Source organism: Tyto alba, unplaced genomic scaffold (assembly GCF_018691265.1).
Source record: "Tyto alba isolate M040663 unplaced genomic scaffold, T.alba_DEE_v4.0 Super-Scaffold_13, whole genome shotgun sequence".
NCBI lineage: Eukaryota > Metazoa > Chordata > Aves > Strigiformes > Tytonidae > Tyto > Tyto alba.
In genome coordinates this window covers 19,350,728-19,487,442 of record NW_024881275.1, presented here as the reverse complement: position 1 = coordinate 19,487,442, position 136,715 = coordinate 19,350,728, and the positions used below count along the sequence as shown (strand labels likewise).

The following is a 136,715-nucleotide window of genomic DNA, read 5'->3' as shown; positions in this document are numbered from 1 at the left end:
ATTCCGGGTGTAAACTTTGTTTAGCATTACATTAAAAACTCAGTGTTGGGTTTTTATTGATTGTTGTGAGTTCCAATTAATAAAAAACAAAAAAACAAACAAACAAAAAATAATAATCAAAAAACCAAACCAAAACACAAAACCCCAGTATTTCTGCTGGAGCCCAAAAGAGTTCATTTAGTAGAAGCATGTCTAACTTTTCAAGTATTTTATCTACTTTACAGGAAATTCATACTTCAGCTCTTAGAATGCTTTAGCAACAATAATAACAACAGAGTTTCTACTCTGGGGCTAGGCCAAACTGAGTATCATTTACAGGGTTATTGCAAGACTTTCATGAACTATTTCAAGTATTCAGTTTCAAAAAAAGAAAGAGATGTGGATAACAAGACCTGAGCAAGACTTCCTAGTCTTTTTGCTCAACATCTCGTTTGCAGAAAGCTGAATTATGGCACATACTTCAGATGATTAACTGTTCAGGTGGCTGGTCTGTCGGGGCTGTGCTACTGCAATTCTTCCTAAAGGCTGAGGACTTTACAGTGTGTGTCCAAAATCTGAGGCTCAGCATGTACAAGTTAGTATCTTTGTCCACTTCAGAAAATAAATGGAGCAAGAAGAGGAATAAAGACTACCACCAACTCTACCACTGTTGGCACACAAGGGATTGGGCACTTTTATCAGAAATCCCACGTAACAAACTCTTGAGTGTTGCAACAGAGGTAGTGCCTCAGGAGAGGCCCACCCATTCCCCCCTGCGCATCCCGCATCCATCTCACTCGTTACATCCCCTCAGCAGCTGATGTAGGGTCTCCGAGCATTTGTTGCTGGTTTTGGCCAATGCCACCAGGTGGCAACAGCGCCCCGAGAAAAAAAGAAGCAGGTCCTCGGGACTGTGTTTTGCTCCAGTCCAGGTAACTGAGCAGGACCAGCAGCAAAGGGCAAGTAAAAAGTCGAGCAGATTCACGTACAGACCCCCATTAACATTTCAAATTGCAACTCACACAAAAAGGCTGAAGCTGTGTTTCATCTACAAAAAGGCTGAAACTGTGTTTCATCTGTACGTGCTGGAATGGAGAATCTGGAGAACTACATGCTTCTGATGCAGTGGCCGTCACCTGCAATCAGTCATCAACATCAACCAGGCAGCAGAAAATATCCATCATTTTTTCCAACTCAAATCCCAGATATGTTTGCAAAAAGACTTAAATCTATCTAAAGGACTCTCATATTAAGACAGAAATGTAACAGACGATTTAGTGGTAACAATTTGGCCCCACGAATTTAAAACCCTACTAACATTTCAGGTATCGCTTCAAGGTACGGACAATGCTCACCCCTTGCTCCCAGTTTCTGCCACAACAACTCGGTTCAGCCCTGCTCTGCCAGTATGTTCTTCCCTTCCCTGTGTTGTCATTGCCTTTCCAGAAATGGGATAATGCAACCTTTTTTTTTTTTTTTTTTTTTCCCCTGAAGTTGAGATTCTGAGATACCTGTAACTCACCTTCCCAGCTCCAAACTCAGTGGGAGCCTGTCCTCTCACTAGACTTGCAGGATTGTTTCACGTGCAGAGACAGTGGACAAATCAGGGGGGATAGTGGATGACAGAGGGGTCTGGACTGGAGTAGGTCTCCCTTATTCCAGGAATTCAAATAGGAGAAGGGAGACTGTTCATGCTGTAGTCACCTCTGTGAAGAAGAGGTCATGACAAAACAGGTCCTAGGCCCCCAGCACGGTACAGAGAGGGTGAAAGAGCAGTGAGGAGGTTGGTGTGGGAAAGGACAGATGAGCCCCAGCCCCCTTCTAATCATCTGGAATCCTGACAGCCTCTTGCCTGATGTGTAGCAGAGGTCCAATGCCAAGAAGTCACAAGTATCGCTACTATGCAGAATTACAATGTCATCATAACCAAGGAATGACGCGGATAAAGACTGCACATACAAACTTCACCATGTCTGCAAAACATCCCCAAGTGTTACATTTTCCTTTGTGTCACTTCCAGGAAAAGACATAGTCTCAGTAATTCAGTAAGAATTCAAAAATTCAAAAAAAATTTTTCATTTGAAAATTAAGAGCAGCTCAAATGGTGGAGAAAGCATGGTTTACTTAAAATTAGAAAGTAGTAGTCGCTTCTGTGTACACTGTAAAACTGTGATTATCTTGGTACCACACCCCCCCCCATAATATTTTTTTCCCAAGTATTAGCCACTTTCATTTTGAATGCATGTCAATTAAAACCTTAGCAGACATTTTTGAAAAAATGCAGTTAATTTATAGTAACAGAGATGCAGTAAGACAAATTAAGATATTCTAGTTTAATCAGTGTTGGGTAGAGACAGCAGCCTATCACATTTTCAGAAGTCTAAGAAAATAAAACAAATATTAAATCTCTATTTTCTACTTCCTGGTTGCCTTAAAGCATTTAATCCTAAATGTATGTACTAATGCATTCACATTCCCCATGAAAAATGATGAAACAGAAACTGCCACCAGTTAAAACATTTCCATTACTCTAACCAATGCTATCTAAGATTTTTGCCAACATCTTGATCCATATTTTAAGCCAATGTAGAGCTATCGTTTTTTACCTCTGTAAGTGAAATTGAAAAAAATAAATCTCCAGTCTTTATCAAATACCAGACATGACATGCTTGTCTTAACTGTGAAACTAAAAATCTGGCACTGAAGAACACATTAACTGAAAGCAGTGAAACATTATCTATTCAGCAGGAAGCTTGTGTGTTTACTTAGCTGTACAGCTGATCCATTTAAATTGGATTTTTATATTCAAAGAGGCTTACTTGATCTCAGCACAGATGACTGCAGGTAGAAAACTGTAGCAAGTCTAGTTGATGAACGGAAAAGCAGAGGTGAAATGTAGCATTATGAGGCCAGGCTACAAATATATTTGACTCAAAGCTAATGCAATGCCTTCCCCAAAACAGATCATTCCAACACCTACATGATACAACTTATTTATAACATCAGGAAAAAGCCAGGCGAAGCTTACCTGACAGTAAACAGTGAACGTGTTTGGGCAACATAGTACTAAAGCCAACATGTTTCCCCACTTCCTGAGAGTTTGGTTTCACAATTGTCTGTGGTTTCTACTCCACAGTTTATACTGTAAATGCAGACTGACCTTCAAGCTTGTGACCAATTCAAGCCAGCTCTTCGACAGTCGCTGCACAAATAATCTAATTTCTTTTCAAAATTCCTATCGAATTTAAATGCTGCAGACTCCACATGTAGATACCTGAAAATCTAGAAATAAGTGTATCAGTTTATCAAACAAAGTAAAGCAGGGGTAAAGAGGAGAACTTCACTGCAAAAATCACAGGCATGACAAAAAACTCAGGGATAGCCATCTGATCAGTAGTTACAGTGTTTTGACCCCACTGACTGCATGGACAAAACAGAAATTCATAATTGTCATAGTGGGTTTCTGGCATTTAATATAATACTAATCTGAAATAGGTGAAATGAAAACACTTAATAGTGAATGATCAGGGAAATAACGAAAAGAAAGAATAACCTACTGCACTGAAACATGCAAGTATCTAATACCAATAAAGAATTCTGTCTTTATATGTTTGGAGAAAAACATTGTCAAAAAGTTTTTGTAAAAAAATGCTAATCAAAACTGGTATTTTGGGATGACTGATTGCTGACAAACACTACCAGTCTGGCTTAGAGTTGTGAACTGGATGCATCTTCTTATTTCTCTAGTTTTTAAGAAGCATTCAATTACACTCAGTATGAAACGCTGCATTTTTAAGTTACAAGGTATAGCAAATGTCAGTATCCCCCGCATGACTCTGGGCAACATGGGTTTCTGTGGAGCCTTCACTGATGATGCATACATGCACACACACACAGAGCACCTGTAGGGCACCTATTTTCTGTCTATTTTTCCAGATCTTTTGAAATATGGTATCTATGAATATCTAAGTTTCAAAAAATGTCACACATCTATGCCTCTTCCTTCTTTTAAATACACCTTTAAAATTATTTGTAGAACTATAGATGTACATAGGCCAATGTGCACAACAAAACCCAGAAACCATTCATAACTAATAACATTTGTGCAACAAAGATCTGAAAGAAAGAAATGTATTTGCTGACCACAGAGATTTATGCTCATCTTATCTGATCTCCAACTAGGAGCTACTTAAGTCTTTTCACCAAATGATTTCCAAATGGAATCAGAACTGAACTGGGTTTGAGATGCTCAACTGTGACTGAAACTTGAAATAATTTTTTAATCACCTTGAAGATGTTCCCAACCTCAGTATATAAGAAAAAAACCAAACCCCACAGCTGATATTTAGTCTGAATTCATATATTAGCAACCTCCGTGTATCAAAATGTCTTGTTTCAGTGGTGAAAGCTCCAGGATATGAATTTGGGGGTAAAACAGGCACTGCCTTTCCATTCGAAGTAGGGTGTCTCTCTCCAGAGAGGAACTAGGACCTCATGCAGGTCAACTTGCCCTAATGATGCTCAGGCAAACCCTCACCTAACCTCTTCAGGCCAGCTCTCTTCAGGAGTCCTGACATTCGATCCAGGGCTGTGTGCTGAAGTCCTTTGATGGGTAAGACAGCAGCTTTTTCCTCCCCAAATCTCTTATGGCAAAACCCTCAGGTATCAAGCAACAGATTTCTGATTTCATATAGTACTGGTTTCACAGGGTAAAAACACTGTAACTACAAATACCTACTCTAAAACTGGCTGCACATGGAAGTTAATTATTCACAGGTGTTTTATACTAAAACTCAAACTAGACATAGATGTTATTTTGACTAAATAAGACAAAGGAAACCATATCTTCGGCATCTGAACAGAACTGCCAACCCTCAACAAAGAGTATCTGTTTCTGCACTGAACCGGAGACTAGCTATTGATCAAACTGTCTGATATGCCTCCACCAAAAACAAGGTTAGCAACATTATGAAAGATGAAGTCCAGGTAGTTACAAAATACATCAACAGTCAGCATCTGGGAAGGCACTAGCAAGGCTCTTAATGTATTTTTGATGCCTGATATTCCCTCAAAATGAAATATGTATTTCTGTTTTTACATGCATTTCAGTGAATACAAAGTTTTGGGGACCAGTTTCGTTATGAAAATTAAGGAATTTATTTTTAGGCCACATGCTTGTTTTGAATGTTAACTCCCAGTGAATATATTCAGCATCCTTCCCAAAGCCTGTGCTATCATTCTGGTCTGTATAAACCTTGATTTATTATAAAATGAGACAGCAATTTTAAACAACTGCCTATCTGGTATATTGTTCAGAAATATTCCTAAGACATAGACACTTCATCCACAAACTTTAGTGCTTCCAAAATCCAACTCTGTGATACTCCTAAATGTGTATGTTACCAGTAACCAGTACATTTAAGAGATCCTGTCTATTCATCATGACTAAGCATGACTGGAGCTGCTGGGACAGGAGATGTGCTTACGTCTCCTCCTTCCAGGAGGACACAAGTAGCCAGAACACGATGCCACATTCTCAGCTTCTTTACAATCTTTGAATCTCAAACTCAGTTGACAGCGCTTGAGGCAGAAAGACAAAGGACGACGAATGTCAATATGGAATATAGCTGGAATAACCTCTAGTGGTTAATAAATAGCCTTCAGGTCTCCTTCAAGCAAGTGCTCGTTCATGTCCAATCTCCTTTTCCTCCAGAAGAAACAGCAGACCACTCATGGTTGCAGCCTTGAAAGGCTCCTTGGCAAAAGACATTGATGCCATGTGAAACACTATGCCTGACCAAAGGAAAATACTAAAGCATCCAATAGGCCTGACACAGGAAGACACAGGATATAATTTCCATACACTAACACTGCATTTAAAATTGACAAATGCACCTTGTGAGACTGAGAAACCCACACATTTATGTGGGTGAAACAGTCCAGATGATAAAAGGGAAAGGATTTGGGAAGGGAAGCATCCCAGCATTCCACGGATTCATGAGCTTTTTTGAAGAGGCAAAAATGCTCAGTAGAGGCATGGACCTCAGATTGAGGGGGGAGGAAAGCATGCAGTTGTGATGCTGGGAATCAACAGGCTCAGAAACAAAAAAGCCATCACTTCCTAAAGTAAAACGAAAGATAGGCCTTAGGAATTCTTAATTCAGAGTGTGTTCTCTTGAACCTTTGTTCTGGGCCTCTCACTAGCAGCCCAGGTGTTTAACCAAACTTAGTTGTCATGCAAGTTAAACTCCCAAAAGTCAATGACTTTCTTACACAGGAGCAAGATCTCATACTTCTGCTTATGCCATATACTGTGGCTGTTAACTGTCAACACTAAAGCACAATAGCTGTTGATTCAGTCAGAAAATGCTAAACATCCCTCTGTACTGCAAGAAGCTGCTGTAGAGAGGTATACAGAAATACTGTGCTTCACCACCCAAGTGAGCTACTATGCTGAGGAGAGTGATTTTCTGTCATCTAGAATCTGGATGGACAGTCCCCCAAAAACCTTGTTGCACCTTGTATCATTCAGAAAGAATTTAAAATTCTCAGAAGGACTGTGATCACAGCTATCTTCTGGGATTGCTGATGCCTTTCATCTATTTATGTGAAATATGGCATGAGATACTATGTCAGCTGATGACATCACACATTCCACTACAGTTAGGCAGAGTATCATAAACATAAGAAGCGATGTTCATGATGATACTGCTACAAATGAAATGGAAAATGCGTAGTCTGTGTTCAAATGTAGCAAAGAGGAAAAAGAAAAAGAAAGCATACCACTTATGGCAGGTGCTCAAAGATGTCGTGGTGAGATACAGTTGGAGGCAAAGACTGGAAGACAGCCTCTATCAGCAACAGCACTGCTTCTTTTTCTGAATATATGGATGAGTACAAGTGGTTGTAATGTTAAATAGCAGAGGCAGAGTTTGTGGTTCTAGAGATTAAATTCTGGTTTAGCTTCTTTCAGATGATACAGAAAATGAAGAGGAACTCCTCAGTGGCAGACCTCTAAGTCCTTGCTGTTGTTGACTCCAGCACCTCTTCTAGCAAAAATTCAAAGCAAGATGATATTCTGGAAGGTAATGCAGTCAGCTTACTTCTTTGAGAGAAGGAAATTATTTTAAGCATTTAAATCCAGTGAGTATAAACTGTTAGTGCTGACAAAAGAATTTCAATTTACTGTGCTACTCTGCAGAGTACCTTGGAAATACAAGTTTTATCACAGGCACACGGACATACAGATTTTTGCCAAAAAAGCAGAATAAAACTGTCAGTTATTTTTTATAGTCATCAGCAATGAGGGAAAATCAGTTCAAGATGGACAAAGAAGAAGCCACTGAGTTAAGCAGTAAACCCACGTGAAACTTGTGTTTTCTAAGTATTTTGTGTAGGTAGAATATGGTGATATACATTGCTTCTGACATCTGGCAGCAGCCTACCCCAACCTCTGTAGCAATCAAATACCAGGATAAAACCTCAGAGCTTTTGTCAGATTCCTCAGACTTGTCACCATACATTTCAACAACTTTGGGGCAGGTCCTAAGATCTTTCATGATTGCAGCTGATGCTGGAGGAGTATGCCATCCTTGACTGAGGCAGCACAGAGGACACTATCTGAGATATCACTTTCCTGTACCAGGTGAAGAACAAAGTGTGGTTACATCCTTTCTTGTCCCTGTGTAAGAGGAAGCATCTTGAGGTTGTATGAGTACAAATAAAGTAAAAAATAGCTTATTTTTCAAACTATTTTTAAACAGAGTGAGGCTGACACACCAATAAGGAACATCCAGAAACGATGACTCTGAATTCTGTGTTCACTGGTTGAAAATGTCACCAGGAGACCTGAGTGTTTCCTGAGATTACTGGGTTTTTGTGCTGATATTCAAGTGGCCGAAGTCTCCAGTTACAGGAACAATCCTCTGATGGAGGAAAAGAATGATAAAGGTCTCATGAAATTATAAAGCTGAGTTGTAGTAAAATATTTTAACGGGGTTGGTTCCACTGTTATTGCACTAGTCACCAAAATCACGGAATCACAGATTTGTTAAGGAAAGGGATCTGCTGAGATCACCCAGTCCAAACCCACTGCTAAAGCAGGTTGCCTAGGACTGCATCCAGTTGGGTTTTGAATATCTCTGCAACCTCTCTGGGCAATCTATTCCACTGTTCGACCACTGCACAGTAAAAAAGTGTGTTCCTGTGTTCAGATGTTCACACACATTTCAATTCATGCCCAAAAGCATATTGTCCTGTCACTGGCACTACTGAGAAGAATCTGCATCCATTTTCTTCATTGTTTCCCCTGAATTCCTCTTCAAGCTCAACAGCTCTCAGCCTCTTCTCACATGCAGAATCCCTTAATTTTTTATGGCTCTTTGTTGGACTTGTTCCAGTGAGTCCCTATTTGTATTGGGGGGATCAGAAGTGGACACAACACTTCAGATGTGGTCTCTCCAGTACTGAGAAGAGAAAAATTATTATCTCTCTTGATCTGCTTCCTAATGCCGCCCAAAAGGCTGCTAGCCTTCACCACAAGGGCACATTGCTGGCTCATGGTCAGCTTGGTGTCCACCAGGACCCACAGGTCATTCTCTACAAAGCTGACTTCCAGTCCATCAGGCATCACCGTGTACTTGTGCATGAAATTATTCCTCTCCAGATACAGGACTTGGCATTCCTCCTTGTTGAACTTTATGACACTTAGCTTAATTCTCCCACCTGTCAAAGTCCCTGTGAATGGGAGCACAACCAGCTGGCGTACCCATCACTCCTCCAAGTTTTGTATCATCTGTGAAGTTGCTGAGTGCTCTCTGTCCCAGTATCCAGGTCATTAACAATGAGGTTAAACAGTATTGGCCCTGGTATCAACCCCTATGGTACACCACTAGTGACCTGCCTCCAGCTGGACTTTGTCCCACTGACTACCCTCTGAGCCTGGCTATTCAGCCAGTTTTCAAATCTCCTCTCTATGAACTCATCTAAGCAGTACTTTGTCAGTTTGTCTAGAAGGATGTTATGGTAGACCAAGACAGTGTCAAAAGCCTTACCAAAGTTGAAGTAAGTAACATGCACTGCTTTCCCCTCATCTACCAAGTCATCTCACTGTAAAAGGCCATTGAGTTGGGCAAGCATGATTTGCCCTCTGTAAAGCCATGCTGACTGTTTCAAATTCCCTTGTCTTTCACGTGTTTGGAAATGTTTTCCAGGAGGATTTTTTCCATTATCATCCCAGAAACTGATGTGATGCTGACCTGCCTCTGCTTCTCCAGATCTTCCTTCTTGCAGACAGCAGTGACACTTGCTTTCTTCCAGTCTTCAGGAACCCCTTTCATTTGCCATGAAAGAAGTTAGTTGAGATTCACCTTACAATGGCATCAGCCAGCTCCCTCAGCAATGTGCCAGGCCTCATGGAGTTTGGTACAACCAGTTTGTTTAAGAGCTCCCTAACCCCAAGTCTGGAGCAATGGTACAGTACCTCAGTCTTTTCTTTGTCACCAGTTCCCCTGCCCCATTGAGCAGCGGGCTCACATGTTCCCTAGCCTTCTTTTTGCTGTTCATGTACTTGTAGAAGCCGTTCTTGTTGCTTTTCCCATTCCTTGACAGATTCAACTCCAGGTCAACCCTGGCTTTCCTAATGCTATCCCTGCATGCTTGGACAGCAGCTCTGTGTTTCTCCTGGATCACCTGTTCCTGCTTCCATCTCTTGTTCATTTCTATGTCTTAGTTTACTGAGGAGCTCCTGGTTCACCCATGCAGTCTCCGTCTGTCTCTGCTGATTTCGTGCTTCTTGGGATGGGTCTTTCCTGAGCTTGGAAGAGAAGACCCTTGAGTACCAGCCCGTTCCTGGACTCTTCTTCTCTCTGAGGTCACATCCCATGGGATTCTTCCAAGCAGATCCCTGAAGAGGTTGAAATCTGCTCACTAGAAATACAGGGCAATTGTCCTACTTTTTGTTCTTCTCTCTCTTAGAATACCGAACTCCATCATCTTATGGTCACTGCAGCCAAAGGTCCCCCTGACTGTCAAGGGGGAATGTTAAATACCCTGAGGTTAGTCAGCATCTCAGGGACCTTTGGCTGCATACACATTTTCAATTTCTCTGGTAGTTCTTTTCTACCACCACCATCTATGGGACTGCCAGGATTTGTAAGGAGATACTGTAACAGAGCCTGTGAGATGGGACAAGTCAGGGTACTCTGCTATCTGAGTTAGTCTTACATGCTCTTGAAGGAGCTGGAGAGACTTTTCATAAGGCACAATTTTCTTTCTTTTTTTTTTTCTCCTCATGATAGTACAAGATCCAGTGGTATGTGTCAGTCAGCATCTGTTTGACACTGGAGAAAAAACCTGCCAGGAGGCAGGGTCCCCTTTCCCGGTTTCCTTACCCTACCTTTAAACCTCAGAACACGTTAGGCTCTTCATTAGGAAAAACACACATTGCTTTCAGCTCTAGAAACCTCCCAGTTCATGCACTGTTTCAAATTTGAAGATCTTGCCTGGTGGTTGTAAAGTTAAGGCTACCATTGAAGTATATGCATTAGCAGCTTTTGCCACTGTAAACCTACACTTTTTTTTAAAATGCAGCTAAAAGTTTTCCTTGCTTCCAGTAATCTCTTGTGAACATAAATAGCAGCTGCACCAGACCAGACCAAAGGTCAATTTGTTGCAGAACTCTACCTTCAACAGTAGCCAAAAGCAGGAAGAGCACATGTACAGCAGTACTGCCACCAGCCACCCTCCTGACCATCTGCAGCTCAGGATCCATCCGAGGCAGAGATAGCCTGTCGATAATCACATACAACACGAAAGAATTTGAGAAAGCACTGGTGTTAAAAAAAAAAAAAAACAGAGAAAAAAATAAACGGGATCAGGAATGTATTTAATTGTTCATAAATCTGTAATGTTGGAAATGCACTTCATAACTCATTGGGTTAAAGCTTTTATAACTTGTACATATATTTATATATATAAAGCTTGTATAAATAATGTGTAAATAACAGGACAACATCATATCAATCACTAAGAATTATGACAACATTTACTTAAGGATTTACTTGGTAACTACTCATATACTCAAACATCTGTGCAACTTTTTAACGTTTTAACATTACAAATGCTTTATTTATTATTTGCTGGATACAGTCCCAGTATCAGCCTATCTACATTTCTTAAATATTACTGCTCCGTGGAATTAATCAGAACTACCTACTGGAGTACTAGACCAAATGAATTTTTAAACTTTAAGGACTAGCACTTAATAATTTATTTTCATTTACAGTAATTAAGAGTCCTAACAAATAGGACTGATCTGCTTATATTGTAAATCCAAAATTAGAACAAAAGTTATATTAATTTGTAAAGCATTCAAAAGATGTACTTTTTTTAATTTGTGTCAGCCAGAAAAAAGAAAAAAAAAAAAAAAAAAAAGGATGCTACCACAACTATTCTGGTCTTTTCTGTTTTTTTGCTTCAAACAGAAAACTGGTCCAGCCACTATCCTGAGTTAATATATAACATCATTTTGCCCAAGGACTGTGCTGCAGTTGTTGTATCTACCTATCTCTCCTAACTGCTGATTAAGTACTGTGGACCTCCACAGCCTCAGCACATTTATCTTGTGAATGCTTCTGAAAGGCTCCAACAAACTCTTTTGACAGGTAACAAACAAACCTGAATCTATTCTGCTTGGATCTGCCTTTGAGGAACAGCATTGCAAAATAATTCTGGGTCCCAAAGGCTTTGCGGTAATTCACTGACAAATCTCCTGGGACCACCAAAGGGCATTCAGAACCCCTGGAAAAGATACCTTGATGCCAAACCACCCTACCCAGCAACTGCAGTGAAGAAGCACCACGAACACTCCAGTTACATCTTCTGTTGATAAAAATGCCAAGTAAAACATTTTAATTGAATAACTGTGAACTTGTGTTTGCCGAAAGTTTCAAGGTTTTGGTGGACAGCAAGTAAACCATCAGATTTCTTATGAAACAGGCTTGGTGCTTCAGCTAGCAATGGGACTGAGGACTCCAAAATACATGTCCCCAGAGACAGAGTTGTGCTGGTTTATACAGTCGCTTCATAAGGATCAACTATTAATCACAAAAATCTATCAACAGCTTGTGAAACAATCTGCCTGTATTACTGCAGGACACGTCCCTGTTAATTAAAGATTTTGAGTCAAACTAGGCTCACATCCTGTCAGTTTGGAAGATGGTACATGCTTGTTTGCTTACAACTAAATCTATCTATGGAAATCCTTCACAACAATAGACAGGGGTAAGAGCTATTTTCTGGAGGGTTTATATTGACAATTGGATACACATTTCCAAAGATACAACTAGATTTTGGATCCTATTCACAAAGCTGTTAATTGTTTCATTTGCATTTCTGCATTTCCTTTGAATTATGAGAAAGTCTAAAATTAAAGTTTCTGTGGTCTATAAGATTTAGGGTTGCACACTCTAAAAACTATTTTTCATTTTCTTTATGATTTCAGTAAATTTCAGTTGCTGCTGTTTACAGAAAAGTACAGTGTGGTATATAATGAAAGGTAAGCAGTCCAAGCCCTCAGCAGAATGTTACGTGGGAAAGTCATAAGCTATTTACTCATAAAAGCATGAGTAAATTTAGAGATACAGAAAGTACTGACCATCTTAAATAAGAATTGTAACTAGAGAAAGAGGTTAAGCTTCTTGATAATTAAAACAAAAAAGTAGCTAACTTTGATGTTTTCAAAACCTATTCTCAAGAACCATGAACTAATGAGTAAGAAAATGGAAAGCCTAATTGTTAGAAAGAGGATTCAGATACTTAATTCGTAGCAGCTTTCATTGTTTTAATGTAATGAAGCTTCAGATGTGAGGCTTGAGTTTATGGGGAATTAACCGATAATTGACAGTAAATTCTAAAGAAGTCCACTTTGGGCATTAGAATGTAATCCTTAATTTGGAAAGTTAAAATGTTTCCTGTATAAAGACAGTGCTGCCTTTGCCACAAATTTGTAGAGTATTTGTACTTTCTGAGCAAAGTTAGTAAACCTATCAAGATGTACTGTCCTTGCTGCCTTACAAGTGAGTCAATAGAAGTGTACTGGGTCTGGCTAGGATGGAGTTAACTTTCTTCATGGCTGCCCTTATGGTATTTTGGATTTGTGACCAAAACAGTGTTGATTACACCAGTATTTTGGGTATTGCTGTGCAGGTTCAAGGCCTCCGCTGTCTCTCACTCTGCCCCACTCCTCATGTGTAGGTTGAGAGTGGGCAAGAGGCTGGGAGGTGACACAGCCAAGACAGCTGACCCCTTCTGATCAAAGTTATTTTCCATACCATGTAATGCCATGGCCAGCATTAAAACTGGGTTGGGGGGATTGGGATGTTTTTCCAAAGCAGCCATTCACCTGGGACTGGTTGAGCATTGGTCTGCTGATGGTGGTAAAGACCCATACTTTTTTTACCTCACTTTTGTCCTTCTGATCCTCTCCCCTACTGCTTGGGGGGAGTGAGCGAGTGACTAGGTGACCGTTTACATGTAGGCAGGGTCACCCCACCCCAATAAAGAAAGCCTGAGAAGCTCCATCAGTAGGAACTAATTTTATTACTACTACCACTGCCCAGATCAGCTCTGCAGGGCTCTGCTTGCTAAGATAAAATTAATCCAGTGGAGATCTCCACCGCTTTCCAGTACCTACTCTCTTCACTCATTAGTAGTTTTGACAATTAAATTTGGGTCAGGATTATTAAGACAAATTAAGTTTACGTAAAAAAGGGAGAAATTTTTCAGTACAATATTGTGTACCACCAGATAACTGTTCTTAAGAGTTCGGAAGAATAGATACACAGGAAAATACCTCAAAAACCCAGACTGTTTCAGTCACCCAAAAGAATGCCTTTTACTACATTTATTTTACCTGCGTGGTGATAGATGAGGAAACTAGCAGTGTGAGTCTATGCAGCAGCATGAAAAAGTATGTATGTTAATCCCACTTCTTGTTCTGTATCCCACCAACTACATTAGATACTTCTACTTTCTTTTCTATCCAAGGATGTCAGGTCAGAATACATTAACTTTTGAGTTTGATTAACTTTTGAGTTTGATTACAGAATGCATGATCTAGATATTCACTGCCAGCTACAACTGTGTATGCAGTTCTCCCCCCCCACTTTTTTTTTAAACTATCATCAGTACATACCTTAGCCTGCTCATTAAAGACATGTTACAAATCCCTAAACAATGTACTCTTCAGCTGTCTCTTGGAGAAGTTGGAAAAAATCCTGAACAGTAAAATCAAACATCTATGTCTACCAAACCTTCACCACTCTGGTTCAGCAGATAATAAAGTACAACTGTAATAGGGAAGCAAGTCATAGCATCTTGGCTTCTGTGTATTGTTTTGATTTGTTCAAATATCTGTCACAACTAATGCTATTTTAAGTGATCTCCTGAATTATGGCTTTTAGAGAAGCACAGAACTTCAGCAAGTAACTCAGGAATCAGTCTAACTCATTTAAAAAGTAACGTAATTTTAACTTTTTCATATATTTTGAAAAAGAGACTGCAGATCAAAATTAAATACTACCAGTTTCTTTCCCTAGTTAATATTTAAAATATTTTTTAAAATCCCACTGCTTCCTTTGCATGGATTGGCCATTTGCAATTAAAAGCTATACAGAAACAATTAAACAATTGCTAAAGTAGCATATTTTTAAAATCTTCATGGTTACTAGTATAAACATAAGAATTTTTTGACATGCATATGTATGTCAGCTACACATTTATTTACTGAGATGTTTATACAGCAAAAGGTTTATCTAAAACACAATAAACATACATGTGGATTGCAGATGCTACATCTGCCCTTCTCATGTACATCCTGGAATGAAACCCTGCCATTGCTCACACTGAGAAGACAGATATTCATAACAGCTAACTACAAATTTAAATCACTGGACATAGCTAGAGAAAGGCTAAGATTAATGAAAAAAATCTCAATGGCCAGCATCTTTTGTTTTCCATACATCTATTGTATTTACATATTTCTAGGTCAAATTTCCCAAGGTAGATCTCCCACTTTACTGTAGTAAGTTGCACTAATAAATGCCAAACACTACAGTGGCACAACATACACGTTATGGATCATAAGAATTTCTCCAAGGCAACTTTTTCTGGTATACTCTGTGATCCAACAAAAAAAAACCAAAACAAAACAGAAAAAAACAACCAACCAAAAAAAAAAAAAAACAACCAAACCCAAACTTTAACAACTGGCTTAAAGAGAATCAAACACCTTTCCTAAAATTATTTCAGAATCCAAACAGTCTACACATTTCCTGAAAAATTCTTATACACAGATGTTGATTATATTGATGTAAGGCTGAATAAATTCTTATACACAAATGTTGATTATCTTGATGTAAGGCTGAATAAATTCTATCTGTAATTTAGGAAAACTGCAAAAGAGCACACAACAAAAGGGAATGGAAAAAGGAAGAAAGTGACGAGACCAACTACAAGCCTGCTAGTGTATAGCAGCATTCCAGGTTATGGAAAGCTTTTTAAAGAAAGAGAGGTTAATGAAACTGAAACATAATTCAGAAGTGGTTGTCTCAAAAGTAGGTCATGTGAAAATAGACTACTATCTTTCCTGATCTAGACTTACTATAAGGAAAGCTACTAGTGAATGACAGATGACTATTAGTGTGCAATTGGACAGTGGACTTGCTAAAGGAAAAATGTTAATAGGAAGTACTGGAAGGGTAAATATCAGGCTAAAAGGTTTCTTCTGCAGTTTCGGTAAGGCTAAGCCTGGCAACATATTTAATCAAAACTTCAGTAATAAAATTTGGCTCAAAAAGAACATGAGAGTGTATGAGGTATCTCCCACAGAGCTGAGAGGAATCCTCAACACAGAAAGCCAAACCACGCAGGAAAAAGTGAACAATTCTGAGAAGGGCTACTTTCAGTGAAATGGGATACTGACGAGTATTTCTAAGTGCAAAGTCAGACCGAGAGACTTCTATGCACTCCAGTATTGCCTCCAAATGAAGTGGTTGTGCAATTCTCAACCCTCAGACATGTTGCACCAACTCTCCTCCCACCCCAGCCTGAGAGCTCCCTCTGGTAGCATAAGCATCTGTTTAGCTGTACAGCACACGAGATTGCAGAACTGATTCACAGAAAAAAATTGCTAGAGGTAAAAAAAAGGTTAACTGATGTCATGATCAAGTTCCTCAGTCTGGTGAACATCAATGTTTCTGCTGACACAAGGAAGGAAATAATACGAGCATGGGAGCAGGACTGAATGACATTTTTGGCAGCCAAGGATGTGTGTGAAATTAGTGCTTGGTCGCTTGAATCCTTCAGCAAAGAGAGTATATCATCAACTGGAGACAAAAAGAAAAGATCCTGTGCCACAAGATCATGACAAATCAGCCAATCTGTTACTGCTGGAAAACAGATAAGACAACAATGGTAGGATGCACAGACTCTTATCTGCATACAAAGGATGACACAGACACTTGGTATGTGATTAAACAGTAAACCACAGCCTCAGCTCTTCTACAGAAGTGCACAAAAGGCATGAACTGTGTGGGCTTGAGGATGCCTTGTTTCTTATGCTGTGCCCAATGGTAAGTGAATATCATAATCCCTTTAACTCATTAGAGACCACATAGGTCAAAAAATGGTTCCAGTTATCTCTTTTCTGTTCTAAGGTTGAAAATCTATTAGCTTACCTTACAGTATATTTCCTTCAGTTATTCAGCCTTTGACAACAGCTACCAGTCCAGTGCTCTAGCTGTACGTGTCATGCCTAATGCTTCACTGCTTGATTACACAGGGACTCCTGCATTTGAAATAACACTCACACACCCCACACTTTTCCAAAAATATTACTCTTGGATAGCCTATTTCTCAGCCCAAATTTCCATTACGTTCACACAGGCATTAAGCATGCTTTATAAGGGACATTACCAGACCTCAACAGCTTTCCCTAGGTGCACTGCATTTCTTTCTATCTACTCATCCTGCAGCCAACCTACCAGCATTTTGACCATCTCAATACCCAAATTCAGGCCTGCCACAACAGCGTCCCTAGCTTGGCTGTCATTGCATCATACCTGCCTTGTCAGCATCAGTGATTGAGCCTGTTCCTTTTAGCAACCACTCCTTTCACTGCATAGCACTCAGTTCTCCTGGTGGAGGTGGGCAAGTAGACAACACCAGAACCACCCCACAACAGCCTGGGATCATGCCAGTGCAATGCCCACCATACAGGCTTCCTTTGAGGCTCACATACCCACAAATCTCGACACCTACTGATGCTTGAAATGTTATATTTTTCTTTATAGACAAACATCACTAAGCTTCTCTCCTGCTGACTGGGTATTTATCTTATTAAACTGGGCCTTCTTCACCCTCAAGCCAACTCTAGATGAGCAGCTACCTCTGCAGCGTGTGCTCAGTAAAAACACTGTTTAACCCTCTTCGCTTGAAACAAGGGTAACTCCACTTGCCCACAGATTTTCCACCACTCCTGCCATTAGCTCAAACAGATGAATCCTGCCAACATCTGCTAACAAAGTGGTGTGTACTGTTTCACACGTGTAGAAAGTGAAGGGGCCAAACATGTCACTCTTCTTTTTTGCTTCAGTCAGGACTTCACAGACTTGAGCGTGCACCAGGGCTGAATCCACTCAGGGCTTTACAGCCCCATATACCCTTGAGCTCCAAAAGCATCTGCTACACCATCACACACACACTGCTCAGAGCAGCTTTCACAGCCAAGCATGAAGAAAAACATGTCTTGCCATATGTTTGCTAATAATTTGCATAACAATCCAATGATAATGAAGCCAGATGAGCCTGCATGTTAATGATTAGTCTTCCAGGCTGCACCATAAATGCTGCCACAATACAGTGACAGTTACTGCCAGGTGTATCTATGCCTGTAGCACCATGAAACCCCCAGCAGACAGGCCCACCAGTCTCTCTCCAGTAAGAAAAGAAAAAAATCATGACAAGTAATTCCAGCAAAGGCAGATCTCTATCTAGAGATGTTATTTATCACACACATATATGTACCTATACTGCTCAGGAGAGCAGAATTCAAACCAGAGGAAATGCAAAGGAAGAGCGTAGCAGTCGAGAGGAGGGAGTGCCCATCCTGTAGCAGCAGGCAGAAGAGTTTGGCTTACTTACTCTTTCAACAAGCAAGCTCATTACAGAAGACCTCAGTATAAAAACATCCAGGGGCTGAGCAGCAGGTAACGGAAAGAATTATTTCAGCTCACAGGCTGATACGAAAACAAGTGAGAACAGACCAGCCACAAAAAACAAGTAAAACTTTAAACATCAGAATACTCCAGTACTAGAGCAATCCTCCTCAGTGTACAGAGGGTGCAAGTTGCCTGGACAAAATTCAAATGAAGTTTGAGTGCAACATGAGACACAGTTGCTTGCTACATGGGGACCTGGAGCCAGTGATTCAGAAGACAGGATTCTCCCAGTTACCTCCTCCTAAAACACAGCCACCACCAGACTAATGAAACTGGTATGAGTATATACAGGACCAGGACAAAAGAAGAAGACCTCTTTCTCATAAACCTTATCAAAAAGGATTAGGGGATGTCTTAATTATTAAGGCAAAAATTCTGGCAAGCCTCACCTGATTTCAAGTTAACAGCATAAACAGTAGCAAAAAATATTTAGCATGCATCCCAAGGTGATTAGTGATAAAACATCACAAAAGATTCTCCATGAATCAAAGTGGATAGTATTCAACATTATTTGAAGAACAGCACTGAAATTTATGTCCAGAGACATAATACTGTTTTTAAAAGTTGCACAGCCAGCAGAACTAACAAAATTGCCTATCATTAGTTTAATTCTGATTTAAAGTTAAATATCTTTAAATTTATCTTCCTCCTAAACAAAGAAAGAAACAACAAAAAAAAAAATCAACATTTAATAAAGTCACAGACATTTTTCTACTCCTGTCATGTGCAAAATTATTTTACCAGGCCTCACATATTATGAATTTAGTTTCTTCTTTCAGGTAGGAAGCTTAAGAAGTGACTTCTTTTTACAGTTTCTATTTGAAAAACAGGGGAAGAGAAGAGTATGAGTGAAAGTGGCAGATGACTGCACCATGAGAGTTGGTTTCAGTCTATGACTGGAAAAGCGTGTGCTGGTTTTGACATGCATCGGCTGAAGCAGTTTCTTAACAGTTCAGATTCTTGGCTTCACGTTCTCCAGTAAGGAAAGCACTATCAGTCACAAGGGGCTTCGTCTCCTTGCACAATCTCTACAACAAATATATTCATTATTTTGCAAGAGGGCAAACAGCTGCACTTCCTGGAATGTGCTGTAACTAGTCATCTTTACCGCCAGGTAGTGTTAGCAAAGCTCTATGTATTCGAAACCAAAACTGACATTATCCAAAGGACATTCCGTAAAATTTCCTTATTATATGGCTGTTGACAAAGTGCGCTTCCTTCCAGCTATCCAGTGCCAGATGTTGTAGTTGACACAAGGAGGTCCTTTAATTGCTATTCTGAGTTGCTGTCAGAATTTCATTCTAGGCTACGCAAATAACTTGTCAGCAGGGTTACAAATTTCCATATTTTTACCTCTGAAAAACAGGTTCCCAATCTACATATGCTACCCAAGCAAGCATGAAAAGGCTGAAGGTGCTTGCTTCCCATGGCTGACAAACAAAAAAGGTGTTCTCACAAGACAGAAGAGGTGAATTCCCTGAAGCAGCACCTTCCTCAAGACTATAAAGTGGAACCTGTGAATGTCATACTCCAGGAGTCACTGTCTGCATTTCAGCAGTCAAGCTGTGCTTTACACATAAACAGGAAGGAGGGAGAAAAAAAAAATTCTGATTATAAATTTAAAAACCAGTTCCTTTAAAAGGTGTAGTACTCTGCACTAAACGGTTTCTTTCTTCTACGTGATCACAACAGATGACATTCTTCTATTCAAAGCTTCCATAAGTCATATGTAGTTCTGAAAATGTTTCACACAAAAATAGAAAATTCTTCAACACATACATGATACCACAAGTCAAAACCCATACAGTAACAACAGGATCTGGAAGTTTCATAGCTAAAAGTTAAATGAATTAAGCCTCACGACACCTGCATCACGGACTCTATTTCATGTGCAGATACATCACTCTAAACAGGGGAAAAAATCATAAATACAATCAAATCTTCCTTGAAAATTCTGACTGCATCCCCATGCTGTAAAAGCTGCTGAGTTTGACACCTGCCACAGTTAAATGACCACTTTCACTGTCCTCACATTAATTTTCCCTCCTAGCGGATTAAGGCCACGCATTGCTTTTCATAAAACTAAATGTACTTTCCCTGAAAATAATACAGACTAGCAGGGTTTAAAGCAGAATAACTGTGACTCTCATTACAGGGCCTTTCTTTCTTTTTGGAACTATCTATTGCCCATCTGTAACATGCACAGGATAGGGACTGAGGTGGGAACTGTAAATATATTCACACACATGCAAGGAAATCTAAAAGAAAAATAGGGAAAATTAGAAAACATAAGGCATTTTGCACTTTCTTTGCAGCTACGAAAACAGCTTAAACAGTCAGACAGTTCCTGTGTATTTTCAACTCTAGAATAAATAAACCATCTATAATGTACCACTTAATACTGTCCCTGAAAACAAAGGATTTGAAGTTAACATTCTGTACTTACAAGTATTAGAAATATGCAAAAATTATATTTGGACTTCTAAATACTGCATAAGGACACCTAAGAGCACTAAATAAGTTTAAGGGAACTCCCATCAAAACTACATTAGCATAAAAGAGAAGGACTTGGAGATAATGGTAGATGAAAAATTGGGCGCGTGGCAGCAACGTGCACTCACGGCCCATAAAGCCAACCGTGTTCTGGGCTGCATCAAAAGAAGTGTGGCCACCAGGTCGAGGGAGGGGATTCTCCCCCTCTGCTCTGCTCTTATGAGACTCTGGGGCCCCCAGCATAAGGAGGACATGGAACTGCTCAAGCAGGTCTGAACTAGTGCCACAGAAATGGTCAGAGGGCTGGGACACCGCTCCTATGAAAAAAGGCTGAGGGTTGTGGCTGTTCGGTTGGAAGAGAAGGCTCGAGGGAGACCTTTTTGCAGCCTTCCAGTACTTAGGGCTTATAAGAAAGACAGAGAGAGACTTTTTACCAGAACCTGTGGTGACAGGACAAGGGGTAACTGTTTTAAACTGAATGAGGGTAGGTTTAGCTTAGATAAAAGAAAGACATTCTTTACAATGAGGGTGGTGAGGCGCTAGAACAGGTTACCCAAAGAGGCTGTGGATGCCCCCTCCCTGGAGGTCTTCAAGGTCAGATTGGACAGGGCTTTGAGAGCAGGGCTTTGTGACCTAATGAGAGATGTCCCTGCCCATGGCAGGGGGGTTGGACCTAAACAATCTTTGGAGGTCCCTTCTAACCCAAACCATTCTATGACTGATAAAAATGGGAGCACACCGTCAAGGAAAAAAAAAAAAATATAGAACTACTGGATGCCGTGATTATCACTATACTAGGAATTTTCCCAGAAAAATTCAGGGCTAAAGTTTTGCTAAACAGATATTTAAAAGATTTAAAAATGTCATTTCAGAGACTGAATATCTTGAACAACTTTCTTCAGTCCTTTAGTGATAGATTAACAGAACAGCGGGGAAAAAAAAATGGTTCTTGAGAAGAAATTTACTTTGTGGTCTCAAGCACTGAAAAGCTTTAATCACAGTAATTTCTGTATGTTATTAATGCATCAGAGAACACTGTTCAGATACACTACGCTTCCTCAGTGCATGTGTAACTTATATGCAGCTGTAAAAGAGAAATTTAGATAAACATGTCTGGACTTGGCACTCTGCAATAAAATCAAGAGGAGATATTAATCATAGGGAGAAAGACAAATTTTAAAGCACCTTGCATTTAATGAATCAATTCAATAAACAATCATTAAAACCAGGTGTATGAGAAACATTCTTGTGTATAACAAGGTTTAGCTTTGTATGAATTACTTCTTAAATTGTGTATAAAAATGGATGTGTGCTATGGAAGGAAACTACCTCGAATTATGATCATATATTACCAATTATTGAAAACTCCTCATCTAAATGATTGCAAAACAAAATAGAAATCAAGTATTTCTGTTTGGCCATTTGGAAGGAAGTTTCATCCAAATAGAAAAGTCTGAACTCTTCCACTCACATTGAGCAAAAGGATCTTAGAACTTCACAAAGAATGCTTTCCTCTACCAGACTCTTTTCAGTTTGGTTTAATTTTTTCAAAACAAGTAACACTTCAACATATGTAAACATATTTACCCTGGATCACACAACCAGTTCTACAGCCACCATCAATAATTCACTTACACACCTCTACTGTCAATAAAGCGTTTTGTGTAACAGATGAAACCATTTTCACTTCCTGATGATTATTTCTTACTAGGTTATCTGGAGCTGCTTTCATCTTGCACTATTCAACTATCTCCAGGGGTTTTCAGGAGAAGAAGGGCACAGGAAGGAAGAAGTTAGTAGAAGTCCTGCATGGAAGGATCACACAAACAAGAACTTCAAAATGAGTAAACATTTATATGTATATATGTACATGTATAGTGCCAGAGGTACTACAAGGATAGATGGATGTAAAATTAATTAGTTTATTTCATTCTGAGCACTGAAAAAAAAAAAAAAAAAAAAGAACGTACTAAGGGAGGAAGTTATTGCCCGAAGACTTTACACAGTTTTTGAATAACATCTCATTTCACTAACTTATGTTAGAACAACTTCAGTAGTTTATCTTCTCATTTTCTCTGTTGTTAAGCTGAGCTGCCAAAATAGCATTGCTTTAAGTTTTTTCCTAAACTATATGGTTTTGTGAACAGCCTCAGGATTCCCATTTTAAGAGTCCGAACTACTCTGTCGATGCCTGTTTATAGCTAAAAAATGAATTACGCGTAACTACCACACCTTGAAATAATTTTAAAGGAAAAGAAAAAAGGTAATGTTTATGAAGCACTTGACCAACTTTTATTCCCTCTAAACAATCTTGCGTTGAAAGTTTCCCTTGAAGATTCAGATCCAAACTAGCAGTAAATTTTGCTATAAGCTGGCACGTTACAGAATAACTGCTGCACAATAAACACATTCACGCAGAGAGCTATTTCCTATTTCGATCCTTACTGTATTCAGCTGAAGTTTTCAGATACAGGAGTGTAACTTCTGGAACATGATCACCTGGCACTGTGCTCTGCGGGCTCAGCACACGCCGTGACTCCCAGAAGTCAGAAGTAACAGGAGTTGTGGGAGCCCATCACACCCAGACACACCCCACTGTCCTGTCATCACCCACCACACGTCTCCATCTTCTTCCACACAGGTATGTTCAACAGCACATCTCCTTAAAGCTGTCATCAGACAAAACAGATGCTCCAGCTCTCAAATCAACTATATGTAGATAGAACTTTTGTATGGCAAGTTCTGAGAGCTAGTTACTCTACCACCATGCTATTTGGACAGACATAGCAATGGATATACCAGCCAGGGAAATATCATCAAATTCTTATTTGCAAGTTATTTGCTCCTCAGGCAGATCCATTTATGTGATCCAGTCTACAGCTGCTCATAAAGGACTACAATGCCAAACTAAGGTGACCAGCACTGATGACTTGAACAAGAGGTCAAAGATGCTCTGTGGCCACACGTGGAGAAGAGAGCAGATAATGTCACAATGTGCTTTTTAACTGAAAATTCTAGCAGGGTCTAACAGGTTTTTGTATGTTTAATTTTGGAGAAAGTTACTGTTTTCCTAGTGCTTTCTTTCAGTCAAAGGCACTGAGAGCGGGATTAGGGGTTGTCCAGTACAGGATTTCCCCAGCTCTGACTTTGAAGCGGTTCTGCTAGCAGGACGCATAGCTTTCAGCAAGCAGCACTCGCTCCATGGCTTGAAAATCATAATTACAATATGGTCTTGTTTAAGGCATAAACAAGCTTTAGGCATGTTATTTTCAGGGTTACACTGCAGCAACACTAAGCATCTGAACAAAATGCCTCCAAATTAGCCAGGCATAGTAGCCTTGCCCTTGAGGGAACTTCAGCTGGATTTACCTGAGCAGAAGAAATTAAACAATGCTCACTGCTCTTCATGACGTCTGTGTAGCATGAATTGACATAATGTTTATTTCCCTCAGTTGGGCAGCATAACCTCAGAAGATTTGTACTTTGTCACCCACCTGAATACAGGAGACACAAACACCCCTGTCTGATACAGGCCCATTACTAAACATTACCAACGGATGGTTACTCCAGGTAGTTAACCACAATCCCATGTCACATGTGAGGGTTTTGCAAGGTGCTTTATGTGACGGCGCCCAGGCCACCCCCCAGAAGATATGGGCTGCCCACAACAGTCGTGGCACATGGGGTGCTTCTGCTCCACATGCCCCTGGGGTCCAAGGCATCGAGTCAGCTACTTACTGACCCTCACAAGGAGCCATGCCTCAGTTGTGAGCTTCAATTAATGGTACAGATGGGGGTCTGCCAGCTTTTCTTGACGCCAGTGTGTGCAACCAACAAGTCTTCAACACATTTTTACTGTGGTGAAATCCCCTGAACTGTTTTCAGCTCATATCCACCTAAAACAGAAATCATATCTAGAAAAGCTTTAGTTCACAAATTCTACCACTTTCTCATAGCAAGCCCTTAGTTCACTGAACACAGAAAACAACTGCACTGTCAGATAGTTTCAGACTGTCACGCTGGTTATTTAAACCATTTCTTCTATAGAATGAAGAAGATTAGAAAAAGATCTCTCTTCTGCCTGGCACTGTTGCCAAATGTTTTTGAATAGCTCTCGGCTACTTTATTATGTTGTTATCCAGCTCTGCATATTAAGAAAAATGTTTTTTTAAAGGTCTTACATTTTAAAGCAAGTGATTAGAAAATTAGTAGACTGAAATACTGAGAAACTTCTAAAAAACTACAGGTAACAAAAAGCAGCTTACACAAAGCTTACAGGAAAACACAAGCAAACAACCAGTGTTTAGGGATGCCAGATGAGAGGGACAACGCTGTACAAACTGCAGTTAATAGTAAGGGACATGTTGTGTGCTCTTCATCTTCTGAGGTCACTGAGAACATGTTTTCAACAGATGGATATTTTTGTAATAAACCAGACTTCCAGTACTCTCTCCTATCTGGCCTAATATCGGAAGAGGAAGAAATATATAAAATGCTAATTATCTGAGATTACATTTTAACACCTTACAGGAATAAGTAAAAATGTACACAATATTCTATTGCCTATCACTGACTTCACATTCAGTACTCCTCATCATCTATTCCCCAGTTATCCTCCTAGTATTAACAGAGTTCACATTTCAAGTGATATTAAGCTATCCACTTGAATATTCAAAACTACTTGTACAGCAAATAGTGCTAGCAAATCTGCACAAAAGCATTCGGTCACAATCAGCATACTTTCTGCATCACTGACCAGTGTGGTGTTTTGCACACCCATACAACACAAATTCATAGCTTGGATTACACAGATTTCTCTACAATTCAAAGATTAATCACATTTCCACTATTATTCAGTGCTACGTCCTACTTTCAATAGGTTTTCAAAAGCTCCAAGCAAAAATGGATTTGCAGATTACTTTTTCTTTAATCTAATACACTCAAGTACTATAACAAACATTTTAATGGATAACAAATTAAGTAGGTGTGCCTGGAAATAATCAATTGAATTCACATAAAGTAGCAGGTAAGACCTTGATATGAAATTAATGGAAATACAGAAGTATCATATAAACTCTTTCCAGAATGACATCTTCAAACAAGACACAATTCTACATATCACTATGTTGTCAACTACTGGGGAAAAAAAAGGGCTGTCAGCTAAAAGAGAAAAAAGTTTCAAGATTCCCACTCCACTGTTTACAGTAACAGATCTGTATTATCTTATTTCATTATTTCATCAGACGGGAGGCTAAAGCATTCTGTCATTTATCCACATTATTATTAACATTAAATACTACTCAGTGATACAAGAAAATAAAACTGTAGTCAAACAGAAAAATCATTATCATCGCCACAGCATGTTTAAATTATTCTGAAACTGCTGGAAACCACAGGAAGATGTTCAGAAAAGCTTTGCTGATTCACTCGTCCTGAATCCACTCAAAACTTCAGCAGGAGATATCCCTACAAATCAACCTCACATATTTTATACAATTGCTTTTATTAACTTAAAAGAAGTGTGTGTGGGGGGAACATGAAATACTAAACTAAACCTGTTATCCCACCAAAGCAGATCTGCCCTTTGGCTCAAATGAAAGAGTCAGTTTGTATCACAAGGTTAACAGAATAAAATAATGTAGGTCCTTGATTTTGTTATAAAAAAATGCAGTGATGAGTTTTGTTACACAAAAATTTCAAGAACGGTACAGATACAAAAAGTCCTTCAGCTGTATTACTCCATATTTCACTGCAGTAGTAGCCATAACCAAACAGCTAAAGATAAAGGTTATCAACTGCTTTCTTCTACCTTGACTTGCAAAGTTTTGGACAGCTAAGCAAACTTCAAGGCTCCTAAAATAATCTCAGCTTTATTTCTCTTGTTCTATCCTCTATATTCTTCTCCTCTTCTCTGTATCTTATGCAAAAAGCTTCTAGTTTTTAATCTCATAAAAAGCATAATTAAGTTCCATATACCATTAAATCCCCCCTGGCCATTTACAAAATCATTCCAATCATGCCAAAAAGATAACACAGCTAAAAGTGCTAGCAATACTATAAACAAGACCAAGTCTAGACTACTTGAGAGACAGGTTTCATGTCTGGAATCCCAAACACTACAAGTTGGAGGCCCAACAGCAGCAAATTAGTTTCCTCAACATAAACTCAACAATTAAAAAACATCAAGGACATAAAACTCTAAGTAGGTTGGTGAGGTATCCTCAGACGGGGATTTTTTTTTTTTTTTAATAAAACAATTTTGCAGTTAGTAGTCATAAAGACAGTACAGGATTAGATACAGCAGGATTAGATAAAATGATAAAAACATGAAGATGACCTGGAATTTAAAAACAAAAAATTGCTGAACAATTTTTGTTGATTTGTTTCACCTTGGAAAGAAGCATGAAATACAAAATTCAGCTGAAGTGCAGCTGATAAGATGCAGAGGTTTTTTTCCCAATTGAGGAGGTGGGATATGGGATGAGCTGAAGGTGGACAAAGACTCCTCCACAGAACTTGAAAATTACTTTAAGACGCTAAAGAAAATAGGCTAAGGAAATACACAAAACAAACACTCTTCTACCAAAAAGTGGAAGGATATCTTAAACGAACATCTCTAATTATGAATACTCTAAATTGGCCCTACAATCAGGGCTTAATTACAGACTATTTAACTAGACCTACCTTATCTAGGTTTTTTATGCCCGCGCATACTCACCACTTGGAGAGTACCTTCTGCAGCAGATGAGTCAGAAAGCCACAGGTACCCTTCAGTAGCAACTAGTATTTCTCTACAACATTCTGAAACAACAGTATCTAAATAATCCAAAAATCTACAAAATGTTTTGCAAAAGACAAAACGACAAAAAGGAGGTATGGTTTTGCTACAGATTTCATATCAGTTAACCACAATATACTAGAGAGACCTCTAAAAACTGACTGCTTCATATAAAACTGTAATGCTTTGTGAGTAGTAATTAACAGCAGCAACATCCTTTTTGTTCCTCAAAGCTAAGCAGCACCAAACCCCCCCTTCATAACTATTTGTATAAGAATATCACTAGAATGCTTTCAGTAAGTCAAGAGGCAGTTATTTAGTTTGGACGTTGTAACTAAAAAGTTGAATCATATTTTAGGAACATTTTGCTATTTATGTCCAGTGACACCAATGACTGGTGAAAGCAGGAAGTTAAGGTTTTGTTTGTTTTAGGACTGAGTGACAGCAGAGATGTATTTACGCCTGCAGTGTTAGCTAGCACAGCCACCCAGCAGACTTCTGACAGAAAACACTCCTCGTCACCTAAAACCTATTTTTAATATCTTTTTTTCCAGGATTTCCAGATTACCTTCCAGAACTTCAGCTGTACTTGTAGGTAAAATAAGTTCTTCAGGTAGTTGAATATTTGTCAGTAATGCCAATGTAATTTTGAGGGCTCAGTACTACACACCGAATTGGAAGTGGCCAACTGCTATATGGGAATTGGGTCCAAAACAATTTATTTCAGCTAAAAAACAAAGGGAAGTTCATCTTCATGGAGAATCAGAGTGTTTACATACATTGCACTTCCCAATGAATCATTGAAATGTGGTAGCATTTTGCCTGATAAACACTTTAGCATATCTTTGAACAAAATTATCTCCTCCTTAATCATTTTTTTTCCCCTAAGAGATGAAAGGTTTTCTTTGCCTTCTTGAATCACTTATTACTTTATTACTTAAAATGCCTTTCAAGACAGTCAATTTTATGACATCATCTGTGTGTCGTATGTATGCTGGAGAAAATAAAGGGCTTGAAAATCAGTTACTGGTAACCAGAGGACACGGACACAAAATGGGCCAAATACTCTATTGAGGATGTAGAGAGCCAAGCCCATTGCTCACATACACCTCCTCCAGGTGATTTAACAACTATCACTCGTGGTCAGACATGTAACCAAATAACAACCATTAGCAATGACTGTACCCAGACTGATTTCCATAGATAATACTACTGTATTCTTCACTGCATCGTTCCATAAATTGGAAGAAAGTGCTGGGTTTTAACGTGCCTAATTTTGTTGACCCTGTAATATAAATTGAACTTCAAAACTAGATATTTAAAAATACCCAACACTATTCCTGACTGAAAAATTAAATCTTGGATTAAACCAGGCATATTTAATACTAAAGTTCACCTATTAGGAGATATGCTTTTACTTAATGAGAAAGAATTAAAAGGAAAGCAGATTTTGCTACTGGTATCTTCTGGATTTAATCCTCAACAAACATCTTGCTAATTTACCAGTGCCAACTAGCGGTTTTATCATCTAAAAGGCATATAACACCTCTGAGGTCCCTGTAACGTTTGCTCAAGAGCTGAGACACTTTTCACCATCTGGGTTTCTAAACAAAAACAGAACTAAAATTAAGGAATAGCTTTAATTGGCATCATTCAAAAGTCATGCATTTTGTTTGATACTCCATGTCATGCACCTTACTTACTAAATTAAAGGCTGCTGCAGAGATCCCTGGGACCACCATAGTGAAAGAAAGAAAAAGGAGTGCTGTTTTGGCTCCAAGCAACAGTGTCAATGATCAGTTCAGAAAACAGCACCTGAAGTACAGGATTATCAGCTTCTAATTTAAATCGTGTATTCTGTACTCTTCCCCTTCTTAGAGTCTTGTTAGAGATGATAATGAAACAGCCATGTGCTACTGCTCTGCAAATTACATACCTCAGTCTCAGAGCACAGAGCTCACACTTCTCAGTGGGGGTGAGGTCAGTCAATCTTCAAGTTAAAATAAGACATTCTGGTTTGAGCAAAGCATTACTCGAGAAAGAGAGTATAAAAAAAAATGCTGAGTGAAACGTCTTGCTCGCATAACTGACAAAATGCCATCTTAACTTCTACTTGACCACACAAAACATTTATTCTGGGTCTTATGATCTGAAGATGCTGGAGGCACAAGGGAAAAATAAACCCATAACTAATTTCAAGCCATTCTCACTTGCTTTGATTATGAAGCCAGTCTGAAATAAAGAGGACTTGATTTTCTGCTACATCACAGTTGAAAAAAGTTGCAGACATTTCTATTACAGGTCAAATAGACAACATGACTGCTCATGGCTGTGAGCACATACACACAAAAAAACCCCAAACCCACCCTAAAAAGTCCCTAAGTTACTTTGCCATTAAATCATCAGCTTCTGGAACACCACATTCTGTGTGTATCAGTACTCTAAACAACAGACAAGAGTACTAGAAATTGTTAAATTGAGATACTCATGACCAGAATATGTCTTGAAACTTGTTCAGGACATACTGTATATAAGTTATACTTTGCCTGTGAGAAAATTCCTCTCAGGTACTTAGTTTTCTGTTAAATCTCATTTTGTTCATCAGATCAATCTGATTCCCAAAACCTAACTTAAACAAAGCATAAGAAATTTGCCAGTGCAGGAAGATGAAAGTAGTTTAAATGATTTATCTGAAGGTGGGAAAATATAAGAAATGACAAGAAACATGAGGAAAAAGAAAAGAGAGAAGAGAGGGAGGAGAGGGAGGGGAGGGAGGGGAGGGAGGGGAGGAGAGGAGAGGAGAGGGGAGGAGAGGGGAGGAGAGGAGAGAGAAGAGAGGAGAGAGGAGAGAGGAGAGAGGAGAGAGGAGAGAGGAGAGAGGAGAGAGGAGAGAGGAGAGAGGAGAGAGGAGAGAGGAGAGAGGAGAGAGGAGAGAGGAGAGAGGAGAGAGGAGAGAGGAGAGAGGAGAGAGGAGAGAGGAGAGAGGAGAGAGGAGAGAGGAGAGAGGAGAGAGGAGAGAGGAGAGAGGAGAGAGGAGAGAGGAGAGAGGAGAGAGGAGAGAGGAGAGAGGAGAGAGGAGAGAGGAGAGAGGAGAGAGGAGAGAGGAGAGAGGAGAGAGGAGAGAGGAGAGAGGAGAGAGGAGAGAGGAGAGAGGAGAGAGGAGAGAGGAGAGAGGAGAGAGGAGAGAAGAGAGAAAAAGTGAAAAAAAAAGAGAAAAAAAGGAAGCAAAGTAAAGACCTAATGTCTGGTATTATACCTCAGTGATTTAAGAAGCTGTAAACCAAATTCACCCAGACAGTAGTCAAAGCTACTACCAACCATTTAAATTAAACAGGTAATTTAAGTGATATACTCAACATTAAGACCATGACAAATATCACTTGGCAATTTTTTTTCCCCTTTTTATCTTTTTACTGTTCATGTATAAGAATTAATTAAAAAATTGAGGGGAAATTCTAGGCAAAAACCTCTATTAAGAGGTAAAGTCAAGAGTGAACATCTGCAACCTGGAAGAAAATTCATCATAAAGATGTAACTTCTCTCAAACCACCTACTGTTTACATACCATACTTTGTTATTCAGTATTTTTTTTATCTGTATAAAAAATAATCTGTAGGGATGCATTATCTGCTCTAAAGATTATCAGGCATTTTACTGTCCATCACTTGGAGGACTCATCTTGATGTACTAAAATAAGAAGTCAACCAAGGTTGAGATTTCTCAACCATCTGATTATTTCCTCAGCCATCTGAAGCAGCAATTTTTGTTCTTTACCTAGCAGTAAGTATTTAAAGAAAACTCAAAATAGGCAAATTAAGCCACAAAGTACACTGAAATCCAGGTTTAGTCAGATTAGGCTAGTTACTATTTAACGGAAATGAGCAGCTTCCTGTTGTCAGGGCAAACAGCAAGTGACTTCCATTTCAAGCCTCAGTGTTTTGTGCTCCTGTAAAGATCTGTGCCATAACTTGTATTTTGATAATATTCCACGTGAAACTGGCTTCCAGTTCAAATAAAAATAAGTATGTAAATGTACTAGAACATTTTAGTTCCTTCTTCCTGCTTCTAAGCATGTTCCAAGTTCACCAAATTTTGTCTTCCAAATAAAGGTCTTGGACCTCCTTCCACTGCAAAACTCAATCTCTCTGGATTTTTTTCCCTACCAATTCCTGTTCAGAGCCTCAGCAAACTTTTATGCGGCTTATTTGACATGTAGCAGACGATTCCCACCTCTTAGAAAACAGATGTCTGGGATGAAGCAGTGAGGAACATCCAAATGCCTTCTCCTAATACTGTCGGAGCTCATTCTCTTTGAGAATGTTTTTTTCTCCTCCTCATTACCATTTTTTTTAAATAAGGCAAAGGTAAAAAAGTGTCCGGTTCATGTAACATGCAGTACATGCATCATGTGCTCGTTTAAGTTAAAACTTTGAGATCTGCAAACACTAGATGTTACATTTTTGCGCTATTAATCCATGGAAACAATGGAAGTAGCAGGATGAGGAGGGGAACACATTCAGCCTCACTTCAAGTTACAACAGCTCAGACTTTCACTGTCTCCAAAGTTTACTAAAACTCATTAATCACTGCCGGGTAGAAATAATAATCAGAAACTTCCACCATAAAGAAAGTAAGATTCACACCGAAAGCTGTTAAGTGGAAGTTATAAGCAGTATACAGTGTCAATGACTTTTTCTGTGTTTTTAAACAACATCCACCTGTTTAACAGCTTTCCCACCATGAGAACAGGAACGGTGTGCAGGATCAGGACTCTGTCTAGGCACCATGTCTTTGGATACAGCACCGCCTGACCTGTGCAGCCCCTGCAATACCCGCCTCGGGTCTGCCAGTGAAGAACAGCAACTGGATCTCACAGCGATGCCTGCGAGCAATTAAGTTCAGACCAGCGAGGCTTTTCAGACTAGAGCTGTGGGTCTGTAGCAACCTAAAGGCTAGTCCGCTGTCGCAAGGGCTGCAAAGCGCTCGGCGCCGCTATCGGTGCTCTTTCAAAGCAGATTTCCCATTTAGAGCTGACAAGAGATAAGCAGAGCTGGCAGCAGGCAACTCAGACACGGAGTGCAACCGACAGCTCCTCATCGGGTGTATCTGACTGCTTGGAGTTTGGGCCGGACAGTTTGTAACGTGAGTAGTTTCACGAGTCAGTTACGCGAAATAATCTGTAAAGGAACATAACCGAAACAAGGCACGTGCAGAGGAAAACATCATTTGGACTGCATTTTGCTTCACCAGTGTGTAGATGTAGTCAAGAAAGATTGCAAACATGCATCTCTAGAGACACACAGACCTCCAGCGTAGAAACTGACCATCCAGGTTTCCAGAAAGGAAAAGCCTATACTGAACTGTGATCTCTCTTGATTAGCAGCATGTAAGTACGACACAAACTAATTTTACTGGCAGAATTTTTGCTAGTAGTATTTCAAAACCGAACTCAGGTATCCCAGAAAAGTTTGTCTTTTACCACCACCATGCAGAGCTCAGCTGCGTTACCACACTTGTCGCTTCTGCCACAAGAGCTACAGCTCTGTTTTGCGCGCGTTCAAGCACACCCTGTCGCGGGCGACGGCTCACTCCGGGCGAAACCTGAAATATTTCTGAAAACAACAACAAAAAAAAAGCAGAGAACTGCCCCGCTACCTGGGAGGAGCGAGAGAGGGAACACAGGCGCTTAGGCTTCCCCGAAGAGAAACCCCACGTCCGGCCTTCGCCCAAATACATTTCTGCTTGCCGAAACTCTTAACGTGGGTGCTTTGGGGCAGCTCCCGCCGTGCCGGGGCTCCGCAGCGCCCAGAGCCGCCGGGGCAGGAGGCGGCAGCGACGCGTCCCGGCCCCGGCCCCGGCCCCTCCGGGGGCTTCCCGAATTCCGCCCCGGCCCCTCCGGGGGCTTCCCGAATTCCGCCCCGGCCCCCGCATTTCGCTCCCCCCACATGCTGAAACGCGAGCAGCTCCAGGGCGGCGCGGGGAGCCCAGCTCCGCCGCCGGGGTCCCCCACCTGCAGCCCGGCCCCCCGCGGCCGCCCCTTCGGCGGGGGAAGCGGCCGGGCCCCGGCCGCTGAGGGGCCGCCGGGCGCGGGCCCGCTGCCCCCGCCCGCTCCTTCCGCCGGGGCGCAGGGGAGGGACGGGGCTGCGCGGCACGGCGCGGAGCGGCGGCAACTTACTGTGTGGGCGCGGAGCGGGGGGCGGCGGCGCCTCCTCGGGGCTGGCGGCGGGAGCGGCGGGAGCGGCGGTGCCGGAGCGGTGCGGGCGCGGCAGAGGTAACCCCGGCTCCCCGGGGCGGGGCGCGGCCTTGGCGGGCGGGCCGGGGGCGGCTCTGCCCGCCGCGGCCGGGGGAGGCCGGGCAGCCCCGGCGGCGGGGCCCGCCCGCCCCGCTCCCCGCAGGGCAGGGCAGGGCAGGGCAGGGCGGCCTGGGCGGGATGGCTTCGCCGCCGGCAGAGGAAGAGGGGAGGGAGATGGCTTTCGGCGTACATCTTTTATTCACTTTTTTTCGCCCTGCTTCGCTACCAGAGGAAGAGTTACAATTATTGCTGAGGCAAACCCCGAAGAAAATAGTTCTTTCGGTCTACTGAGCTGCACGTTGAGGTGTTTTTAATTTTGGCAGCGGCTTGCTGCCTGGTGTATAGCTGAAGTAGGGGCACTCATCTTTGCCTCTCTTCTAGAAGCAAGATTAGAGAGGTGGAATTCCTCCAGACCCTCACAGGCTTTCAAGTTTAAATGAAACGGGCACGGGGTTAAAAAAAAGTTAGTGTGGAGGAAAATGATGGAAAGCACCATCGCCACATTAGCCTCATTCCACTCTCAGTACTTAGAACCGAGTACAACCGATGGTTACGCACTGAATTTAGGGAGGGGAAAAAAAAAAAAAAACACAAAAAAAACAAAAAACGAACAAAAAGCAAAAACCCAACCAAAACCACCACACAAACACCACCCCACCCCCACCCGAAAAACATCTAGAAGCTAATACAAGGAAACCTAAAGCATTAAAAAGGAGAAAAAAAATACAGGGAAGGAGAAAAATCAAAACCATACAGATTTTACAGCTACAAATGGGGAGGAATAAGAAACACCAAGAAACTTGGGAAATCAGTATCTTTATTTCATATAAAGTAGTTTGATCAGTGTGCTGAACCTGCCATCAGAGGTGGTTTTGCTATTTTTAGTAAAAATAAACATTTGAAAAAATAACCTTGGAGAACATATAGTCTCCAAGCTTATTTCCTTCTAATCACTGTTGCTTTTGTCAAACCTATTGCAACTAATCTAACACTGGGTGCTCTTAAGAGGAAGGGAGTGGTACCTAATGTAGGATATCTCAACAGTTTATTTCCTGTAACTGGTAGCAAGGTTCTTAAAATGCAGCGGAACATGTATAAGCTCACCTTGTGCCATAGCAGCGTGGTACAAAATCTGCATCTATTCCCTTTCCATCTTTCCCCATAAACATCCTGCAACATCAGCTGTCAAAACCAGAATTTTCTGGTTAAAAGTCACACAGCAAGGCAGTTTAAGTACCCAGATGGCCAGAGTTTTAACTCTCAGAAGTTACTATAGTAATAATAAAGAACTTGGATCGTATATTTCTTTGAGGTAATTGAGTCAATTAGCAACACAAGAATGACACACTCTGCATTATGTATTGCTACAAAGACAAACACAAGTCACCATTGCTAGTCTATGATATTTAAAAGGGACATTATCAACTACAAGCTAAGTTATTTTGTCTGGACATGGAATTACTGTTTAGCACTGGTAAAATGCAAATTTTAAGTTCACTTTGTGCACAGGACTACTCAAGCCCACAACCCTGTGCAGCCACTATTACCCTTCTGTTTGAGTAATTTGCATAGCAAGAGGGAGAAAGTGTTAATTTCTGGAGGACAAAAGACAGTGAAAGTTGTTAAGGGCAACAACAGCTGGAAGAGTTTGGAGTTCAGTTCTTCCACCATGACTGAAGTTGAGAGTGTCCCTTTAAAAGTTTCAGATACAACTGAACTTGATTCCATCATTGCAAGAAAGCTACCCATAATCTGACTTACAATAATTGTTAAACATCAATTAACATTATACAAGCAAACACCTGTTTTGTAAATGAAGTAGCAGCGACATGGAATTCTAGAAGGTTGAGTTTCTGCAGGATTTATTGGGAAGATTATGAAGGTGTGGCAAATACATTGTGATTTTACATAATTTAGTTTTAAGAGTAGCTTATGGTAACTATAAACATTATTGAAAATGCGTGCTCACAGTCAGTACTTTTCTGGTATAAACCTAAATTTGCCAGGATTATTCATAGTGCAGCTCTACTCAGAAAAATTACAACACTGTATGTCTTGGCAAATTACATCTAAAATCTGGTCAGCCCACAGATGGTGAGACTGCTTTTTGTGATTGCCAGTACAATTAACTGAGCTTGACATATTAAAGCTAATGAGATACAAATATTTAAGGACAAAACATCAAGGACATCATTATATAATGTTGCCATGATTTTTGCACATTTTCCTCTTCTGAATGTAACTTTGTTAGTTCGGTGGGTGCATAAAACTAGTGCATGTATATAAGCAGCTACAAAGTCAGGGTTTCAACTGATTCTCAAGGACCGTGCTACTGTTAACTCCATTGTTTTCCTTCTTTCCTAAGAATAAGGAATATTAGAAACCCAGCCACGGAGCAGATATGACATAGGCATTGGGCACGTCTGTTTTGTAAGGTGGTGTCACTTCTAGTCACTTTTCTGGTCCATCACTGTACTTAAACTGTTTTGATATCAGATTTGATTTCAATCTGTAAGTGTTGTGGCAGAACAATTACAAGTGAATCACTGAACAGCTGTACCAGTTTGAAATGCTGTCAAGTTTCTTCATGGCAAAATATTCACATTCTTTTTATTGCACAATTTGAGAATTCAGGTTATGTGCATAAAAACCTTCATAGTGTTTGCACTGCAACTTGCAAAACATACATTGAAAATGACCTTAATATGTTTTATAAAATCTTTTAAAACAATTTTATATTCTTAAGATAAAAGCATCCTGAGAATGTTACAAAGTTCGTTTTACAAGCCCTTCATTTCTGCTATGCTTTATTTATCCCCATAGTTCCCAGTTTGACAAGTTTATTTTACAGTTCGTATCTTGGTGCTATATTTCACAAAATATCTTTTAGCAAAAAGTACACCATTGGCATTCAAGTAATCCAGCCTCACATTTAATTTACAAATTAAACCTTTGTCAAGCTCTCAAGTCAGAAAAAGTAAACCAAAATACTTACAGAAACAGATTTTAGCTGACTAAAAAAAAATGTAAATGTTTTGTGCATTAATAATTTGGTCAAACATTTAAGTTACGCAGTTTAATATTTTGGCAAAAAAAAAAAATCCATCTATCCTTTTCAAAATTTTTTTCTTTCATTTTACACCAGATGTAAACATACAGTACAAAGACTGACATTATTAAAGTACTTCACTGTTGAACTTTTTTCCTTTTTCCTTTTTTAAAGTACGTAGGAAAACCAGACAAACAAGAACATAAGTGCTAAGAATGAACTGAGTATCTTTGGGCTAAATAAAAATCGTACTGGAAAAAAATGCAAAAATAAATTAGTTTTTTTTCTTCCTCTACAGACATGTAAATAAATAGTCTTTGAAGAAAGTCTAGTGCCATATCCTAAAGTATCTCCCTGTATCTTTTTGATCAAGACTAAAGCTTCACACAATCTTGACTATTTTACTAGGAAGATATCCATTAATATTTACATATTTTTGTAAAGGGAGTGTTCAGGGTTAAAAATATATTTATTTTTAAAAGGTAAGCGTGCCATCCTGATGGCAGTGATTCAAGCTATAGAACAGAAGACAAGTTACAGAACATCCTTCAGTTTCTTATACCCTAGATGAGAAGAAGGAGATCAGGCAAGTTCGAGAGGTAAACAGCCTGGATTCCAGGAATGGAGACAGACAGAAGCTTGCTGTATGAATGCTCGCATGGCCAGGAATATCTACTCATACAGGCTTTGTTTCTCTTCTACACACAGGTATAAATTTTTATCATCAGCTGACTAAACAAGCGTAGAAGAGAGACAGTTATGGTTGCCACAGTGAAAGAGTAACATTATCTAAGGTTGCCATCTGGACAGACCTGCTTTTAGAAGGTGGCCAGGTGTTGAATCTAAGCAGAGACCATGCTCAGATGGTACACTCCAGGTGCGAGTGTAACTACCTCAAAAGGAAGAGTAAACCACTTCAGCAACATCTTAATAATATTGTAATTCTATAATTTGGAGTCATGTATAGCTTTTATTTTAGGCAACAATCAAAATCTGAAGGACCTTGTTAATCTTTAAGGCATCCGTGCATCAGGGACTAAAAGCTCCAGGTAATAAATTTGGAGACAAAAAACAAAAAATCTTTTTTGTGGCACAAGCTATCATTGTGTATCTGCTTTGTTGGCTAGTTCAGGGAAAAATATTTTCAGGGATGGCAGAAGGGGAATGTTATACACTCTTCTGAGAAAAATATTAGATCATAAATTTCACATCATTTTTTAATACATCATTTAAAGGGCTGAATTTATCAGGCAAGATTCTCATCTTTACTGTTCCATCAGCACCACAGGAGAATATGTGATTTGCTGGTCCTGTCTCAATTTGCATGACTCCCGTCCCAATGTTTCTGAAGAGAGACTGTCGAGCATGCTCATTGATGAAAGTGTGAAGAAGGTTGAAGGTAGACAGACTCCATACCTGAAAAAGCATCAAAACGTCAATCTCTTATAAATAAGGATGATCACCATGATCTTAAAATTCACTAGTAATGGGTCCTGGAAAAACGGGACTACATTTTGCATCATTTTTCTGACACTAACTGTAAAGGAAGAGATATGTAGCAACCTAATGACAGTTTAGAACAATAATATTCATTTTCTATAATAGGGAATATATACAGGGACTAAGTTAAGACTAAAAGGAGGACTGCAAGGTAAGACTAACATTCCATAATTACATTAGTAAATGTGAATCTCAAGGTTGAGAACAAATGCAAAACATATGACATATCTGATTATTCCACACCTATGCAAGATTCTTTTGGAATGTATGCATCATCACCATCTTCATCTGCTCCCTCCCCCTCATTAATACCTTTATGTTGCCTTCAGCAGATCCTGTGACAAAATACTCTTCTGTAGGATCAACAGCAATTGCTTTGACTGGAGAATCATGACTCTGGAGTAACTGTTGCTGCTGCTTTTGGCGAAGATCAATTATACATGTAAAGCCTTTTCTGCCTCCAGATATTAACAGCTGATGTTTTGGAGCGTAGGCTAGCACAGTTGCTCCACTATCGTGACAGATAAAAGCTGAAAGCCAAAGCAAAGTAATTTAAATAAACACACAGTACTAACTTGAATTTTCTGTCCTCTCATGGTTCAAGACAGTAGCAACAATGACTTTGATGCTGTAACCCAACTGACCACAACCAGTCCATTTATTGCAGTACCATATATATGTAAGGCTCAGGTTCACATCAGACATCCAGAAGTTGCACTGTTCTCAAATTAAGCAGTTATAGTCTGTATGAAAAAATGTATATCCTTTTTTCTATCCCTCTGTAATCACAAATTATTAAGCCTTGACCAGAAACAGATTCTTTTCAAACTCTCTAATGCTTGTTACTTTAAGGCATATGTTTCCCATATGAAATTGTCCTCCTAAATTACATGCCCAAATATCTTTTAAATTTCCACTGGTTACTTAACTTTTAATTTGCCCCTTTTCACATTTGTTTGTATATGTCTACTCCCCAAATGAGTAGAAGTGAATAAAAATTACAATTACTAGAACAAAGCCCAGTATGTCTGAGACTAGACACTATGAATACTAACATGTGGCATGTAGCACATTGTACCTGTAGTTCAAAGGGTTCTCTAAATTTACGTTTAGAAATTCCACGTGTCTCACATACACTTAAGTATTCACCATAGTTCAAGGAGTTCAAAACTCTATCTGAGCCTAATTCTGTATTACAGACACTGAAATGTATTTCCCTTCCACTGCAACAACATATTACTTTTATTACTAATAAAGCTAATGAAACCCCACTAAATATTTACTCCATCTTAAAAAGGGTAGGAATAATTCTTCTAAAAATAACATAGGAATAATTCTCCTAAAGCAATTTGGTAATACTGTATGTAGATATCCGTACATGCACACACACACAGAGAAAGCATTTAAAACATTCCACGGTATTTGGCATAACACATAGAATAAAAGTGCCGTAGAACTGCACAATCTTTGAAAGCAAAAATGTACTGCTTCTATATTTGTAAAGTTCGTCTTTTAGTTCAACTCTGAAAATTACTATATGAGATTTTATTTGTATATCTGCTTGTTCGATATATTCATAAAAATCAATGAATATTTTCTAGAAAATTTGGTGCGTTTATTAATATACATGCCTTCAGAGAACTGTTTTATAATCATGGCTTCTCTGAGGACAGGATTTTCACAGAGGCAATGAACTTAACAGATTACAAAAATCATGTCCTCTCATATTCTCCAAACAGATAATGTATTTGCAAGCGCCCAGTGCTAACTTTATAGTACCATTATTTGGTCTAACACTGGTATTTTCAGTGGCACCTCTCTGAGTACAGACACAGCCACAGGAACCTCAAATTGAAGGGCACTGATGCATATCCTGCAAATACGTATCTCCTAACTATGCTAAAAACTGTATTTTTGTCAGTGTTATAGCTACTGCCTTCTCAACATGCAAGTCACTACAAGCGGAAGTTGCTCAGAATCTTTTAAAAAGGAACAGAAATTACAAATGTCTGGTTGTCAGGGGTTGTACTTTTGGTGCAAAGACACAAGGTTGCAAAGGAAGGTGCTCATGTCTATGAAATCAATCCTTTATATATAGCACTGAATAATTTCTCAATAATCTCTTTTTTCTATTCCTGCTGCTGCACTCACACAGGACAGTGAAAGATACTTTCCCGCTAATATGAAAACTACTTCTTACAGTAACATTTCCATAAAGACAGACACACATACATATATTTTTTTACTGTGATCAAGTATTTTGCCAGTTTTACTTTACTTACCATGCACCAAGCTATTTGTAGATGAAACCAAAGTATCCCAAAGACAAATATTTCTGTACAAAAAAAAAAAAAGTTTTAATTTAGCAACAAATGTTCTCTAGTATTTTGAACACCTGAAAAGTCATCTGAACCTTCAAAAAGATTGTTTCAGGCATAAAAGCACTGTAAATAGACTTTCAGTGTTACTTTTGAGCAGACCCTAAATTACTTTCATACTTACACTGCAAAACATGCCCTCTAAAACAACCACTCTGGTTATTCTCATAAAGGATTCATATTGAGATTACAATCTTTTGTAGCTGAATTCAACTCAATGTTAGCGGTTTTTGCTATTTCTTGATCCAAACTTAAGAAAATAAGTGTGAACTGAAGAGCTGTCCACAACTCCCTATGTCTAGAAAAATAATTGAAGATAGGACCATATGAATAAGACTAGAACAGAACAGAGTATTTCATTTGGAAGGGACCTACAGTGATCATCTAGTCCAACTGCCCGACCAATTCAGGGGTGACCAAAAGTTAAATCACATTAAGGGCACTGTCCAAAGGCCTCTTGACCACTGTCAGGCTTGGGGCTTCGACCACCTCTCCAGGAAGCCTGTTGGAGTGTTTGACCACCCTCTCAGTAAAGAAATGCTTCCTGATTTCCAGTCTAAACTTTCCCTGGTGCAGCTTTTAATCACTCTGACATGTCTTGTCACTGGATACCAGGGAGAAGAGATCAGCACCTCCCTCTCCTGCTTCCCTCCTCATATGGAACAGGAGCAGATGATTTGTGCTTTCCTATGGAACCTCCTTTAACAGGCACATGGAATTTAGCTGCAAACATTGCTTCTCTCCCACTCCCACAAAGTAAGAAAGAGAGCCCAGAAGTATGCATGTTGCTCTTAAACTGCCTAAGGAGAATCACCCCCCAAAACGGGGGGGGGTAGGTGGACAGAGAAAACACGGCACCCCTTCATTTTTATGCATTATCACAGCAGTTCTTACCTGTTGTCAGAAGACAATCCTGCTGTGGCTATCAAAGATGATGAACTGATGAAAACAAAGTCATTGGCTGTTTTGTTATGACACTGCCATGTCTGAAAAATTTCAATTTAGAAATTAATAATTAATGTATTTTTCTGTAAACATGAACTCTTAAAACTTCCTCAAGAAGGTAAGCCGTTTCAAAAACAATTTAAACAACACAGGTTATAAACATTTGTGTTATGCCTTCTGATACTTCTAATTTTTCATGGAAGTATACTTTCTAGTACCTCTTCACAATTAATTAATAATTGACAATTATTGACAAGCCTCAAAGAATACTGAAGTTTCAGACCTAACACTGTATATTCTACTCTCCAGCTTAGTAAGTACACTTACGATTGGGATTTAAGAACTTGTCTGTCATACAGATCACAGGATGGCAACAACGTATTATTAAATCTTGATTAATACTGGTTATCAGCACAGTCCCTGCCCTCTCCTAACTATTCTAAAGAAAATAAGAGAGCACAACACAAGTTTATGGAAGCAAATTTAGTTTTCAGCTTACCAAATATGGTTTAGGTGAAGTTCCAGTAAGTGGGCAACATTTCCAGTTTGTTTGATATAAACTTATATATCCATCAGCATCAACAATTCCAAACTGAAAAAAGATATATTTATTGTAAGTACTTATGTATGTATTAAAGAGAAATTACCCACAATTCAGAGAAACTACTTTAGATTTGAAGAATGTGATGTTTTTGCTAATTTACGTTTGGGGGGGGGGGGGGGGGGGAAGAGAAGAGAGTAAATACAGAAGCATTCTGTCAGTTACCTTATTTCCCTGGTAATTGAATCTCATTCGAGTTACCCTTGAGTTGCCACCAGATCGAAAACATGTGATTTGCTGTGCATGACCCCATTCGAACATTCTTACACTACCATCTTGAGCACCTGTCAGGTCTGTAACAGAAAATATTTACAGTATTTTTCACAGGGGTTGTAGCAGTTGAGCAGGAAGTTTGCTTCCAAAATTCTAAGAAATCTCACACCAGCTCACAACATCCTCAAAATAACTAGTGCCACAATATATGCCACAGTACCTGGCATACTGTAGGAGTAGTGGGTAGCACTGAAACTTAAATCTGTGCTATTCAAACCTTATTGAACTGTACTTACTTATTAAGAACTGTATTTAGATGGAACGGAAGTATGAAGCTCTTTACTTCGAGATGATAATTAATATTTTTCCTACTTTTATCCAAGTCACGAATAAAACAGAAATACAGTACTTTTTTGCTATAAAAATATCACTGTTTCTAGAGGCTATTCTGTATCCTCCCATTATCGTTTTTTTTTTTTTGAAACGAAAACTAGTTTCAGTAAAATGGGGCTTATAAACAATTTTTAAAACATATAATAGATTGCTGTGCTAGTATAGCAGCATACTAAGAAAAAGGGCCAATAAGTGAATATGTAATATTTAGATAACTTTTTTCTTTTTTTAACAAAACTGAACTTACAATATGGTAATGTTGGATGAGATGCCATTCTTCTGACGTTATTAATAGCCTTCTTGAGCATCTGTGCAATATAGAAAATAATAGAAAATAATTAAACAAAGCTACTGAACAAAAAGTTACAGAACTAGAATAATTAGTGATTGGAGAGAATTGTTTCCTATCAAAACTCCTACTGAAAGCAAGTACTGTGTTCAGAAATTCAGATAGAAGTCAGTTTCTTCCAAGACTAGTGTAGATGTTAATACTTTTGCAGCTTTATACGTCTAGGTAAATATTCACTTTTTGCTTCAGAGATTTATGGATCCAAATACAAACACTCCTTAGACTGCAGTCTTACCTCTTTTCTTGCCAATTCCTTTCTGATTCCATTAAATTTATTGGAATATTCCTGAATATTGTAAGATAAGCAAGAGAAAGGCAGAAGCATGTAAAGGAAGAGGTAAACAAACTTTAACAGAAGTAAAAAATAGGAAGGAATATATTTATTTTCAAGTCTAGTTAATTTATTGTCATTGACTGAGAAGTGATTATTTGTGGCCATCCAAAATAAGCAATAGACCTAGCAATCAGTAAATAAAAAATTCTTCAAAAGATTTTATAATTTTGCAAATACAGATTCAATGGATTTTCAGTAGCACTTTTGTTACTAAATTCCAAACTTTGCTTTGAGCAAAGTACATTACAAAGAATGCTGTTTTCCTTAGTTGATTAATGTCTAACTGGGAAGAATTCAATATATGAAAAGGACTGGAAATACTAGGCAATTATGATAAAAACCCCATCTAACTAAATCAGAAGTCCAACCCACAGCAGGAAACAAGTGGTAGGGATTTTTCATCATGGAAACACAGAAAAAGTTAGGTTTTCATTCTTTTATTTCCTGTTAGTTTTCATCAAAAGCAACTGGCTACTCTGAGGACTATCATTTCTCTGAAAATTGCTGGATTCCGTTTGCTTATGTATGTGTTATTTACCTGAACATCTGAGAGAGAAGAGGGCATAAATTTATATTCGCACCAGGTGTTAACTTTAAGTGATAACACAAAACTGTTGCCAGAGCATGCACTCTTAACACAGCAGCTTGCCACTTACTAAGCATCTGAACTACTTTCATAGTAACATTTAGGTTGGAAAAGACCCTTAGGGTCATGGAGGATAACCATGACTTTCAACTGCTACAATTTTGTACAGTATTTTGTCACTGCTTTGTCACTGAAACAGTAGACATCAAATCAAGTATTTTTAAATATGCTATTCTCCCCTGGCCTCCAATTTTATCAGGGTGTCAACTGCAAGGAGGTATGAATTACAAATTTTGACTTCTTCATATTACTAAATATGATCCAAAGAGCTAAAAAGCAATGTTCTCCAATTTTTCAGTTTGCAAATAAAAAGGAAAAAAACACCTGGAAGGCAAGTAATTAATTTGCTTGCTAAAATTTCCCAGGGTTTGGATTAGTGGAGTAATTACATTTTGGAAGCAGATTTAGACCTTTCAAGTCTCAAAGCCTTATTATTTGTTGAAGAGAAAGCCTTATGCCTCTTGGTTACACAAATTTATTTCAAAACACTTTTCTGAAAATAAAAAGATCTTCAAACATGTATTTTCCTTTTTTTTTGTTTCTGTAAGTACTTCCAAATGACAAGGAAAAAAGCCTCAATGATGTGATAAAACATTGTTCAATAAAACAATATATACATTATAAGATTTAGGAAATCAACAGCAGAGAGTGATATTCTTCAAACATTAGTGCATATACCAGTCAGAAATAACTGCATTACGTTGCTATCTAAATGTACAGTTTAACTCTATGTGTAAGTGAAAGAACAATTATTCATGCTTATTCTCTTTCTTCGCCAAAATGAAGGGCTGCGTTGAGTTTTGCAGCTACTAACTTTTACCAAGAAGTCAATAGAAATTATCTTACTGCATTCAACATATAAGCATGCATCATGATCTCCTAATGCCTACTGCATTATGCTTTGGAAAAATGCAAGCTTACAGAAATGTGCCTTTGAAAGACTATGTTAACATAAATCTCTGGTGCAGCATTTCTGATTTAGAAGCCAAGTATCATTATCAAATGCAAACACTTCCATTATCAATGTAACTGACATTTGACACTGCTAGCCCCCAGTTTCCCCTTAACAATAGCTGATGGCTAGAACACCGATTGCTTTCTTGGAGAGTTGGGTCCTTCAGGCCTAATATGCAGTAAGACTGAATAATAAAAAAATGCTTAAAATTTGACCCAACAGTTATTAAACTGGTAAATATTGGTGTCAGTCACACTGGCTTGGAAGACACGCTGCTGAACATTATTTGGGTTTCAAAGCTGACACTATTTACTTCAGTGCTCTCTTAGAAACACCTCATGTGAGAACTGTGTAAACACACTTTTCTGAACGATCTGGTGGTGAGCCTCCTTACTTACCTTGTATGAACTGTGTAACAGGAAACAGTGAAGAAGAATAACAGAAAAACCTTGGACTAATAAAACGTTAACTGCCTGAGTATCGTACGTCCAATAGTTTCCCTTGTTGATGGAAGTGAAGCAAAGACAACAAGACTGAAAAGCCAGTAATGGTAAAGAACAGTGGATTATAGATATTAAATGGGCTGCAAATATGGACAGCAGAGATGAGAAGAATCAAAAGCAGTATTTGAAGGAAAAAAGTAACAAATAGTAGCAACAGAAATATTTTGGTGAAGTTGATTCTCCTCCACGTTTGAATGCTTCCACAGTAACACTATTTCCTCCCAAGAATACCTATATCTTCTTTCATTTACTTTGTCCTTTGTCTCCCCTCCCTAGTGGGCAGGTGTCATCGTGTGCTGTGGTTGGTTCTCTACTCTGCCACAGTCAAACAGTACGCCAAACAAAATTTAGGTTGAAAGTCTAACAGCAAATGCATTCAAAACAAGCATAGCCATGTACCTTTAGGTAAGAAAGTTTTACTACATATAAAATAGCAAGTCATTTAAGAATAGTTTGTATTAATAGATCATGTAATTACTTTTTTGAGAAATACAGAAACACACACTAATTCTATACATACATATATGTGTGTGTGTGTATACATATATAAATATATATATATAAAATGGAAGTGAGAAGACTAAGTGGCAAAGGCATTCAAAAGAATACTTGCAGAAGAGGCTTGACTATGATACCAGAGTTGAAAAACTGGCAACTACAGTCAGAAGGGAGAGGTAGAGGTACTGGCAAAATACCCACTTCTACATGTGGATAACATTATCATTCTTATAATGCTCATTCCTTATTTACTCCTCCTAATAATCAAATATTTTCAAAAATCGACAATATGAATTAACGTATGGTTCTCTCGTTCTGCCACCACTGAGGCACTTGCTCCAAGATGTTAAAAGCCACAAAGTCCAGCCAAGTCATAAGACTTAATGCATTCTGTTATTCAAGAAAACTCCACATCTATGTGCAGATAGAGTAAGAGATACAGGTGTCTTGTATGACCACTTCAGCCCAGTTAAGTGGCTCCAAATAAGCCTCTCCCAGATAACTAATCAAGAGATCTGTATTATTAGGGGGCACCTATACTGCATAGCAACTAATTTAAGTATGTCAATGGCCGGACTAGAATTATCATTTGATCTGAATTAAATCTGAGCTAATAGCTTTTTGCTCAGGGACAAGCTTTACTCTAGACACCAAATCTATTTCTAAAAGCAAGCGCTATCCTTGTGCAGGTGTCACCTCTATGATAAGAATAAATTTGCTCATGTGAACACAATCACAATTTACTGGGTGTCCCTCACTCTAGTGTATTTCAGAAATGCTGAACAGTGAAACAGATTATCTCCTCTAAAACATAATCTTCATAAATTAGATATTTAATAATGCTACTAAGCAGAGTTATGGCAAAACTGCGCAGTATTTGAAAGAAGACAGAGCTGATAACAGCCCTGGAGATAAACAGTCACATATCAGCATGACATGTAGTTCAAACTACATGCAAAGTTTGTATCTGGTCCTTTTTCTGCAGTCCAGCCTGCCTCTTTTTTCTCAGGAAACCAAGTATCTGCATTTTTCCCAGGTTTAAGTTGCTCAGCTTCCACAGTTTAACTCATTTCATTTGAAGCCTCTTTATGAGATCAGTTGCTGTCCTTTCTATAACACTGGCTCACACTAATATACAGTGCACTACAATGGTACTTTGTACTAGAGCAGAAGTTGGTATTTACATTTAAGTAAAAACTGGACTAATCTGGAACTCAGAATGAAATTTAAAATTACACTTAAAATAAAAGCTACCTCAATATTTCACGCAGATATTTCTACCCAATCTTTATGAATTTATATCCTGAAATCTCCTGAATATATGCTTTTTAGATAGAGCATTTGGTTTCAAGTCATTAAAGCACAGTTTAAGCTGCAACTTCTTACCTGCACCCTGATTCTTTATTTTTAAATTATCTATCGTAAGACAAGCATATATGGTTTGACTAAAAACTATGCTTGCTTAGTTGGTGTACCTTACATTCTGTGCAGTATTTTAACCTATTAATCACATGTTTATTAAAAATTCCAGCTTGCCTTGATTACACAGAAAAGCTACATTTGCTCACATGATAATTGTAAAATACAGCCAGCAACACGGAACAGACAAAGGGAGAAAAGTAGACAGAGTACATAAGGCTAGTCTTTCACAAGCAACTTACCACAGATGCACCCCTGCCAGTTTGTGTACTACCAAGCCAAGGCATATTGATAGGTGTGCCGGGATTACTATGAGTGTAAGGAGTGGTTCCCTGAACATTTACCAGATCATCACGAGCATGTATAACTAAGAAATCATCAGCCCTATAAATGAAACAACATTAAAAGTTAGATTCCAAACAACATTAAATACCATTCTTTGCTACACTGATTCATACACAGTCCAGCTATGATATTGGAAACATAGAAAGTATACCCTTTATTTTCTATTTCCACATCATCATCAACCCAGGTATAGATTTGTGTAGCTAAAATCGCAGAAACATCTAATTCTTGAATGTCATGACTTGATGCTATTGCAATGCAGTTCCGATTTGCCTGAAAAAAAATAACACACACAAAGGCAAATACAAAAAGAATATTCAAAAAGGTCCTTTTTAAAAATTTTTCTCTGGCTAGAGTACAGTTGTTCACAAAAGCACAGACTTACTCAGTTTACAAAACTCAAACATTTATGTCTACGAATCTGTATACTTATACTGTCTAAACTTGACACTTCCCTTTTAAAAGTTTTTTTGCATCTGGGATAGAACCACACACTATTTGTATTTTACACCTCTCTCAAGCAGCTCTAGTTCCTCCTAGCTTTCCTCAGAGGACAAACAAGAGGTAACTATACTGCAATGACTGCAAACAAGCTCCCCTCTTCCACTTCTTGAATGGTTAAACAGAAGTACTAAAAAATGACTTTCTGGTTGTCTTCGATAGAGAAGGAAAAATACTCCTACACACAAGCTTAAAGCAAAAGTAGAGGCTACCTCTCCCTTCCCTCAATCTATTGCACAACAGGAAAAAAAAAAGGCAATTTGTAGTAGAACTGTTTAATTATGAAAAGATAATTATGAAGTGTTTCAGAAAAGGGAGCACTAAGAGTTCAAGCTATAGCAGGATGGCTGGCAAAGAATATGTCATCCATTCACAGTGGGATTACCACATGTGTATCAGGTGGAAGAACAACACAATTACATTATCCTACCTCCTTTATACTCACCTTATTCACTGCAAAAGCAGTAATGATGTCAGACTCTTTATGGATTATTCTTGCCTTGCCTTCTACATGTCCCAAATCTGTTTCTATCTGGATTTAGAAAGGAAAGCATATTTAAATGAAAACTTCTATACAACACTGATTTTTACTGAAAGTACAGAGACAAAACGCTGGATTATATGAAATTTCATGTATTTTTTTTCTTGATTATAATTCTAAGAAAATGTGACAACCATAACCTGTAATAATTACAGTAAATCTATTCCATGTGTAATAATCTTGCTTCCCACCGCCACTCTGAGATTACCACAGCAACACAGAAAGCTCAGTAGAAGTCACAGTACTATGTTCATTCTCAAGTTTTTCATGGATGCTGAAAACCAGTGAGGCTACATGCACACTTGGGGATGTTGATAATAAAAAGTTGAGTCTTGATGTTTTGTTCTTAAAAAAAATTAGCTAAGTATTTCCATGCTCTTAGTAAAGACTTCTCACCACTGAAAATGATTAAATAACCCAAAAGAAGGTGCAAACAAGATCCTGAGCAAGAAAATGAATTTGAACTTTGTCAGCTTATCCTGTTCATCATTCTTCACAATTAAATAAATCAGGAATCCAGTACCACAAACTTTTTACTATCACGTTTCTTTTGGTTTTTTGTTTGTTTGTTTTGTTTTGCTTTTTCCTTAAAGTGATCTAATGTTGTATTTGAATCTTGTCTACCTTTTTATATTTTAGAAATCTATACAGGTATACACTAGCAGACAACAAAATTCTAAACTCCACCAGCACTGAAGTATTCCTGTTCAAAATTAGAGCTCAGCATTGCTAATATTAAACTGATTACAGACTCCAGTTTGTTGTGGTTACAAAATAATTTTACAGTAAAAGAAAATGCAAAAAAAATGGTGACATAAAAATTCAAATCTGGATTACAAATGTAAAATTTTTTATTTTATTCAAAGCACAAAGAATTATTCTAGAACTATAGTTTCCCTGTCTCTCCCCTTCAATTCCTTAATTCCCTGGTCTTCAAAAGATTTAAACAAGGGTATTCCAGTTGAAAAACAGTAAGATCGTACTGACAAAGAACTGCAAAGAATCTTTTTCAAGTCTGAAAAAACCTCTGTAGCTGTCATACACCACAAAGTAGAATGCCTTTTTTAAAATTAAAAAAAAAAAAAAAAGATACCTCTGTGTTCTTATGTATGTAAAACTTCACAAAACTGTAGTGACAAACAGCTATAAAAACGTGATCTCTGTTGTGTGGTGAAGAAACCCACATGAAATTAAGATTATTTTTTCCCCTGTCAGTTCCAATTACATACTTGCTAATTTTGCTTTATTATGTACTTAATAGCAACAAGGACACCATAGAGTGTTCTCATTTTTGTCTTCTCACTAGTTTTGTAAAAGAAGCACTGAAGAATACAGTATTTGTTTACATTTCTAAGCATATTATTATACCTTTTTAGTCTCTCATATCAATCTTTCAAGGAAGTTCCTATCAAGTTGTTATGTGTGTTTGTCACCATCATAAAACTAAGGCTCGGTGAAAATGTTTGGTAGCAAACTAGTATCACGCTAATGAACTACTCTAACTTCAATTAACCACCTTCACTTACAGGCAATTATTCCATCCATCTCATACTGGTGAAAGGTCCTATATGCACTATGCTTCCATAGTACTACTGAATTTTTGTCACTTGGGCAAATCTCAACCTCAGCTCTTCACTTATAAGGATAAGGATGCAAGGTCTAATTAATTTGAGCATTACTACTGTGTACCTTATTGATGATGGGCTCCTCCACCACAGAATTTTTCATTGATTCATTGGGCTCCTCTAATGACTTCACCAAGGAAAGAACAACCACAGAACAAAGAATAAAGATAAGACATAACATGCAAGTCATCAAGGAAATCCGTAATTCCTTGTGGTTTACCCCAACACAGAGCAACTGAAACACAACTGCATGTTTGCATACACACACATATTTTATGTAATAATTACCAACTTTTAAACACTACATTCAGTAGAGAAGACACTGATCTACCTATTCTATACTGTAATAGCATCTTGTCCATCTCAAAAGTAGAACTTGTTAGAAAATAAGATCTTCACTGACATTTTATTAGTAAGAAGAAGATACAAAACAAAGCCAACACACCTCTGCAGTGTAAGGCTGTCAATGATCCTACCTGGAAACATATAGAGCACATCTAAAAATATTCCAAAATAGCCTTCCATACAGCATAGCAACATGGCTGCATTAACATGACATGATCAGAAATGGTGCATCTTCAAAGCACAAGACAAAAGGAACAATACTCCTTTTAAGTTCAGTCTGTAGCAAACACAATTAGCCACAAATACTCAAACAAGCTAATATGCTAGTTTGACATGACAAAGATTAGCTCATACAGAACTCGTTGCTGCCATGGCTTTACTAGTTGTGAATACTCTTTTTCTCCTGCATGTTTAATTTGACTGGATCTGCTTCCTTCTCCTGTTCTCACTACTCCATAGTTTTTTCTACAATACAAGTGATTCTTTTGAATTATTGGGAGTAGGGGTGGAGTAAGAAGGGAAGGGATCAACTGAAGAGGGAGGAAAAAACCCCAACACTCCCTTACAGAACCACAACTTTAAAACATTTAACTGAATCTGGAACCTGAAAGGTATCAGGGACATAAATATTAACTGTTTTATGACAATTTTTCTTATTAAAATTGAATCACAACATGATAGAAACCAGCAGACAATCCCAGGATGACTATGGTAGGGACATACTCAAACTTTTAGAACACTGACTGATTAGGTTACTGGTTTTAATCTTTAAAATTTCAAAGTTTATAATTCTTTTGAGGCAACTTTTATACGGATCTTAATGAAGAGGCTGACTGTAGCTAAGTGGTATCAGTTATCAGTCTACAGTCAAAGATTGATTAATTTTGTTTTCAGTGAAACAATGGACAAATATTTTTTATTATTAAATGCTGCAGATTTAGAGTCATAGCCAAATATATTATGCACTCATGCTTTATAAAGTGAACAAGCCAGTCAAATAACTTGAGTAAAAGCTCACAGATTGACCTGCAACATTTTAGGCCTTTTATATACCATACCAACCTTGTTTAGGCATCGTTTCTTTGTAAAAATATTTCTGATAAAGGTTTCCTGGACTTCTTCCTGTTTAACCAAATACTGCCAGAGCCTCTTCACAGATAGTGCAACATGACTGCTAGATCTACATAACAAAGTTAAAATGATTATTTACATCATGCTCGTTTTTATAAGAGACTGCAGTATCTTACATTCTAATCAAGCTATCACCAGAAGAAATGCTGAAGCAAAATTACAGCTCTCTAAACACTGTACAAGACCTATTTGGAAGCATTCTGGTACTATCTTCCTGACAAATCTATGTGTGAGAGCAGGTGCAAAAGGAAGAACGAAAAGAACATGTAGCATTCTCATCTCTGATCTTGGGACAAGTGAGAAAAATCTCTTTAAGATATTATACAACAATAAGGTCAGAGTACAGATTGTTTATTAGTCCACCTCATTTTTTATAATATGGATCATTTCTGCTCATTGCTAATGAGTGTTTATCACACGGACAATCAATGACTAACATTTTCTGCTAGGAACACATAATCAGCTGTGTAACGTCTCTGAAACAACTATGACTCTTCAGTAATGAAATTGGAAGGACTGTAGAATCAGATCAGACTTCAAATGTTCATGCTTATCCCTAGAAACTGTATACTCAAGCCGAACTTGTAAATACAAATATAACTGCTTATGACAGTCCAAAAACTATCAAACCCTGAATCGCTTTAAATCATATTTTAAAAATAATGCTAGGCAGCAGAGAGATGTTAAGCTGTTTCTTTTTAATCAACTCTAGTTACTAAAATTAAGTGTGACCATTGTGAGGTATTTTATAGCAAAAAGACAGACTCTCTGTTGATTCTGCAGCTACAGGTGATACTAAGATTAAAAAGGCAGAAATCTATTTAAAAAGTGACAGTTAAGAAACTGAGTACACTTTTCTGACTGAACATGCAATTATGTGGAGTCACAACTATACAAATACTGTAAGTAGCAAATATATCTTCTCTAATTTTGGGAAAAGATACTCATAAGAATGTAATTTTATTCCCTTCAAAGGTGGCACAATTACTTAATTGTCACTCATCCTTAATTATCTCTCAGGGCAAATTTGTTCTTCTTTATTTTATTGTCAGCCATAGTTTTTACACACAGACACTCAAATATGTTAAGAAACAATAAAAGAACTTTAAAAAAAATTAGAAACTTTATTGTTTTTCTTGTTCTCACTTTGGACCAGAGATGCATGAGTTCTGATGTGTACTCACAATTTCACAATGGATTAGAGCAAATCTAGAAACTGGCATTATACAGTTATCAAAATTATGGTTTATCACATGCACTAACAACATAATGCTTGACGTATATTAAAGATATTATAGTCAATTTTTGTAGAAATTAGACTCACCTGAATGGAGTGTTTGTAGGCTCAAGCAAAGTTTTATGGCGAAGCAATGCAGGACCAGCAGCTAGGGCATCTTCAGAAGCATGAACTGAAATATAATGTTGAGGTGGACCCCCATATAGCTCAAGACGTCGGAGAAGAACTTGTTCCCAGCGCTGTAGTGTTTTCAAGACTGCATGGCATATTGGGGAGCTAACTGGAAGCTCTAGAAAGACAGGTAGACAAGAATAAAAAACCTTCATTCCCCATTGCAGCCTTGATGAAGGTAATTTCACACAGCTGGAAGATTAAGCTTATTTCAAATCTCTCCAAAAGTAAGCTTTATTCAGATCTCAACTTGGTATTTGCAAGTGTAGAAATGTGAGCTGCTTTGTGCTGTCATTGCTAAATACAGAAACAGATTTCTCCAACGCTGACAGAAATTGAATACCATGGAAGAGATCCTCCTGGAAGCTATATCAAAGCATATGGATGACAGGCAGGTGATGAGAGAAAGCCAACATGGCTTCACAAATGGCAGATCATACCTGACTAATCTGCTGGCATTCTGTGATGGACTGACTGCACTCAAGGGCAAGGGAAAAGCAACTTCTGACTTCTGTTAAGGCCTTTGATACAGTCTCACACAACATCCTTACCTCTAAACTGGAGCTACATGGATTTGATGGATGGACTATTCAATGGATAAGGAACTGGCTGAATGACTGCATCCAACAGTCAACAGTTCAATGTCCAAATGGAGATCAGTAACAAGTAGTGTCCCTCAGGGATCCATATTAGAATTGGTATTGTTCAATATCTTTGATAACAACATAGACAGTGGTAGGGAGTACACCCTCAGCAATTTTGCAGATAACACCAAGCTCAGTGGTGCGGGTGATTTTCTGGAGATGGGATGCCATCCAGAGGGACCTTGACAGGCGTGAGGGGTGGGCCCAGGCAGACCTCATGAAGTTCAACAAGGACAAGTGCAAGGTCCTACACATGCGTCGAGGCAATCCCTGGTATCAATACAGACTCAGTGATGAAAGGATTGAGAGCAGGCCTGTGGAAAAGGACTTGGGGGTACTGGTGGATGAAAAATTGGACATGAGCCAGGAATGTGTGCTTGCAGGCCAGAAAGCCAATCATATCCTGGGCTGCACAAAAAGAAGGGTGGCCAGTAGAGCAAGGGAGGTGATTCTCCTGCTCTAATTCATTCTCATGAGACCCCATGTGGAATATCACATGCTGCTCTGGGACCCCCAGTACAAGGAAGACATGGACCTGTTAGAGTGGGTCCACAACAGCATGAGGGTCACAAAAACAGTCAGAGGGATGGAACATCTCTCCTATGGAGAAAGGCTGAGCAAGCTGGGGTTGTTCGCAGCTTGGAGATGAGAAGCTCTGGGGAGACCTTACTGCAGCCTTTCAGTACTTAGAGGAATTACAAGAAAGATGGAGAAAGACTTTTTACCAAGACCTGCAGTGATAGGACAAGGAGTAATGATTTTAAACTAAAAGAAAGAATATTTACATTAGATACAAGGAAGAAATTCTTTACGATGAGTGTGGTAAGACACTGGAACAGGTTGCCAGGGAAGCTGAAGATGCCCCATCCCTGGAAATCTTTAAGGTCACGTTGAATGGGGCTTTGAGCAACACAATCTAGTGAAACATATCCCTGCTCATGACAGGGAGGTTGGACTAGATCATCTTCAAAGATCCCTTCAAACACAAACCATTCCATGATTCTATGAAACAAGGAGTAGGAATGATGTAACTTGAATTACAAAAAACTATAGGGTTTCCATCAAGAAATAAATATTGTAGACATTCTTGTCTACTAAGAGGCAAAGAAAAAACTAAGTACGCAGAGACTTCTGCTAACTACTGAGAACTCCTTCTCCCCCACTCATCTTACCCAATCACCATGTTATTTCATAAATATACCTGTATGATAAACAGTATTAGAGAATTACTCCCAGATCATAGAAAAACTAAGAACATTTTAACTAAAAGCTACAACATATATATTATTCAACACATTACTGATTTTAAATGTAGTTGTTAAGTATGAAAAGACAACTCTGCTGTTTATTACCTGAAAGATCATGTCCAGCCAAAGGGTAGAAAATTTTCAAATTGTGAAGTACCAGCTGAACCATTGCCAATCTCATCAGTGACCAACTAACAAGAAAACACTAGTAAGTCATTTATTAATAGGAAAAAAAATTCTCACTTATTCACAATTAGGATTTAAATTTAGAGCTTTAAATCCTCATTATAAACTGCTGAAAACTACAAACAGTATTTTAGAATATTATACTTTAAATTCAAAAGTCACTATACCATGTATTAATGAGTAAAATAAACATTGTGAAAAATGAACTGATAAGTCTAGATTAATGCACTGCCATGAAATATCATGTAATCAAGTGTATTATCTCAAAACTAAAAGGCCAGAAATGCAAGTCTAGACACTGAAGAACATCTTGCATTCTAAAGAGTTACTCACCTGTATGAATTTGAATTAGAATGTTCTTGATTATATGAATTTGATGCAAACACATCTCCATCAGTATCTTCATCGTCTTCGCCACTTTCCTGACTCTCTTCTGAATCATATTCCGCTCTACTTTGCGATGGAAGAAAAGGCTAAACATTTAAATAATATTCCTTGAGTATCTTCTAGCCAACATCTAGTTCTAAATCATCTTTTAAAAAATATATCGTTATAACATTTACTGCTTTTTATAAAAAAGCAGGCATATCATATTACTCAGTTCAGTAATATTTGGGGTTTGTACCTCATGAAAAGGGTAACTGTCCATCTGCATTGCATATGTTATCAGTTTAACTATTCTTTACATTACTCAAAGTTCTAATGCTGAAAATGAAAATACTAACAGTTTTCTGATTCTTATTTTGCTCTAGTTTCATCTCAGATATATTAAACCACATGTAGGACACACAAGCTTGTTATTTGTCAGAGAAAAGCCAAAACCACCAAGGTATTTTCTCTCTAGTTCTTCCAAGGGCTCAGAGGATTAATGAGCATGAAAATCCTATCTCCTCCCTACAGCATTCAATAATTACAAACTCACCCACAGCGCCCCACTGTGTTATTCAGTATTTGTAATTTCTTTTTTGTCTTTGTTCCTAAAATACTTCTTACATATTTATTTTGCTGTTATGGCTAATATTTGATATAGAAATGTACAATACAACTCCATACAATTATATATCTTTCTACAAAGAAAGATCTGCCACAGCAGACTTGACAGAAGGGAATGCAATTTGATTTTTATTAAGTATACAAGTTCATTTCATCCAGTTGAAATAGATGATAAACAGCTTCTCACATTTCCTTATACATCTAAATAGCTGAATCATATTACCTATACATTTCTACTTTGCAACTGTAAAAGGCAATATATTTTGTTCCTACCATTATCCGAAAACAAATTAATTTAATAGCAACAGTTTTTAAGAAAGCTATTCTAAGAACACCTACAGCCAGTGTTTTATAAAAAACTAAATATGAGTAATAAAACCAGGCAGTTTCTATCTCACATCTGAATCAATACCTAGAGTAAAGACTAAGAAGAAAAAATATATCATTCCAGAAGTGAGAGAAGATATTTAACTGTTATAATAGCAAACAATTACCTTTGCAATGAAATAATCCCAGATGCTAAGCTCAGGAGGAATAAATCTTTCTTTGTATAATGAAGATTCTTGGTCTACCAATGGCAATGAAGGCAACTGAGAACTCTCTTTAGGAGGGGTTTTTGATGAAAGCCTGTAACATTTTTGTTGTTTCTGTCCATCATCTACATAGGAAGGAAATACAGTATGTTGCTTTAAGTTGTCTACTCCACCTCCCTACTGCTTTTATTAAAGGGATTTATAACAGAAAGTAAAAATCTTCCTCATTACAAGTTTTCAGAATTTCATCTTAACATTCCTATAGCAAATAAGCATAATGAATGTTAATTCTCAAATATGCAAAACTAATATATAACTACAACTCCAGAAGAGGAAAACCCCCAACACAAATAGTACAGAGCAGTAGAGTACTCCCATAACTGCATTAGAAGCTTTCTTCCTACAGAGATGAAAAATACTGTCAATCAAGCAACAATACTGCAAAACTAAATTACTTTAATAAGTACTACTGAATACTGATTATGCTTGTTTTTTAAGACAAGCCAAGAGTCTTGTCTTTCAGAATAGATAGTGCAAATATCTAAGTTTGCCATTCCTTCTCCAAGTTTTATCTCAGTGTCTCCTTCAAGAGGAGGTCTGTACTTTTTCCTAAATGGTACAATTCTGAAAAATCCATATGTCCTCACAATGTATTTCTGCAGCAATTATAAAAGATCCCATTTTAACTAATAAAATCAGATATATGCCTTATCAAACAGGGAAGGACCAATTATTTGTAATAACCACCTAAATCCTAGGAGTTGAGGGGTCCCCTCACTTCCCCAAATGTTGACTTTTTTCAGAATAAGAAGTTTCTATGAGAGATTTATTTGAATTCTATTATTGATGGTTACAGTACTCAAGGAATCAGCTCATCCAAGCTATCAGAAATACATTAATGCAGTTGTATCACAAATGAACAAGCAAGACTCATTTCAGATCCCTTATTTTCTTGTTCACTGAGAAGTATCAACTTCACTAATATGGAAAAAGTAATGGCTTACTTAAGAAGAGGGTCACATAACCATCTGATAACCTGAAATCATTCCGGCTCTTGGTAAGTGACTTGTATTCCAATACAGCCTTTCTGTTACTAGGGGAGGAATGATACTGATTGTCATTGTCCCTGAGCAGTAAGTTAGAGTTGTGGCTCTCCAGAACACTTCTGAAGTGGAAGGGACTAGGGAGAAAGGGAATCATATTTGGAAATCTGATAGAACATGGTGGCCTTCATTCATCTTCCATTACAGACAAAATGGACTTCAATCCATTTACTGAGTGATTTAAAAATTTCTTATTTTCATGTAGATACATGTACTGCATGGAGATTAATTTCTATAGTGAAACAACTAAATGAGTTCAAGACCTAGATAAAACAAAGCAAGCTAATACATTAATTTAAAAAGGGAGTTGATTTTTTGAATTGCCTTCTGAAGACTCCAAAACTTTCAACTGTTTGGTTGTTTCTTGTTTAATTGTTTTTGTGTTTCTTTTTTTTGTTTTGTTTTGTTTTGCATAGAGCAATAATGAGACCAGGCAGCTAGTCATAAAAGACCTCATCCTAACACCTCTTAACAAAAAGGGAATATGGGTTGCCTTATGATTTGAGTCTTTGGCTGATGTAACCACTTCAAGAAAGTGAATCTGCAGTCTAAAAGAGCTGACCTGGAGATGAGACATCCCTATCACTGAGTTCAAGCATCAACATGCTGGGCCAAACTGGTTGCAAGGATGAATTAATACGAACACCACCAACACAAATGGTTGTGTTTTTTTAACTTTCCTTATTCCACTCTGCTACTAAAGGCCCACAAAACTTAACTTCCACTGCAGCTTCTGAAATTATTTTCTGCTATTAATAATGCTGGGGCTGGCACAAAAAGAGCAAGCATCCCTATGTATGACTGAAGTAAGCTACTACACAGAAGTATCTCCTATAACCCTTATTTTTGTTTACATGTTTTATCCACAGGAAACTTTTGAGTCTTGATAGATGCCTGAAAGACTATTTCCTTCAAAATTCTTATGGGTACTCCAATCACTTGAAAACAAACGGTCTAAAACAATGGACAAAAGAAAAACAGCGCTCATTTAAGGACAATTATATTGCACACATAAGACTTACATGCTCATAACATAAATGGAGCCATATGTAAACCCTGAGGGAGGTAAGATTTAAGTGGATTAACTTTGGGGTTTTTTATTCCTCATAACTATGATTTTGTAATTATTTTTTTTTTCCCCAAATGGTCAAATTCTTTGTATTCACAGTGGCTAATGGAATCTTGCAATAATTTCTGGTCATTTGGGTACCAAAAAAAAATATATTTTTCCAAGGATTTTAAATAACATTTTTGACCACATATGAAGACAACCATTATCACTACAAGCAGCTGAACTAGAAAATAATTTACATATAGAATCTAGTAAAAGCTGAAGACAACATTTAATCTTTCGTGTTGAAATTGAGACATTTTAACAGGCTGTGTTGCACTACTATTCTGTATCTCTTTTTTGTTTTTTATCCTATTAGGGATATTATTTGAAATTCACTTACCTGTACTAAAAGTCGCAAATATAATAGCTGCGGTACAATGCATTTTTATTTAATTATTTAAAGCTCATCAGCTAAGAAAGAGCATGCACATGCAACACTGTATGAATTTTTAGCAATTGCCTAAAAAAAAAAAGAAATTCACTAGGCATAGAATAAGTAGCAAGTGTTGCATGATACAGAAATAAGCAAATATATGCTTGCAGGTTCTTTTATAAGCAGAATTCAAAAATCAAATGTTTTACTTTAAAACAGTACTTTTTTCTTCCATTCTGCTGGATCGCTCATTGTATTTTTAAGAATACTGCAGGCTAGCCATTGGAAAAAAATTCAGTATTTAACACAAATGAAATTACAACCATTTAAGTGGTTTGAATCCATACTACTAATGCCATTTTTTTTTTTCATTCTAAAACTTTTAATTATATTAACAAATTCATTAAAAATCTGACTTTGTCATTTGGGATTGCAGATCAGCAATTATATTCACTTTCAGATTTTCCATATATTTGTAGCTAAAACTCTGCTACATATTTTTTTGCATTCAGAACATTTATCTTTGGTCTCATTTTACTGAAGACAAATGTAAAATTTATGTTATTTTCCAAGCATACTGAAATATTTCAGACAAGGGGAAATGCTTCTATTTATGCTAATATCTAACACATGCAATGATATTCAAAAGACATGTTTCTCACATCACCTCCCTTCCACCTTCCCAGGAACAGCAAAAGAGAAGATCTCTTTCAATTTCCCAAAAAACTAAAATGCAAGTCAGAGTAATGTGTCTTACTGAAGACTGTGTGCAGGCATGAAGCATCAACACCACAGCACCCTATGAAAAATGCAAGTTTTCATTAAGAGTTATAAAATTATGAAGCCCTCCTCTTACGAAAGTATCATCCTTGATTGCTGGCATCAACAAATATCAGGGCTGCTGAAGCCCACAACAGAGTCAAATGACAGAAACAAGAGAAATAAATACCAATTTTAATCACACCACAAATCAATTTAGTAAGTATAAAGCCCTAAAGAGTTTTCTGTAATTCTTTGGGAAGCTATGAAAGCCAAATAGAACAGCAGCCTGGTGAAAGTCTACACTGCTGGACATTTTGACTTCAAACATAAAAAGAATTTGCACTTTGCAAGGCTACAAAATTTGAAGTTTTCAATATGATATTCTGTTTACTCATGGGCAGTAGCTTGTGTGGCCAAGGTGATGAATTTAATGAATTAGTTCTCAACAGTAGCAACTGCAATTAAGGTCCATAAACTGAAGTTTGATTACTGTATGTACAAAAGACTGTAATTCTTGTATTTATGCACCATTTAATGAGTAGTGGTTCACTGAAAAGCTCAAAGCAAATCTCAGATGTTTCTGAGGATATTATATACATCGTGGGCGTTTCAATAAATGGTGAATGGAAACCTCTCAAAAAATTAGATAAGCACAGCAAAATACCTGGTGGCATACACAAACTTTGTGGACATTTCCTGTTCTGACCATCTGAGGCTTCTTCTACTGAGCCAAAATAACTCCATCATTCACAGTGCAAACACTTCAAGCCAGACTTCTAATTTGTTTTAATGGTTGACTTAACCAGGAATAAGACAGTAACAGTGAGAAGACAAAGACTTTAGTATAGAATAGAAAGGCCACACAAGTAATGAATTACTCAGTACTTGTAAATACCATAAGAAAACAAGCCCAACATTGCAGTCTCTAATTCTGAGCTGGAATTCAAGGTAATTACTCTCACATTAATGTCAAAGTTTCCATTACGAACAATATCACAAGAAATTCTGCATTGCAAAGGAGCAGTTTGGCACAACTGTCATAGGTCCCTACACAAGTTGGAAGGCTTTAAAACTTGAGGAATCTGTATCCTTTTATCTATTCTGAAATTAAGCCATTCCTGGAGATAAAAGTCTAAATATGAATACTTTTTACTGTTTTTTTTCTGATTTGCTGGTGAAATAGTGCAGCAGATACATAGCAATGCTGGATCAGTCTGAAGCAGAAAGTTTCTAGTCTGAAGCACTACTAACACAAGTTCAGTTTTTGTTGTTGTTATTTTGTTTTAGATTCTGGATGATAACTACCTCACAGTAAGCAGATAAATGCAAAAATTTTAAGGTTTTGTTTTTTCTTTACAATTGCCTAAACAAAACTTGGCCAAACGCTAAATTAATCTTCTGCTTAGATGCTCTGTTACTTTAAGTCAGACATTTATAAAATTGCTAATGGCAGTATGCTTTCTAGAAGGTCACCAATAATGGTTTGTGGAGAGAAAGCAAAAGATACAGATTAATCCAGAGGATCTAATGAGAAATACATGCATAAGACTGACAGCAGGACTGCACATCCCATGGATAAGTTTTATGTGCACATCCTCATTATCAAAGCACTTGTTTCTCAAAACCTCTGACATGTTAGGCAAAACTCATCACAGTAAGAGCTGACAGTTTATAACTTCTCCCTACTGAAGTACTCAGAAATGTTATTTGTGTTAAAAGTTTTTTAATTGCTTGGAAAGTTAGGACAATCAGCTGAGAAAAATAACTTGTTTTAATAGTAAAGTATTATCAGATTTCTGATTTTCTATATCTGAAACCCAAAATGACAACTTTTAGTCTATAAAGTGTACTTGTAAAATACTCAAGTTTAAGAAGTAATCTTGCATTTAATTTACTCCTGCAACATGAAATAACTGAATAAAAGAAATGAAATAATGGATTTCTAACTGTTAAGGCAAAATTCAAACTTTTCCTTAAGAACCCTCTGGATTACAGAGAATTTAACATATCTATATAGACTTAAGTTACAAAACAGTTTTCTGAGGCAGTTTTGAAGAGAAAATATATGGTAAATACAATTCTGAAAAGATCTACTATAATCAATGAAAGGGCAATTTTTCAGATGCTAATTGTCTCTTTGAAAACAAAACATATCCACAGTTCTAAGACATAATGTATATTCTCAAATGCTAACCCAGTTTGTCAAAATCATTTGCTGCAACTGCAAAACCAAGGAACGTGGCTGGAAAGTATAACATGTGAGGCAGCTCTAAAAAAAGCATTCGAACTGCTATGATTTGTCTGATCTTTACTGTGAAAGAAGCAGAAAAACAATAGGAATTAGTCTGTTTGAGAAACTAAGAGAGGTCAGGATTTTACAAGACTACCAGGAACTATTTTTTGGTTCCCATTTTTCAGTTTGTTTCTAAAAGAAAGATCATATTTATTGAAGACAAATTTTATATCCAAATCTATCATATGCTGAAGTCAACTACAGCAAAGAGCAGAAAGGGAAATCACATAAATTTACTGAGCACTGTTCACAGCACTATAATCTCTTAAAACAAGTTTTAAACTTGGAGATCAATACCCACATTCAGATAAAGTGCTAAAGGATTGCGGACGGGGCAAAGAAGAAAAAACATATAGGACAAAGTGTTACTATGTTAGAATTTTTAGTGTTAACATTTTTGTCTTTTGATCTCCATTTGAGAGTGAAAACATTTCACAAAAATATAAGAATAAACTTAAGAGAAAAGAACCTAGTTATGCATAACAAAATGGGAAGCTAAACAAAGTGTAAAACATATTATGGAAGAACATGCCGTAATTGACTGAAACAAGCACTCCAGTCACTTCTCAGCAACTGTTTCTAGGTGCCAAAAGAAAAAGCAAGAGATTTTAGGAAAGACACAAAAATATAGCTGATTTTAATCTGACTCCTCTGCTTCACTGGCGGTCTATTCCCCATCCGCCTTTTTTTTTTTTTTAATTTAAAATGACAGAGAAAGATGTTTCTCCAAAATTATTTCCTCCAAATTTGCTCTATATAAACACACATTAAAAACAAATAACAGATGCACAGAATTCTAGAATTGCATAGGTTGGACCAACCCCTTGTTCAGAACTGGGCTGACATAGGTGATGGCCTAGTTTGTTCATGTTTTGAATAACTCCAAAGACGGAGACTCAGCAACCCTTCCAGGACCCTTTTCCAGTGACTGATTATCCCTACAAATTAGTACTCAAAAAGGTCCCTTCTTCCCTTAAATCTTCAGTTTCATCTTGATTCTTCCAGCAAATTTTACCAATTCTGCGATCAGACAGCCAGCATTCATTTTTAATAAAAACATGCAGTAAACAGGCATTTAGTACCCCTTTCAGAATACATTTCTATGTAAAACAATTACCTTATTTTAAAACAGTAGTAGCACCAGCATTAGAACACCTCAGTATAGTTACCAATGCCTAAGAAACTTGGAATTGCCAACAAAAGCCAGTTATGCCTTCCAACAATTCTGATATGGCAAATATATTTTAAAAAAACTATAATGAGAAATATTTATTCAATATCACACAGAAAAATGATCAGATGTAGAATAAGAACTCACTTTTGATTAAAGAACTTCTACTTTGAAAATACTTTTCTAAATGACTGACAAAGTCTGTATTTAAACAGACTACATTTTCAGTTTTCCTTAAATGCAAGATAAGACATTTTTATATGTAACGCAACATCTAGTACCAATAATAACAAAATAATAATAAAAATTATCCAGTTTAAGTTATATTTTATATAGATAGATATGCAGATACGATGTACATAAATTAAGTAAATTTATCTTCACAAAATCTTCCTTTTAAAAAGTTAGATAATTGGTAAGGTTATTGCTCTTGGTTTTATAAAAGTACAGCTAAATTACAAAGCACAAACCTGTACCAAAAAGAAGAGCATTACAGAATTAACTCTGGACCTGAGGATAATTTATAATCTTCTGAATTTAAAACTTGAAGTTGTATGCTTTCCTAAATGGTTCTCAGAATATCAAAACTGGATATCGATGAGACACCTTTTCTTTGTGATGTCTAGAATGAACACTTAGAAATCCACATGCATAATAATGCTTATATTCAAAAAGCAAAACAAGCAACTCTCCAACAAAGATATGAAACACTTCTGATCATTTCAAACCATGGTCAAAGTAATTTTATATTTAATATGGATTTCAAATAAAGTGTACTAAGAACATAACACTGACATTTTTTTTAAAAAAAAAGGCCCAATTCAACTGCTGCTTTAATTACAAAGCTTTGCTTTAAATTTTGATGTCATGGCTTGCAAACAGAAGTTTTTCTGTCTTTCTACATATGCAAAAAAAAAAAAATCACACATAGCAAACTGCATGTAGAGACCTAGCACTAAGTCTAATATCTTGCCTGAAGATTTGGTAGGACTATGAGTACTGAAGGCAGTAAGGGATTTGGAAAACCCCACGCATTCCATGGAGAACACTACTACCTGATGTGGGCTAGGCATTGGAAAGTGCCTACCTGCCAAAGAGAAAAAACATTGTATTTGTAAAATGGGAATATATTCCTGTTACGAGAGAACTGGAAAGCTTTAAAATTAACATTAAAAACTAAGTTGTGACAGTAATGAAAATCTTCCCTTTAAAATGAACTTAACCCCCTCACATTACAGCAGTTGTACTAGCTGGAAACCTTATTTCAATAACATTCACTTCTGCTTCCTACTCTCTTCTAAACAAAATCTATGCCAATAATTTTAGATCCTTGTTTTTCTTTGCAGATCTAAAAATATACTGAATTCTTACTGAACGCAAACTATTTAAAGCAATTACTCTTATACTTTCAGCAGTAACGTAATTTTATTGAAACAAAACTAAGACAAATATAAGTAAAACAATAGAACTAACCAGGTTTTGTTGTTAATTGCAGTTGTCCTCTGCCGGGTGTATGAGCACCTCCTCCAAAGATAGCAGACCACATTTTGTTGTTAAGTGGATGAGCCATAATTCTATACAACTCATTGCTAGAATGTGTTGCTAGGCCATGGATGAACAGACTCAGATAGACCGCAGTTAGAATTTCACAAAGTAGAACTGTGAGACCTGGCTGGGCTTCCTCACCAGCAGAATTCAAGAGACGTATTAGAGCTGTTATTCCTATTTAAAAAAAAAAAAAAAAAAAAAAAAAAAGAGCATACGTGTATACGTAAACATTCCTCAGATTATCATGGGTATTTTGACTGGCAAACCTACGTTATTTTCCAGTGTAGAGAAATTCTAAATTTTAGAGGAAATTGAAAACTCCAGGAAAAAGTGGCATGTTATTTATTTTTAGCAGTTTATTACAGCTTTTCAGCTTCATGTTTTAGACTAACAGTTAAAGAAATACTTAGCAACTTTTCAAGAATAAGGGGAAAAAAAATATCACAAAAAAGCACTCCAATTTTGGGACATATCTTAAATAAAACACTGGCAGCTTGCATGCAACTCCCTGGTACTGAAACTCTATGATACAACATTTAGTTACATTACTTATATGAGTCTTTCTTCCCTCCATGTCTCAAGGTCTCTCTTTTCTGGCTCCTCAGTTCTTTCCGCAAAGGTGCCTCACAGTATATTCAATAGATAGCATCCAAATCTTCTACTTAATAGTAATCTGCTTGTTGACTTTCCTGTGGTGCTTGTTTCACTATTTAGGTTTGTAACTCTAGCATAACACTGTAAGCTGAAATGCTGTATTCTCACTTAGTGGTAAAACCAGCCAAAAAATCACAGGCACCAACTTGAATTATGCATTGTCTGACAAGTGTTCTTTCACCCAAGTAGCAAACATGTAGCATTTTTATGCTCCCACAAAGAGTTGCAGAGTTTCAGATGTGACTTCAACCCTGTCACTTTGTGTACATAAGTAAATATAGAAATAGGAGTGGCCAAAGAATTCTACCTTGTATCATATTCTCTCATTTGCACAGAAAGCTTGTGAAGATGTTAAAAAGAGAAGTCAGTTCAAGGTGATGTTACCTATGAGCACAACTGCTGACAATCCCTTGTCTCATTCATTAGACATTTAACCCTGCAACTAATAAGTAAGGAAAAAACAGGTGACAGTCTGATCTCTCTCTAAAATCTGTACAGAATGTTCTGCAGAAAAGAAAAAACTGTGTAGCATCAAACACAAAGAATGCTTAAGATTCTCCAAAAGATTTTTTTAATGTAAAGTTTTCTTATTGAAAAACCAAGTCCCATAATATGAAAGCATACTTCTTGTTTATGCTTACATTAAAGTTAGGTAGCCTACACTCTCTCCAATATGAGCAGTGTAGCTTCATTACTGTAGAACCCAGCACACATTAAGAATTACCTGAAGTCCTGTGTGGGTTTTAGAGCTACAGAAACACTAATTCATTATAAAACTCTCTTTGTTAATAGTTTCAAGTTAGTTCAAAAGTTGCACACAAGCTACAACCATTCTGAGATGGAGCACACACTAAGCCTTTCAAGTCCTTTTCAAGAGTAAAGGAAGAATAATGGTGAGACAGATCTGCTGCCTGCAGAGGGAGCAAGTAGAGCACAGGACAACACTTCACACTACTTTCCTTTTACTTATCCTTTACTAGAGCTCCCATTAATATTTTTTAGCAAGAGAAAACAATATAAATAAAGTTGACTTCATGAATAACAGGAATTACTAGCCTAAATCTTTTTTGAAAAATGAAGATTAAAAAATTATTGTAAGAACTTATTTTTATCACACAACTGTTACAAATACTGCTAGAAAGTTCAGAGCATAACTCACATAACTACATGCTCTTACAATAGATCCAGACAATTACATTTTCCTTAAGAGGAGAGAAATAAATCAACTCTAGATACCTGGCCACTGAGCAGGTGATGTATTGGGAGTCACTGTTTCTTCTGAGCTTGTTGTTCTTAGTGAATGGCGCTGAGTTAATAGCATTGTCTGATACACTGTTCCAGTGAACTGATTTGCTTGAAATGAGCTGTGAAACAGAAAAGTGGGATGTCGTACTTATTTAAAAAAAAACAAACAAACAAAAAAAACCACTTATGCTTAAAACTATTCAAGCGACAGCCCTTTCTAGATGCAGGCAGGTGTAAGCACTGCCTTCTAGTGCACTATTATACCACCACTATAGTGAGACTGCATTGACCTTTCTCTAAAAAGTACTTTTCATAGACCTTTACCTGTAGCTGTGGCCATCACAAAGACATTGGTAGATGCAAGCAGAGAGTGACGCTGCTAAGGTATGCATTACATATATCTGTAAGGTAAAATTTTATAGAACATATTACACTCAAGATGAACAGTGGTTAATATCACAGCCTTTCATGCATACAGATTTGTAACAGTGGAACAAGCACTGAATATGGGAGGTATAAGCACTTATGGCAAAAATCACGTACAAAGCCACCTTCTCTTCAGAATTCAGTTCAGATACCTCAACTCACTTTGCAATGAAAGAGATGGGGAGGTACTCAAACACCCCACCAACACATAATCACAGATCAGCTCTAGTTGCAACGTTTTCAATTAAGAAACAGCAACATATTAAACATCTATACAACAGTTGTGATTATACCATGCATGCTGGCTCAGAATTTGAAGGCTTTGCTTCCAAATGGAAATTATAATGCAGCTTAGTTTTTGACCAATTCTTGTTCAGTTGCACATACTATTTACTCAGTATCACACTGATCACTATTTTTATCATAGCTGATACATTTTTGTTAATGTATGACAAATCACACAAATGTAAAGAGCCAGAGAATCAGTTGATCAAAAAGGTTTAGTTAAAGAAATGAGTTTATTACACTTATTTGTCTGTTCCCTCTGAAACAAAGCACAGACTGGGAACTGAGCAATCCCTTCAGTGTTCTCTAGAAATCCCTAGTAGAAGTAAATATTATTTGGGATCTAACACATATAAAACTTCAGAAGAGATTTAACCTAACACTGTAAGTTTGGTTTCCAGTCCAAGGTTAAATAAAAAAGAAAACTTACACAAATATAACTTAAAAAAATCAGACTATATTTTACTGTATGAACATATGAACTTTTTTTCACAAAAAAGTATGAGTTTATTGTACTTGATGACTATCAGTTTTTACACATCAAAACTTAATTTTACATAGGTCTCAGACTGAAATGCAGAGTTCACCATTAATACAACAGAAGTAATGAACACCCTGACATGAAGACAAATGTGACACTGATAATGTAGTACAAGATGTTTTCCATAAAAGATGTCACCTTGGACAAATTCAAGTCCTGAGAGGCCAATCTACTTCAACTTGTTGAACCAGATGCTCAGCACCTCAACAATAAGTAATAATCAGTGGGTGTTTTTTTAGCTCAAGTAAGTACTACAGAAAATATTTATGTTCCACAGTTTTATTACTTGTTACAGGTAGGCACACCTGAAAGTTTCCATAGTGTCATAAGAAAATTCATGTCTTCAGCAAACTCGACAATGATAACAACAACAAACCCAAACAACTATAAAAAAAATACACACCTTGTTGTTCTGAGTATCTGGATGAGGTGGTGAATCAAGGTTTATTATGGCATGTAATATATCATGAGTTAAGTTACCAAGATGTAGCAGTGGATTAGCCACCACTGTTTTGGCACTAGCTGTGCAAGCAAATAGAAGAGGTATGGAGCTTTGCTCTGGTAGAGGGCTGGAAAGTATCTGTATTGACTGCTCCTAAAAATAAGCAAGAAACACACACACACAAAGTGGTAGTACAGCTCCCTAAAAAGGAATAAAAGTACTTTTGAAAGAGGGGAAGGGGATTCTAAAAAACAAAAACTCCATAACCTACAGAAAACATGTTAAAACCAGTATTGCATTTATTATAAAGCAAGTGCTACAGCACGATATATTAGGAAAACTTTAAACAATAATATGAAAAACATTAAAAAAAAAAAAATCTACAAACCAACCCAAAGCAGAGAAAACACAAACTTAGCTCCCCCACATACCTGCTGAGATTCCTGCAATAGCAGAATTAATTCCATTCTGACAGATGCCAAACCTCCACCATGAGAGCCATGAAGTATACAGTAACTAAGGAACATTCTCAGGAGAGACTGGTATTTCAGAAGCCACTGACGTCTTTTCTGAAAGTCTTCTTTCTGTAGCATATTTTTTTGCTGGTCAGCTAAGTCTTCAGTGTTTTCACGTAATGTAGCTTCCTCTGGCATCACACTAATTCCTGACTGTATCTCTTCTACTTCAACACTATAATCACAAGTCCTTTGAAGAGCTACCACTTCTCTTTCAAGCCACTGATAAAGCTGATACCTCAACTTCCCACCATCTACCTCATAACCAGTTGACAGCGTACGAAGCTCAACAGTAAGAATTTTCAAGCATGCTCTAAACTTCAGCTGTGCTGAAATGATATCTTCTGATGGACTTAGAATATCTTTGTCATCAACTACACTAAAAGATTCTGTGTAGCTAGAACTTGTTTCATATAATTTTTCTATTTTCTTCAGAGGTTTTAGCTCTTTCATTACCAGGGAAGAATCTTCACGATCACTTTCATCACTGTCTGACTGTCGTTCCAAGTGTTCATCTTGGATTACCACACTCGGCTGGCTCCAGTCGAAGGAAAGAGTTGAACTTGAATGTTTTTCTGATGAACAATCTGAAGATGAACCTAGTCCATTCAACATTGGCTGTGACCAATCAACACTGGAAGACTGGTCTTTTGTTTCCAACTCTTTAACTGGAGAAGATGGTGAAAAATCTTTACTGGTATCCATTAAACTAGGTGATCTACAGAATGACTTTGACCTCTTGACAACTTTGGGCATCTTTGATAACACTTCTAAGGCCAACATAGGACAACCAGCTTTTAGATGAGCATATGCAGTGGTGAAAAACAATCGTCTTTCACCTAGGTTGATTTTGTCAGCTAATCCATTTTTTACTGTTAGGCAAATGTGCGTTGAAGATGTATCAGAAGAGCCAAAATGACGTCTCAACAAGAGAGGATGTGTTCTTAAGTAGTTATAGAAGTTAAACACTGCAGGGTTACAAATTGATGAGCCATCTCCATCTGAAAAGATATTGCATCATGAGGAAAAAAAAAGCCTACCATTCTGTATGAACTAATCCACTGCAAAGTTCTATGTTCGTCAGAAGGCTATTAGTTTTTAATATTCATTCTATTATGCAACTCCTGTGATTTGAGTTTTCATTTATCCCCATCAAGTTTCCCTCAGTTGCCAGAACCAAAATCAGGTAGCATGCTAACTACTAAGGACTTGAAACTTTGTGCTGTTTGGTTTTTTTGTTTTTTGTTTATTTTCGGGGAGGGGTTGTTGGGGGCTACAGAGGTGTCCCCCTGTGAGAAACTTCTCAAAAGCTCCCCCAGCTCCAAGTCAGACACACCTCTGGCCATGACCGAGCCAGTTAGTGATGGTGGCTGGGCCTCTGGATAACATATTTAAGAAGAGGAACCTGGGAGGAGTGGGAGTTGTGAGGAGAAGTTGCGAGGAAGACACCCACGAGAACACTGAGGTATGTGGAAGAAAAGAGGAGCAAGAGGGGTAGGTGTACCAGTGCAGAGACACATCCCCCATATCCTGTGGTAAGACAGCACGGCTGCCCCTTCTGCCACCCATGGAAGCCCATGGTGGAACAGAGGCCAACCTGAAGCCCGTGGAGGAGCCCACACCAGGACAAGCATCTGAACTTAAAGGAAGCCGGGACTCTGAGGGAAGAAGTGGCCCCCACTGTTGTGATTTGGCACTGAGAGGACTGCAACACGCAGGGGGACCCATACTGGAGCCGCTTGGGAATAGCTGTGGCCCATGGGGAGGACTCATGCTGGCGAAAGCTCATAGAGGACTGTCTCCAGTCAGAGGGAGACCACACTGGAGCAGGGAAAGAATGAGAAGTGCTTCCCCCTTGAAGAGGAAGGAGTGGTGGACTGACCAAAACTCCCATTCCCTCTCCCCTGTACTATTGGAGGGGGGAGGTAGAAATATCAGGAGCAAAACTGAGCCCAGGAGGAAGAGCGGGGAGGGGGGGGGGAAGGAGTTTTTAAGATGTGGCAATGCTTCTCACTGTCTTGCCCTGTCTGTTGTGTTTTCAGTGTTTGAATTAGTGATGTTCTTTCTTTTGTTCCCCTAAAGTCTGTCTTTTGCCCGTGTAATGGGAGAGTCATTGCCCCCTGTCCCTACCTTGATCCCTGAGCCTTTTGCTTTATTTGCTTCTTCCCTTTCCTGAGGGGGATGGGGTCAGTGAGCAGCTGAGTGGTGCTCAGTTGCCTTCTGGGTGCAAACCATGACATTTAGCTGCCTTAAGAATGTTAACTTTAAGAAATAATGCAACTGATCCTTAGAAGGCCTATAAAGCTCTCAAGTGAACAGGGGAAAAAAAAAATATCACTTTAGGAGACTTAAATGCTATTTCAGGCACCATGTGGAATTGCTTTTATCATAGTAAGTATCAGTATCTTTTCTATAGCAGTTTGTTATTGTGGTCAACCATTCTTCCCAAGGACTAAAAGCTACAAAACACCATGTCTTCCAGACTCTGCTGTGTAATTGTACAATCAGAATTTTTTTTCCCTGGTCATGACAGAGTCAAATCAACTACTGAAGTTAATTTGTCTCTTAATCTTTAAACTGCTGCTGGAAACACAGCTACATCACTCCAGGGTCATTCTCATCCTGATATTCACTCCCCTAAAGGATAAACTAAGTATCCATTCACAGGATACAGGATAACAACAACACAGTCACCACATTTACTATAAAAACCACAGACATTGCTACAGAAAACTATTTACTAGCAACAGTGAGCAACCATGTGTGGAATAATTACTAAAACGACCAAAATACAGCATTGTTCACACATTAAGGAAAGGTATGAAATCAAAAAGGCAGCTGCATCTGGTATGCGAAGAGTCCACCACATCACCTGTGACTCCCGGGAAACACTGCTTGCAAAGCAACACGGGCAGAAATGGGCTGGAGAGCTCACGGACTCTCCCTGTGATGGTACAGCAGATATGGAGACGAGGTGGTACCACAGAACTGATAAGCTGCATGCTGGCCACCCTGAGCCAACGTCCTGTTGGATTTTGATGAAATGCTGTCCTTTGTGTGAACTTTGCTCATTATAATGTCATTATAATACCAAAACACACCTCCATCCCGAAGGCTACCCGCCTCCAAGTGCAACCACTCTTCTCTGAGTCTGCGCCCTGAGTCTTTGCAATCTATACCTTTAAATGTGAGGCGAGAGAATTTTAGTCCAATCATAATAAAGGTATTTATGACTAGAGTCACTCAAACTCCACCTTCAAGGTAAAAAATGGCATAAAATAGGTTGGGAAAAAGGGGAAGGTGGGGGGAAGACACCATCGTATGAACCTCTGGGACCAGTTGATGGGCTTTCCCACCCCCATAGGGACGTCTTTGGGTAAGACTTAAGAACTTAGAAATCTTTCTAGAAAGTCTCTTTTCCATTTTTTATAGCCTGGCTGTATTGTTTTAACTTTGTTGTGTGCTTTATATATACACTTATTAGCACATGCGTTGCAGACAGTGTATGTATCACTGGCAATCATAAGAACCTCTGTATCTGTCATTTAAATAAACTGTACCATTTAAGTAGCTAGTTGTTTCAGTTTCTCACTGAACCTGACCAAAGTCTGGCCGTGCTAGTTCGTGAGCACGACTAGACTGAAGGTGCAGTCCTCTATTAGTGTATCCGAATCATAACAGTTTAATATATATTGAACTTGATTGGACTGACAGTGGTGAATTGGTTATCACTCAGATTTTCTGCCTTAACCATTTCACGTGACACCATGCAGTACCTAGTCTTGTTCAGACTGTGCTTTAAGAAACTGCTACTTAAATGAACAAATAGTTAAAATGAACCTAACAAGCAAAGTACTCATATTCTTACCTCCTTCAACAGAATGTTTAATCAAAGTGTCAAGAGCCTTGCTATAATCTTCCAAAATCCAGTATGCCATACTTCGCAGAAAAGGGTCACTGTGCGTGTTTCCTGAGCTCTCTTTTCCAGGAATCACACGTCCCAGAATTCTCTTCTGTAGTACAGATTTGTAAGTAGTAGATACTTCAAACTCCGACTCATAAAGTCTTGATATTACAAGAGCCAACTGAATGTCATTCAGTTTTTCAAGGCAGACCTAAATGAAAATAAATACATTCACAGGACTAAACATCATAATTTCTCCTCTGGTTAAAATGATCACAAGACAGGATGTGACATGAATCTGCTCAGATTGAGATAAGTAGCTCTATCAATTTCATAAAACATTAGCAGAACCATGCGGAATAGCTGTGGCTGACTATTACATGCAAGATCTGATATGAAATTTCTTCAGTTTAAGTCTGAGATGAGAATAGATCTTTGAAATCACTTGGCTTCAATAAATCATTGTCAGTGTGCACATCACCTCTTGAAGCTGGACATTTTGGTTACGAAACTTTACAGAATGAATCCTTCATTATCTAAGAGATTAATTTCCTCCCACCTTTTCAATTCAAACAGACCCAGAAAATATTTTTTTTTTTGTGAAGGTATTCTAAGAGCCAACCCACATCACTGCCAAAAGGTCTTAATTTTTAGATCTGGAACTTTCTAACGAAAAAATATGTTGTCTTCATATATGACAGGGCAGACAATCTGAAAGCAAGATAATGGCAGGTAGGCCTCTTAATATTATTGGAGAGAAATTAACCATGGGACTTATTAGTATCATTAGTATAAGAGCTAAAATAGAATCAAAATGTAAAGATCAAGGATTTGTATGTGTCATTAACGAGGCAGGGAAGGAGGAAGAGCCCAAAAAAACCCAGAATCTTTAGGGGTCATACTAATGCAACATGCAAGTCACATTCATTATATTTGTAGGTTTGGGACAATATAACAGTCTTACACATTATAAAGAAGTTCATCATTTTATTACCTCCACTGCATCTTTTAAGTGTCCTGCCAACAAGAAAAATGCTGCAGAATGTTCAAAACGCTGTTTGCCCAGCAAAGAAAAAGCATTCTTTAATGCTGCTTTACGCCATCTGTCCTCAGTAAAGTTGTTTCCAAAAAATTGTGTCATTTTATTATCTTTTTGGGACCTGCATATTGAGCATAATTCATAAAAATATGTTTTACTAGATGCATTTTGGCTCTTCTTTTCTTCAGATGCCAGAATTCTACACAGATCTGTTCATTAGGAAGTGCAGAGGCTCTTACCACACTCAAAGTATCTTCACATTTAAAAATAAAAAAGCTTTAGTAAATACAAAAACTAATGGTATTTTCAGTTAAATTGATACAGATAAAGGAAAATTAATTTTTCCCAGACGTACTCTTAAGAATGACAATGCAAACTACTTTTTAAAAAGTTTGTAACGCTGAACATTGCATTATGAAGCACTAGACTTAATTATGTTCTCTGAATTTAAGGTAAAATTCTGAAAGATAGCCACGTCATTCCATACGCTACACTTGTAGCACTCAAAAGTAACACAGAATTAATCAGTGATTTGAATTACAGTAGATTTGAGAGTAACTTGAAGCATCTACCTTTAGAAACAACTAAACTACCCCCGTAAGTATAAGCAGCTTAAAAACTACTCATTCAATGTAGAAACAAATTTAGAAATAAAATCTCAGCTTTCAATGGTAATATTTGTGCTTCTTTTGGATTACCACCACATTCAGCTTTTTTCCCAAAGTTATACCAGACAGTATGAAATTCCACAGAAGAGCTTACATGTCTCCTACCTGTATAATCCCCAGATCACAGCCTTCTTTTTCATTGCAAGGTAAAAAATGGCTGCATCAAGTGGATCATTGTTTCGCTGAAAGGCTGCTTTAGCCACCTATGAAGACAGTTCAACAGCAAAAAAACAACCAAAATTTAAATGAATCTTAAGTAAGATTCTTGTTGCTTCTGGTATCCCATGCCCTATAGTGCTTGGAAGTTCTCTTTAATATACGATCCCTCCTCTCATAATGAGTATGACATAAGAATGCATGAAGATACCACAGCTTCAAGCACTTGTTTTTGTTTGATCTCATTTAGCTAATGCTTTTCCAGTTCTAGAAGCTTTTCTGAAGACCAAATGAGAATGCCCTATGTCTGAAATGAGTTCCTGAAATCATAATAAAATTAATTTATTAGTTGCTCTGGTAATCAAAGGACAGATGGAGTCTTAAAGAACAGGCTGGGACCAGTCACAACAAAAGAAAGGTTATTTACAGGACATTACTTTTGGATGTTTGAAAGGAAAAAGGGGTAAGTGGCAATAAGAATAGTCCAAGACCCATGTAAGGTAACCTTAAATGCAGGCCCAGAATACTTGGAATTTTTTAAATGCAAGCCAGGTAAATTTCATAAAGTGATGATTAATTGCTGAAGATTGAAAAGAAAACGTAGAGACATGCATTTTACCACTTTGTGTTTTCTGGTCAAAGTATCTTGTGCATGTCATTTTCTAGCTCAACATATTTGGCTTTTCCAAGAGCTTAAAATAAGTGATAATGAGGTTAGGCATATTGCCGTATCTGTGATGATTAAAATACATAATTCAAAAAAAAAAAAACAAAAACAAACAAAAAAAAAAAAGCCCACACCAATCCCAAGCCGAAATAAAACAATAGAAAGTTTTGTTATCATGGAAATATATCAATCTGCAAGACAAATGTACAACATCTTAGTTGACCCCACTTCTGATAGGTTTCTAAGGAGAAAGTTTTTCACATAACTTGTTTCCTAATTTTGCTTTAAACTCCCCTATATGCTCAATCTTGAGCATCCACTATAAGCACTGTATACTGCCATCTTCAAAATGGAGTATCTAAAAACCCAAAATGTACTTTACACTGGAATTAGAAAGCAAAAGTACTCAAAAATAGATACAAAATTTCATATTCATACAATAAACTATATATACAAAAAAAACACAGCATGAAAAATTCAGAAACACTGAACGTATCTAAAAATTTAAAACCACAAATAGAAAGTAAACACCATAGGACAGCTGTTTGAAAAAAGTTTTGTAATTTTGTTTCAGAATGTTATGTTTACCTTTTCTATGCATTTCCGCAGGCTATGGATATTTCGAACCCACCATCCTATACCCATAGCTCTGAGTTCTGACCATGTTGGATCTCCTTTCTGCACTGCAGGAAGCATGCTCAGTAGTTCTTCTTCCGCTACTGAATGAAATGCCCAAGCAAAATGACTAGTAGATAAGCCTACATAATAAGCCATTTAATAAAAAAAAAAGAAGAGGTTCATTAATAAAATGATCCAGAATCTGAAGTCAAGGAGATGTGAAAGGGAGAAGTGAAGAAAGTTGAATTGTTTATTTTGGATTCTTAAGTGCACTGCTGACGAGGCAACAGAAATTTAAGAATATTTGTAAGCACTGCATATCAAATATTAAAGAAAGCTCATATATATGAAAACATTTTTTCACCTGCAAACTCTATGTAAGTTTGCAAAGAACGGAGTTACTGACTGAAGCTCAAAATGTACTTATAGCGTGTGGCATTAAGATTAGTCACAATACAAAGCGCCGAAGTACAAATACAAAGTACAAGTAGAAAGTACTGATAAAACTTTTAAAGTTTTGAAAGGTAAGCTTCACTATTTTGACTTGGATTAGAAAATGCAGTTTCAGATAATCACAGTAGAAAACAGGTTTGAGGATAGAGATACAAAAGAAAACTGCAAGGAAAAAAAAAAATCACAAGGAAGATAGCAATCACTAAGCAGGAGCATAGCTTGATATGGGTAACTGCAACCCTAGTGACAGCCAGATGTCCCTTTCCATCAATGGCACACTCCACTGCACCTCTGCAGATGCCCTGGAGGTACTACTTACTCTCACCAATTTCTGAGCTCAGCAAGAGCAGAAGTACTAATAGCATTCCATTGGAGAGCTAACTCAGCAGTACTCTGTTGCAGTAGTCCTGGCAAATTCCAATCTCTGATGCAGCTGAGGCATGACAAGCTGTGAGACTCGAAATGCCATCAACTGTCATGATGACTAATGAAAGAAGCAATCACAGACAGTCCTTTAGATTTGATTAAGCTTCATCAAGTCCATCTCATTCTGTCATCTGCAGTATCAGGTTGGAACTACTTAAAACTATACCGAAGAAAACTATTTTGAAATAGTTCATTGGGTAATTACAGTAAACACATGAAAAAACCTGTGAAGTCTGAGTAGGCTGTAAGAGACTTTTTCCCAAGTATGTACTATAATACTAAGTTATACGCACTCTGTTTTCTACTGCATCATTCCTGCAGGTCGTTGGAACAACATGCTACTAGAAGTACAGAAAAGCTGGTTCTTTTAGGGAAATAAAAAAAAAAACACCTAAAAATTGTTAGAAAAAAATACCGCTTCAGTTCCAAGATGTCTGTCTAGAATAAAATAGACATTTTCTGCTCTAGCATACATTCATATTTAACAGTATTAAAAAAAAAAAAAAACAAAAAAAAAAACCAAACACACAACAAAGTAACTCACTGATTCTGCAAAGGCATGTCAACTGTACAGCAATCACACATAGAGCTACATCACTAAGATTCACTTCATCTAAGAAAACACATCAGTTACCTTGGTGAAGCAGTTGAGCTCGATGTACAGGAGGAAGTGAAGTTGTCAGAAATGTGTGAAGCCGAACAGCCAATAAAAATTTTAAGCCACACTCATCAAGAGTTTCTCCACCTGGAATTAAATATTTTTATATGCACTTTAGAGAAACTGCTGACAGTAGCCTTTGTCTTCTGTCTTAACGGAAGAAATACTTTGCAATTCTGTGACTACTAATGCTTTAAGTTTATAAATGTAATAGCTTAATTAATAATTCTTCCCTTCAAGGAAAAGAAGAAAATTTCAAAAGTTTTGAAGTTACTACTTCTTAATGAAAGTGTTAATGAAAAAGTGTTATATAAAAAAATTCGTAAATTTAATTATCAATTTCTCCGCAGAGTGCAACAAACACTGGTCATTAAGACAGTTGTCTCTTCAAAAGTGAACTAGAAACAATTATGGCATGTGGACTGATGGACTAGCACCCGCATTAACAGTAAATACTACGATGGCACAGTAAATAATACAGGCTACACGATGAAACAAACTATGATGTGCTTTCATAAGCCACAAAAATATTCCAGAACAGGAAAAACTTGCCAAAAATGTCATGAAGCACAGTAGTACATTTAACCTGGAAGAGCCAGCTTACCCTGATTTCTGTCTCTGCTTTCTCCAATGTCAGTACTGGTAGTAGCAATTGTATCTGCCAAGGCCATCAATGACATTTGCTCCATCCTAGTCAGACCTGGCAAGCTTGAATGAAGCAAGTGACAAGAAAGAACTTGAGCATGCTCTGGTCCAAAGTAAGTTGGGCTATATTGAGAAAGATCAATGACTTTTGGTTTCAAATTGTCTTCATCTGCATCAAAAGTAACAAGTTCATCTGTACTTATAGCAGTATTTTGAAAGAGATCTTCATAACTGTCATTGGGCACATCTTTTTTATTTTGATTATTTTGATTATTAGACTTCTCTGAACAGGAATGAGATGAATCATCATCTGCAGCAAGCAGAGCATACAAAGGCAATGGTGGAACAGAGTCTATTTCGACATAGTCTTTAGTCTCAGTTTTGCTGAACGTTTTGGGATCTCTTACAGTACTTCCACTAGCACTGATGGTAAGAGATCTGAGCCTCTTATCATGATTAGGTTCAGAGTCAGTTATAGCAACAACTTCTCCAGCAATGCACTTCACCAGATGGGACAGAATGGCTTTTGCCCTACGTACTTTACCAAGATCCATGAGTTCCAATAGTTGATATGGGTGGTACTGAGGTAAAGTGGGAGCTAATGTATGAGCTGCTTCAAAAAGACCAGAGTCCTCCATTTCTGTAGACAGATCACAAGCAGATCTTTTCCCACTAAGTTTCTGTGCAAGACTGGTCATAGACCTGGTCAAGGTTCGCTTTGGTGGATGCAGACCTGAGGCAGCTGACTGGCTTTGTTTCATTAAGCTAGTTATACATGGCGTGCTTCCACTGTAGGAATCTGTACTGACTAGTTCCTGCTTGGAAGGAGATTGCCACTGGGAATAAACATGCATTTCACAATCCATTCCAACTACAAGAATGCCATCACGCACCCAAGACAAGGAGACTGGAAAAGGAGGTGACCCCTCTACAGATGAAACCAAGTCCACACAACGCAGCAGAACAAACCTAGAAAGGGTTGTAGCCTTCGTACTGCCACTATGGGAGATTGCTACAATTTCCTTACCATTTTGTTCTTGCATTTTCCCAGACAACTGACCAAACATATAAAGTTTTGACCCAATTCCCACTGTTAGAATATGTGAACCATCTTCCCTAGACATCCAATCTAAGTGTACTAAGTGCTTCATGCTGGGCATAACATTCGCACCATGAGACAGAGAAATGTCTTGTCGGTTATACGCCACTAAATTACTATCAATGCTAACACCAGGTTCTAATACGGTGCCTATCTCATCTAAATGAAGAGTCTGTTCTAGAATCCAAGAACCACCCCCTGTGGATTCACATTCAAAAATACTAACATGCATTACAAAATCTTGAGAAAGATTACTACTTTTAGATGTTACCTGCTTATATGCTACTGCTAATCTGTTTGTGTGTGCACAGCTAACTTCTGTTGGCCTTCCTGGAACATTAATAGCACTACTGCTAAGAAGTTCATCCTCAATCAGTAATGGCCATTCTTCCCATACATATGTAACATCACTATGTGCACTATATTCTGACATGGAAGAAGCTGACGATTCAGTGGTAACTCTGCATCTCCAGAATCTAACTTTTCCATCAGAGCATGAAGTGGCCAGCAGATACGGTGCACGACAAACAGGATATATGGACGAAGAACTCAGATGTCCTAAAATTAAATAAAATACATGTTTACTGGGGGAAATATTTTAAAAGTAAGTGAAAAGTAAAGAGGTTTTTATTCAGTTATTATTCTGAAACAAAAAAACATTAGCACTTTATGAGAAAGAGGGTTGTTTGCAGGGCCTCACAAAGGAAATGACATGACAAAAACACAATTAAACCATTTTACCCTTTGTTTCTGTTTCATGCTCTAGGGAGGAGTTAAATTACATGATTTAAACCCAAATATTAATATCTTATCATCCCTCCCATCAAATATTTCCCGTTCAGAAATTTAAGAATCTTTATTAAAATATTATTTGAAAGACTACTGATGGAAGCCTTAAAATTTATGTATAGACCCTACAAAAAATTTATTGAAAAGACTGCAAAAGCAAACTTGTGTTTCTATAATTCCTTTTATTGCAAGCATCTAGTATTGGATAAATATTATACATTAAAAAAATGCTTTATTTTAGTATTAATTCCAGGATCAAGATATAAAGTCAAAGGAGCAAACTTTAGCAAACCTTTGGAGTCCATCTACAGGTGTTTTAATTTTAACAACAAATACCAAACTCACTATTACTTCGTTTCTATTTCAAGACCAAAGTCAGAAAGGTAAGGATTCCTTATTTTATTCTTTAAAAAAAATTACAAACCTGCTGATGGCTTTACACTTATTATCTCTACTCCTTCTGGCAAATTCAACTCTTGACTATACACCATTTTGGAAGACAGAGTAAGCCAACTGGTGCTCTGAAGGTTTGCTCTACAGGCCTGATACTTCTGAGTGAAAGGTGATTGGATCTTCTCTGGATCTGGTGAAGAATACAATTCCTCTGTTTGTGTTGCTTCTTCAGGTGTATTTGAATCTATCTTTTCATCTAAAAAAGTTTGCATTGTTAATTTTAAAAAGTCACTGATTTCTTTTAACCTAAGAAGTAGTTTTACTCACAAGTTCCAAAAAGACAGATAATTACTTAAAATTTTCCTTTAATTTTCATGAAATGCATTTCTACATTCAGATTTAAACAGAAATGCTAGCACACCTCAGATTAAATACTTCCGAAATTCTAGAACTGCCTAGAAGTTGTAGCTTTAAACTCTTCAGACTTAAAACAATCAAACAGTAACCAGAAACATCCAAACTGGAGATGAAAGAGGTATGTATATGATTATCCACAGAGGTTAACACTTCATTAACCACAAATTACCTGCAGGTAAAGAAAATTTAATTAAGACCTCCACATCTTTCTTTACAAACTGTGGAAAGGTATTTTTCAGAAAAATTTTGTTAATATTTTAATAAAAATTTACGATCTCAGAGATTATGTGATATGAATGCTTCATTACTTTTTTTTTTAATGAAACTCAACAGTTAAATGATGGATTTGGAACATGAAAATAACCAGTAGGTTGGTTGAAAAGCCTTATCAGTAATGTCCTCATAAGTAGACCAGAAAATTTGCATCTTTAGTCTTCTCACCAACTTATGAACTAATTGTCATAACATTTGAAACAACTTAAGAAATTCTGCCTTTGAAAGCAACAGTAAGACAAATACCAGTTGGGTTTAAATGACAGAAACATGCATCATAACAGACTCCTCTGGTATGTGATGAATGCCAGATTTGTTTTCTCAAAATCTTTAAATGTTAACAGAAAAATACTAAAATCTATCTTAGCTTACTTTAAAAAGTTTTATAGTTTTTGTGGTAGTTTGGTAGTCTGAAAGAGAAAACTAGCATATTTTATAACTTCAAAATTGCTCATAGTTGTAATTTTTTGTTTAGGTGCTTCAGACTATGGGCCAATTTAGAACTTGTGTAAACTCAAAAATTGCAGAACAAAAAATTCTGAGAAGCAAAACATCTGAAATGTTAGGTTGTATTAAAACCAGATAAATGTATTTGCCCTTAGAATGCATAAAAAATACCAAACTTTGGGCTTAGGCTGAACTCAAAAGCTTCCACATTCTGAAGATTAAGAAGCAATTAAGAAAGAATGAGTTGTGATGAAAGCTTGTAATCAAAGAATTGCAGATGCTTTTAAAAAATCTGAAAAATGATTCAGAATACGCTGAATATCAGATATATTCATGAGATAGTGACTTTTTTTTTAAAACTGAAAACTACAAGAAAGATGGCTTACCTACTGAGACAGGAATTGACTTCAAATGTAAATGCCACATATGTAGTAATGAATGGTTTTGAGTATACTCTATTACTATTAGGTAAAATTTTTCAGAGAATCCATTCTGCTGGTTTCCTGGTAAAATTCAGAACAGGAATATATTAGGCGTTATTCAACTGAAAGAACAACTAAATTTTGCTGGCTAGCAAATAATCACACTCAGCTACCATGAACTAATACTGAAATGCAATGGTCTGACTACTTCCTACATGGTTATGTTAGTTTTCTCAGTGTTTTTTACCATAAGCAATAACCACTACAATTATAGGTACACACACAAAGAACTGTCAGAGAAGACAACATATTTGCCTGAATTTGCTGTGTATAAAGTTAAATCCTGGAATGTACTCTCAGCTCTACACCTTTGTCTTTTACCTGCTTGTCTCTTACAGTTTCTTAGCTATCTCTTACTGGCAACTGTAACAGTGAGCTAGACAGAGGTTTGGCCTTCAATGTATAAAAAGCATACAAGTTACATCTAGAGAAGAAATGCCATGCTAACAGTTGGGAAAATAGCAGCCTGGTCTAATAGATAAGGCTCATCATTCACAACCCAGCCAAACTGACTATATAGTCTGTTATGTATAATGCTTCTTCCTAAGAAATTATTTGCTATAGTTTCACCCCAAGAAAGACGACATGAGTTGCAGTATCAGCAGAGCCCATTTCTGGAGGTTGTACTCAGCCAATCTCCTCCCTTAGCACCAAAGTGAACCCATAAGGAACAAGAAGGAACAGTTAGTTTAGCCACCATCTTTTTTCCATATTCCTCTGGCCCTTCTTTAGCTGGGCATCTACATAAAACATGATCAAGAATAAGCTGTATTGGACCTGTGGGTTTGACACTGGGTTACTTATGGTACTGTAGAAAAACACAACAGATTTTTTGTTTGTTTGTTTGTTTTTTTTCTTTTGAAAACAACATGAACTAAATAGTTACATGTTTTACTAAAGAGGAAAGAGTGAGAGTTTTTAAAACTAAAGAGCTTTAAAGCACTAGAAAATGCTTTCAAATTAGAATGTAGGCAAATGGTACACTTCTAATTTGTTTTTTCAAAGGGTCTGTTTAGCCCTATTTCTTACATGGCAGCAATCCATACAGATGTTCAAAACACAAACAGATATATAGTTGCCCTTTTCGAAGATCAAACAGTTTTCATATTTCTTTTAAAGTCCTCTATGTGTATCATACTCAAGATGCAAATGTACAACAAATATAGGCTGTAGAGTAACACTTCTTTTTGTCCTCTATTTTATTCCTAATTTTCAACATCACATTTGCATTTTTTGACCTCTACTGAGAGTTGGGTTCACATTTTCATAGATTATCTCCATTTCTCCAAATATCTTTCCCAACAAGAAACAACTAGTTCATAATTGATGACTATGTATATACAGTTCAGGTAATATTTCCCTAGGTGTCTCCCTTTCCTTCTAACAAAAATAAGCTTTGTATACCAAGTTATTATACAACATTTTGACACTGTTTCACAACTTTGCTTCCTTTTATTCAGCATTCTCTTTACTACTGCTGATGACTTGGTATCAAACTCTACTGACCCTTTTTTTCCACATTATTTCACCGGAACAGAACAAGTCAAAACTGAGATGCCTATATTACACAACCACTGACCCACTCCACCAAGGAAAACTGATCATTTATTCCAGAGCAATTCAGATCTACCCAAAGACCTACAATTCCACACACTATTCACAGTATTGTATTTTACAATTGTGTTTTTGGGGATTTCTTTTTATACCACAGAGGACATGAGGAGCAGTATTTAGCTGATGTGAAGGATGAACATCCATCATAAAAGGATGCGATAAACTTTGTCTGTGTCATACCCTAAAGCTACAGACTCTACATTTAAAATCTTTTCCCCCTCATGTAAGAAGGGTATCAGCAATGGAATGCTTAATACGGTACATAATGGGTATATCATGATTCAAGCTACTTTGTCTAAAATTTGGTTGCACACTACTCCTAAGGGAAGTGAAACACACGGGAGCTTCATTAGACTAGACCTTCTTCTTTGGAATATAAAGATCTCAAAGTCAGTCATTTGACCTTAAAATACTAAAAGGTAAATAAGTTCTTTTTCCTCTGTGGAATGAAGAATATAATACTTTGTCTTCAGTGTTCTATGAAAAAGCATTCTTTACCAGAGTCTGATAAAATGTTGTTCTTTTCAGGTATTTCCTTCTCCTGGTTATTCAAAATGAAGTCTTCTTGAAAAACATGGAATAACTGCGTTTTCCTGCCATGCTAAGAAAGTAAAATCACACATAAGAAGTGAACATCATGGAGTGTACTGTTTAAGATTGTTTTCCAACATGGGAGCTTTTAACTTGGTAAATTATTCACATAAATGACAGATTACTCAAGAAAATGCACCCTCACTTCTCACGTTCTTTTCATTTACAGGTACTATGAAACCAAAAGCACATTTATGTCAGGATCAGTCTTTAAATACCTCATCTTCACTTGATGGAGATCTACATATATAGCCTTTATTATTAACACTTTTTAAACAAGCTATTTATGGTATAAAATGAGATAAGAAAAAGATCTTACAAGCTCTGTGATAGCATCCAGTTCAATGATACATCCTGGTCGAGCTGTAGATTGCTGACTTATGATGTTAAAAACTTCACCAACATACTTCTGTTTAAAAAGAGTCAGGGGGATGGTATTGTTAACTCAGTCTTATGCATTTCTGTGGCACAGCCTGATAGGTACATGCAACATCACTAAGCAAATGTTAACTGAAGTATTCAATATACACTGATGGCAAACCACCAAGAACACAGGTAACATTTCCAGCTTTATCAAGAGCCACAATTTTTCAATGGCTGAAAGGTGACAAGAACATCTAGAAAGCCTCACGTTCAGCAGTTTATTGTCCTTTCTCTAAGGTGCATTGTTGTCTCAACTTTTCCTTATGATGGACAATGCACACACACAGTTTGCTGCTCTGTTACTATTCCTTGTAGTGCAAATGTTTCAGAGGTATTTCGCAACCATTAACTTGCCTCAATACGAAGAGTCTGAGATTAAATGGAATCCAGTATGTCTAGAACGCTAAAAAGCTTTACCATATCTGTTTTTACCAGCAGAACTAAACTACCATAATCTGTGAAATCCTGAATAACCAGCTTATTCAGTTACCAACATGTCTGAAACCAGTGCTACAAAATGAAGTTCCATTCTCCAAAAACACGAGAAAGCTTTTCACTTACAGAAATTTCTGGATTGGAGAGCTCACACAAAAGTTTCTTAGCATCTATCACAGCTTGGTATAATCTCAAATGCTGTCCGTCACTAGCCACAAAGCAGGCACTTGGAGAATTACAGTATGCACCTGAAAAGTAAGAATGCAAAAACTGCTCAAGTTTTCAAACACCAACTTGCTCTTTTTTTTGGAAATAGGCAATTTTGAAGTTCTGAAAGAAAACAATATAGCACAAGAAAAATTCTCTCTTGTTAATTTATGTTCACAAGCAAGAACTACAAGGTTTAATGCTGCTTTCAACACCCAAAGCAAACGATATGAAAGGAAATGAGAATCACATTCACAAACCAGAGCAAAATCTACCTCTGCTTTTAAGTGTTCAACCTGTTCTGATGTATTCACTAGCACCTAAGAACTTTAACTGCATTAGCTCCTGAAATACCAAATACATAAAAGAAGGCAGAAGAATACAGGAATTCTTCACATAGGAAGTATCAGCACCACGGAAATTTGTAAATCAAAGACCCATGTTTAACATTTTTTCCAATGCATTCAAGTATATCTACATTATCTATTTAATCGCATTATTAGGTTATATTACTGTTATTCTAGAACACGAACCAGGAAACAAAACTCACCAAGGCAATAGCTGGGTATAAGTGTAGGCAGCCATGCAACATTAGAAAAAGCTGAAACATGGAGAGAATTGATCCGAGCAAGTTCAGAAACTCCACCAGAGAAGGACAAAGGCCCAACAGGGTCAACTCTCCAAAGAATAAGTTCACTGTAAACTGCATTGGGATCCTGGGATGTTACATTTGCATTGCCTCTGCTCTGACGTCTTACTGGTGACTCCTGAGACTTTACAGAATCATTTGCTTGTTTTCCATTTCCAACATCTGGTGAAATTAGAGCATTGTGATGTGAAGTTGTAAGTAGCAGTGGTAATACTGAGTGGCAAGCCAAGTCATTAAGATGAAAACGGTGACCACAGTATCGGGACTTATGTGAAATACTGAGTACAGTTGAAAAAGCAGATTCCTCAGCAAAACTCACTAGCCATTGGTTCAGTGACCCATCTGCATGTTTGGAAATCATCATAACATTAGGCGTGAAGATACTTAGTTTTAAACTGTTGGTTGATTTACTGTGCCCAGAAGAAATAAGCATAGATGAAGATCGTTTAAGGCCAGGAGGCTTTTGTTTGCCTTGTTGAATAGCTAAGTCAACATTTTTGGTACAAGCATACATCACTATACTTCTGCAAAGAGAGTTTGCATCACCCGTTGGAAATGCAACAGGAATTCTGGAGACAAATGACACCTGGAATTTTAAGAAAAGGAGACAGAACAAGTGTTAAAGTTATTTTTTCATCATACCTCTCACTGAGAAACAATCTATAATCCAGAAAAAATAAAGTACCTGCACCTGACGAAACATGCCAGGCTGGTATTCATCTAGCCAGTCCACATGCCATACCAGCAGTGAACCATCCACAGGATGTATACTGAATAGCATGTCAGCATTTTTATTCCATTCAGAAAGCAGTACTTCAATTTCATGATCAATGATAGCAGGAGATAAAGGAACAAGGCTTGAATTTGGAGTCATCTTCTCATCACCCAGTTCCTTCTTTTCTTGGTTTCCTTTCTGTTCATCTGCATTTTCATCAACTTCTAGAACACACAGATAAATATATATATATATATTCTAGTCAAAAGCATAATATAGTGAGCAGTATTTTTCAGTCAATGGAGAGTCTTTCAGGCCTTTTATAAGCCACTCAGATAAGCACAAATTTAAAATAATGAAAATTTTAACCACAAATCCTCCACTAGACCTCAGTCAATGACTAACAAACCAAAACAGTTTCTATTGCACCTTAATTGGAAATACTTTTATTTTTACCCATTTTATATAAATTTTTGCAAGCACAGGCAGGACAATAGCAGTCATCTCCAAAATGTATATACATTAATTAATTGACTATATTATGTTATAGAATCAAGCTATTTAAATTAGGTTTACATTAAAATTAAAAAAGAAATAAAGTTAATTCAAAGGTTGCCCCTGCTTCCTTAAAAATGCTATAACAATATACTTTCATGGAAAGGCCTCAAGGTCAGTCTAAGTAAATTATACAGTCCTCAGCATAACAAACTTAAAAGCTTTTGACCAACCATCAACAAATTCAGAATTTCTAGACACAGATTTTTAAAAGTCACTTAGGTACTTCCAGCATAAGGGTAGGAAATGCATAGAAATGCTACTGTAATCTGTTTGAACCCTTACATGACAAGATGCCGGCCTCTTACTTCACATGAAAGAACATTATAAATTACTTTGTAAAATGGAAGCCATCTGTCTACGATAACACTTTTACCTTCTTCTGATCTGCTATCCATCTGATTAGATTCCTCAGCGTTAGTCTCAGGAGAATGATGTTCAAAACTCTTTTTAAGTTGTTGCAAAAATACTTCCATGGATAAGGTAAAATGAAGTTCTTTATTGTTTAGCCAGTGCACAACAAAAGGTCCACTTTTTTCTTCATTTTCAGCAAGACTCAGAGATGTGATAGAAGGAAGTAGAGGAATATCTACCAGAAAAAGATGTTGACATTTTTGAAAATCAAGTAGTTTGGACAGAAAATAATTTCAGAAATATGTTTTAAGCAGAAACTCTACCATGAAAAGAATACACTAAGTGTACTGCCACTTATCATTCCTTTCACCAACATGATCTACTTCCAGTATTAAATTGCCTGACTGCTACACCAACAGATGTTCCACAGGGAGGCTCTCTGGGATGCTTACATTAGATTAACAGTGCAGCCCTGCACTGTTACATCTTCGTGATGTAACACTGTCCATACAGGTTAATTTACCTTGTCTTTTGCTACTACAGCTCAGTACAAACCAAATAATTTAAGCATAATTTCTCAACATTTAGTCCACAATGGAGGTTGCACTAGTCATACGCTGTAATTAAGGCCCATGTGTGACAGGACTTATGCTAGCAAACAAAAAAAAAAAAAACTGTGACCAGATGATGCCCTCTGTAACACCATCACATAAAGCCAGGATTTCTGATACCTATAGATTCCATTATTGTTTTGCATTGCCCTATGAAGCTACTTGGTGTCCCAGAAGTCTGTGAAAAATAAAGCAGTAATCGCAAAGTAAGTGACAAAAGCAAGTATCAGACTGCTGCAGATTAACATCATCTAAACTAAGGGTGGTTAAAAAGCTGCTAGGTGATTTACTGCAATTTCCTCAAATAAGCCATACAGCATACTAAAAGCTCAACAAAACCTGCACTTAATTCCCACCTACAAGTCTCCATATGTATTCTCATCTCCTCCTGTTCCCTATTTATGCAGCATTACTTAAATTTCATGCCCTGGGGGACAAAATACTTTCTACTCCAATTCTGGTTTTGTTTTGTTGTGGTTTTTGTTTGTTTGTTTGTTTTTTTTTTTAAAAAAAAAAAGCTAGTGATGGCTTTGAATGATTTACCCTCCAATATAGCCTAGGAAAATTATAACTGATAGAATTGACACAGATAATGGACACAGATAGAAGAAAAAAACCACCACGACTACCAGCAATTTTGTTGTGGAGAGGGGACACAGCAGGAGAAGGGGGCAAGAGGAACACAGAGTATTTAAGAAATATGGTCCTTCTTCCTAAAAAGGCCAATTACTGACAGTCTCAAAAATATAATAATAAATTTGGCAAAAACAGAACTTAAAGGGAAAAATTCTTTTTACCTCTCTTTGGAAGACAAAGCTACAGTAAACATGAATAAGGTGAACAATGACGACTCTTCAAGTGAGAGCTCATAAACCAATTTGGATTAAATTAAATGAAAGAAAATACAATTAGGTTTTTAGATTAAATTTAATTTCAAAGGGCAAACTAAAAGGACTACTTAGAGAATCTGGTTAGACTGAGGTACTTAAGGACTTGACTGTGACGAAGAACAGGTATTTCTTCAAATTAAGATCTAAGATGTGAAATTTACTTTGAACACAAGTTCTGCATTAAAGAACAACCTGTTATCTTCCATCTACTGAGCTAAAGATCAAGCGATCCAAAAAACAGTATCAAGAAAGATAATATTAATAAAGTTAACATAGAAGCAATACAAGATTAAAAAGGCCAAAGTGTCACATACCTAGGATACTCTTTTACCATTCTTTTCCAAAATTATTTTTATTCCCACTCTGAGTTTGGTGTTGAGCACATTTATATTGCAAAGACTATTAAAAGCAAAGTTAAAGTTTAGTTATTATGTATAAACAAACAATGAAAGAAGTGCTTTAGGAGTAGATATAAAGAAGATCGTGAAAGCTGATGTGCTAGCTGCATGAAAAGACTAGCTGGCTCCTTGTGCAATTTAGAGATGCAGAAATGCAGAGAGGAGAACTACAAATCTCCAAGGAGAAATTTTCCTTTATGACACAGGGTAGTAACATATGTAATGACTGGAGACATTTCCTGTAGAAACAGGATAGCATTGATGGTACAGCACAGAACTGCACAAAGGTTCCTTCTGGTAGTCTGGATGTGATTCTAGACGTATCTGTTAAAAGAAGCATGAAGCAATGCTACACAAGGTGAAAACTAAACCTAATCTTACACATGAAGGTGTTTACAGCTGGCTTAGCCCAGTAATGATAATGGAAACCAATAGTTCTATGTAATCATACCAAAGGCTGTACAGCTACAAATATGAACTAACTGTGAATGCCTTTAGGCCAAAATTGGCCTTTCAAACAAGGACCAGTGCGAACAAAAAAAAAAAAAAATTTGAAAATACTAAGACAGAACTTAACTAGTTTAAGAAAAGGATTACACAATGTTTGTCCATTAAATCTAGACACAGGAAATCACATCATAGCAGAAAAACCTTAATGAAAGGCCATTCAATACCACATTTCTATTCAGTTTTTCAATGATCAGACACTGCTTCATTTTCAGCATACACAAACGATTACAAAGACAGAAATATTTAGCAACTGCAGGCGATCTTCCTTAACGCCTATCTTTAAGTGCAAAATTGCTTGAGTGCAAAAGAATATTAAAGTTTATGGAACCCAAGATGAAGGTGTGTTTTCCTTGGTTCAGAGACAGAATTACAGGATTTTCTGGCTACTTCAGACATCTAGTGTCAGGTATTCACTTTAGGAAGCTTGGAAATTTTTGATTTTTCAGCGTGTTCCCAATCTCATACAAAATTCCCAGTAAATTTGTAACTCCAGTTACAAATACTTAGACTGCAGGTCAGACCATTGTGAATCTCAGTTAAAAGATGACCAAAAAGGAAAGAAAGGATTACTGTAGAAGAAAGTTCTTTCACACATTAAATGAAACCAACACGCTAGTAAATTTGCATGATCATGTAAATACTGTACAAATACATCTGAGCCAGTTAAACTTACACAGACAACACAGATCTAAGAAATTTTAGCTCATCCTGTAGCAAAAATATACCATGCTTCTTACCTGTGGCTGGATTGATACTGGCAGCAATATGGAAGTGACAAAGTGCATTTGCATGAGGAAGGATGTTCCTGTGAACTTCGTGGGGATCTTGCTGATGTGGAGCATAACCAGTATGTGCTACAACAGCACCCGACCTCCTCCTCCCTCGTCTAAAGTGCTTCAGGTTTAACTGCATGAAGAATAAGGTGTCATTTTAATTCCTTTCAAAAAGAAAAAGCAGATTTCATCTGTAAGTGGTTTTCTAGATATTAGTGAATGAAATTTTTCAGTTTAAAAGCTACTTTAAAGCATCAGTGGAGTTTCTTAAAAAAAATTTACTGTTCAGGTTGTGTTTGCAGTAGAGATAGCAGCGCTTTCAGATTCATTTATGAAGTCCCATACAGTACCTTGACATAGCAACTGCTTCATATTTCAGTGTGCAGACAGTGTTCATACAGTTTTTATACTTAAACAGAAAATACTACTGTGTTTGATAGATGTATAACATATTTATTCAAGATTCTAAACAAACAAAGTAGCAAACTGAATAATCTCATTTCAGAGACTGAAAAACTGGATCAGTACTTTGGATCTGATTAGATCAGTACCTCTACTCCCATTATAAGGGCCCAGTGAGTTTTAAGGTCTTCCTCCCTTTATGCAATTATTTGTTTCCAACGGAAAAATAATATTCCTTTTTTAAGACTGACTATGCCAGCATTAAAAAGTCTCACTCCACATACTGCACAGTTCAAGCCCATTGTGCTGCAGATATCTATACAGGCACCAAAAGATACAAGAAGGTACACGATTTGTATTAAGGATGGTATTACACTCTTGGCATTCCTTTTCACTTGCTATCCTTTGCATCTTACCACAACATGCTCATGTAAAATAGTTTTCTCTCAATTTTTATGTAATTGTTATTTCTGATCTCTAATGTTGCCTCTTATTTTCAACAGGAACACAGAACTGTCTTCAACTTCCTTTCCCCTCCCCACTTCCAATACTTTTTCTTTGCTATGTTGTGCCTCTCAGACTGTCGTACTTTTCTTCTATGCCTCACGTGCCAAGAAAGCACCATGAGCATGCTAAGTACATCACTCCGTTACAATAAAAGCACAATACCCACATACTCTCTACGCAGATTTGTAGGAGATCATTAATGCTTCACCTTCCCCCTGCCATCCACTGGTTAGAAAACACTATCCAGTAACAATCATTTGCCTTAGAAATACAGCTCACAAGCATTCTGCTCTACTTCAAGACTACAGCAGAACTGTAACAACAGCTATCTTCCCTCCATATCACTACCCGTTTTTCAGCTGCAGAAGCCAGAGAACATCCCAAAACTTCAGAGGTAACAAGTGAGCCCCCACCATACATTTTAAGGCAATATCATTAATGGGTTTCACACTACCTATGTACAGTATGTGCTCCATACTCTTCCTAGCTGTGTTGGGTTTGTGTGTGGTGGGGTTTAGGTAGCGGGCAAGGGGGTTACACCCGTCACCTCTGTGAGAAGCTTCTCAAAGCACTACTGGCCCCAAGTCAGACCTGCCTCTAGCCAGGGCCGAACCAATTAGTGATAGAGTTCGTGCCTCTACAATAATGTATTTAAGGGGAACCAGGGATGGGGAGTGGGGTTGTGAGGAGGACGTCTGTGAGAACACCAAGGTCAATGGAAGAAAAGAGGAGGAGGAAGGCGGGAGGTGTGCCATAGCAGAGACTCCCTTGCAGCCCATGGTGAGAGATGGCAGGCTGTGCCCTGCTGACACCTATGGACGACCCCATGCCAGAACAGGTGACTGCACCCACAGCAGGCTAGGACTCTGAGGGAAGCCCTCACTGGTGTAGTTCACCACTGGGAAGATTGCAACACACGGGAGGCACTCACACTGAGGCAGCTCAGGAAGAGCTGCAGCCCGTGGAGGGACTGGTATCAGAGAAAGTTCATGGAGGACTCCCTCCCTTGAGAAGGACCCCAGGCTGGCGCAGGGGGAGAGTGCAAGGAGTGCTCCCCCTGAGGGGGGAGTGGCAGAGGCAACATATGATGAACTGACCACAACCCCTATCCCCTGCCCCCCTGGGCTGTGGCAGGGGAGGACATAGAGACACTGGGAGCAAATCTGAGCCCAGGAACAAAGGAGAGATGGGAAGGCGGTGTTTTTAAGATGTGGTTATACTTCCCACTGTCCTAGTCTGATTGTTAAGAGTTGGTGGTGGCAGTATTTGACCTAAATTGATGGTCTTTTTCTTCCCCTGATGAGTCTGTCCTTTGTCCATTACCGTAACAGGTGAGTCATCCCTCCCTGTCCCTAATCTTGACCCCGGAGCCTTTTGTTTTATATTCTCCTTCCAGCTACTCCTGGGGAAGGAGCAAGCTGCTGTGTAGTGTTTAGTTGCCCTCTGGGCTCAAACCAGGACACTAGCCCTTTGACTAAGATACTGCCAAGCACCTTGCTTCAGTCACCAGAGAAAATTAGGCAGTAGTGACATAAGAGCAGCGTGTCTCCTAATGTGAAAGCTCAGTAGGACAGCTGTCAGCTTAGCCTTCATAAGAATGATTTCATGTAAATTCAGTCTTTCATAATATGTTATGCACATTTGTGGTATTTCAGCTTATGAAACATGTTCAAGTTGCTAATTACAATCTTAGATTTATGTGTGTGTACATGTGTTCATTCCCACTGTTCAATTTCACTTCTTACCTCTAAAGCATTTTGCACTTTTTCCTTACTTGAAGTGTTTCTCTTAAAGTTATTTGTGAAGTTCACTGCTTCACTCCAATTGTTGTATCCTCCACCATATAACAGACTGTCATTGGGTAGCAAAGTCTCTGCCCAGAGACGACAAACATTATCCTTACAGCAAGTCAGGAGTACATTGCAGACAGCACCACTAATGAAAGAAAATTTAAAGTGTTAAGAAGCTGCTTACTATCACACGGCACCAAAAGAAAGCAAGTTTTCAGAATTGCACCAAGTAACTTAGATACTAAGGAAAGAAAAAGTCAACAATACATTCTTAGGAAAACAAATTTTGTATGAAAGGCTTTCATATCTATTCAAGTATCTGAATATAAAATTACCTCAAACTTCATTACACAATTATGCAACACCAAATCATGGATTTCAATATTCAGAATTAGTCATAGCTGGAATAGCTAAATTTATGCTTTTCTTTTTAAAGTCCTTCACATAAAAAGCTAATCATATTCTGGATACCTGTTCCCAATTCCACAGGTCTTACTGCTATATATCATATACAAAATTATATATCCAAAATAGAGAAATGAAGGTAATACCAGGAATACAACAGCCAATCTACAACGACAAACTTTTCTTAATCAGTATTTTTCCAAATGCAATTTGTGTTACATATCTATCCAAAAAATGAAATTAACCTAAAGTAGGCACTGAAAAGGTTTTCAGTTCATATAAGTTCACAATTCAGTTCTGGCTAAGACTCAAAAACTCTATAGATCATCTGACTGGACTGCCCAGCAACAAACTTCTTTAGGAATCTTGGAGTAGGTAAATTTTCAAAACTGATTTAAGGACTGCAGTAACGGCTTTCTGAAGAGTCTTCTACTTAAAAAGTTGGTATAAAAGACAGAATAAACTTGTTCAAACACACAAAGGTATGCAAAATTCAAATGGTTACTATTTGGAGTAATACAGCAAAAAGATATGGCAGGGCACAAAATTGCTAAAACTACTTCAGTTTGAAATTGAGATTACTGGTGAAAACTAGGAACAGGTCATTTAGGAATTGTCTGAACACACCCAAAATAAAAGACTAAATCCAAAATATCAATTCCAAACTATTCTTTTAATTCAGTTTAATTCAATTTCTAGATACTGTTTCTAACCAAAGTCTGGCAATAAATCAAAACACACAGAAAAATGTGAGTATTTGAGAAAGATGGCAAAAAGTGACAGGACTTCTGAATTGTTCTGATTCCATTAAGAGAGAAAGAGAGCAACAAGCTAGGACCAAATGCATAAATGGTCATTTAAGACAGTGCAACCCAAAAGATGCACAGAAAGGCAATTTTGCAAGAGCTGATTATATACTTAGTCCAATCTCTAAGCTAGTTTGTGGGACTCCCTTTCTATCTTTCCAGCTCCTTCCCGGGTAAGAGAATGCTTACCATCCTCTCAAGAACTTCATTGTGAAGGAATTATACAAACACACACAAACAATACACAGGGTGTGCAAACTCAATATTAACTGAAGTAAACTGTACAACTTCTGTGGCTGTTGACTGCACAGCTGGGAAGTCTGAACAGTTTGGGGTTTTTTCTGGCAATTTACAAACCTCGGATTATTAGATCTACTGACCGTGGCATGAATTTACTGGTCTTCCTCCACGAAAATGCATTTACTGATCGAGGATGAGCCAAATAAACAAATGAAAAATCAATTTCTTCTGCTTGTTTCTCTGGACTTGCACCAGGTGGTGTTATGGCTGATCGCCAACTGTCCGTACTGTACCATACTTTCACAAGACAATCATCCTGGGGAAAGAAAAAAATTACAGTAAACAAGACCACCTTGCATAAGAAAATGATGCACAAGTACTTCTAGGTGTGTCTCCTGGGTTTTTGTTTTTCTTTTAAGTAAAATACTTTTTTGATGACAGGAAGTCAGTTCAGTAAACAGAACTTCACAACCTGATCTTGAAGAAAACACAGTAGCAGAGCTTTCTTTTAATCACTCTTGCCATTACTAACTTGATTAATTTTGTTCCTTCTGGTTAGCTGCCAGCTTTTGACCACAAAAAAGCAAGCTGTATTGGTTTGAGCTGGTATTCAAATGTTAATACGACTAATTGTATTTTGACAGAAAACCCTCAAAACCTACACTCACAAATTTAAGTGTTAGAAATACAAGCAAAGGTCAAAGACATCTCAAAAATCAAGCTCAGTACTGCTCAGCCTGCTTTTCTTAGATATGCACATGCAGAAACTGAAAAAATCATGTTCCTAATGCCCTCATTCCTATGCCTTTAAGGACCAGATAAATGAATCTGGATCTAGATTCACAAGTTGTTGATCCACTATTAAATATGAATGGTACTGAAAAATACCGTATGAACCTTGATATGCTTAAATGACCCTATTGGGAGTGGGGATTTGTGTTTTATGAACAGCATCTTCTCTAATTAAACAAAGACACAGAAACAAAGATTCATTTTAATGATTCTGCAGGCAGGTAATTAATTTAGTCATTTATGGTTAAAAATCCATTATTAATTTTCCTACTTAGTAATTTTTCCTACATAGTCAGTAATTGCGCTTTGTATGAGTTTATCATATAAGGTAAGACAACAGGACATAACACATTTCAGTCAAAAACTGTGGAAGAATATTACCCCTACAGAAGCTATTTGCAGATTAATTTATTTTTCCACAACCCAATCCTATTATAACATTAGAATTCATTAAAAGTTGACTTTAAAAACAAATATCAACTCCTACAGAAAAAAAAAAAAAATATATATAGTGAAATACACATAGGCTATATTGCCAAAAATAACAAAACTTTTTTTTGGGGGGGGGGGGGGGGGGGGATGGGACATGGGGAGAGGATAAAACTTGCACTCAAACAATTTTGTACATAATAGTTATCTTAAACATGACAGGAATAACTCCCCTTTCAGACAGTAACTGGCTAAAGACATCACAGAACATATAGCAAACAATATGACATCCCAAATAAGCAGAACACGAATGGAGCAGGAGAACTTGTTGCACAGTTATTATACAGAGTGTAGGTTATCAGCAAGAAAGTCTAGTATTTCACTTCACGTGTTGGAAACTAGCCAACTGGAACATAGTTTACCTAGAAAAAAAAATCTAGATTATTTTACAAATTTGTTACATCTTTGTCTCTTCCTTAAAGATGGAAAATGCCTTAAAAGTTAGTCTCCTAAGTAAGCATAATGATATGAAATGTCAAGCTTTGGAGGAAAAAGCAAACACAACTAAGCAATTGTTTGTTACTCATCTGTTCTTGATGCAGACATCTGAATCACAAAAATATGCATCACAACTACTTTTTAAAAGCAAGACTTACTTGAAGACTGAACGATCCTCGATCCTTTGTCCTTCAAGCACGTATTAAGGGACATCAAAAAGCAACAGTAGAGTTCTACATACTACTACTAAATCAAACACCGTTCTAACCAATCTTTATGTGTACATCTAATTTTTCATTCATGTTTCTGAGACAGACTAGACCAAACAACACAACTGTCTTTCATTCTTAAAACTGAAACGTGTTCTGTCAAGTTAATACTGCTCTGGAGCACGTGACATTTACACTAGGTTTTCACTAATCTCAGCAATTGCATTGTCCCAATTAACCTTACATACTACCATTTTGTTTCCTTTTTAATAATTCTCCTATCTCTGATAGGTCCTTCAGGTAGTAGCACAAACTTGATGCCTACCTGCATCTGTTAATCTGTGTTAAAACTGTCTATACTCTTAAATAGTTTGTTTCATTTTTAAAAGCAGTATTATTTTTTTTTCCCAGAGTCTACTGTGATAATGCCCTAAATCCTCAGAGGATGGGTGTGGGCATTCTTCACTCTCCCCTCAAATAAAGACAATAGTATTGCTTGCAGAAAACAACTACTCATTTCACATCCTTTAACAAGTAAAATAAATTCAAGTATGGATTTCTCACAATTTTTCATGGGATCCTCTACATTATCTTGATTTTTTTTCCTGCTTTGACTTATTACAATATTACTCTCTTACTAACCAGAACAACAAGTTTTGTAATATAAAAGATTAGTTTGTTCCTGTTCCAGGAAGTGAAAAGATATGACTGCGCCATTTTGTTTACATTTTTTTGCTTATTTTGCCAAAGGGTTTTGTTACTTTTGCTGATAAACCACTGAATGCTGAGCACACGAAACTAATCTGTAAGATGGGCCACAAACACTGACATTAACTATGTGTGAATATACCTGTGGAAGGGAATGTGAATTCTATGTACACAAACAGGAATACAGATACATTTACACAAAAATATACTGAAAAGCTATTTTTGATTAATGGTGTTATGCTAATAGTGAAATACTGGATATAGTTCATCACTAGAAGGATATCCAGCAGTGAGCTCATTCATCTCCCCTATTACCTGAAACTCTTCTCTTTATGATGTCTTATAATTTAGTACTGACTAAAAGTATTTTTAAATAGTCAGCAGTGAATATTTGTTGGCTTTCCCCCCCACTCCCCCCAACTTCCTTTCTCACAAATTACCAAAATGTAAAGATGAATAGAGGGATTACTGAAAATATTAGGCAAAAAAAAATTTAAAATATTTTTTTCATTAACAAGGGTTTTTTTTAAAGAAAGACTGTGTTTATTTTGTTTGTTTGCTTTAATAGCTGATTTGCATTAGTACAAAATATTAATAAAAAAAAATGCTTTACCTTTCCAGCAGTAGCAAAAAACTCTCCATCTGGTGAGAATTTCATTAAACAAACTTGAGAAGCAGTTCTGTGAAATAAATTAAAAATAGAAAATAAGTAGTAAGAACCTTTTCCAGAACTCTAAACAGCTTTTACCCCTTAAACTCGTGAAAGGGATTTAATTCTTATATGCAAGTGTCCATTTTATTGTGTGAAACAACTTAAGCTTTACCACCTAGTCTTTCTGGAGTCTCTTAACCTTGTGTGCAACACCTGGCTGTGGTCACACAGGAAACAAAGAAAACCAGGACGGTGTAGCTGAGGGTGCTGCAATACCTAATTTTCCAAAATATCTTAAGAGAAAAACAGCTGCTAACAGGTTAAACTGTATGCAGATATGCTCTATTTCCACTTCACAATCATTTCAATTTCAAATTGATTTCTGCTGTCTCATAATATCTTCCAGCTTATCTAAAAGACACCTCCATTCCTCATAATACCTACAGCTGTAACTCAAGAAAACAAAAAGTCATAAAAAGAATAACGTAGTTAAGTATCTGAAAGTAGTTTTTACATTAACAGTCACACTGGTAAAAGATGCCACACCAAAATAATCTAAACCAAAGTACATGGTTCATTTTTGCTGTTTTACTTGGATTGGAAATACTGATAAAATAACTGCTTCTACAGGTTTTGAAGCACTGAGCTATTGCCTAAGTGTTGGGCTTATTAATGGCAACAAGAACATACAAGTGCAGCACAAATACAGTGTACATTTTCATCCTGAATTTATTGGACATGTATAAAAAGCTGTAGGGTCTAATTTTCGGGAAGGATTAAGTTAGCCATCAGGACAACAAAAGCATGATGTATTTAGTGTGTGCAGTAACAACAGCAAGTAGATGACAAAAGCCACACATCAAAAGAAAGTCAATTCCCACCTAGGCTTAGGCAACATTCTCCTAGTAGGGCCAATACGAAGACATTTGGGAATGCCTCCTTCAGACATTATTCTGGCAAAGCGTAGTACTGCAAAATCACTATCTTGCAAACTTCTCCTTCAGAAAAACCTCTTCTAAATCTAACTGAAGTACAAATGCCAGAAGACATAGAGGCATAAAAGGTGAATTGCAAAGCAAGTTCTGTTGACCACTTCCTGGACCTACTAATTCAAAGTACACAGCACTCAGCTCTCTCTCCTCCAGAAAAGAGTTTAAAAAAGAGGGAAACAGGTGGAGAGCTATGAAGGCTTCTGTAAGGTTTGTGATACAAATGTGAAACATACTACTGATAGGACAAAGGAAAAGCAAAATCTGTATGATCTTGACTACTGTTACCACAACTCCAGATTCTAAAACCATACCCATGGCATTATATATACGGGCTGACTCCTTCTCTTATTACGATGAGGGATGAGGGTTCAAAGGTGTCTCAATAAATTGATAAATCTTAAACTTCTTTTATTTAGAAAGTTCATCACATTCAAAAGAAAATTTTTCTGTTGTAGTTTGGATGATCTTGGGATTTTAAACACATCCTTGATAAAAATGAAAGAGTACAATGACAAAGGAACAAGTGAAGGATTAAAAAAGGATTTTTTCAGGTACATCCAGGGAACTACTCAACTAAGTGTTTCACAAAGAATAATTTCAGGCAGGTCCTTCTAGCCAGCCACTTTGGGAGACTTCTTTAAGGAGGCTGCTATTTGGTACCCTGGTCCCAAGTGAACAGTGCACCTGAAGTATTGGAAAAGTCTTCCCACAGCAGGAAGGACTGTGAATTAAATTGTCTTATAAACTGAAGTACTAAACTAAAACTCTTCTGAATGTACACCAATACACAGACAAAAAGATTAAAATAAACATGAATACAAGAGCAGCACTCAGAGATGCAGTAAGCCAAAGTGCATCCATCTTTGCATGACTTCCAAATATTGAGAATAATCAGAAAGTAAAAGGTGTATGAAAGAGGGGAGATAAGTGAGAAGGAAAGAAAGGTGCAGTACATTGGACATCGAATGAATGTATTTTAATCAGTCCTGCAAGCACAATAATTTTCAAACATGCAGTTTTCACCTTCTTGTACAAGCAACAAAGTCTGCTGGGACAGTCTCAATATCAGCCATCCCTCAGTATTTTACTAGCGCTCAGTATAACTGAAAAACTGCCTAAGAACATAAACTACCCTATAATCAATTACAACTGATCCTGCAGGAAAAAAGAAATGCCACATGTTCAAAGGAAGCATGATTCAAGTTTATCACATACCAGTAACATGTATCAAATAACAGTATACAATAGGATTTCAATGAACTACACTGAGTATTTCACCATCAGCAAGGAAAAAGGAATTACTTGTCTTTAAACAGGTTTCTTACTTGCATTGCCAGATACACCTCCATTCTCCAAGTCCAACATCTGTTCTTTCAGTCGTGTCATTGTCAGAAGGGTTTTCTGAAGGAACATTGGACCAAAGCTGAAGGCAACTGGAACCAGTCAAAAGGCGAGTGCCTAAAACAAACATTTGTAACAAATGAACTACAAAACAAGTAGCAAATTCTATAAAGAGAGAGAAAAAAGAAAACATTCTACAAAGCTGGAACTGTAGAACAAAATATGCCAGATATTATCTTAACACCTTTTCTATAGCAAAGTTACTGTAATAGCATTGTGCCTTTTATACATTCTACTACACAGATATAGACTGGGTCAAATCTTGCAAGAAGATACTCTGACGTATTATAAAACATTTTGATTTGAGTATCTACAGTTCAAATTGTGAAAATTAATCAAATTTTCAAAGTAGTTATTCTCTAAAAGAAATACCAAGAGCTACTGTAGACATCCCTCTTTCACAGCAAATACTTACCATTTAAACCGTGTTTTTAAACACTAGATACTGCTGAGATTAGGATAATCGAGTAAGACCATACAGATGCACCTAATATTTTGGCTCTCCTGTAACCAGTGATAAAAGGTAGATTTCACTCCACTTTGGTGTTTTCTATCATGTTAGGAGAAATCAAAATATCTCTTCCTTGTCCCCAGAGAAGATTGAAATTTAAATAAAAAATTAGATAAGGTATCAAATAGGTAAGTGTTTCTTTAATTCTATTCTTACCTGTGGGATCCCATGTTAGATTACATGCTATGGCTTCCAGTAAGATTTGAGCATTCTTCTGCCACTGATAATGTAATGTCTGAAATTTTAAGTATTCACAATCATTAGCATGAAAACGCTTCCTTTCCCTCCCTTCCCCTTTTATAGTAGAAGCAGTACATCTTCACTGCACTCTCCAACTTTCAAGAAGGATGTGTTTAAAATAAATTACTGCTTATCTAAAAACTGTATTCATTCTGACTTTTAAATAAAGCAGCTTCCCATTAATCTGACCATATAAATAGAATTTCCTAACTTCTTATTTTAAAAATACAGCTTGAAACAAATTTAGGATGTAAAATCATCATCAGAATCTAGAGGGTTTTTTTTTAAAAAACGAAGTCAGATTTTATTTTTGGAAAAAAGAAAAGATATAGCAAAAATGAAATACACTAAATGTACCTGGTGTTTCCTATCAGTAGTATTGTTGAATTGAAGGATTTCAATAAGGTCAAAATAACATATATGATACTTCCTCCTTTTTTATTTTTAAATATACAACAGAACAGTCAACTACTGAACTTGCATCATTCCCTCATTCCCCGAAACAAGCTGAGGATTAAATTCACAAAATATTTACCTTGTCTCTTCTTATAATAGGTTGCAAAGTTTTGATGCTTTGAATTATAAGAGACTGAAATTGTCACTGGAAATAATATTAAGAGCCAACAGGTACTTTCTTAAATCACTAAGAGAAACATTTTTAAAACAATCATCCCCCACTCCAAAAACATCAAACCAACAGATGTGAAAGTTAAAATATAACAACTAAATCTTTCAAAAGTCAAAAGTTTCGTAGAAAACAGTATAGCACCACCTGCAGATAAGGATCTACAAGAAATTTCTGAAGCTGGTATTTTTCTTATGGCTTGGTTTTGTTTTTTTTTGGTTTGGTTTTGTTCTTTGTTTGGGTTTTTTGTTGCTGTTTGGGGGTTTTTGTTGTTTTTGGGTTTTTTTTTTTTTTTTTTTTTTTTTTTAGATTCTGAACATTCTAGTAAATGGATGACAAAGGCAATTTTACAACAACCTAAATATGCTGGAAATTACTGCATAGAGGTTAACTGAGAGAATGAAATAACAGAATAGTTCTTCATTTATAAATATGTGAAATCAAATCATGAGTGGAGAGTGCTTCCTCCACTGCTTGAAGTTATGACACTAACTTCAAAGTTTCAAGGTAAATGTACTATTTACCAGTACCGAGAAACATTCAGGACACATACAACAGCTTCAATGATCAGAAAAGAGTCAGTACCTCTAAAAAGTTCGTATGAGCATAGGGATTTTACCATTATTTTAATCCACTGCTTTCCACTGGTATAAATTGTTCCATTTATATACACACATACATATATATATTATATTAAGTACCAGATATTTAATTAATATATAAAATACCACTGGTTTACAGGTACACCAGGAAATATATGACAGAGCTGGTTAGAATAAAGAAGGGAATCCGCTATGTGGCTATATAAACAATTTATTAATACAAATAGAGACCAAATCCCTGAAGAGGGAGACAGAAGCTCCTTGAGCAATTGCTGTCAAAGCTCTCATATTGTCAAACGGCCTTTAGACTCTAATGCTTCTAATTAGAAGAGTAAGCCTCTCCATGTAAGAAGCAGTTAAATAACCTGCTCTAAATCATATTATTAGCCAGATATTAAGGTTCTGGCTGCTAATTCACTAAACTACTGTCAGTGAAACTAAGCCATGTTATCAAGAAAATAAATACTCTTCTTATTCACCATTATAACACCGAAGTATAAGCATTCAGTCAGATACCCTAAAAAAAGCCAGATTTGGCAAAGAACACGCAGTTTCATAAAGTTAAAATAAGAATTGTAAAAGAGATCAGGGCATAAAGGCTACTCAGCATAGATCAAAAATGAATTCCTATTGTGACAGCTACACCATCTGGAGAACAGGGGAGTGCACATCTTTTTGGGTTGGGTTAGATGAATAAGTAATATGAAGCATTATAGTAAAACCTATTTTTAAAAAAATCTCAATATCTCTGTCCTCCTACCATTTTCAATTTCCAAGAACCATCTTACATCTCAATTTTATTCTAGCATTAAAAGAAGATATCAAAGCAATCTTCAAGTTCAAAGCAAACCAGAAAAATGAGTCAGACTTTTTAACTGAGTAAATTAATTAAGGAGTGATGAATTACTTACATTATGATGACTGCTGTTCTGCTTCAAGAGGCTAACTGGCTCAAAGATACAAATCACCTTTCCGTAAGAAGCTGCAATCTGAAGCAATTTATATTTACATGTACATAAACACACACAGGAGAAACGATATAGAGCAAACAAGAAAAAAAATGCAAATTGATTCTACTTTTAACCATCCTGGTAGATAAATCTGAAGCTCATATCCATATCTCCTTTTGTTAACAGAAAAACACCACCTAGCAAAAATCACGAAGCAAGTGTTGACAATAAGAAAAATACAATTCTTTATTTACACATTAATCCTGATAAACTACTGAGAGTACTGGTAGACATGAACATTTATTTTCTTTACAAATATCTGATCTATTATCAATATTCTTTCCACACTAAATTAGGTAAACACTCAGAGGAGTCTGCAGAGTTCACATTCTCAGAAAGAGAATTAAGATCGGTTCATGGTAACTAACTAAATGCTAACAAAATACTTCAAGAAGTTGCGGTATGGTCAGCTTTAAGTAGTGTTTCAAAGTCTTATTCCATCAGTGGTATCAGCCACCCCAAACTTGGATTAAAATGAGATTAAGAGTATTTTGTCTCAAGCTATCTAGATAAAACAAGCTTAAAAGACCTGCTAAGAAGAACCAAACAAGCCAAACGTATGCTAAAGAGCTCAGACAGAGGACTTGAGAGAGCAGTCACAAGGCAATGTTGCCTAAAACAATTTAAACACAGATTTACAAAAATGAAGGAGTTTGCATAGGTCATGCATAATGGACATCCCATATTTTGAAGTGATGCTTGATGTTAAAATGAGCCTATCTACAGTTCTGATATGCTGTAATAGTCAGTTTCCTATTTCTGTGACATTCTGGCTCAGAAGGTATTCACAGTTTTACTTTAACAACAATAAAGTCAGAGTCAGTTTATAAACTACATTTTGATTTCAGTATCAGCCACAACACCTACAAGGGGGAAAAAAAAAAAAAAAAAAAAGCACTCAACTGTCATACCTAAGTTGTTCCTATTTACAGATCCATTAATTACAGATGTACATGACCTGTACAAATGTACAGATCCATATATATCCTAAAATACATAGATCCATAGCTTCCAAGAGAAACTTTCTGCATTAAAAATACACTTAAGTAAGTTTCTACCACACTAACAACCTAAACATGAGCCTGACCCAAGGATGCCAAGAGTAATTTCATCACAGTTACAAAATGCCTGAAGAAACTTTCTCCTTGCATCTCAGACTAATATTTGGCCTCTCCAATTCTCTTGAGTTTCGTCACACTTTTATTCTGATAACTCCATTCCACACTCGAACAGGAAGAAGAATATATAAATTCGTATTGGCTAGGTTTTTCCTTTTTTCCAAGTGTGGACAGTTCTTTCATTTTTTATTGTTTAGTGGGTTTTTAAGACTAACATTAGCATGCCAAAATGCTAAACAGGTAGCGTTCAGACCAGGTGAAAGTTTCCACAGGCTTCCACAATGATACAACCACTCAAACTAGTCCCTGCTGAGCAGCGTTCCACCAAAAAGAATAATGTAAATTTGTGTATTAAAGAATCTCCTAAACCACCACAATAATCACCCAGACATCAACCAAATGTCTACTGTAGTCCCAGGTCCTGTTATTAGAAATAAGATGTGCAGAGAAGCCTTACCGAGTTGTAAGAGAGGGGTTACAGACATTTCTAATGACAGACAGTGGCAGTGAGTGCACCCTCAGCCAGTCTGTGATTTGCTAGAGGGAAGGGATGCCACCCAGAGCGACCCTGACAATCTTGAGGAGTGAGCCCAAGCAAAAAAGTCCATGAAGGACAAGCGTGAGGTCCTGCATATGGGTTACAGCAATCCCCAGTATCAACACAGACTAGGGGAATGAACGAATTGAGAGCAGCCCTGTGGAAAACAACGGACAGTTACTGGCAGACAAAAACATTAAACATGCATAAAAAGAATGATGCCAGTAGGGAAAGGGAGGTGATTCTCCACCTCTAGTGAGACCCCACCTTCCAGCTGGAGGTACTACATCCATCTCTAGTGTCCCCAGCAGCTGTAAGACATGGACCTGTCAAAGCAGGTCCAGAAGAGCCTTAAAGAGAACTTACGAGAAATATGGAGAAAGACTTTTTAGCAAGGCCTATAGCAACAGGACAAGGGGTAATGGTTTAAAACTAAACGAGTAGATTTAGATTAGTTATAAGGAAGAAATTTCTTACAATGAGGTTGGTGAGACACTGGCACCGGTTGCCCAGAGAGCCTGTAGATGCCCCATCCCTGGAAATATTCAGGGTCAGGCTAGATGGGTCTTTGAGCAACCTGATCTTGTGACAGATGTCCATTCACAGCAGGGCAGGGTGGGGATGGATAAATCATCCTTAAACTTCCCTTCCAACATAAACCATTCTATGACCCTGTAATTCTCGCACCACGATATAAGAATAAAGCATCAGTCCTTGGGGCAACAACTCTGATCACCCTCACCACTTCATCTGAAGTAGGAATTTAACTGGTAGCATCAGGTTCTCATGTTACTAAGTTTCTTGATAAGACTTACGTTTTGCCCCATATTGCACAGGAACCCTCAACGGTTTTCTCATTCATCAAAAGGTCTGTAACTTGAACTATTTTACACTATGACTCACCACCACCAAATAGCAGAAAATAAAACTATCCCATTTCCTTTGAAAAGAACCCACAGACTACCTACTAAAAAACAAACAAAAACATCTTACCACACTATAGTTTATGAAATTACAAACCCTGGATTCACACCTGAGCTTTCATACTCCAAATAATTACTCGTTCCACTTATGGGGGAAAAAAAAAAAAAAGTCCTATTTAACAAACTTACTGGTTTTACTCACCAATTTTCTGCAGGTGAACTATTAGCATGTAAACCGAGGTCAGTAAAATAGTTTGTTCCATAAAAAAAACCACTTCATGTATATTGTAACACTGCAGTCACCAGCCATGATGCAAACAACTCTGATTACGTTTCAAATGATCTGAAGCTAGGACCACCCTCTTGTACCCTGTTAGCTATTTGTACATGCCAAACATCGAATACAGTTAAAGCTTTGTCAGGTTATCATTTAAAGTTTTGGCCTTAATTGTTATGTTCACTAAAGGAAGTGGAAAGAGGCTTGTAGCTTACATTGTACAGAAGATCAAGTACTACACCCACTTACAAACAAATTGTTGATTACCAAATTGCCTACAACCAAGAATAAGAGATTGGATTCAGTGTCCTAAGCTTAAATTGTCCTGTTTATTAAATTAGTCTTTGCAAATCTATGGGAGACTTTTAGAAAAAAGTTTATATACACGTATAAGCACATGTAAATATAAACATATATATGTATGCTTTCTTGGGATGATTAAAAATTCTCATCCATTTTCTTCCCCTCATCTCATTCTGGGAGACAGAATTAAGTTTAACCTCCAGAACTAGACTAGGAAGAAAATAATATGGTGCCATGTTCCCCCCACCCTTCAAAGCCAAAGAAGAGGTCGGTCATACAGGTACTTCTAAGCCGTTGCTACTGCAAAGTAGCTTCCCAATAAACCACAATTGGGTTTAGGAGGCAAGAATGGAGAAAAAAATTCAACTCACTACTTTCATAACTGATAAATAACTCTTTTATAAACAAATTCTGTCATCCAAAGGGAGAATGATGGAGATCCTTCAAAAGGAGTAAAGGCTAGCAATTATGGACAAAATACTTGATAGCAGCTCTCCATAAAGTATAAAATTAAAAAGGAACATAATTTGTAAACTACAAATTAGAACTGGATGCTTTTTAGAAATGTTCAAAATTGCAGCACAAATAAGATGCATTACTTGCATTTTGTTTTCATATAGATTTTAAACAATAAATAATAATCTGGAGGTAAATGGAAGAGAAATCTGTCTGTCAATACTGATGAAGAAGCTGTAATTCCATCCTTGCAAAAGTGAACTGGAAATTCATTGATCAGTTCAGCCAGTAAGTAGTTTCCTAGCCATTCACTGCTTAGTATTTCAGCACTCTACAAATACATGTAGTCTAATTGCTAACAGCAAAGAGTATCAACCTGCAGAACCAAAATGACCGCATAGGTCTATTTAAAAAATTAAAAAATTCCAAAGCTTAGTAAGCTTGATAGTTTGATATATCCATGTGTGTTAATTTACATTTGAAGGACAGTTTGTCATTGAAATGCACACAGAATTGCTAGCATGCAGTCAAGATGACCTTGCAGATCTGCAGAAATAGTTTATAGGTTTAACTGTGATATGCATGTGTATTTCACCATCTGTTAATATAAAGCCACTGAACTCAAAAAAAATCCTTCTAGTTAGCAGGCAATGGAGAAACACATGCAGTCTATGGCTACGAGGTACCACAGACACAGAAAAGAACATTTCCTCATTTTCATCAATGTTTCTTCATTACCATTGCAAGAGTTCACTACTCAAACATTAAAAATAAGAAATAGAGAGTGGCTGGGGATCATCATCATATACTTCACATGTAAACATGAACTGGTTTCCATACTGAGGAAACCAAAGCTCTTATCAACTTATAAGGCTTGTTGTGATGTGCAGAAGGCTCATGTTATCACCTCACCAGGACAGGATTAAAGAAAGCAAGAAAGTAAAGAAAAAAAACCACTCTCATGTACCTACATGTACACAGACAGCATTCCTACTGAATGGGTGAATAGCTTAATCACATTGTGTTATCCCAATGGAGAGTGTTTCCTGGTTATTTACTGTGACAGAACAATTAAGACAGACCTGTAAAAAAGACTTGAAAACGCATAGTGACTAAAATACAGCATTTCTGATCCAGTTTACCAACATAAGAAAAAGAAAATCTGAGAATTCAAGAAAGCAAAACCCTGTCCAAGAGCAATTTTAAGCCTTTATAAATTGCTTGGAAGGAATGTCATTTTTCTGGATAACCTGACAGTGTTTTTTGTGGAAGCGCTCATCTGCTGCCAGCCACTAAAATGTCAAAGCATGTCAATGACATGCCCAGTAGTATGAAGCCACAGTGAATAAATTACCTTTGTTTCCACCTTACTCATCTTTTAGTCAAATTCTTGCTATCTCCTCTCTGCAGCCCTGTGCGTATCTGTATCTTCTGTACAGCCTTACAGGTCTTCTACAATCTCCTATCTATGGTTACTATTTCACATTCACTGTGCTGCTTACCACAAATAAGACATGAAGCCATTTTACTATTCATTCTCATGTATTTACCTTAACCTACAAATATCCATGCCCTTGAGAAAGTGCTTAACATGACATTGCTAGAATATTATTAGAAACACTGCTCTGCATACCTTCCCCTGTTGCATTGAACAGTCCACACACCCCACTTGAATGTTTCCATGTTTTGCTCCAGGGATTATCTGTAATCTTTCAAAGTCAGTCCCCAATACCACAATATCACATCCTGATGCATATGCCTAAAAAAGAAAAAAGAAATGAGAATTAAGTAAACCTTTAGCTACTTACAGCATATCAGTAAAGCATGAAACAGTATAGTACACATATGCTATTCATGTAGAACACCAGAGACAGAAGTACAAAGGTATTTGCACAGAGCAAATAGATGTCTACAATTTAAATCAAGCAACAGAAATGGCAAATTACTCTTCCTCCATGCTTAGAAGTGCATCACAGCACTGGCGTAACAAGCAAACTGCTTCAAGATAGAAGAGGTGACCTGGTTTCGGCTGGGACAGAGTTAGTTTTCTTCCTAGTAGCTGGTACAGTGCTGTGTTTTGGATTTAGTGTTGATAACACACCGATGTTCTAGTCCTTGCTAAGTAGCACTTCTCCTAAATCAAGGATTTTTCCGATTCCCATGTTCTGCCAGCAAGCAGGTATACAAGAGGGTGGGAGGGAGCACAGACAGGAGAGCTGACCCGAACTAGCCAAAGGGTATTCCATACCATAGGATGTCATGCTCAGTATATAAACTGGGGGCAGTTGGCTGGGGAGCTGGGGGATTTCTGCTCTGGCATCAGTCAGCAGGTGGTGAGCAACTGCATTGTGCATCACTTGTCTTTTTGGAGGGTTTAAATTTCTCTCTCTTTTATTATATTAATTTCCCTACAATTATTATTGTTATTAAAATATAATTTTCTTTTGTATTAATTATTAAACCATTCTTATCTCAACCCACAAGTCTTGGGTTTTTTTTTTTTTAATTCTCCTCCCCATCCCACTGGGAGCAGGGTGGAGTAAGCAAGCAGCTGTGTGGTGCTTAGTTGCTGGCTGGGGTTAAACCACAACAAGAGACAAAAAAGATGGAGTTATGAAAACATTCAAGAGAAGAAAAGGCATGAATAACAAAGCTCATGCAAAGTAGTAAAAAGTAATATATTTCCTAGACTGGACACAGAGGCATTCTAAAATAAATTTTTGAAAAAGGGGAATAGAACGGAAGAGCTAAAATGGTACAAAGCATTTAGTAAGGAACTTAGTAAAGGAAAAAATTAAAAGGGTACCAGAATGAAGCTTAGTTACAGAAAAGCAAAACTGTGCTTTCAGATTTAAGCCTCCCATTACCTGCATTCCATGGATTCATTTTATTTTTGCTTAAATTTAGATTGTCACTAAGAAATATGATGTATCTTGCACACTCAGAGACATCTGATTCAGTACTGCAATGTCCGAGTCAAAATTTCTTCCCATCTTTATGCAAGTTTTGTTAGAAACTGAGCACAGATTAAAATGGAGACAAAGATTAAACACTAGAGAAACTTGTAGAAATTATAGCAAGCAGAATCACCCAATAATCATGAAAATATAGCATTCAAGGATCAAAGTCCTATAACAAGGAATGCATATCCATTAAAAAGTTAGAGCCAGGAAGCTAGCAACAAAATTAAGAGCACAAACAATAATATTCTGATAGACAACGAGAGAATAATAAAAGGGCCCAAAATGCCATTTTAGTTGGCCAAGAGATTCAAAAGCAGAACAGTATCAAAAAAACTGTAGATGGAAGACTTCTGTATACTGACATAAATGATTGTACCTTACAACCAACCCTACTCATTTCTAGTATATTAACTAAAACCACTTTTGACTTGAAAAAAAGCAGAAAAATTGAATGCTAGATTTATGAATTTCAAATCTAATCATCATGTTTTCCGGTGTTTCACATGAAAGAGTACTTTTACCAAGCTTGACATATGTCTTCATACCACTACATACAATAAAATAAATAAATAAATAATATGGAGAGTTCAGTCCAAAGACAATTTTCCTCACAAAGGCTTCAGTGATATTTCACAAAACAATCCTACCTAGAAGACTGTGATCACCATTCTCAACCCAATATTCAGTTATTACTTTCCAACCAGCAGATAACCAGCCACCATTAAAGTAACTTGATAATTGAAAACGCTGTCTATAATGCTTCTGCAGACTAAATGTAACCATATATTTAGTTATGATCATTTATTATTGGTCAGATTTGAGCCCCTTCCTGTATTGTCCCCTCTTCAGCATCAAGAAGAGGTTCAAGCAGTGCAATTTCTCCTGTCAAAAGGGCACCATTTATTACAAATTGACATATTAAGCCGCAGGCTCCAAAGCAGTGTAATTTAAAACTCATTCTAAAAGAGGAGATTGAGTACTATTTTTTTTTTGTTCAAATGTTAAAGTGATTAGTTTGATATCACAATGACATAAACTTTGGACCTGTTCCTCAGAGAATATTTTTTTCTTTAGCTAAAAACCATCTCACTTGGTAACTCCCTGATTAAGTCCATAGTCCACTGGACAGAGGTTATTCAAAAGTACCATATATACAAGTTTTCCCAAGCCATTTTGTGGAATTTGGTGTTCTATATTGAGGCAATTTTAAGGAGGAAAAAAAAAAAATCTTTCACTTTAAAGAGATAACATTGCTTTATTAAAAATGTCTTTAAAATACTGAAGTGCCAAAGACTGTATGAAGCCCACCTGCTCTTCTGTATGCTCCTCTAGGCCTCATCAGCATTTTAAAGACTTACTAGATGTCTCCCACCTGGTTCTCTTCATTTCTAGCTCCACAGGCAAGCCTGAGATCACATGGCATCACAACACAGGAATATTTCTATCACGGTGAGCAAGAACTACCATATGCAGTCACAGATACTGTTAGAAGCAATCCTGAGGTTCATAAATTAACCATTCTAATGGCATCAAGCACTCAAACAGTTTTAACATGTAAAAAAATGTGCTGAGTACACTTAGCATTTTGCACTGGAAGAACTCTAAAATAAGTATCAAACACTACACACTGGAGTCTTTAGGAACTGGTATATTCATCAATGTATGAGGAACAAGGACTTTTAACAGCATCAGAACTCAGGCTATCTCCTGCTAACCCAGGCTGTGTTCAAAGAGGTATGCAAATATCCAAGACTTGCCATTTCCTGAAAATGGTTTCTTTATGAATATAAACTCTTGTCCAAGAGCAATAGCTCTTCCTCCCTTTTGCTTTGTTTAAACATGGCTTTTATTTTTTTACTATATAATTAATATATATATGAATACATATTATCTTGCCCAACTACATATGCTGCATGCTTCAAACAAAAAGTTTGTTATTCAGAGATGAACTTTCTGAAGAAAATTTGGGGAGTATCTTCTCATCCTAGCAGTTCTCAGTTCTAACAATTACAAGCACACTCATAAGAATCCAGACCAGGTGAGGGGGCAAGAGGAGTGCCCTTTTAAAATTTTATTCTTAGAAGAAAAATATAGTCATTCCATCCTTATGTTCTGGTAATTCTCCACATTACCCGAAAAAAATTTACATTCAGGAAAAATAGAATCACTTCTGACATCAGACTATTCAGATGGATTAGATCATACTTGGTCACATTGCCTTCCCAATGCCCCAGTAAGCTGGATAACCACTATCTCACAAACCCATCAAGCTGACCTGTCCCCAAAAAGGAAGAAAGGGGAAAAAAAAAAAATAATAATTTTTCAAAGAGCTTCCAAATATAACTACAGCCAAGCAGAAGAATGATGACTTGGGGGTTATTTTTGACATTTAGTCAATGTTCACCTGCGGGAGAACCACAACTTCAAAGACAAAAGGCAAGGGATACAAAGAGGGAAGAAGCTATATATTTCAAAGAAAAAAGTGTCTGAACGAAAGGCAACTAAGCTGTCTGTCAAATGAAACTGTAATAGGCTAACAGGCTTCCCTTTCTACTGTTGCCTACTATCCCTATCCCATTACACCTCACATTGACCAGACACTTTGAGAGGGAAGCTTGAGTGTTCCCCTCCTCCTCCTAAGGTGACCTTCCTCTGGTTATTTGCTGTCCCCACTGCACTCCATCCATTAGACTGTCTCGGTGCAGAGAAGTCACATCCTTATACACACTCACTAGAACCCAGACCCCAGTTCTGAATGAGGTTTCTAAGCAGTAGTATCCTGTAAAGGCATTTCTCTGAAACAAGGACACAAAACTAACCTCTGGACTAATTCTACACTTACATTTTTTTCACATCAAAAAGCTGTACGAGGTATTTTAGCATAATTTATTGGAAGTCAGTACTCAGGAGTAAGGGATACTTTCTACACCCTAACAGTCTCTCAGATACAACAAAAATGAGTTCTGCCTACCAGTCAACTTTATCTACTTTTTACTGTAAGACTTGTCCACAATAGCTCATGTCACTCATTTTCATTTTGACAGAAGCTACTGAGATTGCATTTTTATAAGCTATGGAAACTAAGAAAAAAAGGTAATTCAAATGTTTAGGACAAGAAGCAATTTCAAAGTATAAACATTTCTCGTATCTGTACTCTTGTAATATTACTTGGCCTTTGGGGGGGGCGGGGAAGGGAAACAACAACTCAAATGCTGCCATACAGTTCAACTAGGAGAGAATTCCTAAATATATATTTATTAATTATTATTAACAACAACACCCCCCCAAGATGCCTTTTTAAAGCAAGCAGAGACTGTAAATCTGATTTTGGCAAGCCATAAAAGCCTTTCACCTTAGGAATGTCCTAGAAGATTTACAAGAAACTTGGCTGTGAACAATGGGACAAGCAGATAATGTTGACCTTATCATGTTCTTGGAATATTTGTTAAACAATGCTTTGTTCTTCTATTACACAAATAAACAAGATAGAACTAGTTCAAGCTGCATGAACATGGATTTCACTAGCTGTTGACATAGCAAAACAAGCCTGAAATTAGGAAGTGAAAGATGTTTCAGGCCTGTGAAAATAAACGTGATTTTGTATGCAGTGCTGGGTTTTCACACATTTCCTACCCATTCTTTTAATCAGATGTCAGCTCTTCTTTCTAAATTCATATTTCTTTGGGAGAGGATTAACAGATATTTTGACAATAACAGTACTTTAAAAGCATGTTAGTTTTAATTGTCTATATGAATTTCTGTTACATAAAGTACTCTAATTTCTTTCTAAAGTGAAAGCCTGATATACGCAACTCAAAAACAGAGAATGGTATGGCAAATCAGACTCTCAACAGACAAAAAGCAAATAAGTAGGTGTCTTGACCTCTTACATAGCACAGTACCTGTAAAACAATTACTTCACTTATACTCGACCCTCTTTATATATGTCTTATATGTACTGGCATAAAGTTTTTGCTATAGTTTCTGCTACAGCTACATAAGGACTGACACATTATCTTGCACAAACTTTATTTAATCTGTATCTCTTACATCCAGGGCACAAGTATACCTACCATAAATTGTCAGTTATTATTCACAGGTGAATACAGTAGTAGTAGTACGTATGTGCACACATACATATTTATAAAGTAAAATATATGTAATCACATGCAAATATATATGGGATGAACATACAGACTAGAAATACAAAACTCTGTGCTGGGCCCAAGGTCATCTAGAATCACCTAGCCAAAGCAGACCACCAAGGGACTGCATTTAACAGTTCATAGTAACTTATTTGGAAACGCTCTCTCCTCACTATAGCTACACTGAAGTTCACCAGTAGGACATCCCACATTTTCTTTTGCTTGTTTTGTTTTGCAACTGATTCAGTCACTGTACTGAAGGTAATTCTCAAGCCACAACAAGGACATTGTTATCAGTGATGGGTTTCAAGGGTTCTTATGTCCCTTTCAAATGAAATGAAGCAAGTCCCAAAGGTCAGGATGCCAAGGCTCACAATCAAACTGACCAATTAAAAAGATGGTATGGAAATTCTGTAATAGCTGAATAATATTTCTATCACATGTTTGAAAGTAGAAGGTTACAACAGGTATTTTTATGACTTTTACAACCATTATATCTTAGGGAAGGTTAATTTCCCCATTTAAAAATAAAAAAGCTATTACAAAGAAAAGCATTGTAGACTAGAAACAAAAACTTATTGCCAAAAAAAACAGAAAAAACTCATCTTTATTAATTACATCAGGTACTTGTTTCTTCTGCTGTAATGAGCACTTAACGCATTTGCAGTCTGCAAGGGCTAAATACTGCTTATAAGCAACACAAATAGGCACAGGTGGGAGGGAAGTATTTGCTTGTGTCTCACTTCTCTTATTTTTTTCCCCCCCCTCCTCATCGATTCCTCTTTAAGAAAAATTTACAACAAAGGTCATTCTTATGTAAAGCAAAGCAAGCGGGTGATACTGTAATAACATCTGTATTTTTCTCCTTTGCACAGAATGGCCAAAATTAAAAACAGAGCCACCATGAAGCACACAATACCTCATTGAATTACTCTGTTAAAACAAAAAATCTCACCTGTGCAGACATAAATTTGCACTAGTCTTTTTAGCATGGCCTCTCCCCACCCCTGTTATTGTAAGAAAACTTACACTAGTCTTAAGTATTACATTTAAATTAAAAAAAAAAAAAAATCATTAAGAAGATTAATTAAATTTACAATATACTCTTTCACCATGCTTGGAAAAAAAACATCTTTTTAATCTATCAAAAGTACTTGAACTAATATACTTAAGGGACAAATAGACTGGCTATGTATTTAGATTCAAGTTTCAGGTAAAGAGGTTTTAAGCCATTTTTGAGTTTTTTTAAGTTCAGAATAGGTTCACTGGAATATGGAAAAAAGTCACAAAAAGGTTTCCTTCCCTCTTCTAAGTCACAGTCAAGAAGCAGGTCTAAACAGTGTAACTTCTTGAGTCATTCTTATGACCACCCACTTAATTTTCTTCACTACAAATACACATGAAGTTCTAAATATAAAGTATTTTCAAGGCAGGTAAGTAACAATTTTATGGCGCCACAGAATCTAGTTTTATTTATCAAAAAATTTTACAAAGCTGGAGATCTTTATATCACAACCCAATGCGTTTGGAAAATTCAGTGTGGTCCTGACCAAACTATCCAAAAAACTTATTTTCCAAGTGGTTTTCAACTTAACATCTGCAGTTCACAGTTTTATCAATCACACAAAGTAAGTCTCAATTCCAGGATGAGTTTAACCACGCAGAGAAGAAATCTGTCCAGAAAATTGCCTGGTTGTATTGAAATAAGCCATGCAATTTATCTTTCCTTCCCAAATTTTTACATCTACAAATAATCACTCCTTTGTAACTTGCATTGCCAGTTCTTGTAAAATTGCTATTGCTCACAGTGATTTCTTTTTTCCCCTCTTCTGATACTTGGGAAAAAACAAAAGGAAAGAAGTATTACAGAAGCAGAACTGAATAAGCAAAAACGCACAAAGCCAACCAACCGCAAGAGTATTATTGATGTTGGTTACCCAGTAACTTAAATACAACTTCAGTAATAACTAGTACAGGAGTATCCTATGTGATGAATTCCATAAACTTATTAAACAAATGGTTTCTCACTCTTCAGATCTGAAAACAACAAAAGAAAGCAAAGGATATATTTCACTATGGACAAATACACAGAAAATAAAATGATTCCATTTCAGGAGAAGCACACAGGGAGTACACAGTTAAATTCTGACTTGTGAGGGCTGGGTTGCCATTCATTTAGTAAACCATTCATTATTACTGCCCACTCTCAGCAGATAAATAACAGGCATGCTCCCTACAATATCTTGATGCTCATGAGCCTTTTTCTATATATAAATAAAAGACATGCCAAAAAACTCTTAATCAGTGTTCTCTCCGTGGATGTTCATGCTCCACTTGACACTTCACATCCTAAAAAAAGAAGGCCAGCACAACAAACCTGCACACCATTAGGACAAGCAACTCAAATACCATCTTAACACAGAACCGCACATTTTCAAAAATGCGTATGCAGTTCAGTGGGTATGGGCACTTTTTACTAGTTTCACTTCCAACTTTACAGAGTTTAGCAGAAGAATCTGTTATTTTTACCTAAAACTGTAATATTTTAAAACTTTTCACCTTAAGTATTTAGTGCAGCATATCAGACAATGTTCTGAACCATACTGGATCCAGAAAAATCAAGGTATTACAGACCAAGTTCTCTGGTCTGACAAAGGTAACTCACTCCACCTGCACAACAGCTGGCCATGAAAACTGGAAGCACTGAAGTTTGCCGAGATGTTTTTTCCCATCTCTAAGGTATAATTCAGCAGTATTTATACTTATTAACACTTATGGGCATGATTATGATAATCTCAACTTCAGATATGGGAAAAAAAAGTCTGTTTTTCTTGTTGGGTTTTCTAAAGGTTAAGTCCACCACTTCTTTCCAAAAAGGCAGAAATTAGCTTCAGTACCTTTCACTTCTTCTTCTTAATCCTTCTGAACAATCCCGTAAAGTTAACATACAATTATAAAATGAGTAACAGCAACAAAAAAAAAACAAAACAAACAAACAAAAAACCCCAAAATACTGAAGCAGTTGAGAATGTTTGTTAGCAGTTTTAAATCTGAGGGGGGAAAAAAAAAAAAAAAAAAAAAAAAATCAATTAACAACCTTCTGAGGAAAAGGAGAAAATAAAGGAAGATGAATGTGTCTATAGGAAACACTGTTACTATTTTTATGACAAAATAGCTCTTATAGAAAATTCAGAGACCATAAAAAGAGTTACTGAATACTGCACTTCTCAATCATTCTTTTCTCCCCCAAAGAGATCTTTTTCTTATTCATTGGGGAGCTCTAAAACTTTTGATAAGTTAGGTCGTATCAGGCAGGGAGTACTTCAGTGATATTAGGAATTCAAACTATTTCCCTCAAAAAAAAAAGAGGTCAAAAGAGGAAACTTACAAGAACACACTCTGAAAGCACTTCACTGTAAGGCAAACCTCCTTGACTCTTACCGAATGGTTTCCCACCACTAATGGGCTTTAACATTTCTGGGTATGTAAAATCCAAAAGTTTGGCACAGTTGGATTTTGAACTCCCAATTGCTGCAGTTTAAGAAATCTTCCAACATGGGCTTACTTAAAGGATTCATTTTTTTGGAAGCTAGCATATCACCAGACAGGGCTGTAGATAAATGGACTTTGCAAAACCAATCTAATTCTGGGGAAGCAGCTCTAGGGTACTTCGCTCTGTGTCCCACCTTTCCAGCACTGACACTGCACCCCTGCTGTAGAGCCAGATGAACTTAACTGTGAACACTAAACAGGACAGGAAAAAATAAGTTTCTTAATTCTTGCATTTCTGTCTGTCCTACCCCTATCAAACTCAAAACCAGACTATGCAGACAGGAAAGGTAAGGTTAAAAATACTCAAACGTCGTGCACTGAGAAACTTTGCTGTGCCTCATTTCATCCCTCTCCAGCCCAAAACGGAAGGCAGGAAGGGTGGGAAGAAAAACACAACAACAGAAGTCTGTTTACAAAACAAAAGCGAAAAGGAGAAAAACCAGCAGTAATAAAAGGCTTTAGCCTTCACGAGATACTGCGGTTTTTCTCCAGCATAAACATCACCAAGGGGTTTAAAGGCGACTTTAAAACCTCACCACTAAGGCACAGGATTTCAAGATCTGCTTCAAGCGTGACCCGCAAGGATTTCAATTACCGGTCTGACTGCGACCGAGTGCTAGCACTCCCTTCCACAGCAACCCGCGCGGACCGGCTGCCGTTTATGTAACCTTTCCCCAAATCCACCATGTTCCTGCGCGGCCCGAGCCCCGCTCCGCGCGGCGTGGGGGCGCCTGCCGCCGCCGGGCACCGCACCCCCGCCCCGCCCCGCCCCGCCGCTGCCCGCACCCACCCCCGGCCGCTCCGCCACCGGGAAGTTTCGCACGCCGACCCGCCGCCGCCGCCGGGCGGGAGTGCCGCAGGCCCGCCGGGGAAGCCCTTCCCGGCAGCGCCGCTACGGCCCGACGGCGTTCCGCCCGGCTCGGCGGGCCGGCTGCCGCCGCGCCTGACGCAGCCGCTGTCGGCGCCGGGGACCGCGGCGGCGCTCGGGGCGCGGGCCCGGCAGAGACGGCCGGGCCCCGGCGGAGGGCTCACCGTGAAGGGCTGGTCGTGCAGGCTCCCCACGGAGAAGCAGTTGTCGCCGGGGTTCACGGCCCCCGTCAGGACCTGGTGCAGGTTCATGGCGAGAGGAGGAGAAAGAGGGTGAGGAGGAGGAGGAGGACCAGAGCGCCGCCGGCCGCGACCGCTCGGCCGCCCCTCGTCCCGGGGGCGGTGGCATTCCGCGCCGGGCGGGGCGGGGCCGGGCGGGGACCCCGCCCACCAGCCGCGCCGCTCCAGCTCTCGCGAGAGCGCGCCCCGGCGGCGGCGGCCAGCGGCACCGCCCCCCCGGCAGCCTGCCCCCGCCCCCCCCCGGCTCCCGCCGCCGCGCATGCGCGCCGGCTGCCAGAGGCGGTGCCAAGGAGGGGGGGGCGGGCCGAAGGGGAGGGGGAGTCAAAACTCGTCTAGCCCGGCGCTCCCCTTCCCGCTTCTGTGGAGCGGGCGCCTGGTACTGGGGCCCTTACCCGGGTCCAATCGCGCCAGGTGCGTCCCTTCTAGCCCACATCATTTCAGAAGTGGAGGGGCTCAGCCGCAGCCTTTCCACAGGCCGTTACCCCACAAAGCATCTGGTGTTTGGAGACGTGGCTCCCTGAGGCTTGGGAAACGAAGACGTTTTCCTGAGATGCCAGATCAGCTGTAGGCAACCAGGTTTTTCACCTTCCTCATAGCATGATAAAGAAAATGGGAGCCATCTATTGTGGGTATTGTTTTACAAGCAATTTAAGAGTGGGATTAACGGAGGCTGGTTTTGTCCAATGAGATGAGATAAGGTGAGTCAGGCCCCAGCATGGCAGGTAGTGTAACCTAAATATTCAGATGACAAGAGGATCGTCAGATCTGTCCTGCCAGGTCACCTCAACATTTAAGTATCTCTTCACCTCTAAATGGACTGAAAGATTGAGGTGTCAATTCTCTCTGCTACACTAAAAGCTGTAGCTAGTTTTCAGAATACCACCAACTTCTCAAGCAAACTTCAGCATTACTGGTGTTTTCCCATGTAAATTACAGCTCCCACATCAACTTCCATTCTTACATTATTCCAGTATCGACTGTTAGAGCCTTCTGCACACCAGCTGTTCCAGGAAATAACCCAAAATCAAAATAATTTAATAATGCATAGTATAGGCATAACTTTGTGTATCGCATCCCACAATATTTATAAGGCGATACCATGTATCTGTCCATGGCAATGCCTTTTCTTCTTAGGTTACATTTCCAGTCTTTGTGTAGGGAAGGTCAACCTCTTACCCTTTCAGACTTGGTGTCTCACACATTATTTTAGTAAATATAAGCTTTGTGTCCTTTGAAAAGCACATTGAAAAGCATCTCACCATAACACTGGTTGCTGCAATAATTCATGCAAATGAAAGAAATATTTCTCCTGTTTTCTAAAGCCTTCTGATGTGAGAAAAAATCCATGAGATTTGGCACTGTGTGTATATACACATTCCTTCGAAGACATATGTTCTCATGGTGGTTATAAAGTGCTACCACCCTAATCACTTTTGTTTTGCAAAGGATCAAAAAGCTCATTAAATTGTCCTATCAATAAATAGTGATCTTACCCATGCCAGGAGTGCCGATCACTCATAAGTGATCTTACCCTTCTGCCAGCTGTAGAATCTCATGAAGAAACATCAGTGGATTTTTTTAACTTAACAAAAGTTATTTTCACCAGGTTCTATGCAAGAAAATGAATTATCTCTGAAAACAGTAAGAGGTCCTTATTTGTGATTTTCAGCACAGCTGTTTTCTTCTGGGCTCAGACTGTGAACTGCTCCAGCGTTGGTTGCAGCCAGCTGATACTTTCTCCAACAAAGACTGCTCTGGAATACACTGGACAGAAAAGGCTGGAGATCCTGCAAAACCGTATTGGTTCTTTAAGCCTTATGCACTCCACAGGTGCAGAGGACATAGGATTTGCAGTATAACCAGAGAGCAGGGTAACAGTAGACAACAATCCCAGACCCCAGTTTGAGGAAGGTGAAGAATTCAGGAAGAATGGGAAGCTCAAGATACCGAGTAAAAGAATGAAAGGAAGAGTTTTACCGATAGCTGCTTTTTAATCTGTATTTAATTACAACACAATATGATATGTTTACAACTGAGAGACCCTAACATTCTGATATGGTGAGAAAATATGGAACTTCTCATTTCCTAACTAGATTTGGTCTTTGTGGCTATACAGATTAATACATTTGTCTTACTTCATAACAGAAAGGACGTTATCTTTTATCCCCTCTTCTGTAGATAGAGGGAGAGCCTATGTAACGACATGCACCCATATCCCGGCTCCCATCCCCACGGGGATGGGGCACTACCTTCCCCCTCCCATATTTGCTGTCAGCAGTGAGCTGTAGCGCAGGAGCTCTCACTCCTCACTGCTGACTCCTGACACTGCTGCTGTGCCTCTGCCACTCCTCAGCCTCTGCGATGGCAAGGGCAGCCACTAGAAGTGGGACTTGGGCACACGTCCTTCAGATTGGTGCCCCCTCTCACTTCTCTTACAGCATCTATGAATTCAGCTGCAGACAAATTATGTACTGTACATTTTACTATAATATCGAAATGAATGCACTGTTGGACACTGACAAATTTAAACTCTGGCTTGTGCAAATTCATACTTTGGGCATTTAAAAAACTTAAAACGATCCAATCCAATTAAAAGTAAATTTATGCATTGTCTTGTTGACAACAACACAGAGTTTGGTTATGCTCAGAATTTCAAAACTTGACAGTTACTGGAAGGTTAAAAAAAATATCAGAAAGCTAGTAACTACCACAAAACTGTATCCTGTGTTTTTTGTTAATTTTACATATTTTTCTCAGTAAGCAGTTTTTTCCAAAAAGCCCTTTGTTTTGCCTTTCACACAAAAGTATCTAAAAAACAGAAAAGGCATTGAAGTTGCCCTACAGAATTGCAAAATACCGTCACAAGCTCCTTCTTGTTTTTTTTGGCCCCTAACCTCAGTAAATCTTTATTTGAGTCTTTCAGGAGCAGTAATTCTTCTCACAAGCTGCTGACTTCAGTCATTCACAACTGCAGCTGAACATGCTCACTCAGTCCTTGCCTTTAGCTTTTTAAAGGGGCACTATACAACATATTCTCGCTATCAGAATAGCAGCAGACAGGAAACACTATCACTTCTCAATATTTTAACATACAGTGGCTATGGCTGTTCTGAAAGTCTGCCAGAATTTCTGCGTTTGTGCACACATAGAAGAGCTTGGAAGCAAATGATTTACTGCTTTCTGGTTACTGACCAAAGCATTACTTTTTCAATAACAATGAAGCCTTTGAATGCTCCTAAAAGCAATGCCAAGTATGTACATACACATTTTTCATTAGTAAGTCCTGCTTGTATTTCTCTAATAAAGACCAAGAAAGTCCAAATGAGAATTTTAAATCATACTCCCACAAGTCTCTTCTAAATTCAAAATTGTACCTCTGCAAAGCAAATCCATATTAACAATATTCTTCAGTGTAATACAGTAGAAAAGCGATGCATATTTGTAAATTATTTCCCTTGCACAAGTACAATGACATACTTTGTGTACTTTCTGTACAATAAACATCCATGAGTCACTCATTAACAGCAGTAAGCTTACTTATGTCAATGATACACAGGCAGCTTTGAAAGAAGCTGGCATTTTAAGTGACATGTTTAGAGTTTGTCTACAGTATGAGCAAATGTTTTCTTCCTTGATTTCTTAATGATAAGCTACAGGCAGGTAGCATTTTTTTTTTCTTTTTTTTCCCTCTGAAATAATTTATCATGTGGAAGACATTATATTTTAACTTGCTTCTTACAAGAACAATGCACTGCAGCTGGGAACAACTGCTCCAGCTCATATACTCTTTGACCTTGTCTTTACTGCCCTTGATCTTTCTGCAGGGTTTCTTTGGTTTGTGAATACCCAAGGCAAAATCTGACCTTAGTGAGGTCAAGAGAAAAAACCCTTACTGATCTCCCCAAGATCTGGAGTTCCCCCTCTGTGCCCACACTGGGAATCATTTGAAGAAGTACCTGATTCTGTTCTTGAGCTTTTGTGACCTTTAGCGCTGCAAAAGGAGTCAAAGTGGCATTCTGGGAAAATATGAAATGCATAAATACATAAACATTGACATTTAGTATTACGGTCCCAAACAGTTGACCACTTTGTGAAACCTTTCTTTGCAAAAAGCTTGCTTTGTTCATGTCTTCAGTACCCTGTGTTTTATATTTGTAGCCTGCAGGTTAGAGTGCTATTTACTTTTTTTGTACTGTTTTCATTTGGCGAAAGACATTCTGTAACAGCTCAAGTTGCTGTCACATCTCTTAATGTGTACAGTGCTGTATATTCTCTACCACTTCAGTGATCTGATATAACCTTTTACTTGGTGAAGGAGATATATACTGACTGGTATCCTTTCTTACAAGAGATTAGTAAAGATGTTTTTTCAGTTCATCTTTTACTTGGCTTTTGGTGGTACTTCCATTTTATAATCTCAGACTGTCTTCAGTAGTAGTTTCCAAGGTAAAAGCCAACCATTATGAGATCCTTCAGGCTTGCAAATTAACAGTTAACAATTAACAAGCTTTTAAAATTTCCATTCATATTCAGAGTTTCACATTCATTTCACACACTGAGATGAAAGCTACTTTTGAAGAAAATCATGAAAGGGCTGCTGGATAATACATTAACTGTACACTCTTTCCCCATGTACTATAAAATATTCTGTAATGACTAACAATTTCGCAAATGGAAATTAGGATTTTTCCTTTGCATCATTTACTGATCCCTGTATCAGTAAGCTCAGCTTGTGCTCACCAGTTCATCTAGACCCAATGAGCTTGGTGGGAAGACTGAGCCAGGCCATTTGCTCCTACCTTCTGTTCACTGTTTCTTTACCCCTGAGATCCAGACAGTGGTGTTTTAAAGAGTGATTTGGAAAGCTCTAGATTTGGACCCTGTCTGTGGGGATGGTGTGTGTTTCACTCCTTCCCACCAAGGACCAGCAGGATCGGGGCCAGATGAGGGCGAGAGTGGGAGCGGGAGCTGAGGGAAGCTGAGAATGCTGAGCTGGACTTCGTCTCTTGAGCTGAAGGTGGTGGGGTGGCCCTGGGGAGGTTCCTCACGACCCCCCCATCACTCCCCCGGCAGGCTGTTGCCAGGCCATGGGGCTGCACCGCAGCAGGGCTGTGAGAGCTGGGAGCTGAGCTGCGCAGCCGCGGTGCAAAATACCTGCTGGTGGACTCTGCGGCGCATGGTTGGGAGTGATCTTGTGTGGCGTGTAGGAGTCCTGTCCTGCTGCAAATGCTAAACAGTGCTAACTTCCAGATGCATCAGTCAATTTTCAAACGTCATCAGTCTCGTTGTGCAGAGGGTACTTTTTGTGCCATGGTGCGATAGCCAGTATCCTGGAAATAACTGAGCCAGGCTGTCTCCACCCATACATAGATGCCTTTTTAGTTGGTGGCTGCTTTGCGTAGACCTGGGAGATTCCATCTGGCCTTGGAGAAGTTCCTCTGACAGCTCACTTGCTGGCTCTGAACTCTTAGACTGCTCATATTATTGTATATTGCTTCGAATTCAGATGAAAGGCTATTGAAATATACATTATGCAGTACCAGTTACCAGAAAGTATTTGTCCTTTTTATGTAAACCTTAAACTGTTCATTAAATCTATTATTTTCTGAGATACTGTCAATTTCAGATTGTGTATAATACCAAATATTTATTTTTTAGTTTACTATTAAATGTTAACTGATACGTAAATAAATATATAGACTCCACATTCATGTAAAGAATATTCTATTCATACTGCCAGCCTATTCTAATAAAGAATATTCCATTACATATTTTGAACTTTCACATATATTTTCCTTATCATATTTAATAGGGTGACACCCTTTATAGGTGTCACTATCAAAATTATAATGCAATTGCTTTACTGTTCCTTTCATGTTTCTATCAAGTGCTTGGATGTATATGATTCCAGATTCAGTATCAGCATATCTCCACAAATGAATTGCATACCAATGTTTATATTTAGGCCTTTAAAATGGCTTAAGATGCCCAACGGCTAGCCTGAAAAAAGAAAGTGATTTTATGCTATTTTTTCAAACTTCTATCTCCTTAAGGTTGTTTATGTTAAATTTTAACCTCATAGGAAGGCGGTGTGAGCTTGTGACAGAGGACTGGCTATTATCCCATATATAATAATACCTATACACAGATTTAAGCAGATATCCATTCAAGTGTTGGGAAAGAAAAATATGAAACACATCAGTCTGGTTTTTTCTCCTGTTCCAGTGTAACTCAAATATAAACCATTTTCCCCTTAAATGCATACACACCCTCTTATCTCACATCCACTTTGTGAGGTAGTCTCACTGGTTGTCCTTTCGCCAGCAGTACTAGTGGTATACACTGAAAGTTCAAGAGCTGTTTCTTTTTCTGCTTGCTACATTTCAATAATGGTGCCATGTTTCTCTTCTCAGGCATTCAGATACACATATGCAGGGTGCCTGACCAGTTAGGTATACTTGCTTTTGAAATATTAATATTACCTTCTTTATATAATTTTTATTCCTGAAAGTAGAAGAAAGCAAGAGCAACCAAATGAAGGAAAGCTCATCCTTCTGTTACTGCAAATTCCTTCCACCATTTGATGACATATTCATAGCTCTGTATAAAAGGATAACAAAAAAAAAAAAAAAAAAAAAAAAGGCACTCAAACAAATAAAACACTAACATTTCAGCCTGGTGGTAGATTTGCAGTCGACTGCTATATGCTGAGTAGAAAATGGCATTGCAGTTACTGATTTTGAATGGAACTAACCATACTTAACAAAGCTTGAAAAGACCTACTAAACATGCTGTCTTTCTCATCACTTGATTACCTGTATGCCATCTGTTTTTCTTTAACTGGTAATAATGTATTTGTGTCTTTATAAGAGAGCATGCTATTGAAACATCCTCCATCTTATAAATAAAAAATTGTATGATTTTTTAACAGTTGTTGACAGTACCTAAAATTTACACATGCACGTTTTAAGACATATTAAAGGGAGGTGGATTGTCTGTCTGCACCAGGCTTCAACTGTTTTTGCAACTAAAGAAAATAACTTTTTGACTGATTAAAAAACAAAACAAAACATCCCATCCATCATTTCCTTGTTTAAATTTTGCTGTGAGTGTAAAGTGTCACTGTTTTATGAAGACTGTGACATTCCTGAAACAGCATGTGGTTTTGTGATATAACCTGTTTAATCTCCCCAAGAGCAATAATGCTTTCTCGTGACTCTTCCTCCACCACATGTTTTACACTCCACCTCAATGGACTGATTTTATTTACTGCTGAGTCAATATTTACCACTTTGCTACTGCCTGCAGTAGTTTTAATCCCTGTCTGAACAACTGAATGGTACCAGGAGCTTTTTAAAGCATTTAGGCCTTAATCCTGTCATATTCAATGAGTTTCTAGTGAAAGTTAAGGGGGCTCAACACCCCAAATGAAATGTAGAATGAAAGTCTAATTGCAGAAGCCATATGTAACAGAGCAGCTCTAAGAAATATCACGTTTTTCCAATATATATTTTGATTCTTCTTGTAGTATAACATTAACTGTATGTGAATTTTAATATTTCATTGCATAGACTCATCAGGAAATATTTTTGCTGTATAAAGCACTTGATTTCACAGCTGAGAGCTGGTACTGGCAGTAGCAGGATTTCCTCATCTGTCCTAGCTCCTGTTAGCAGGCTGAATTGCAAAAGTGCATTTAAATGTAATATGTAGTGGGGGGGAAAGGGACTATGCAAAATAACTGGCAGAGAATTACCTTAGGTGTTTTGAGAAGATAAATGGCTACTTGATGTTGCTGATAATCACACATGGAGAGCTGTTTGGTGGAAGCTGGCAGCAGCGTCACTAAAAGGGGGAAGATGCACTCTCATGTTTACCGGGGCAGGCACCAGAGGCAGCTGCCTCTGGGGCAGTTTATGTGGGGATAACAACAGGGAAGGTTCTCCTGCCATATACAGATGGTAGTGAGAGGTATGCTGGCAATATTTTATTTGCCTAGGTGTCGTGGTTTAGCCCCAGTCAGCAGCCAAGCACTACATAGCTGCTCGCTCACTCCTTCCCCCTCCCAGTGGGATGCGGGAGAGATTTCAAAAAACTAAAACTCATGGGTTGAGATAAGAATAGTTTAGTAACTAAAAAAAAGTAATATAAATAATAGTAATAAAATATAATAATATTAATAATAATTGAAATTTAAATGAATAGAATAAGAAGAGAGAGAACAAAAACCCAAGAAAAGACAAGCGATGCACAATACCGTTGCTCACCATCTGCTGACTGATGCCTAGGCAGTGATCCCAACCCCTGCCAACTCCCCCCAGTTTATATACTGAGCACGACGTCCTATGGTATGGAATATCGCCTTGGCTAGTTTAGGTCAGCTCTCCTGGCCATGCTGCTTCCCATCTTCTTGAGCACCTGCCTGCTGGCAGAGCACAGGAAAGTGAAAGATCCTTGACTTTGGGTAAGTGCTACTTAGCAAATACTAAAACATCAATGTGTTACATTATTCTCACACTAAAACCAAAACACAACACTGTACCAGCTACTAGGAAGAAAATTAACTCTTTCCCAGCCGAAACCAGGACACTAGGCCTTGGTTACTACTGTTTATTGCTTGTATTTCAATAGCCCTGTAGGACTTAATCAAGCAATGGGGGAATACTGTGTGAGGCAGGGCATGTATAAGACCTGGAAGGTGCATTTCCACAGTGTTGTTATGCCCCTATGGAGCAAGCAATAGGACTTTTTCCATGCATGTGTGAACAGAAGGGATCCTGTTGTACCAGGAACATACACCTGAGACAGAACAACACCTAAGAGAAAGTAAGAGAAAAATGAAGTAACATCAGCCATCAAGAATCTGGTGTTCTACTCTGCTCTGATACACTAAATCATTTGTAAATACAGACTTAGGTCCAGGCTAGGCTGTTTCAGTCTTTTCCTCTATGTTATGTATATTTTCTTTTTGTAAGCAGTTTACTCTGCCAGGTTTTCAGGCAATGATTATAAAACACAAAATCTGCGTGAACCATACAGATGTTAAAATGCCAACAGGGCAAATAAGAAACAGCTGTGCAAAGATTTATTCAATAAATACAGTTAGCTTGCATGTAAAAAATCTTAACTGGTTGGGGTAGACTATCAGCTGTATTGTAGAGATTATGCCTTTATACACATTTTGGAGGAAGAGAAATAAATTTCTCTTCAGCAATTCCAGTGTCTTATTCTATATGTTAACTGCTGAACTTCCATTGCAAAGGCCACTGTGATTCAGTGGCACTGGTAAGTAACTGTAGTGCTTTAGTTAATATCAATGTCTATAAGGAATTTTTGTTTGAGCTTTACATCAAGTATATTATTTCTGTTTTTTTCTGGGGCGCTTTGCATAGAAACAGGAAGCAGTTACAGTCACAAGGAAAAAAAGAAACATGATATGCGCTGTGTTTGCTTTTACAGCTTACTCTTTCTTCTTCCTAAATAAAAATAGAAAGACCCAGCCTCGACCCAAGAGGAGAGAGAAATAAGATTTACAGTAATCAGATATATTCTATAATTGGAATCTGTGTTTAAATATATCAGTCCAGAGAGAAAAATAACTAACAAAATAAATAAATAATCAGCACTCAAAAGCCTAAAATTGACAGTTCAATCTAGGAAATTGTTTCCTGCTTCTGACCTCCATGTAAACATTAAACATTCCTACTTACCTTTTTGGGCATCCATGTGTGCATATGTGTGTGTCCATATGTGTATGGTTTGTGTGAGAAAAAGAGACTGTGAATCATCACTAATGCATGCTATTTGGTATGCACCAAATGACTATTTGACAAATCAATATTTCATTATTTTAATGTGCTATATAATAAGCAACAGAAAATATGAATCAAAACTATTAAAATCACTAATTTTGTTTTTATCACAGCTAGATTAAATTTACTGTGAGAACTGTAATTTTCCATTGAATGGTTGATACACATATAATTTAAAATAATTGTCCTTAGGAAAGTGCCAGTGAAATATTACATCTTGGTTTCAGTACTGCTTGAACAATTTTTAAACTACTGTCTTCAAAAACTTAGAAAACTGTAAGCAGAAGAGGGCTCAAAACTGAAAAAAACTAACCCCCCCTACAACTCTAACAAAGCAATGTACCCATTTTACCAAAGGATAGAGATATTTCTGGGGGGAAAAATGAAGTGTTCAGATTTCATATTCTGTAACTTACATGTTAATTCTAAACTGGTTTTAGTTATGAAAGCTTTGAATTTATGGGGTTCCAACTTAAATGCTATCCCTGCATTCTTTTTTATGAAGATACACTGCATAAAGAACACAAATGCATTTTAGATTTGGGAAATAGTACTTGTTATAAGGCTGCTTTGCATAATATTATATTAAATAATTGAATTGGAAGAAATTTAAAGTTTCATAAAATAAGGAGAAATGAGAAGACTTGCTGCACACTTGTATATTGCCCACTGGTCAGATGACAGAAAGCAGAATGGAAATTAAAGCACAATACAAATTGTTCACCAAATATATCAGTTGCTAATTTTATCAGTTTTGGAAAAATCTAATGAGAAAAATGTCTACAAATAATTTCATTCCTCCCTAAGGCAAGTGATCTAATTTTGAGTCAAGTGTGTGTTTTATTTACTGATGACGAGGAAGGATCTGAGAGGCAGACTTGGGAATTTTCCAAAATTTTAAACAGATACTAAATATATAGAAAATAAGAATATGATCCTCTTTTATGTAAATCAGATAAGTGACATCTGACTTGGGGTGTGAAGTTGACGAATATTTAAGTGTGTAAATATTGGTGAAACACTTTACCGGACATGTGCCTGGGAACCCGCCGATGGAACCGGGTGAGAAGCTCACTAGTGCCCTCTAAAGATGCTGTTTGCCTCCCGTCCATTGTAAATACTCGGCAGTATCCCCAGTAGGAGACTATCACAAGGCGCTGTGGACAGGAATAAATCAGCTGAGTAAAGAGAGAAGTGTGCCTACACTTCTCTACCTCTACATAAAGGAGTTTAATCAGTGTAGTACACATGCCGAGCACCTGAAGGTGGTGTAAATGCATGTTCCAAATAATTTAATGTACTCAGTAGTACATCTTTCTGACTTTACAGTGCACACATCACAGCAAGAAAATTTGCTGCACTCTACCCACAAGCTGTGTGCAAATCAAGGTGATCTGAAGATAAACCATTTACAAGATACAGCTTTGTTCATATGAGTACAGACTTTGTAATATAGAGGCTGATTTATTAATTTCACATGTGAGAAGGGCACACAACAATCACATACTACAACTGTTTTCCCTTTCTCTATTTTATAACTTTAGGTGGCAGCACCATAACAAAGACCTTTGCTGCACATAATCACACAGATATACAACAGCAAAATCAGTGTCAGACACAGCTCAAACTACAGAAAACTCTAAAATGTGCAGTTCTGCATAATATTGTGCAGCCACAAGCTGCAATATTTGCAACATTTGTAGAATTTGGCTGTGAAATGGCTTTTCTTTCAGCACTGCATAAACACAGTAGTGTTGCTTTTGTGATTTTTTTTTTTCCCATGCAGATGTCACATCAGCTTTCCTTGAACATGCAGGAGGTTTATTCCTTCCAGTCTATTTCCTACTCTTCACTGAAGTGCATGTTGATTTTTCTTACTGATCTCAGTGGAAGAGCATTGAGCCATCTTCTCCTATTATCTCACAGCAGTTCTCACTACTCTGTGGGCCACAGTGTTGTAGCATGGGATTTTGAATTTCTCTATTCTCCAGATCATACTTGTCACAGGAAATGGTAGAGTGTGTTTATTTAGGTCTATTCAGCAAGGTGCTTCCAAGTCCTCAAATACAAGTCTATATATGCACAGAATTAATGTTATGAAAACAGTACAGCTTTCGATATTACTTCTATCCTTTGGATTTCCTTTCTTGCACAAAGCTTTCAGCATTTACAGGAGGAATATGGGGATATGTCAGGCTTCTTAAGGAAGCAGACCTGTAGCTGGACTGCCAGCTCAAATGAGGACGCTACAGCACATGGGAGAGGCTCCGTGGGCACGACCTACGGAGGACATGATGTCGAGCTCCCAGCCCGCCCCAGAGCTGTGAGCGGAGGCTGGAGCACAAGGTCTGGTCCAGCCTGGGCAGGGGGGGGCTTGGGGCACCTGCCAGGTGCCTCCCGTGCCTACGAGGGACTGCTGGGGAGCCGGGATCTTCTCAGCAGGGCATGGCAGGAGGACAAGGGACAGGAGTGGCTGAGACTGGCCCTAAGACGACCCTTCCCCAGAGGAGAGGCGAGCGGTGGCACAGGCTGCCCAGGGGCTGTGCGGGCTCCCTCCCTCCCCGAGCAGCCTGGGCTGACCCCATGGCTGACCCTGCTGGGAGCAGCGTCTTGCACCAGGCACCTCCCCAGCTCCCTCCTCACCTGGATTATCCTATGGCACCATGGTCCTTTGAGCCTAGTCCTCGATCACTCTGAATGACGGTGAGCCTATCTTTGATATTAACAGAAAAATATTTAACTTTGTAATTTTATATTACAACCTTTTATATTACAAGCACTTTCAACATTAACCATCTCAAAAGTGCTTCGGTGAAGCAGAACCCTAAGAGGCATTTCTTTCTCCCTCTTGCTTGCCGCAGCTGCTGACTCCTTTTTCCATGTGAGAGCTGGTAGAAACAGATTTCTACACTTGCTTCACTTTATATTTACTTCACTGCTACGTGTTCCTCCTTCGTATCTCCCACTAAAGAAAAGGGGAAATGGCAGACTTTTCCTGAAAGATTGTCAGACAAAAGTTTACGCTCCACAGGTGTATGAGCAGTTTCCTCAGTAATGAAAATAACCCTTTGAGCCTACCACATGCTGCTGCGTATGTAAATATCATCCTGAGGCTTTAGCAACCTGGAACTCCAGCCATTTTATTTTAATTTTTATGATGTTTTTAACTAATTTGAATCAATTAAGGTTTTTGCTCTCTTGGTTAAAGACAGATTTCCAGCTACTGTTTCATGTTAATTAACAGGTCTCCTGGGGATCATCTGTATTTTAAGGCACTGTTCTGAAGTTCAGCAGAGCCAAGCTTGGATCCTTTGTCAGAGGCTAAACTTTGGAAAATCTGTTTGCTCTTTTATCATACTTTCCAGTAAACAGTTCAGTGGGTAATATCTGGGAAAGTATATTTCTCATTGAACTCTTTAATCCTCCACTATTTCTTTGAAATCCTGACCACTTATGATGAACACCTAGTAGACACATGAATTTTAGTATGTTTGACAAATACAGATTTATGGTGTGCTGTGACAGGATTTGTTATTAGAATCTCTGATAGTGTAGATTCAGGTTAATGACACAACATTATTCATCATCTTTGCCAGAATATACTCAATCTAGAGTTTGGCTTCTGCATGTACAGAACTACATTTGTTCACTATACTATTTTTTACAGGTTTTGTACTTCCTGTATTTTTTTCTCTTTACAGACTTTTCTTTTACAGTTTGTTATGCCATGTGACCCCGACATATTTTTCTGAAGCCTGATGTAATACTTGCACTGACATCATTTTATCACATCAATGATATGTATCTCTGAATTGAGCTGAAAATAAGCGGCTCAGTATGACTGCCTTACTGGGATGACCTTAATGAGTTTCTGCAATGTCTTATCTGTTGCTGTGATTGGTGCAAATGTATTCCTCATTATTTCTGAGACTGGATAATGTGCAAAAATTACTTACCTATAAAAGCCTATCATTTTAAAATACAGTTGTCAAATACTTTTGAAAGCGTTCATCTTATCAGAGGCCTCATCAAACTTTATTTCTCTGTTTACACCCTATTATAGAATCTTAGGGTAATATCTGGGGGAAAACCCCCAGTCATTGTATCTTGGGATGTACGCCGGTTTATTTCTCCTTTCCCAGGATTATTCTGACTTTCTAATTTACTTCTAACACAAACAGTATCTCAAAAGAAATGTCATATACTTGACTACCTTCAAGCACAGTCAGAATCCGTCATCCTCTTTTTTTACATACCATAACCAATAGGATCTTCTGTTCTTACTAATTACTTCTATCGTAGAAGGTGTTTACACTCTGTTTTGAGTGTCTTCCTCATGACTAGAGGAATGCTTCTGGGATGATGAATCCCTGGACAGTTAGTTGATATTCCACAGGGTCCACGGACAGTTTTATTCTGCTACTGAAGATATACTGATAAAGTTATACTGTTTCTTTTGCTTCATTTTCTATTGACAACAAATTATTGTAAAATGTGTACATCTTTCTACAGCTGTCACAGGATTTTTCAGGTGATGGACATTGTTAGAAACTGTGCATACTCCCTGTTTTTGCTCTAGACTCTCTTCTGAAAAGTATTCCAGCTTTCCAAGATCCAATTTTGGAGGACAGTCTACTTACAGTAGTTGTGTCTTTTCTAACATTTTATTTCTAGCCAATTTCTTTATTTCACCTAACATACCTAGAGGGCTTGATAACAGTTAGTCTGTATCTTCTACCAGTCTTTTCTACACTTTGTATTCTTGAATTCAGTTACTGTATGATATCAAGTATAACTAAGATAAATATGAGGAGTATGATGAAGTGTGTCTGAATCATTATTAAAAGGTCAGTCAAAAAATTCTTTAGAGAATTCTCCTCCCTGCTGCAGTCTGGTGTGAAATCTGCATTTTTTTCAAAAGTAGCTTTTCCTAGCAATGCAGTTATCCTTCAGCTTGCTGTCTATAAAATCTCACTACTTGCTTTCTCATCCTGATTTTTAAAAACTCCAGCAATATTCAGGAAAATCAGTGGTTTCTATGAGTCTCCTTTCTCCTTGGATCAAGCTTCTTAAATGCCTTTTCCCTAGGATTTCACAACATTGTGAGTAAGTTTCAAGCCTTCTAATTTTTTTTTTTTCATCCCAACAGATCTGTTTGAGGATCCCACTGCTGCTAGTGAACAGTGGCTGGGATTCCTCAGTGGAGGGCTGAATAAGGATGTAGATTAGGAAAATCTTAATGGCATTATGGCCAAATAGGAGGGTGGTGCATGTGGGCCACTGCTAGCTTTCCCAAAATCTACACATGTGACAAAGCCTATGACAGCTCTGTGACACGCACTTCTCATAGTGGTTTTAAGCTCGTTCAAGATAGTGGTTTCTCAGACCATGTCAAATGACTAGTTCAGGGCAAAGTCAGGTCTTGGGCTTGGAAAGAAGATGATGCCAATAGGCTCTTTGTGATTCACCACTCCCACTGATTTCAAAGCTGGCTCTGATTCTCCCGAGAACATGGTTGTTACTGGAGCATCTGTCCAACAACATGAGTGACCATTCTCCCTCTTACTGGACAATACTATAAGATGCAAATATACACCTTAGATTCACAACCAGGGTGTTCTTTAAGCAGGGAAATATATATATATTTATATATATTATAAAAACTACATATTCCCCTGCCTCCTGTGTCCTTATGCTATTTTTAATGATTTTGCTGGCTCAGCATCTAAAGTGCTATATAAAATAGCCTTTTCTTCCTTCTCTGTCTTCCCTACCCCTCCTATGCAACTAAAATCATCTACATTACGTGCCTGAAGGAACACATTTTGTGCCCACATAGGGGCAGCCCTGTTTAGATGTGTAAGCATACACTATCACTCCACTTAACCTCTGCACAGCTTGCTGTCATTGCACAGACAATGTCAGGGAAATATAGTCCTAGAACCCTTTTAATAAAATCCTTTTTGTGACTTGTTGCAAGGCCAGAGGTGTTTTGTAGGCTGCCAGAAGTCAGGCTGAGTTTGCAGATGAAAAATAATACAGATGCCATGTCCTTGTCTGGGGACTGCCCTAGAAAGTATATTGCAGGGCCATTATATCTACATTACATCAAGGTTTCTACCGACATAATTATTTCAGGCGTTAATCTTGCCTACTACACTATCTATCAAGCAGATGGTAGAGCTGCAGTAACACAAAGTTGTCTGCACTACCACAACTATTTACCATGCAAAGCCACTCCATGAAACTAAGTATTTAGGCTATTTAGCTTTGTACAAAGACTTCCCTAGAAGTTAAAACTTATTGGCAAAACAGATTCAGTCCAGTCTAAGGAAAAGAATTTAGTCAGGGTCTGGCAAAGCATTCAAACTGGGCTTTTAAAAAGGAAACTGACTGCTCAGCAAAATAAAAGGATTTCTAAAATAAATAAGGCAGTTGATTTTTACTCCCTCTGACTTGTTAACTACTGGAAGAAAAAAAACTTGTTTTGCCTGACAGTACTTTTTATTATGTAAACAACTCTTTGTAGGGGAAACAAATCCATGAACTTCTACTTCCTTAAACACCTGATATCATTAAGAATATTGTTGAGATAATGAAGGGTTAGTGAGTATATTGCCAGAGTGAGCAAAATTATTAGAAGCAAAGCAAAAAAGAAATCACAAAACCTAAGATGTTTCAGCAGAGGTAAATAAGGGGGACATTATTACATCATGCATCACTGCTAACATTTTGTCTAAAAAATATTTTAGTTGTACATATTCATCCATTTAACAATTCAGGCTTAACCATAAGAATAAAAATAAACTAAAGATATGGATGTGATTGATGCAGTATGTCTCAACGCAGAAGATAGGGACAAGAAACTGTACCTAACAGCAGCAGATGTGGGACGTCTACACTGTTAGATACAGAGCAAGAGGACTGATTTGACCTGTGACAGTGAGCAAGAAGCACCCAAAAAAGGTCCCGTCCAGGTCCAGGTGGCACCCTGAATCATTCCTCTTAACGTAGGTACCAGGACTTGTTGGCACAGAGGAGAAAATGACCGACCTGCTGTTCTGTATGCTTCACCATCTAAGGCATAGCCTCATTCAGAGTTCCTTCTGCTGGAAATACATGCCTCATAAATTCACCCTTCTTTTCATACTACATACCATTTTCTCCCATCTTACTCCACAGGATGAACTTTTGGTGTGATAACTGCCCCTCTTGCACTTCACTGTGGTCTGTATTCAAACTACAGTCTGGTGCTACAGTAGAGTGGCA

The 136,715-nt window shown here is 37.7% G+C and overlaps 1 protein-coding gene across 3 annotated transcripts; it reads right to left on the bottom strand.

Annotated features, from left to right (window-relative positions):
- Nucleotides 1-34,620: 34,620 nt before the first annotated feature.
- On the bottom strand, nucleotides 34,621-119,747 carry DMXL1 (Dmx like 1). 3 transcript variants are annotated; one of them, XM_032993278.2, is made up of 46 exons: nucleotides 119,560-119,747; nucleotides 109,501-109,626; nucleotides 104,154-104,231; nucleotides 101,932-102,010; nucleotides 101,189-101,321; nucleotides 98,833-98,899; nucleotides 95,724-95,899; nucleotides 94,088-94,277; nucleotides 91,398-91,566; nucleotides 88,274-88,486; nucleotides 87,313-87,566; nucleotides 86,529-87,213; nucleotides 85,898-86,019; nucleotides 85,233-85,322; nucleotides 84,821-84,923; nucleotides 82,613-82,729; nucleotides 81,121-81,345; nucleotides 78,768-80,465; nucleotides 78,140-78,250; nucleotides 76,597-76,766; nucleotides 75,291-75,388; nucleotides 74,473-74,638; nucleotides 73,443-73,689; nucleotides 69,491-70,575; nucleotides 69,021-69,212; nucleotides 67,690-67,766; nucleotides 67,357-67,484; nucleotides 65,392-65,640; nucleotides 64,892-65,005; nucleotides 57,064-57,227; nucleotides 55,910-56,049; nucleotides 55,496-55,581; nucleotides 53,416-53,617; nucleotides 52,023-52,140; nucleotides 50,680-50,742; nucleotides 48,895-48,981; nucleotides 48,100-48,221; nucleotides 47,846-47,987; nucleotides 43,484-43,534; nucleotides 43,147-43,207; nucleotides 42,459-42,586; nucleotides 42,192-42,284; nucleotides 41,642-41,733; nucleotides 40,652-40,704; nucleotides 38,682-38,899; nucleotides 34,621-38,285 (listed from the first exon to the last, which is right to left on the bottom strand). In XM_032993278.2, the coding sequence occupies exons 1-46, from the start codon at nucleotides 119,644-119,646 to the stop codon at nucleotides 38,061-38,063; spliced, it is 9,294 nt and encodes a 3,097-aa protein (XP_032849169.2). In that variant the 5' UTR covers nucleotides 119,647-119,747; the 3' UTR covers nucleotides 34,621-38,060. The 3 variants fall into 3 exon arrangements, with proteins under 3 accessions (XP_032849169.2, XP_032849171.2, XP_032849172.2); XM_032993280.2 differs by lacking the exon at nucleotides 43,484-43,534; XM_032993281.2 differs by lacking the exon at nucleotides 64,892-65,005.
- Nucleotides 119,748-136,715: the final 16,968 nt, after the last annotated feature.

Coding starts and splice junctions, on each gene's coding strand:
- DMXL1 (XM_032993278.2), bottom strand. CDS start 119,646: ATGAACCTGCACCAGGTCCTGACGGGGGCCGTGAACCCCGGCGACAAC. Junction 74,639..75,290: donor GTGATCTGGGGATTATACAG/GTAGGAGACATG, acceptor CTCAATATGCAG/GTCCCAAAAAGATAATAAAA. Junction 65,006..65,391: donor GCAATTAACAACAAAACCTG/GTTAGTTCTATT, acceptor TCTCTTTGGCAG/GTAGGCACTTTCCAATGCCT.